The 131,084-nt window shown below is 48.9% G+C and overlaps 3 protein-coding genes across 4 annotated transcripts; 1 reads left to right on the forward strand and 2 right to left on the reverse strand.

The window, feature by feature from the left end:
* Positions 1-19,225: 19,225 nt before the first annotated feature.
* LOC100076143 (ammonium transporter Rh type A-like) lies at positions 19,226-20,638 on the forward strand. The gene is made up of 2 exons (XM_039912891.1): positions 19,226-19,291; positions 19,406-20,638. The coding sequence occupies exons 1-2, from the start codon at positions 19,226-19,228 to the stop codon at positions 20,636-20,638; spliced, it is 1,299 nt and encodes a 432-aa protein (XP_039768825.1).
* Positions 20,639-44,386: 23,748 nt separating this feature from the next.
* On the reverse strand, positions 44,387-57,067 carry C8H20orf204 (chromosome 8 C20orf204 homolog). 2 transcript variants are annotated; one of them, XM_029070110.2, is made up of 5 exons: positions 55,695-57,067; positions 51,587-51,690; positions 48,847-48,924; positions 46,976-47,128; positions 44,387-46,034 (listed from the first exon to the last, which is right to left on the reverse strand). In XM_029070110.2, exons 2-5 carry the CDS (start codon positions 51,674-51,676, stop codon positions 45,855-45,857), a joined length of 501 nt encoding a protein of 166 aa, XP_028925943.1. In that variant the 5' UTR covers positions 51,677-51,690; positions 55,695-57,067; the 3' UTR covers positions 44,387-45,854. The 2 variants fall into 2 exon arrangements, with proteins under 2 accessions (XP_028925943.1, XP_028925942.1); XM_029070109.2 differs by having other exon boundaries at positions 51,587-51,727.
* Positions 57,068-58,389: 1,322 nt separating this feature from the next.
* On the reverse strand, positions 58,390-98,051 carry PRPF6 (pre-mRNA processing factor 6). Its single transcript, XM_001507609.6, has 21 exons — positions 97,891-98,051; positions 92,596-92,764; positions 91,792-91,910; positions 89,913-89,991; positions 89,036-89,212; positions 86,766-86,921; positions 86,563-86,657; positions 85,726-85,882; positions 84,164-84,326; positions 81,015-81,133; positions 79,968-80,186; positions 78,661-78,783; positions 77,585-77,706; positions 75,198-75,336; positions 73,111-73,230; positions 72,381-72,557; positions 70,670-70,803; positions 69,618-69,709; positions 67,320-67,434; positions 63,399-63,525; positions 58,390-61,566 (listed from the first exon to the last, which is right to left on the reverse strand). The coding sequence occupies exons 1-21, from the start codon at positions 97,959-97,961 to the stop codon at positions 61,414-61,416; spliced, it is 2,826 nt and encodes a 941-aa protein (XP_001507659.2). The 5' UTR covers positions 97,962-98,051; the 3' UTR covers positions 58,390-61,413.
* Positions 98,052-131,084: the final 33,033 nt, after the last annotated feature.

Consider the following 131,084-nt stretch of genomic DNA (forward strand, 5'->3'; position numbering starts at 1 on the left):
CAGATGTATTTTGGACTGACTCACTCTTTCTCTCTCTGTCTCTCTCTCCTTTAGCTGTCTGGAGTTTCTCCTGCACCCCCCCCCCCACCTTTCTATTTTTCCAGGATTGGATGACTGGAACGGGCTTTTAAGTGCCAATTTTAAGGGACCCTAACAAAAAATAAAAGGGGAAGGGGATTCCTGTGAATGTTGACATCTGATAATAAAAATTCAAAGTGTGCTGAAAATTCAGCTCAGAAAATCTGACAGGTTCTGGTCAAGGCGGAAAGCGTGTATCGCCAAGTCATGTTCCTTCCCTAGGCTATTTTCATTGTTTTTCCTGCAGGTTTCCTCCTCAGATGCAGTGTGGGCCAGTCCTCTCGATTGTAGACTTATTGTGGGCAGGGAACGTGTTCAGCAACTCTGATATATTGTACTCTCCCAAACACTTAGTACAGCTCTCTGCACACAGTAAGCACTCAATAAATATGCCTGATTGATTGACAGTGAAAATGGAGCCTTTGAACCCAGAGCCGGTAAATAGGGTGGGGTGGGATGTAGCCACCGTAGCCCTGCCTTCTGCTCTCCAGCTCCGACCCCCCGGATCTCCCTCCAGTCCTTCTTCCTGTCTGGTCTCCTGGTTCCAGAGGGCCCCAGGCCTACTCCTTGCCACCCCCAACCCCTCGACCCTTCCAGCGCCGGTTTCCTGTTTGGGAGCAGGATGCGAGGCTGTGTCACATCAGGCGATGATGGCCTTTCACTCCTCACTCGAGGCCCCAGGGCGGGCCCGGTGCTCTGCCGTTGGGGGTGGTCCTAGCTGTCCCACCCCTGGCGGCACAGCTCCGGATGCCTGTGTGTCATTTCAAGTCAAAATGTAAGGTAACAGCTCCAATCCTGCTTTTCTGTCCCTGTGGATCCTCACATTCCTCTTTTTCCAGTGGCCCCAGCCCCTGCTCCTCCCTCTCCAGTACCTACCACTTATGATTCAGTTCTGGCTGGGTTGACTTGGGCTGACGGAGGTTTTGTTGTGTTTTTTTTTCTTAATGGTATTTGTTAAGTGCTTATTATGTGCCAGGCATGATTCTAAGCACTGGAGTAGCTACAAGATAATCAGGTCGAACACAAGTCCTTCCCCCCCATGGGGCTCACAATCTTAATTCCCATTTTCCAGATGAGGTAACAGACACAGAAGAAGTGAAATGACTTGTCCAAGGCCAAGTTCTGTTACCGATTTGTACATTCCAAGCGCTTAGCACAGTACTCTGCACATAGTAAGCGCTCAGTAAATACTATTGAATGAATGAATGAAGGCCACACAATGGGCAAGTGGCAGAGCCAGGATTAGAATTCAGGTCCTTCTGATGTCCAAGTCCATGTTCTATCCACTAGGCCTCACGGATCCCCTAGAGAGTCACAGCTCTCCTGACTTAGGAGGATGCTGACTGCCTCTCTTTAGCTAGAAGGTTAAATTACAAACTCCTTGAGGGCAGGGATTGTATCAAACTAACTCTACTGTATGCTCCCAAGTACTTAGTACAGTGCTCTGCACAAGATAAGGATCAATAAATCCTATAGATTGATTGATTAGAAGTCCAGCTTGTAAGCAGAGTCCCTGCCAGTAGGCCGAGGGCCTGTCATCTGCTCCAACTCCAGGTGAGAGAAGGGTGCGGGGCCTCACTGGGCCCGGGTACAGTTTCCATGGTGATGCCACTCTGCCATGGCAGGATCTTTCCCTCCTGGGTCCAGGTAAGAAGTAGTCTAGTGGGAAGACCCTGGACCTGGGAGACGGGAGACCTGGCATCCAATCCCAGCTCTGCTACTTGTCTATTAAGTGACCATGGGCAAGTCACTTAGTTTCTCTATGCCTCAGTTTCCACATATGTAAAACTAGGTATAAGATGCCTGTTCTCCTTCCCTTTTAGACTGTGAGTCCCATGTGGGATAAATGCTGGGTCCTAGCAGCTTATATTGTTTCTTCCACAGTGCATAGCACATAGTGCGTGCTTAATCAATGGCATTGATTGAGCACTGTGTGCAGAGACCTGCACTAAGCACTTGGGAGAATACAATGCTTCTTCTTCTTATCATAAACTTGTTATGGGCAGGGAACGTTTGCTAATTCTGTCGTACTGCCCTCTCCCAATCACTTTGCACTGCGCTCTGCACATAGTAGGTGCTCAATAAATACCATTGATGATCATAGCGGATAGAGCACGGACCTGGGAGTTAGAAGATCATGGGTTCTAACCCTGGCTCTGCCACTTGCCTGTTGTGTGACCTTGAGTAAGTCACTTAACTTCTCTGGGCCTCAATTACTTCATCTATAAAATGGGGAGCGAGACTGTGAGCCCCCCTGGGACAGGGACCGCGTCCCACCCCATTCGCTTGTGTCCACCCCAGCTCTTAGTACAGTGCCTGGCACGTAGTAAGCTCTTAACAAACACTATTATTATTATTCAGATGATGGACATTATCATTTTAACGATAATCATCATCTTAAGGATAATCATCAGTGGTGATTATCAAGCAGCAGCGTGGCCTCGTGGATAGGGCACGGGCCTGCGAGTCAGAGAGTCATGGTCTGTAATCCCGACCCCTCCAGTTGTCTGCTGTGGGATCTCGGGCAAGTCACTTCGCTTCTCCGTGCCTCAGTTCCCCGCATCTGTAAAATGGGGATTAAGATTATGAGCCCCATGTGGGGCAGGGATTGGGTCCACCCCGATGATCTTGTATCTACCCCAGTGCTTAGAACAGTGCCTGGCACACAGTAAGCGCTTAACAAGTACCATAGTTCTCATTATTGCGTGGCTCAGTGGAAAGAGCACGGGCTGGGGAGCCAGAGGTCGTGGGTTCTAATCCCGGCTCCGCCCCTTGTCGGCCGTGTGACCTTGCGCAAGTCACTTCAAGCAGCGTGGCTCAGTGGAAAGAGCCCGGGCTTTGGAGTCAGAGGTCATGGGTTCGAATCCCCGCTCCGCCACTTGTCAGCTGTGTGACTGTGGGCGAGTCGCTTCACTTCTCTGCGCCTCAGTTCCCTCATCTGTAAAATGGGGATTAAGACTGTGAGCCCCACGTGGGACAACCTGATTCCGCTGCGTCTACCCCGGCGCTCAGAACAGTGCCGTTAGTCAGCGCTTAACAAATACCAACATTACTTCACTTCTCTGTGCAAGTCACTTCACTTCTCTGTGCCTCAGTTACCTCACCTGGAAAAAATGGGGATTAAAACTGTGAACCCCATGTGGGACAACCTGATGACCTTGTATCCCCCCCCCCCCCCGAGCTTAGAGCAGCGTTTGGCACACACTAAGCGCTTAACAAATGCCAACGTGATTATTATCATTAGCAGAGCGTCGAGGACGGCTCCAGCTCGCCGGTTCTCCCACGGCCCGGAGCGGCCTCGCCCCTCGATGCCCCGTCCGGCCCTCGCCCGGCCCTCGCCCGGACGTTGGCCGGCCCTTGGCCGGACCCCCTCGGGCGGGCGAGCGGGCGGCGAGCAAACAGGAAAGGCTCGCCAGCGCGATGCTGCGGAAATGAGACAAACGAGAGTGAGCGGCAGCAAGGAAGCGGGCGGAAGCGGACAGGATGCGCCGAGCGGCCCGGGAATTCTTGGGCTTATCTCTGCGCCGCACTCGGCCAGAATTCCTTAACAAACACCCTGCAGCTGGCGCTGGGCCCCGCCGGGGACCGTCGGGATACTGGAGGAGGGAAGGCGGGACCTTCCCTCGCCCCGCACAGCCTGGCGCAGCCCAGAGCAGCTCAACCTGGCACGGGGCGGTCCTGACATCCCTCCCCGGGTTGGGTGGCAGGGTGGGGGGCCCCGGGGGTGGCAGCCGGGCCGGGGAGGGGGCTCCCCGGGACGGCTCGGGGGGCAGCGGACCCTGGGAGTCAGCCGCCGGGGCGAGGCGCATTTGGAACCTGCCCAGCTGGGCCGGGAAGGAAACGGTGGCCCAGATCATGACTCCAAACCCACTTTTATGGCCTCCTCTTCCTTGCGAGTCCCCCCAGATCGGTGCCTCCGTTCTCACGTGGCCTGGGCGGCAGCAGTTTGCCCCCCCCCCCCAAGGCCTGGGGGATTCGGGTCTCACCTCCCCCGAAGCCTTGAATTCCCAGCCCTTTGAGGTCCCTCATTGGCCAAGAGGGAAACCGAGGCAAGGAGCAGGGAATGCCACCCGGACCGGACCTTAGTTCAGCCTGGGCCGGAGATGACAGGAGAATCCGAGTCCTCGAGGCGGCGAGAACCGATCCTCTTCGGCCGACTGTTCGGAACCAGTGTGAGTCGCTGGCCGAGAGAGCCCGAGAAATAGATGGATGGGAGGAGGTGGACGGAGGACCACCCCCAGTACAACAGAGTCGGTAGACACGGGCCCTGCCCACAGAGAGCTTCCGATCGATCAATGGATCGTATTTATCGATCACTTACCGTGTGCGGAGCGCTGTACTAAGCCCTTCGGAGAGTACGACGTAACAGAGTCGGTAGACACATAAACTGCCCACAGTGATCTTACTGTCTAGATTAATTCCGGTCTAGAAGGGGAAACCGATATGAATGTGAATAAATCATTTTTGATATATAATTTATAGATTATACTCTTCATTTAGTAGCGTAGGCGCACTTCTGTGCACAGAAGCATCGTAAGTACTGACACAGGCTGTTACAGGTAGGAAAAGGAATTGGCCTCATGTGGGTTGCACTGAGCGGCTGTAGCGACCACCCTTCTCGTGTGTGCACATAAGCCAACCTGACTTGGACCAGTCGTGGCAATCTATATATGTGGGGAGCTCAGGGAGAGAGATGGGAACTCTCCCATACACAAAACAAGGAAGGAACTGGGAATTGACTTGACTACACAAACGGTGGCGGAAATCCATTCAACCTGTAGCTGGCACAGAGGATGAGACCGTGAGTGAGAAAACAAAGCGATGGAGGCAACTTGGTGAAGAATAGGGGTTTACAGGGAGGCCATCATGAGGCAGCAGGATGCAGAAGAAGAATGAAAGACTCACCATATAATAGTGATACCTTCTATTTATATAGCTCCTTTCTTCCAAAGTACTCAAACCTCCTCCCTTGCAGCTCCCCATTCATCCTCACCTCACAATATCTCCCCGAGGTGGGAGGAGGCGGGGAAGATTATTCCCATTTCACAACTAAAGTAATGGGCCCCAGAGGACAAGTGATTTGAAGTCAAGGGAGTCAAGGTGAGGACAGAACAAGGGGACAGGATGGGAATTGTAGCAAGAGGGAATTAGTTTAGACTCCAGGAAGAACCTGTTAGACAAAGAAACAGGTGTGTTTGGAAAGGGGAGACTGTGGAGACTCATCCTCTGGAGGCCTCCCAACCCGTTCCTTGCCTTCCCTCCCCTTTCTTGACCGATTTGGAGCAGGATGGTGTTTGTCTGCATCTTAAAGTTAGAGGAGTGTTTAGCAGGAAACAGAAGAGGGGTCTCCCAGCACCTCAGGTGGAGATCAGAGCCACTGGCGGCCAGCCCTCGCCCCCTCCCCCCGTGACCTTATGCCAAGCTCCATTTAGCTCGCGGAGGGATGGAGATGGAGGCCAGTCCAGAGAACAGTAGCCTGTTCGGAGGACAGTTTGCCTGTCCAGTATCTGAGGCCTGAGTTGACCTGTGGGAGACAGGTGGAAGGAGTGGAGACGGAGGAGGTTTCAAACACTAGTTCTCAGCCCTCCGGGATACCCGACAAGGAGACGCCCTTGACGTCAGATGTGTCACACTGAGTACTCAGCATAAAGTGATGATGTCACTGCTGCCATTTTGTGGAAGAAAACTGATTTTGCATCATCCTAGAGTGTTTCCTCCGTGGGATGGGAAAGCCCCGAACCTTCCCCTTGCTCCAGAATCTTGGTGTGAAGTCTGTGAAGTGGGTCGCAGAGTAGGATCTATGGAACTCCGCTGTAGGAGCTGTGATGGTGGGAGGCTCGGCACCGAACATAAACCAGGTTTAAAAGCATCTGGCCCCATTATAGAACTGGACAGAAGATAGGCGAGCTAAAATCCAGACTGCCCGATATAAAACTGGATGGATGACTCTAAAAAGCAAAGATGTGAGAGGCCCAGCTTTGGCAAAAACCTGCTGGTCGAGATGGATTTCGGGAAGACCGTGAAGCAGGAAGCTGCTTGGAGAGGCCAGAGGACTCTCCCTCCAGGGGGACAACTGTCCCTCCGTTAGCAAGCCCCTCCCTCCTAGGTGGCCCTCTCACCTCTCGCCATTTTGTTTTCTCACCTTCAAACACTTGTCTTGGGCCCCAGCTCAGAAAGTTCAGATCTCATGAGACCAGCAACTCCCTCAACTCCCACCCCTAAAAGGACCCGGCACCGAGCCGGCCTCACACCTCCCTCCACCTGTGCTTTCTCGGCGCAGACGCTGGCTCACCCAGGCAGATAGGTATACATAGCGGCAGAACCATTCCACCGGTGGAAGAACTTGGTAGACACTCCCTACGGGTCTGTCTTTTTGCCCCCTGGGTTTTCTCACCCTGCACCCTTGGTCTCAGGCAGTGTTTCACTGGGCCCATGGGCCATCCACAAACATCCCTCTCCCTTTAGGTTCCTGACCTTAGATTTAATTAGAGCCAGTTTCCTCTCTATATGAAGAATCACTTCCCTGAACAGGTGGCTGGGGCCTCTCAGGTTTTTCCAGGGGGAGGGGGAAGACTGGGGGTTGTTTGTTTCTGTATTTACAAAGGGCAGCTTTTTCCTGGACCTGGGGCTGCACAGAGGGACAGGATACGGGGTCCACACATCTTCCCGGGCAACACACAATGCCCGCCACTCAGCCAACGCACTGGGCGATTTACAGAGAAAATATAAAACCCATTCCCCCACCTTCCCACCCCCCCAGCCCACCACCTCACGCTCCACACAGGAGCACCTGGCAGGCTCTCCGCAGACGGATATTTAGTGTCTCACACGGAAGGGGGGAGGAACGTGTTTTTTTCCGTTTCATCCCCAGCTGGGCTGTATCCTTTTCACACACACACACACACACACACACACACACACACACACACACAGAGGCACAAAGAGCAAAGTTGCAAATTTCCTTTGTACAAAACAAACTCTGGAGAAGGCTCCCTGAGAGAGGTCCAGGGGGAGGGATTCTCAGAACAGCCATCTCCATTACGTCTTCCTCCTCTCCTGCCAGGCTAAAGAGAAGTTAATCCCTAGGGAGGCTAAGGATGGTGAGCAAGATGTACAGTTGGTCATCCTCAAGTGGTTATTTCAATGATCTATTCTACTTTGGGGTGGCTTCTGCTTCAGCTCACCTACAGGTGGCTCAAGATAAAGATGAAAACCAATGGATCATAGCCCCGGAGATCTCTTCATCTTGGGCCAGACCCGTAGGTGCAGTTTGATTCCTCTGACCTGACTCCAGGTGTTAAAACGCCCATCAAATTCTGTAACATGTTTATTGTTTTAAGATCTTAAAGAGACATACCCCATTTGGGTTAGAGATTGTCCAGCCCAAAGGCAGGGGAGTTGGTGAGATGACCCTTGAAAAGTCCTGCCATCTAAGGAATCTGAATGTCTATGAATAGTGGTGACTCAACTTTCGGCTCAGAATCACATCCACTTTGACTCTGGCCTTCCGGGTAAACTGAGTCAGCCCACAGGAGGTTACTCCTAAATCGCATGATCTACTGGAAAGAGCATGAGTCCGGAAGTCAGGAAACCTGAGTTCTAATCCCGGTTCTGCCGCTTGTCTGTTGTGAGACCTTGGGCAAGTCACTTGACTTCTCTGTGCGTCAGTTACCTCATCTCGAAAAATGGAGATTAAATTCCTGTTCTTCATCCACCTGAGCCTATGAGCCCCATGTGGGACAGGGAATGTGTCTGATCTGCTTGTGATGTACTTACTCCAGTGCTTAAAACAGTGCTTGGCACTTAATAAGAGCTTAATAAATATCACAATGATTAATCTTCCGGGTTTTTTTCACCATTCTGGCAGAGCAGAGGTCAGCTCAGGCTGCTCACTCCTTCTAGGAGAGCTCACGTCCTGCTCCCCTTGATCCAACAGGGCAGAAAGTGGGATTCCCAAGCCTGCTTGGGATACGCCTCTGGGGGTACGCCGGCTGAGGGTAGGACTTCCTCTAGGAAGCAGAGAGGCCTAGAGGAAAGAGTATGGGCCTGGGAGTCGGAGGACCTGGGTCCTAATCCCGACTCTGCCTCTTGACTGCTATGTGACCGTGGGCAAGCCGCTTCACTTCTCTGGGCCTCAGTTACCTCATCTGTAAAATGGGGATTAAGACCCCGAGCCCCACATGGGACCTGAACTGTGTCCAACCCGATTCCTGATTATCCTGTATCTACCTCCGTGCCGAGTACAGGGCCTGACACACGGTAAGCGCTTAACAAATACCATAAAAATCCCACTCCGTAGTTGGGAGACCGGGGTCCTAATCCTGGTTCTGCCACTTGACTGCCGCGTGACCCCGAGCGAGTCACTCGACTTCTCTGCCCCTCCGTTTCCTCATCTGAAAAATGTGGCTATGGGGATAAAATACCCATCCTCCCTCCTCCTTGGACATCCGTTCCGTGGGGGGCTGGGAGAGTGCCCGGCCTAAAGATCTCGCACCCATCCCGGCGATTAGCACAGAGTAAGTGTTTAAGAAATACCACACTTAATATTACTATTAAGCAGGGGGGAGAGATAGGGCCCGATTGTGTCGGCGTCCCAGGAACGACGAGGGATGGGATCTCCCGCTCCGGGGGGGGGAGGTCCCCCCACTCCCCCAGGCCCCCTCAACACCAGGCTGCCTGGCCTCTTCCTAGCACGGCAGCCTGGAGGCGTAACCCCTCGGAACTTGCACAACGAGCCCAGGCAGCTACCGCGCATCCTCAATTGCAACACGAAACGATCCGGGATTGCCCTAACGTTGGCCACAGTGACGCCAGGCAGGGCCGGGCCGGGCCGGGCCGAGGCCTGGTCTGTCCTCAGCTTCTCCGACGCCACGGTCGGGCCTTTCGGAGGGCCTCTGGGCGACCAGCAGGTGGCGCCAAGCCCGAGCCTTTCCCCCCCCCCCCCCCCTCCCCGCCGGGGTGGGACCCGTCGGCCTTCAGGTGTCTTTCGCCTCAAGGGGTTCAAGGCGCTAGTTTGGGCTTAGAGGCCCAGAGCCCCTGCCTGGGGGCTGACGTCGGCCAGCTGGGTGCTGTGTCACCTTGGCCAAGTCCCTTATGGGTTCGAATCCCGGCTCTGCCGCTCGTCGGCTCTGTGACTTTGGGCAAGTCACTTGTGACTTCTCTGTGCCTCACCGACCTCATCTGTAAAATGGGGATGAAGACCGTGAGCCTCACTTGGGGCAACTTGATTACCCTGTGTCTACCCCCACGCTTGGAACAGTGTTCTGCACAAAGCAAGCGCTTAACAAATACCAACATTATTATTAGTATTAAGCTCTCTGGTCTCCTGTTCTCCCTCTTACAGACTGTGAGCCCCTCGCGGGACAGGGATCGTGTCCAGTCGAATTAAGCTGTATCCACTCCAGCGCCTAGAACACATAGTTCGACGCAAAGTAAATGCCCGACGGATACCATTTAAAAAAAAGCCCGCCTCACCCAGCCTCAACCGTAGGGTTTAAGGGGTTTAGGTTGACACGTTTTGGGACTGGCATGGGGTGGGGAGAAGACCTAGTGTGGAAGAGGCAGCTCTTTCTACTCGGTTTTCTCACTCCCCCCGATCTGAGTCTTCAAGGCCGGGAGTGTCCCCTCTTCCTCCCCTGAGACCAAAACCCTCATGTGCCCCCTACCCACCCAACCCACCCACCACTGCCATCCCCACTCTCCCACTCTGGCTTAAGTAACATCCTTCTAAATTAATGAAAGGCAGGGCAGGAGCAACAGAAGGCAGAGGGATGAAACCCTGCTCTGCGGGGTGGCTTAATAAATATAATTTTATGAGTCGGGGAAAGACTGTGGAACACACAAGTGGCAATCAGGATTAATTTTTTTTCCCGAGTCCAGGGAATTGTGTTTTCATAAATCCTCATTTTTCCAGATGTTTCACTCCTTGTACCATCAAAGCCTTTGTGGCTACAAAGTCTAATGAAGCCATGAGAACATTTGAAGAGAAGGATTCAAAGCTCTGATGGTTTGCTTTTTTCTTGTGTGTGCTTGGTGTGTGTGAGGTCTTGTTGCCTCAACATGTTGTGTTACACAATCGGTGCACAAAACCGGCGGGGACAGTGGGCCAGAGTGGTAGATCGGCCGGGGGACTCCTCTTTCTCTCTCTTGTGTGTACGTTCTTGGGACATGTTCCCCAGCCCCTGTTCGCTGATCCTGCCCATGGATCTGGAGCGGAAAGCTCGAACTCCAGGACCCATGGAGTGAACTCTTTCAGACACTATCACTTTGTGGCTGCATCTTTGTATGTCCAGGCATGCGTTAGGATTGTCCAATATGGGATATAGGAGGATTGTCAGTGCAAAAAGCTATGGCAGAGGGAGGGATAGCTTGGCGAGTCTTTTCCCCATGGTGAGTCTTTTCCCAGTCCCCCCAACGTAAACACCCAGGTGAAATCTCCCCTATTCATTCATTCAATCCTATTAATTAAGCAGTTACTGTGTACAAAGCATTGAGCTAAGCACTTGGGAGAGTATATCAGTAAACAGACACACTCCCTGCCCACTACGTGCTAACAGACTTAGAAACTCCCCTATCCATTCCCCTTGGGCTCAACCTGTTCACACTCAACAAGGCCCAGAGACATTGGGTGTTTTCCAGTGGGGAGGTGGAGGGCAGGTTGGGAGAGGGGAAATTAGTCCGCCTGTCTGTGTGGATTTAGCTCCTTGAGTCAATGGAGGATGTGTGGTGTTCCCTTTTTGCCCTTAACCATGTCTGTTTCCCCTGGACAGTTTCCCAGATCCTGGACTTAAAGTGTGCAGCTTTGCAGGGGGGAAGCGTGGAGGGAGAAGGGCATAGAACCCCAGAGTAGGTTACATAACTCTCAGTCTGGTGGGGATGGGTGAAATGCAAGGTAGTTTCCCATTCAAGGAAGCCTGAGATGTCAGAAGGAGAGTGAGATGGCTCAGGCCTTCTCCCCAGATCCAGAGCCAGGGCTGAAGCCAAGGAGAGTTCCAGGGGATGGTGCTCAGACGCTTGAGGCTGAATCCACTTGGCTGATGGGAAGAACAAGAAGGTGAGGGTAAGTCCCAGAGAAAGTCCCACTACAGGTGGCTGTGCCAGGAGCAGCAAGCCTCAGATGTCTGTGGGCCTGGGTCTCGGCCCTACACTCCTTGGACAGCAGAAGGGAGGACCTAAGGGACAGGCTGTCCACTGGTAAAATGAGGGCATCCTGAAAAAGCCCCACCTTCTGAATATGGCCCTCCGAAAACACGCCATCCTTTGTTTGAAACCACTCTCTGTCTGGCCCTTACCCTTCGAGGAAGGCCTTTCTCCTGGTAAACACTGCCTCTTCCACCCACCTCCCCACCCTGCCCCCGCACACCTGCTAGCCACCGGGGTTGGGCTGTCCCTAAAGTAACTCATCCTGTGTGACCCCAGGTGTTCGGGAGGCTTTCGGGGCCTGTGGGTGAGTTAACGTCACCGGAGGCCACATACTGATTGCTTTTTGATGCCTGCCAACTGGATCTTTCCAAGTTTCCCTTTAAATAGGTGCCCTGTTTATTAGAAAAAGACCCCACTGACGGAAGTTTTTTTATGGTTTTTGTTAAACACTTACTATGTGCCAGGCACTGTACTAAGCGCTGAGGTAGATACAAGCTAATTAGGTTGGTTACAGTCCCTGTCCCATAAGGGGCTCAAAGCCTTAATTCCCATTTTACAGCTGAGGTAACTGAGACACGGAGAAGGGAAGTGACTTGCCCAAGGTCATGCAGCTGACAAGTGTTGGAACCAGGATTACAGTCCAGGTCCCTTTGACTCGCCAGCCTGTGTTCTATCCACTAAGTCGCACTTTTCACCTAGAAGTGTCTGTTGTGGATAAAAAGACCGGTGTGGGAATCCCACCATGTTACAGATACAAGAAGGAGGCTCCGACTCTGTTGTTGGCTCAATGTTTCCAGTGCCTAGTGCTGTTTTCTCTTTTTCCCCTTTGTCTCCTCTTCCTTAGCTTCAGATTCCAGCAGTATTGAGTGATCTCTGCTCCCTTCTGGCTGTGGGACTTCATGGTGTGTGCTGAATCATTCTTGCTTGGGGTGCTGAGGAAACCCTTGGTCTCAGACAGCCTTGGGAGCCCCCAGCTTCATGGCTGGTGCTACAATCCCCTCTCAGGCCTGAGCTTAGCAGCCTTTTCCTTCTCTCTCCCAGCCTCATTTGGCAATCAGACTCCCAGGAGGAGGTTGGCTGCTCTTTTGTCAGCGGGGCCTGGAGCTCATGACTCTTCCGGCTCCCCCGGCTCTCCTGGCTAACCCCGTTCTCCTGGCTCTCCCCTCTCTCCCCACTCTCCCAACCCAACAAGCCAGGCTTTTCCTCTCCCCCTTCTCCAACTCCAAGCCTGAGCTAACTGGACACCACCAGTGCAGGCTGGATTTGGTTTTCTGGAGGCTGCCAAATGTCCCCACCCTCTCCTCTGCGTGCTGTCATTCATTCATTCATTCTTATTTGTTGAGTACTTACTGTTTCCCCTAACCTTGCCCCCACCACCGGGCCCCTGGCCACGGAGGCCCTGACCCTCCCCTTCGCAACTGGCCTCTGAGCACAAGGGCCATGACCCTTGCCCTCCTCCCCAGCCCCTGACTACAGAGAACCCTCCCCATTCCTCCACAGCTGACCCCTGACTGCAGGCGCTCTGACCCTCTCCCTACACCTGGCCCCTGACACGGGGCTCCTGACTCTCCCAGCTGAACCGGGTGTCTTGCTGGATGGCAGCTCCAGGTTTGGCTGACAGACAGGTGACCGGGGTACTGGGGAGGCTGGGGGTGCTGGGCTGTGTCTCTCCACGGTCTCCACCCCTTGGCAGTGGGGGAGGTCATCCATCTTAAACAGCACGGGTTTCATGCCTGTGGGGAGCCGGGGACAACTGGAGTCGGTGCTCAATAAATCTTGCTAATCGATCGATCGACCGGGACCATTCAGGTAGCTTCCCCCAAAACACAACCCCTGGGAATAAATAAACCAGGTATCTCACTGAGATCCAGAAGAGAGATGGGTTGAGGGCCCTGGACTGGCCTCCCTCTAAAGTCCTCAGGCCCCTGGAGACTGGCCATCTCCACACTGACTCATTGTCCTTCAGTGGGGAGGAGGTGTCCAGATATCAATCAGAGCAGCTGTGCAGGTGAGCAGGGGTGGGCTGGGGGAAGAAGTGGGGGGCAGGGGGGCCCAGGACCCAGAAACCAAGGTCTTGGGACCAAAGGGAATCAATCCATCAATCAGGGAACAGTGTCCCAGCATATCCCTCTTCCCTCCACGTGGGTTAGATGAGGCTCTTCCGGTTCTGGGTCTGAGTGGGCTGGGAGAAGAAGGGGTTGGGTAGAGAAGAGGGGTGGGGGGAGAGGGCAATCTCTGAGGGTGTTTGCTGCAGATAAGCAGTGTGGCCTAATAGAAAGAGCCCAGGTTTGAGAGTAAGAGGACTTGGTTCCTAATCCCAGCTCTGCCACTTGTTTGCTGTACGACCTTGGGCAAGTCACTAAAGTTCTCTATACCTCAGTTTCCTCAGCTATAAAATAGGGATTCAATACCTGTACTCCCACTTACTTAGACTGCGAACCCCATGTGGGACGGGGACTGGGTCCAACCTAATTAACTTGTACTTACCCCGGAGCTTAGAACACTGTTTGACACATAGTAAGCCCTTAACAAATACCAGAAAAAAAAAATGTGAAGGGCCCTAAGCCCAAGCCCTGGGGAGCAGGAGGCAGGAGGAGCAGGCGGCCAAGAGAAGCCCCGAGAACTGCAGGGAGGCTGTAAGGATCCGGTGGAGAAGCTCAGAGGCAGTCAGCCACTCAAAAACTGCTCCGAGGGTATTCTCAGCTTCGGATCTGTGGGGAGACCAAAGCCAACTGGGCCACTGAAAGATCCCCAAGTGACTGCCTCTCCTACCCCCCAACAAAGTCAGGGTAGACCCCAGCCAGAGATCTCTGCGTGGGGCCTTAGTCCCTGGCCTGGGGACTAAGGATCGGGGCCCAGGGATAGGGGGACACTGCAATCCCTGCAGTGCCCCGGGCTTGATACGAGGTGTTGGGGTACTGAATATCAGGGCTGGGGGCTTTGGGGTGGGAGGAGGAGGTTAAGAGAGGCAGGTGGCTCCGGGGGCAGGGGATTTGTCTGATAAAAACACGATTTATCTGCTCCCCATCTCCGGGGCTGGCCCAGCATTCCAGGTGTATACCTCTGGAGCATCTGGAATTAATGATTGGCAGCCAGTCAACCAGAACCTGTTCGACCTGCCGGGAAGATTATAAAACGGGTGCAGCGGAGAGGGGAGGTTTGGAGAGGAGGACTGCCTTGGTGCTGCCAGGCGTGAGCGTGTTCTTGTGTGCGTCTGACCATCTGCCTGCAGGTGAGTATTTCCGCTCTGGGTTTTCGGAGGGGAGACTGAGGTGAGAGAAATGTATGGAGGCAGGTGGTCCCGGGATTGTAGTTCTTCACCCCTGATGTGGGGCTGCTGCTGTTGCCGCTGTCATTGCCGCCGCCGCCTTCTCCTGTGCCCTGAGATGCTCCTTGGACTGAGAGGTGGGGCCGAGGGTCCAGGGATATAGGCGACCTGCTAGTGGAGCTGGAGGGGAAGGTTTGGAGTTGAGAGTGTCAAAAATGTTTGCCTCTGAATTGGCTTTATCCCCGTCCCCCCACATAGCTAGCTCAATCCTGAGGCAGGCACCGTCCAGTGGAATATAGAGTTCCTCAGTGTCGAGTAGCACGGCATAGTGGATAGAGCACGGGCCTGGGAGTCGGAAGGCCAGGGTTCTAGTCCCGGATCCACCACTTGTCTGCTGTGTGACCTTGGGCAAGTCACGTCACTTCTCGGTGCCTCAGTTACCTCATCTGTAAAAGGGGGGTTAAGACGGTGAGCCCCACGTGAGACAACCTGATCACCCCGGATCTACCCCAGCAATTAAAACAGTGCTCAGCACATAGTAAGCGCTTAACAAATACCAAAATTATTATTATTATTCTCTGTGCCTCAGTTACCTCATCTGTAAAATTGTGATTGAGATTGTGAGCCCCAGATGGGACAGGGACTGCTTGCATCCACCCAGCACTTAGTACAGTGCCTGGCACATAGTAAGTGATTAACAAATACCATAAGTATTATTATTATTACTATTATTATTAATAACCCTTTGGAGCCCATCTGTGGGCTGGAAACTTACCACCTCTTCCGTGGTTCAAGCTGGGAAATGGCTGTAGCTCCCCAGCTGTAACACCGTGTACTCTGGAGAGGCAGGGGCCTGGAAGGCGGGAGGCCTTGGGCCTATTCCCAGCTCTGTCCCTGACTGAATCCCGTAGACTCATTGTGGGCAGGCAACATGTTTACCAACTCTGTTGTATTGTACTCTTCCAAGTGCTTAGTACCGTGCTCTGCACACATTAATAAATACTACTGATCGAATGACTGAGTCTTGGTTTCTCTTCCCGTGAAATGGGAGCAGTCATACGTATGCCAGGGGCCAGGAGAATCTCTCTGAGGGTTGGGCATCAACGATGTGCTGTAGGAGTTAAAGTAAATGACAGTACCCCCACTTTACTGACTTGTTCGGGGGAGAGAGGAAATGGGTGGAAACTGCAAGCAAGAGGGACTCAGGTTAGCAAAAAACCCTTCCAAACCATAAGGACTCTGAAAAACTTCCCTGGGGGTGGTACTCACTGTACCAGCAAAGTGACGATGGGCACCGTCCTGCTGCAGAGAGAAGAAATGGTCTTGAGGTTAGATGGGGGGTGTTCTTGAGGGGGCGTCAGGAACAGTTCCAACTGTGTCCCTAAGGCAGAGGAAGGTCTACAAAACCCACCATCACGGCAGTGGGTGGAGGAGAGCAAGAGCAGTCACAAGGCACTCTTTGTGCCGGACTTTTTCGTACTCCTTCCAGAAAGCAATCAGGGTCAGGCCTGGGGCTTAAATGCCTGGCCTCAGCCCTAGAATGTCAGGGAGACCACCCAGGGACTCCCCTTCAGATTGTGAGCCCCACGAGGGACAGACACTGTGTCGGACTTGATTTTCTTGTACCTATACCAGTGCTTAGTACAGTGCTCACACATAGGAAGTACTTAACCTGATGTAGTGGGTAGAGCAGGGGCCGGGGAGGCAGAAGGTCATGGGTTCTAATTCCGACTCTGCCACTTGTCTGTTGTGTGCCCTTGAGCAAGTCGCGTCACTTCTCTGGGCCTCAGTTACCTCATCTCTAAAATAGGGATTGAGATTGTGAGCTCCACATGGCTCACTGTGTCCAACCCGATTCACTTGTCTCCATCCCAGGACTTAGTACAGTATATGGCACATAGTAAGTGCTTAAAAAATGCCATGTTTATCATTTTTTATTATTATTATTAGCAAATACCATTAATTTAATGATTATTTCCCTGAGCTGTCTTTCCCAGGTGGCCAGAGGAATGAGCAAAATTACCTCTGGAGTGGCCAGCCTCTTGTCCCTTGGCCTTGGTCTGTCACTGGTCTAGGGCATTGGTCTGTCACTGGTCTAGGGCTATGACCAGCTGAGGTGGTGAGGGTAGAACACCTGTGAGGGCCAACTGGCCTCGTTATCGCCAACTTATCGTTATCCAGAAACTAGCTCGTAGCTAGTGGATAATCCAGCTCCCTCTGCTGATGCTCCTGTTTCTTGCCTGCTGGACCATTACCTGTATACCTGTGCTTCCAGCATAGTGACAGAGAGATGAGGAGAAACTCCAGCTTTTTCCTCATTAGTGACTCGGAAAGAGACGGAAATTGAGAGAAGGATAAAATTTGCTTTTTTAAATAACCCACCGGGAGGACCCGGGTAATCCAGAGAGGGGTGACAAACTTCTTAACTCCCTGGCCCATGCCCTATCCATTAAGCCATGCTGCTCCCTCTGTTCCTGCCGCCAGAGTATTACTGTTTTCTGGAGATTTTTTTCAGAAGTCGAGATATCTTTCCATTTGGGAATAAGCAAATTGAGGGCAGGAAACATGGCTTTTTGCCTCTGTTATACTGCCTCAAGTACTTCAAGTAGTTCAGTGCTCTGAGCAGAAAAGGAGCTCAGTAAATGATATTGACTGATTACGTTGAGGCAAGGGGATGGACTCAGTGATCTCTTATCCTTCCACCTCTGGGACGCCCCCACTTCTGAGCTGGAGCAGGGAAGGGCTGAGAGCTAGGGAGAGGGTGAACACCTGGTCTATGAAAGGCATCCTCTGCCCACAACAAACATTTGCCAGCACCTCCCGTCTTCCCCGGTGATTTTACTGGCCAGATCTGTTGACACTGTAACCCCAGAAACTCGAGATCCAACCGCTGTTCCTGCAGCTTCGGGGCTGCAGTGGCAATCTGTATCTTTTGAAGTCCTAGGAAGGATGGAGGAGGGAAGAGTAAGGAAGAGGGGCAAGAACCAGAGGGTCAGTAAACTCTGAGGAAAAGGTGGGCTGCCTGGAGGCTCCCGACGTGCAACCAATGGCGCTGTCTCCTGATGCTTTGATACCTCCAACCCTGCAGTCGACTCTTCCAGGACCACGTGATCTTCCATACTTTTCAGAGTGGGCCAGTCCACCCAACACAATGGAAGAGGAGTAGCACTGGGATTGGGGAGGAGAATTTATGGGGGAAAGTACATAGCTCAGACACACTATCTTTGCATTTTGATAATAAGTACTCTGTAATGCACCAACAGCATAAAGATTTAGGTGGCTTTTTTTTTAAGTCAATATTAAAATTCTAAGAGGGGAGCTGCAGTCTCCCAGCCTGGCTCTTTCCCAGGCTGGCTGGCCAGTTAGTTTTTCTCGAAGAATGGAACACCACCTGTAGCTTGCATGTCTTTCCCCCTCCTTGTCGGCCCCCTTCGGAGTGAGAAAGGGTGAACAGGGTGGGGTTAAAATCCCCAGCCGTCTGGCACATCTGAACATAACTCAGAATTCTGTGGAACTTAAACCGAGCAATAGTGCAGGCTCCAGGCTAAACGTGGGAGTCCAAGCTTCTAAATAATAATAATTATCATTATAATTGTGGTTTTTGTTAAGTGCTTACTATGTGCCAAGATAATCAGATCAAACATAGTTCCTGCCCACTTGGAGCTCACAGTCTAAGGTCTAGGAAGAACAGGTATTGAATGTCCTTTTTACAGAAGAGGAAACTGAGGCATAGAGATGAGTGACTTGCACAAGGTCGCACAACAGGCTAGTGGCAGACCCGGGATTAGACCCCAGTCCTCTGACTCCCAGTGCTCTTTCTACTAGGTCACAATGCTTCTTTCTAAAGGGGGCCGAGCTCCTGGCAGGCTGGTGCAGGCCTGATCGTCCCGAGGCGGGGAAAATTTTAACACCCACTCCCACTCTCTGTGTCGTCAATAGACTCGGCCGGTGGCCGGTGGTGGAATGATGTCATATGGAAATCCACCCAAACCCCTAGACCAAGAGCATTTCTCCGGGGAACCCTTGACCCTCTCCCCCTCAAGCTAGAGCCTTTGCGTTTCCCGGCCAGGGCCCTGCCCAACCAAGTGCTGTTTCAGAGTTGGACAAAGTGAGGCTGGGGGCTTTCTGAATTTTGACCTCCTGAGACCGCACTCCCCAGGGCAGCCGTGTCACTCACTTGCCGACTGAACCAGGGCTCAGTTGTCACGCCAAACCAAGATCTGAGGGTTTGTCTAAAATCGGTTGGAGAGGTCCATAGAAATCCCAGCCCATTCCAGACGCACCCCCGTGGTCTACCAGCCCGGGACCAACTTGCAGAGTCAGTTAAGAGCCCTCTGGGGCCCCCACGTCACCCCCTACTGCCTTCTGGCCTCCCAAAGCCCTCTGAGACTCGCAGACTTTCTCTCAGGTTCTTTTAGCATCCAAAGAGATGGCCCCAGCTTAAACATTAACCAAGGATCTGGCACAGGCAATAAAAGCAAAAAGGTATTAAGGTGGCCAGAGGGGTTAAAGTTCAGCCCTGACCTCACCCGCCCCATGCTCCCCAGTCACACCAACCTAGAAATCAATGGGACAGAGAGCCAGTGGGGAGCCAATGGGGAGCAGTCCTAGGGTTTATGAGCCTAACGCTCCCCAGCATCACCACCCCCTCCCTAGCCCGCCACACCCAGCCACGGGTCTTCCCTGTTCTGTCTGTCCCCGCAGGCCTCGCCGAGCCCGGCCTGAAGCCAGCCGACCATGCCCTGCCTCCGCTCCACCAGCCTACAGTGCCGCCTGCCTGCCCTCCTCGTCCTCTTCCAGGCCGTGCTGCTGGTCCTCTTCATCCTCTTCGTCACCTACGACGAGCACACAGACCCGGCAGCCCCCGCCGGGGACCCCCGCGACAATCCGCTCTACGCCATCTTCCCGCTGTTCCAGGACATCCAGGTGATGCTGCTGGTGGGACTGGGGCTCCTGCTGGCCTTCCTGAAGCGCTACGGTTTCAGCGCCATCGCCTACAACTTCCTCTTGACCAACTTCGCCACCCAGTGGGCCCTGCTGGTCCAGGGCTTCCTGCACCACTTCCACCAGGGCCGGATCCACCTGGGCATGACCAACGTGCTCGCGGCCGAGTTTGCCGCCGTCACGGTGCTCATCTCAGTGGGGGCGGTACTGGGCCGGACCAGTCCCATCCAGCAGCTCCTGCTGGCCCTGCTGGAAGTCCCGGCCTACGCGGCCTGTGACTGGATCATCACGGCTCACGTGAGGATCGTGGACGTGGGCGGGACCATCACGCTCCACGTGTTCGCCTGCTACTTCGGGCTGGGGGTATCGGCGGCCCTGTACCGGCCGGGGCTGCGGACCGGCCACCCCAAGCAGGGCTCCTCGTACCAGTCCGACCTCCTGTCGCTGGCCGGCACCATGTTCCTCTGGGTCTTCTGGCCCAGCTTCGTGGCGGTGCTGGCCCAGCCGGGGGACGCCCAGCACCGGGCCGTGCTGCACACCTTTCTGACGCTCAGCGCCAGCGCCCTGACCTCGTTCGCCGCGTCCAGCCTGCTGGAGAAGCGGGGCCGGCTCAGCATGGCCCACCTGCAGAACGCCACGCTGGCCGGCGGGGTGGCCATCGGGGCCGTGGCCGACCTCATGATCACCCCGGCCGGGGCCTTCCTGCTGGGCGGCGTCTCCTCGCTGGTCTGCGTCTTGGGCTTCCAGTACCTGAGCCCCTTCCTGGCCCGGAGGCTGCGGCTGCAGGACCAGTGCGGCATTCACAACCTGCACGGGCTGCCCGGGATCGTGGGGGCCCTGGCGGGCATCGTGGCCATCGCCAGCACGCCCGACGAGGCCTACGGGCACCAGCTGTTCCCGGTGTTCCCTCCCCGGGCCCCGCCGGGTTGGAACGGCACCCTGGTCGGGGACCTGCCGCTCCCGGCCCGGACCGCCTCCGAACAAGCCCTGTTTCAGGCCGCGGGACTCGGGGTGGCCTTCGGGGTGTCCCTCCTTGGAGGATACCTCACCGGCTGGGTGTTGAGGCTGCCCTTCCTGGCTCAGCCCCCAGACGATCTCTGCTTCGACGATGAGGCCTACTTCAAAGTCCCCGATGGGGCCGGGCCGGCCGAGTGGCAACCAGATGCCGACCCCGGGGGCTGTGTGCCCCTGAAGGACTGTGTCTGAGGCGGCATCCAAGACCCCCACCTCACCCGCCCCCACCAAAGCCCAGAGTATAGAATGAGCAGGGAGGGAGCCTTGGGCGGGGAAGGGGTTGGCACCAGAACAACCTACACCCCTTCACCCCCATTCCACCGCCACATCTCTGCCAAAACTGCCGGATGTCGCCTCTGCTTTGGCGCGGGCTCTGGTTTCACGGTTCCAGGTGGGTGCCCCGGTCTGAGGAGCAGGAGGAGAAGGGTGGGGGCCAAAGACGAGGGAGGGGTCTGGGGTCCACGTTCCTCCTGCTCACCTGGGCTCCGTTCTCTCCGCTGCCTCTCCTTGCACGCCGTCTCTCACCTGGGCTCCTTTCTCTCCGCTGTCTCTCCTTGCACGCCGTCTCTCTGCGCTGCTTCTGTGAAGAGTCAGTTGGGGAGGGGCTAGGAGGGAATAATAATAATAATGACAATTATGGTATTTGTTAAGCACTTACTATGTGCCAGTCACTGTACTAAGCGCTGGGATGGATACAAGTAAATCGGGTTGGACACAGTCTCTGTCTCACATGGGGCTCCCAGTCTCAATCCTCATTTTGCAGATGAGGAAACTGAGGCACGAAGACGTGAAGAGACTTGCCCAAGGTCACCCAGCAGACGAGTGGCACAGCAGGGATTAGAACCCATGACCTTCTGACTCCCAGGCCCGTGCTCTATCCATTACGCTATACTGCTTCTCAACGCGGGGAGAGGGGACAAGGAAAGGGGTGATCTTCGCTCGGATTTTTAGAGATCTCCCGGCCGATCAGCGGGCAGGGTTGGTCCCGTAAATCCCGCAAGGGTGGGGGGCGCCCCCGGGGCTGAGACTACGCCTCCTGCCTGGAGGAGGGGCGGAGGAGGCCGAGGGAGGACGGGGCAACGCGGGGCGACGTGTTGGGACAGTATCGCTTAATCCCCTCCGCCCCCCACCCCTCCCACTGCCTGCTTCTCGTCCCACTCAGGCCCTGGCACATACCTCCACTGGATTTCCAACTGCCAAGCACTTGGGAATGACTTTGCCCTCAAAATAAAACCTCATTCGTCACCCCCGCGGCCAGAGCTGCCTTCTTGCTGCTGATGCTGCAGTTTTGGATTTTGCGCTTTTTTTTTCCCAGTGGTATTTGTTAAGCGCTCACTATGTGCCAGGCACTGTGCAAAGCGCTGGGGTAACTGCAAGCTAATCAGGTTGGACATAATCTACGTCCCACATGGGGCTCGCGGTCTTTATCTCCCTTTCACAGATGAGGGATCCGAAGCACAGAGAAGTTAAGTGACTCGTCCAAGGTCATGCAGCAAACAAGCGGCGGACCCGAGTTTAGAACCCAGGTCCTTCTGACTCCTGGGCCCGTCAACCGCTTCTCTGTAGTTTTCTTACTCTGGGTGACCCCTACAACCCTGCCCCTCGGATAGGAATCTACTCCCCCACCTAAACTCATTCCTCCCACCCCACCTTCTGCTCCCTTCCTCTCCCCATAGGGAAACTGAGGAAATCTGCAGTGTTTGGGGGGGAGGTGTGGCCTGCCCCTTCCCCAACCAAGGCTCCACCTGAAGCAGAGTCTGTCTGGGCTCCAAGGAACTGGGGCTGCCCTTCCCGGAGAAGAGAAGGCTGAGAGAGGGTTTAGCAACATGGGGTCCATGTTGGGGGCTAGACCCAGGCCCTGCCCCCGTGGGCGTTTAGCTTAGACCCTGCTGCATCGCCACCACTACGGAGGGGAATGGGGGATAGTAATATTGATTATTATTATTGTATTTGTTAAGCGCTTACTATGTGCCAAGCACTGTTCTAAACACTGGGGTAGATACAAGGTAATCAGGTTGTCCCACATGGGGCTCACAGTCTTTATCCCCATTTTACAGATAACTGAGGCACAGAGAAGCTAAGTGGCTTGCCCAAGGTCACATAGCTGACAAGTGGCGGAGTCGGAATTAGAACCCACGCCCTTTGATTCTCAAGCCCGTGCTCTTGCCACTAAGCCACGCTGCTTCTCATGTTTGCCCTTGGCCAACTGAGGTACTCTCAGCTCTAAGCTAGACATCAGGGCTCCGATTTTCACCCACCCTGCTCGACCACCCCCAGTCCAGGGCTCTTCCGTGCACTTGTTGAGCAGGGCGCTTTGCATCCACCTGGGCAGACACACATACCCCCCCCCCCCCCTTCCAATGCCAGCTGTCTCGGTTCCATTGGCATCCTCTGCGCCCGGAGCCAGGCCTCAGTCCTTCCATCACCGGTCAGGTGGAGCAGCGGCGTGTGTGTGTGAACCGAGCTGGCAAAATCCCCTGTTTCTACCCTCCCCCTACCCCCCCCCCAAAATAAGGGAAGGCTGAGAGAGCCCCCAGCCCCAAGGAAGGAACCTGAAAACCCAGAGCGATCCCAGCCCTGCTCCCTGGGGTTGGGGTTGAGGGGGGTTGGGGTTTCCATTTGAAACCTTTAGGGGTGTCTCTCTCAGGGAGGTCTCAGCTGTCAAACTCCTGTCTCTGCTGCTGCTGCTGCCTGGAAGCCTGCCTCCTCCGCTCTGCCTAAGCGCTCTGGTTTTTGTTCGTTTTTTAATAATTGATGTATTTGTAAAGTGTTTACTAAGTGCCAGGCACTGTATTAAGCACTGGGGCGGATGCAAACAAATCCGGTTGGACACGGTCCCTGTCCCACATGGGGCTCAAAGTCTTAATCCCCATTTTAAGTATGAGGTAACTGAGGCACAGAGAAGTGAAGTGACTTGCCCAAGGCCACACTGCAGACAAGTGGCAGAGCCGGGATTAGAACCCACGAACAAGTGTCCGAGCTGGGATTAGAACCCACGATCTCTTGACTCCCAGGTGCTTGCTCTATCCACTAAGCGCTTACTATGTGCCAGGCACGGTACTAAACTCTGAGGTCGATACAAGCCAATCAAGTCGGTCACATTCCCTGTCCCAAACGGGGCTCACAGTCTTAATCCCCATTTTACAGATGAGGGAACTGAGGCACAGAGAAGTTAAGTGGCTTGCCCACTACCACTCCAGCTGCAAAGACCCCCACCTCCCTGGCTGGCCCAGGGCAGACCAGGGAACTGGAGCGAACGAACTGGCGCGAAGCGGGAGCCCAAGAGAATCAGGTGAAGGCAGAGGCCCCCAGGAAGCTTGACAGAGAGACGAAAGGAAATGGCAGAAGCAAAGCTGCCCTTCTCCCCCTTCCCTCTTCTCTCCCTCCCTCCTTCCCTCTTTCCATGATGGGTTCCCACCCGGCTGGCTCTCCACACATCACGCCTGCTCTATGTGGACAGCCCAACTGGTTTATCCTCTTGGAGGCCTAAGGCGGTTAGGATGCGGACCCAGAGCAAAGTAACCTGGCAATCGACGGCTCCCTGCTTTCATTCATTCGTTCGTTCATTCAGTCGCATTTACTGGGTGTAGAGCACTGTACTAAGCGCTTGGGAAAGTGCAATACCTCAATAAAGACAGATAATCCCTGCTCACAACGAGCTCACAGTCTAGAGAGGGTGGGGAAGACAGACATCAATACAAGTAAAGAGGCATCAAAGCATCAGTACGAGTAAACGGACCTCAATATACATAAATAAAATTCCCTTCGGCCCGCGTCGACCCAGCCGGGGTCCGGGGAGAGGAGCGGGTTTCCTGATGCCGGGAAAGCGAGGGGTGGGAGAGGACGGGGGGTCTGGAAGCCCCGGGTCTGGGGAGCGGGAGGAGGAGGGGCAGATCCGGGCGGGATCGCCAGCCCATTTAGCAGGAGGGTGGGAATGTCTGCGGTCTGGAGCTGTCTCCGCGTCCCGGTTAGCGGGAATCTTTGGGGCGCGGTCCCTCACCCACGCCTGCCTCCCTGCGCCCTGGACAGGCTGGCGTGGCCCCAAACCCCTATTAGGTAAACTGAGGCCCGGAGCGGGGCAGTGCCTCTCTCAGCCAACCCTCTTCGATGCGTTCCGCCCCAGAACCGGCTGCAACCCTACAGGAGGGATCCTGTCCCACATCGCTCTTCTCCTAACGGACCCCTTCCCTCTCCCTAGGGCATCTCCCCTGCCATGCCTATGTGGAACAAATATAGTTCCACCCCCACGCCGCCCCCCTCCTCCACCGCCGCGGGCAGCCCTGCCCTGATGGGAAATAACAGCCTGGGCAAGGCGCCAGTTGCGATCAACCACAGTACTTCCACCGCCCGCAGTGCCAGGAGGGCAAGAGGCTTCATGTCCCTGGGCAGGGGGTGGGGTGCTGGGCCCGGGGGGGGGGAACCAGGCGGAAGCTGGAGGCGCACACCTGGAAGGGGAGTGGAGAGCCGTAGGGGGCGGGAGGGGGCTGGAAAGGACGCCAGGGTTAGTAGGGTGGGGAGGGGTCTCCTGGGCTCCTCCTGGATGGGCAGAGAGGGGGTGCAGTCCGAGGTCCCTGCTTTAGGATTTTCACCCACTCACCCAGTCAGCCCCCACTTCGGCGAGAGCCCCCGAGAATCAATAAATGATATCTATTGAGCGGTGCTTACTGTCAGTCAGTCGTATTTACTGAGCACTTACCGTGTGCAGAGCACCGCACTAAACCCCTGGGAGAGTATAGAACAGTGCTTAGAACATAGTAAGCGCTTAACAATACCGTCTTTATTATATATCAACATAACAGACACATTCCCTGACCACAATGTCTAGAGAACAGTCTAGAGAACAAGCTTACAGTCCAGTCTACTGTGCGCAGCGTGCTGTACTAAGCATGCTCCGGAGAGTACAGTATAACAGAGTTGGTAGATACGTTCCCTGCCCACAAAGTGCTTACAACCTAGAGGGACGGTCCGCCTCAGCGGCGTGGAGACCCCAGAGGAGAGTGTAGCCAGGAGAGGAATCTCATCCATCGGCAGGTAGGGGACCAAGCAGACCAAACCAGACCAAACCAGACCAGACCAGACCAGGCCCATTCGCCATCTCAAGACATCGGGTTTAAGCTGTGCAGAGGAATCCCAGCCTTGGCCTCCGGGCTCTGGAAGCCCTATCTCTTGGTCTCTTGGCCTCCGTGTCTGTGTCGGCCCCTGCCTTGCCTCTCTCCAGTGTTACGGGCGCACTCACCCTCACACCCACTTCGTCCGAAGAAGGCCTTCCGAATGAAGCAGAATTTAATGCACACACACAGAAACCACAGGCGCGTACACACATGCTCACACTTGCAAACGATATACACATGGTATACATTCAGTATATACTTACGGTATACGTAGAGTATTTTTATGGTATTTTGTTAAGAGATTACTATAGGCCAGGCCCTGTACTAAGACCTGGGGCGGATACAAGCTAATCCGGTCGGACACAGTCCGTGGCCCATGTGGGGCTCACAGTCTTAATCCCCATTTTACAGACGAGAGAATTGAGGCCCAGAGAAGGGAAGAGATTTGTCTAAAGTCAAACAGCAGACAAGTGGTGGAGATGGGATTAGAACAAGATCCTTCTGACTCCCAGGCCCTTGCTCTATCCACTAGGCCATGCTGCTTTTCGCTCTCTCTCTCCCTCTCTCTCTCTCTAATAGTGATGATGGTATTTGTTAAGCACTTACTATGTGCCAAGCACTGTTCTATAAGCGCTGGGGTAGATACAAGGTAATCAGGTTGTCCCACGTGGGGCTTACAGTCTTAATACCCATTTTACAAACGAGGTAACTGAAGCACAGAGAAGTCAAAAGACTTGCCCCAAGTCACACAGCTGATCAGTGGTGGAGGCAGAATTAGAACCCACGACCTCTGACTCCCAGGTCCACGCTTTTTCCACTAAGCCACGCATATATAGTATGTGTTATAGTGTATATAGTATAAATAAGTAATGCTTAGGTATCAACGCATAAACATAGGCACACGTAACATATACATAGAGACATACATGCAGTGTACACTCGCACAGTATCTATTTACAGACACATACAGTGCTTACTTAAGAAACACCCTCATACCACATACAGTACATATTCACCCAGCCGTACAGTATATATTTACATACACACGAGCACGCACACACACACACACACACACACACATCCTGAAGGTCCCTATCCAGTCGTCTTGGCCCTGCTTCTCCCCATTTCCTGCATTTCCTGCCAGACTGAGCTCCGGGGCCCAGGGCACACAGCCCTGGACCAGGGGTGGAGGGCAGGGTGGGCCATTCTCAGGGGGGAGGAGGAAAGAGAGGGAAGAGAAGGGGATGACAACGGCCCCTGCCCTCCGCCAGCTCTGCCCTGCTGATGTCACTGAGCAAGGGAGCCCTCAGGAGCCCGTGGGGTTTGTGGCTGCCAATCTGGACGGCAGATGGCAGGACTGTTTGTTGACACAGAGTGAGTTGGAAACCCAGCAACAGCCCTGCACTAGAGGGGAGTTAAGAGACACAGAGAGAGAGAGAGAGAGAGAGAGGCTTCCATTTCTCATTTGTTTGAATGTGTTTTGCCAAGCAGAGCCGCTGAAGCCTGGCCTGTCACTAACTGGCCTTCTTCCAGGCTGCCCCACCAATGCACCCCAACCCCGAGCCGGAACCAGTGCTGCAGGCATTCAGACAGCTCCTGTGCTGGGACTTCAGAACTCATAAGTGTTCATTTGGGTAAAACCTGCGTAAACTCTTCATTTAAAGTCAAATGCCTAGAAATCTCCCTAGACCAGACCTTCTGTCCTTCCAGGGTCCTGGGACCCTTCCCCTCTCCCCTCCGGGTTCCCAAGTCCTGATCTCTCCCCCAGATCCTCTGCCCCCCCTCTGCTAGAGCCCTTGGCTCCTCACACTGTCCTAGGCCTTTGCTTCTCTCTCATCTACCACACCCACCTAATCCCTGTCCCCCCAGCCACCTTCCCTGCTGAGTTTGGCAGAGCCACCCACTCCTAGGCCAGCAGCAGGGCTTGCCTGAGGCACAGGACTCGCCACCAGCTCCTTGGCTAGAGCTGCCGAGCTCTGGCCTGGATCTGCTCCAACCTTCCTCACAGGCTCCCTTCCCTCCCGTCTTGCCCATCCTCCCCCTCCGCGCCCTCCTCCCCAACAACAAGCCTATCGAGGGTCCCCGCGGGATCTCCTGTGAGGAGCAAATGCCCCGAAGAGGAAGACTTGGGATAGGTGCTAGGCCCCCGGGTGTGGGATGGTGGCCCGAGGGCTTCCCCCACCTCATTGCCCCGCCACTGCCCGCCGGTCTACACAAAGCGGGATCGGCAGCTGCTTTCCCGAGCCCGCTGGCAGCTGAACAGCACTGGCCGGACTCTGATTTTCCAGAAGCCTGAGGCACAATTGGTCACCGGCCCCTTCTGTCTCAATCCCTCCCTGCCTGAGGCAGGGGGAGCTGCAAGTGCTGCTCTCGGTCTGGCTAGGGCTCCAGAAAACGCCCTATGCCACTGGATAGAGCAGTGCAGAGCAGAGCAGTGTGGGGGAAAGCAGAGTAAAACCGGGCAGAGCAGGGCAAAAGGAGGGCAGAGCAGCACAAGACAGAGCAGAGCAGGGTAGAGCAAAGCAGAGCAGTGCAGGATAAGCAGAGTAGGTCAGAGCAGGGACAGTAGAGCGGCATAGGACAGAGCAAAGCAGAGCAGAGCAGCTCTGCACAGAGCAGAGCAAGACAGAGCAGAGTAGAGCAAATCAGAGCAGTCCAGGGCAGAGTAATAATAATAATTTTGGTATCTGTTAAGCGCTATGTGCCAAGCACTGTTCTAAGGGCTGGGGTAGATACGAGGTAATCATGTTGTCCCATGTGGGGCTCACAGTCTTAATCCCCATTTTACAGATGAGGTGACTGAGGCACAGAGAAGTGTCTTGCCCAAGGTCACACATAAGACAAGTGGCAGAGCCAGGGTTAGAACCCATGTCGTCTGACTCCCAAGCCCATGCTCTTTCCAAATCTGACCAGCTTAAGGTAGAGTAGCACAGGACTAACCAGCGGTCCCAACCCTTCCCTCTGGAAGCTTGAGATTTCCTCTCCTCCCCTAGGCCCTAGAGAGGGAACAAGAAGCACAGAGATGCTGAAGACAACATCTACACATCTACACCACCGAGCAAATCCACAAGAACCTGTTGCTTTCCCAGTGGGACTCCCGCCTCCCCACCAGGTCAGCCAGAGCCCTCTGCTTCCTTCTTTACTGGAGCACCAGCCAGGCTGTCTCCCCAGGATCCCGCCCGGGCCCTCCTCCACTTCGCTGAGGAGCCTCCGCCCTGAGTTTCCGCCCCACAGAGAAAAGCAGCCACTGCCTGGCACCACTTCCACAGAACCTCTGGAAGACCGTGGCAGTTGCTGCTGAAGAGCTCATGGTGGGACTGTGGACTCTACACCATGAGGAACCTGAAATTCTGCTTCTCTGGCCACAACTCCCTACTGAGCTTCGTTTTGATGTGCATTATTTGTCCATGTCCTTATGCTGTTTTAATCTTTTGTTTCATCACCCTTTATGTATCTGCCCATCAGTCTCCTCTCCCCACTTCCCTTCTTAGACTATGAGTCCTAGTGCCAGAGACCTGGGTATCCTTTCCCAGTGCTTTGTACAGTGACCTACTCCTGCTATCTGCCCCATTCTTCTTTTCTTCCCACTGGCCTGCCCAGAGATATGGTCAGCCCCCTGTCCCACTCCCTCTCCCAGGAACACGCTTGGGCATCCAATCCATCCTGGCCATAAAGCAAACTAGCCCCACATTTTGCCTGGAGCTTTTCAGTAGGCCCCTCCCACTCCCCCATCCCTCAGGCTCTGATGAATTCTTTGTCCTCCCAGGGGTTCCCCACCACGGCTGCCTGTGATCTCGAGTCCTCCTGGAACCAAGCAGAGCTGCTAGCTTCCTCCAAAAGGGAGCTAGGATAGAGCTGGAGTTCGGAAGAAGTCAGGAGGTGGAGAACAGGCCCAAAGAGGTGGGGCTAAGGGGCCAGAAAGAACATTCTCCAGACTGTTATCTCCATGTGGACTGGGAATGTGTTTATTGTTGCATTGTACTATCCCAGGCGCTTAGTACAGAGCTCTGCACACAGTAAGTGCTCAGTAAATACGATTGAATGAATGATTTCGGACGAGTCCCTGCCCCAGGGCTCCCACCTAAGCCAGGTTTCACTGCCACTTGGTAGCCCTTTAGACTATAAGTTTGTGTGGGCAAGAAACGTGTCTATCGACTCTGTTGTATTTTAGTCTCCCAAGCACTTAATACAGTGCTCTGCACATAGTACCCGCTCAGTAAATACGATTGATTGAGTGAGTGATAGAGTTTGCTCAGAAACAGAGGAAGGCAGCAAAGGGGCCCTCCTGACTCTCTGCCCCTAGTCCTGACCCAGGCTTGCAGACTTCTCCCACTCCCTTATGCATCACCCTGACTTGCTACCTCTGTTCTTTCACCCTCCCAGACCCAGAATTTACTTACATATCTGTAATTTACTTATTTATACCAATGTCTGTCTTTCCCCATCTAGACTGTAAGCTAGTTGTGGGCAGGGATTGTGTTTATTGTTGAATTGTACCCTCCCAAGCGCTTAGGACAGTGGCCTGAGCAAAGTAAGCACTCACTAAATATGACTGAATGAAGGAATGAATGACAGGCTCACACCATCTGCCGGCCCACGGCTTTTGCACCGGCCCTCAGCTGGTCTCCTGGCGCTGACCATCCTACCTGGCTCTATCATAGGAACATCTGGCCACTGCACTGAAAGCAGCAGAAGTCACAGAGGGAAAAGAGCAGAGTGGGGGAAGAGTGGAGGAAAGGGAGGCTATGCTTATTCTCCCAAAGGCTGATTTCTTTTTTGGTCAAGACCTAATCCCCCAGGCTTTTCTACCCATGTGTATGTGACACTGTAATGAGGCCCGAGGCCTCTCGGAGCTGGGGCCCACCTCAGGCTGCTCGGTCCTCTGGCCAAGATTCCCTGTCCGCCTGTCCTTCCCGAGTCAGTCGGAAGACCAGTTATTCTGCCGTAATGAAGAAACAAGGCCCTGGAAGGAGGAAGCTGGGCTCGGCTGTTTGGAAGAGCCTGCAGCACATCTGGGATCGTCATTCTGCACATCTCTGGGAGGTTCGTGTACACAGCACGAGGTCATGTGAAGCGACCTTCCCTCCCTGCCACCATCCGCACCCCAACCTGGTCTCCACCTCTGGTCTGTGCCACCCCCCGCTTCCTCTGGGCCCCACCCCAGCACCCCTGCCCCTGGTACTCCCTGTCCCTGTGCCAACCTAAGGCTCCCGGCATGCGCGGTTCCTGTCCCAACCCCTAGCTCCCAGCATCCCCAGCTCCTGACCTCTGTCACCCCTGATCCCACCCCAGCCCCAGGGTCCCGGTGTCCCCCAGTTTCTACCCCAGTCCTTGGCCCCTGGAACTCCCTGTCCCCAACCCAGAACCTGGTTCTTGGCACAATCTGTCCCCACCTCAGGCTCCTTGCATCCCCCGTCCCCACCCCATACCCTGGCCCCTGGCCCCCCCAATCCCTACCCCAGTTTTTGACCCCTGGCACCCCCTGCCCCCATCCAAGCCCCAGGATCCGGGAGCCCCCCAGTCCCTGCCCCAGCCCCAAAACCCTGGCCCAACAACCCCCAAGAGGCACTCCACCTCCCACCTCATGGGCGCAGCCGGCATGGGATTCTGGGCACGGCCCACTCGGCCCTGATTGAAACGAGCCCAGACCTCCACCTCTCTGGCCCCATGCCACACCACATGTACCCACACAGAGACAGACACCCGTGGCAGGGTCTCCATACAGCCTCAGGACCCGGGAGGGTCAGCGGGACTGCAAGGCGGGGCAGGACTTCCAGGGACAGACACCCGCAGTGTCCCACTGAGTGACCTGGGCACTGGCGAGTCTAGCGGGACGGTCCCCTGCTGCCCACGACCACCCCCGCTGGCACAGTCAAGGGGCGGTGGGTGTGAAACGGGGAACACCTGGATAAGGGGACCCCATACTGTGGAAGGGCTGACCGGTGGCCCGAGGGACAGAATGGTTCCATACTAGAAGAAGTGGTGGGAAGGTGGTGGAAGGATGGTGGAGGAGGGGGCGGGGGCGATCCTGGGGCTCTCACCTGGCAAGAGGCCAGGTGTTTTCCCTCTGAAGCTTCAGAATGGAAACATCCTCCCAGGCCAGGCCAACCCCGCTATCCGAGCGCGGCTCTCCTGGGTCCCAGCTCCCCACACACCCCCACCCGTGCTAGAAGGAAGTGTGATCACTGACCATATGCATTACAGTTTGGGTTCGTTTGGGGCTATTTTTATTTCCCCTTTTCAGGCCAGTTTCCTTTTTCCGGTTGTTTTGCTCTGATTCCACCAAAAGTCCAAGCTCGTTTCCCCTCCTCCCCCTGCACTCTCTTTAGCTTTTTCCTTCTGCTCTTCCTTCCTTGTGCCCCTCCCCCTGGTGGCCCCTCACCCCAATCTAATGGGCACTTGACTGGGAACAGACACGTGTACACAAACACACACACACACACACATACACCCCCACACCGATTCTCTCACACTCATCAACACCCACACTGGCAAACGCACAGATAGATCCCCACCCTCACACACAATGGACTTCCACCATACATACAAAAACACACACATGCACACACACACACACACACACACACACGCAAACTCACTCACCAGGCTTCTCTTCCCCCCAGGAAGTGCCATTAGAGAACTTGAAAGAAACTGAAGAAAGGCAGAAAGTAAATAAAGAAGAACCTTTTCAGGGGGCAGGGTGAGAGAGGGAACACTGGGTGAGGATGGAGGATGGCCCCGTGGGTACATCTGAGTTGCTATCACCCCAGCGTCTCTATGAGCCCCATATGGGTCAGGGATGGTGCGCAACCTGATTGCCTTGTATCTACCCCAGCACTTAATACAGTGTTTGACACATAGTAAGAGCTTAATAAATACCATTATTATTATCATTGTCATCACTGTTCTGTTGCACCATCTGTGGTGTCTAAGGCTTTGCCTTGCCCTTTTCAGATGTTTGGACATTCGGGGTTGGCCATTCCATCCGAAGTCCAGCCTGGGCCCACATCTATGTGAGAGCTACGGTTTAGGGAGGAAGAGGATGAAGATGAAGAGAGGAGGAGGGGAGGAGGAGGGAAGGTAAAGAGGAGGAAAAGGAGGGGGAGGAGGAGGAGAGTGATGTTTGTACATGCACCTTGTAAAGGAGAGTGGAAACACTTTGGGGTTTTGCTGGACTTAACAAACAACCCCAAACCTCGGGGCCAGCAGCTGTCCCCGGGATTCTAACCTGCAGAAACCTGCCTGTCAGTCTCCGGCTGGGGAGCTCCGCTGGGGGAGTGAGGGCTTGGGGCCAGGCCGCCTGCTCAGATCGGGGAAGGGAGACCCTGGGGCGGACAACCCCGCAAAGGAGGCATAATTCCTCCAAATTGAACTGCTTCCTGGCGCCTCCTGGAGCTCACTAGTTGGCATTGTAACGGAGGGGAGGCAGGGCCTCCTCTCTGCTCTCTGGGGATGCTCGGCCAGCTGAGCCGTGGCAAAGCTCTCATCCTCAGAAGCAGCCACCAGCGGGCTCCTAAATCACTCCAGACTTTCCTGGGTTCTTGCTCCCGCTCCGGGCTGAGTCCTTGATCTCCAGCTTGGCCCAGAGATCCCTTCTCAGAGCCGCCACCTGCTTCTCCTCCCCCAGACTGGAGCCCGCCATGTTTTCCCCCATCGGTGGCACTCCTCAGCGTGGGTGTTGGCCATTTTCCTTTCCCAAGCCGCATTTCAATCTGTCTCGTTTCAGCAAACCGCGATGAGGAGGAGTCTTCCGAGAGGCTGGGGGAGGGAGAGGGACCCACCCAGAGGCCCCCTGGGGCTAAACGGTCCGGATTCTCTGGGCGGGAGGACGGTGCTGCCCGGGCCAAGCCCCCTCAACCATCCTGCCGCCGACAGGTGATTCCCCCGGCGTGGGCCAGATCCTGAGATCCAGGCCACCGGGGGGCAGCTGGCTGAGCAGGGGAGCGGGGGTGAGCTCCTAGCAGGATGTGGGCGAGGGGGGTGGAGACAGGAAGAGGGTGGTCCTGGGGCGGGGGGAGGGCAGCGAGAGAGTTGGCCACCCGCCTCTCTGTGAAGCCCCAGGAGGGAAGGCTCAGAGACCTCCCACAGGCTGGGGGAGCTGGGAGCAAAGGCGGGGAGGCTGCCTCTCCTGGCTGCTGGATTTGGGGCATTCAGAGGATCTGGTCAGGCTCCCTGGGAGGTCAGGCCTTCTGGCGGAGATGTAGGGAGTTGCCCATTTCCCCGAGACCCAGAATCTAAGGGGCCCCAGGTTGCAGTAGCTAGGGCCAACCATCCCACCCAGCTTCGACCAGCAGGCGTAGGTGTACACTAATACACACACACACACCTTGGATCGTGCATGTCCATGCTCTCACATCCTTAGCATAGCACGGATCCTCAATACACAATCCCAAATCCTCTCTTGCTGGAGACCAGCATGGCCCCCAGCCTCCAAGAAGTCCATGCATGGCTCGCCGGACCCCTGGGGACCCGGCTTTGGGAAGACTCAAACAACCAGGCTGAGCTAGACCCCATTCCCCACCACCCACTGGCTGGTGTCTCCCCTTCCTCTCTCCTGAAACACCAACTTCGGCCCCAAGATTCATTCATCCAATCGTATTTACTGAGCACTTACCGTGTGCAGAGCACTGCACTAAGCGGTTGGAAAGTACAATTCGGCAACAGAGACAATCCCTTCCCAACGACGGGCTCACAGTCTAGAACCAAGGAGTGCTCTGTCCTCGGACTTCTCCCTTCTCCCTTTATGACTCTGATAAGCTGGCTCCTGCGGTGGCACCTTGCCCGAGTTCCTGTTGAGTTTCAGGAACGCAAGTTTCTGAACGCAAGTTTTTTTCCCCTGCAGTTCCTTCCCTGGGCCCAGGTGAGGGTCTCCCGCCAAAATTCCCAGGATCCCAGGGATAAGCTGAAGCTGTGTGGTGTCCCTTCTCCCTATTTGTCTGACTCCGGGGAACACTCAGGGCAGGAGGGGAAGGTGGGACCCACAGGCCCGGCCTACAGCGTCCCTGCCTGCAGCCTTCCTGTCTTGCTTCCCCGCTGGGAGGCCTGGATGATCAGGAGAGATTAGCCCTTGGCACTTTGAGCTCTGAACCAGCCAGGACAGAGAACCGGGGTGAGGACTTCCCCAGATGGGACAGAAGGAAAACCTAGGCCTGCCTGTCTTCTCCACCCCCTGTGACCTCCACAGGGTGGGTCCTTGATGCTAATCCAGCCCCTGCCCCTGTTATCTAACCGGGACTTTGCTCCTGAATTGATCCTCTCCACCAAGGGGGCCAATTCAGGCAGCGGAGAGGTCCCAGGCCCCAAGAAGGGGAACCGGGAGCTCACTGCCTGGCTGTCAGGTCAGGGCAGGACAGGCCAGGGCTGGGTAGTGTGAGGCAGGGAACCATCCTGGGACAGGACTGGGCGTCGGGGTCAGTGTTGAGCAGTTTTCCAGGGAGACGGGGAGGATTTGGAGGCCCGAGGCAGCCTTCGCTGCTGTAAGCAGAGAGGATGTCTTCCGACCAGCTGGCAGTGGCCCAGGAGGGGGTGAGATGGTGGGGAGGGTAGGGAGGAGTGGGAGGGTAGGGAGGAGTGGGGGGGTGGGGTGGAAGGTGTCAGGGCAGCCAAAACCTCAGACTGTGGCTCTCAGCTCCTGCCAGGGCCCACAACCACAGGCAGAACTCCCAAGTCGTCATCCGGGGTTTGCATGGGACTAGGTTCAAGTCCCTATCATGGTGGGTACAGGGGGACAGGAAGAATGGCTTCTAGGGCCCAGTTAGGGTAGCGTCTGGCCAACATGTGTTGTGGCCTGGGGCATCTCTGGTGCCCAGCTGACCGTGACACTCCCAGAAGTGGATGGAGCACCCCTGCGGATAAACGCAAAACTTACCCAGTCCACTGAAAGATTTACCGGTCCTGGATCCATAGACTCACTGGCACCCTTACCACGCCCTGGGTGGGTGTGAGGTTTGGGGATTGACCACACCTAACTCTGGGGTGCCCATCATTCCAGCACCCCCTGCACCATGTACATCTTGGTAATTGGGATTTTCTATTTCTACTGCTTGGGCTCTTTTTGCGTCCTTTGCCTCTCTCCCTCTTGATGTGTCATTTTAATGTGAGTTTGAATGTTATGAGTTGAGTCTTCCCCTTTAGATTTCCAGTTTCTTGAAGGCAGGGGTTGTGTCCTGTTTGTCTCCTCTAGAAAAGGGCAGGATTAGGCACACAGTGGGTGCTCAGTAAGTGCAAGGGAGTGAAGGCGGGTGAGAGTGAACTAATACACCATTCCTTAGCTTGGGCAGGTGGTTATCTGCAAGGGAAGTGTAGAAAGAAGGATCTGATGAAATCACCTAAGATTCAGTATATGGGCTCTCAGGTCACTGAAAGAAGAGGTTAGATATAGGTATAGGAGTAGGAATAGGAGGAGTTGTTGCTGTTATTTTAGTAGTAATGGAGATAAAATCATGGTGAGAAGCAGCCTGGCTCAGTGGAAAGAGCAAGGGCTTAGTGGTCAGAGGTCATGGGTTCTAATCCCGGCTCCGCCGCTTGTCAGCTGTGTGACTTTGGGCAAGTCACTTAACTTCTCTGTGCCTCAGTTACCTCATCTGGAAAATGGGGATTAAGACTATGAGCCCCGCGTGGGACAATATGATTACCCTGTTTCTACCCCAGCACTTAGAACAGTGCTCGGCACATAGTAAGCGCTTAGCAAATACCAACATTATTATTATTATCTAGGGTTGTCGTAGTTGTAGTGGTAGGTAGAGATAAATTCTGGGGAACAAACCAGACATTAAATGCTGTGTTTTTTCCTCCTTTTCACTCTTTCTGTCCCTTTGCATTTTCTCTTTTCCTTTATTCTTCCCCTGTCACTCCTCTCTTCTCCCCCCACCCCCACATCCCTCAGTCCTACTGTTGGTTTTTTCTCCCTTTCTCCATATCCCTGTCTTGCTACTTATTTGTCCCCGCTCTTCTCTCTCCTGCCCCATTCTGGTTCCTCTTCTCGTTTCTCCTACTTCTTTCTCATTTGCCTTCTTACCTGCCTCTCAGTGTCTCTATGGGTCTCTCTCTCTGGCCTCACTCCCAAGCCCTTTTTGTGAACTTTTGCCCAGACATTCACCGCCTTGTCGTGCTCACTTTCTGTCCCAGCCCGCTCAGTTTGTCGGTAGGTCAATGTATTTATTGAGAGCTTACTGTGTGTAAAGCTCTGTACTAAGGATTTGGGAAAATACAATATACTCCTTCTTGCCCTCTGCCCTTTCTATATCTCTCATTACTGTCCTATCCCTCTTTCAGGGTCTCTCTCTCTCTGTGTCTTTGTTCTCTGTGAAAGGGACTGACCAGTGATAAGGAGAGTTCTGTGTCCAAGCAGGGGGAAGGTGGCCCTGATATCTATCAATCAGTGGTAGCATGGCCTAGTGGAAAGAGCACAAGCCTGAGAGTCAGAGGACCTGGCTCCAATTCCTGGCTCTGCCCCTTGCCTGCAATGTGAGATTGGTCAAGTCACTTAACTTGGCTGAGCCTCGTTTCCTCATCTATAAAATCGGGATTCAACACCTCTTCTTCCTTAGACTGTGAGCTCTGTATGGAATAGGGACTACGTCTGATTGGATTATCCTGTATTTACCCCAGCACTTAGGACAGTTCTTTTTTACGGTATTTATTAAACACTCACTTGTGCCAGGCAAGCAAATCAGGTTGGACATAGTGGGGGCTCATTCTTAATACCCATTTTACCGATGAGGTCACTGAGGCACAGAGAAATTAATTGACTTGTCCGTGGTCCCACAGCAGAGAAGTGGATGGAGCCGGGTTTAGAATCCAGGTCCTACAGACTCAAAAGCTTGTGCTCTACCCACTAGGACACACTGTTTCTCCTGGTACATAGGGAGCGCTTAACAAATACCTCAGTTTATCATTCAGGCTTATCTTGGAGCCATGTTCTCTGGATGGATTGAGTCGTCCCTTCAGGACAGACAAGGCGGGGTTGCTGGTAATGTGTATAACGGATCCCTACCTTTCGGTCAACCAAGGGCCAGGGCAACCACAGTCTCAGGCCACTCCACCATCCAGGTTAATATTTGGAAGAAGTATGACAGAGAGAGAGAGCTATGATGGCAGATAGTGGTTGTATGCACAGTGGTTCATCTGCAGAGACGATGCCCGCCTCTGACGACGAATCACTGTCCGTGCCCGAGGGTGTCGCTGACGAGACCTATGAGCAGCTGACAGTCCCTTCGACCCTGCACACGCACGCAAACGCCAGCCTCAGACTTGTGGTCATAGTGCCCCTTGCTCCTCCTGGCAGTGTTTTAAGCCCTTGCCTTTGATTTGCAGCCTGTCCGAAGCCTTTGCTTAAAAAGTCACCCTCTCGACTGCTGCATGCCAGGCTGGTCTGTCCCCTGCCGTCGCCTCCACAGCCCGTAAGAACTCAGCAGGGTTTGAGGTCGGTTCTATTGTGCTTCTTTCTGCCATTCTGCTCACAACTGCCCCGCTTGGGTTCACCCTGCTGTGGCGGCAACAGAACTTTGTGTGTCCTGAGCTCATCCATTCTTCTCATCGGCCACTAATCTTAAAAGTGGCCAAGTGCAGCTAAAGAATGAGTTTATTTTTAGGTTTCTCTTTTTTGTCTTTGCTTAACCTGATGATAAGGTTTCTTGGTGTTTGATCTTTTGTTTTTACACCCACCAAAGACACACAAACACACAACCCAAGCGCCCTGGCTCACACATTCAAACCCAAACCATTTTTCATCTGAACCCAAACCCCCCGCAGAGGTTCCGGAGGGTTGGGGCTGGTGAGATCAAGGAAACAATTCTGCGTCTGCGTCTGTTCTTCCCAGCAGCAAGGGGCTCTCGGGAGACCAGCCTCCACCTCCCCACAGAGGAGCTTCGGGCCTGGGAAGTTTGTCAGGGAGAGAGCAGGAAGAGAGGGAGGGTGGAGGAGGGAGAGAGCAGGCGGAGAGGGAGGGAGGAGGGAAAGCACAGCATAGAGCCAGCCTGGCAGGATGCCTCCCTATGGGTCTTGTCCTCCCCAGAGGGCCAATCATCCAAGAGGGTGGTTGCTCTTCCCAGCCCCACTTTGTTGGCCTCCATGCCCTTTGCTGCCACCCCTGAGGAGCCCCCTGGCCACCCCACCACTTACTCCCCCAGCTCTCTGCTTGCTGTTGGGACCACCAGAAGGAGCAGAAATAGACACCACAGAAAGGCCTGCCCAGAGGCTCAGGCCAACTGACCCCAGGGACAGTGAAGGAAACAACCCAGTGGGCCCACGAGCACTCCCTGGTTTTCCTCTACTCTGGACCCCCAGGGTCTTAGTCCAGGTCAAAGGGTCCTGGGCATCCCAAGCGGGTAAGTAAGCACACTGGACAGCACCTGCTTGTGGGGGAAGAAGAGGTTGGCCTGGAGAAAATTTCATCTCCCCCAGCCCCACACAGTGACCACCCCAGGCTGATAAGAAAGGAAGCTGGGGCGCAAAAAGCTGAGCTGGTCAGGAAGGGAAGCTTCCATTCTCTTCTGGGAACCCAGTTCAGGCCTTTCTGGGGACCCAATCAAAGTCTTAATGGGGATCCAAACCAAGCCCTGCTGGGGAACCAGGATAGGTCCCTGACAGGGCCCAGTCCATGCCCTCTGAGCAGACGAGAAGAGCCACCTTCCCTCCGCAGGAGAGATGGAACCACCCAGGGCATTGTCCAGAGAGGAAGAGCCAGGGATGAGGGCTCTGCCAGTTGTTTGAGCAGGGACCCTCAACCCAAAGAGACAGCCCAGAAATGTTGCAGAAAATTATGGAATCTGCTACAGCGGCCACCCTAGAAAGATATCTGTGGTCTCTGCCTTCTGCTCTACCCTCCCTGTTCCGTACCTCAGTTTCCCGGGGAAGCAGCATGGCTTAGTGGAAAGAACACTGGCTTACGAGTCAGAGGGTCATGGCTTCTAATCCCAGCTCCGCCACTTACCAGCCGTGTGACCTTGGGCAAACCACTTAACTTCTCTGTGCCTCAATTACCTCATCTGCAAAATGGGAATTAAGACTGTAAACCCCACGTAGGACAACCCGATTACCACGTATCTACCCCAGGACTTAGAACAGAGTTTGACACATAGCGCTTGATAGCGTATTTTTCCCCCCTCATCTGCCAGAGAATGGGGCTCCCTTCGGCTCTCCCGACTGGGGAGCTGGAGGAACAAACTCTAGGCCCCAACCCCTTAGTGCAGCGCTCAGTACAGCGCCTGAACAAATACCATTAAAAAAAAATCCCCAAACCTGCTTTGCAGAGCAAAGGCTCGCTATCGCTCTCTTCCTACTGACTACGGGGGACCTGACCTAGGGGTTACCCCGACTCCAGCGCCCCACTCCTGCCTCCCGAGGAGGAAGGGGAGAGGAGGAGAGCAACGCGCTTCGCAGACCTGAAAAGAGGGGAATTCTGAGGTTTCAATTATTATTATTATTAGTTTTGCCAGGGGAGGGAAACATCGATTACGGTAGTGCAGCTCAATGCTGCCATCTAGCGTCCCTTGTCGCCGCCGAGGGCCGCTCCTAAAGCCGGACCTATTCTCTCCTACCAGCTCGATCTAAATCCCTCACTTAGGTACATGTCCGTAATTTAGTTATTTGTATTGATGTCTCTCTCCCCTCCCTAGACTGTAAGTTCACTGTGGGGGCAGGGCACTTCTCTACCAGCTCTGTTTTGTTGTAATAATAATGTTGGTATTTGTTAAGCGCTTACTATATGCAGGGCACTGTTCTAAGCGCTGGGTAGATACAGGGTAATTAGGTTGTCCCACGTGAGGCTCACAGTCAATCCCCATTTTACAGATGAGGTAATTGAGGCCCAGAGAAGTGAAGTGACTTGTCCACAGTCACACAGCTGACAAGTGGCACTCTCCCAAGCTCTTAGTACAATGCTCGGCACACGCAGTAAGTGCTCAGTAAGTACAAAAATAATATGAATTATGGTATATGTTCATTCAGTCGTACTTACTGAGAGCTTACTGTGTGCAGAGCACTGCACTAAAGCACTTGGGAAGTACAATCCAGCAACAAATACAATTCCCGCCCACAGGTAAGCGCTTACTGTGTGCCGAGCACTGTTTTGAGCACTGGGGTAGATACAAGGTAATCAGGTTGTCCCACGTGGGGAATCACGGTTTTCTTATTCATCCGGTTTTCTTATTCATCCCCATTTTACAGATGAGGTAATAATAATAATGTTGGCATTTGTTAAGCGCTTACTATGTGCAGAGCACTGTTCTAAGCGCTGGGGTTGATACAGGGTAATCAGATTGTCCCTTGTGAGGCTCACAGTCTTAATCCCCATTTTAAAGATGAGGTAACTGAGGCACAGAGAAGTTAAGTGACTTGCCCACAGTCACACAGCCGACAAGTGGCAGAGCCGGGATTTGAACCCATGACCTATGACTCCCAAGCCCGTGCTCTTTCCACTGAGCCATGCTGCGCAGAGACCTGTGACTCACCCAAGGTCACACAGCAGACCAGTGGCGGAGCCGGGATTAGAACCTATTTCCTCTGACTTTCAAACCCATGCTCTCTCCGCTAAACCATGCTGCTTCTCTATGTTGGCTAGATGGATTAACTGGGGCCTTGGAGAAATGAGGCAGCAATACGGCTGAGAGATAATACTGCTGGTGATGATGATGGTGATGGTGGTAGTGGTGGTATCTGTTAAGCATTTAACTGTGAGACAAGGCCTGGAGTAGATGATATATTCAGATAAAACACACTCTCTGTCCCACATGGGGCTCCCAATCTAAAGGGGAGGGAGAATAGGTATTTATTCCCCATTTTTTAAAAGAGGAAACTTAAGCACAATCAATCAAAGATACTTTTTGAGCACTTACCGTACGCAGAACACTGTACTAAGCACTTGGGAGAGTACAGCAGAGTTGGTAGAAAGGTTATTTGCCCATCACGAGCTTTTTAGGCACAGGGTGAAAGGTGCACTGCAGATGGAATTAGGAGGCGATGCTAAAACGGAGGTCCGGAAGGATGCTCTTACTAAGAAGCAGGAGTGCTTCTCTCATGGGCCCCAGAGGAAAAGACCAGTGCCCCTGCTGTCTACAGCTCTTGTGCAGCTCCTATTGTGCCCAACTCTGCTCTCTGCTTGTCACTGAGCTAGCCGTCCTGGGCTCTGACAGCTCCACTCCTCCCCCGCTGAGTGCAGAGTGATTGGCCACTTCAAGTCGGGTCAGAATTGAGCTCCAGTCTGGAATGGAGGGCCCAAGAAGGCCGGTCGCTGCTCGACTTCCCAGCCCTTGGACGGGCAAGCGGGGAACTTTATGGCTTAGTAGATGGACTATGGGCCTGGGAGTCAGAAGAACCTGGGTTTTAATCCCGGCTCTGCCACTTGTCTGCTATGTGACCTAGGACAAGTCACTTCACTTCTCTGTGCCTGTGACCTCATCTGTAAAAGGAGGATAAGAGTGTGAGCCCCAAGTGGGACAGGGACTGTGTCCAACCTGCTTAACTTGTATCTACCCCAGCGTTTAGAGTAGTTCTTGGCACATAGTAAGTGCTTAACAAGTATCCTGATTATTATTATTATTCAGCACACATGTGATTGGTCAGTGAGAGCATTCGCAGGGAGCTTTGGGGTGTCTGACGGGAGAGGAGTGGGGTCAGGGGTCATCAAGCAGTTAGGAACAGTAAAGGCCTGCGAGACAATCTCCACTCCCATCTTCCCCCACGTAGGCAGGATTGATTAGCACTGGCTTAAAAGGGTAGGGAAAGAGAGCCAAGCAAACATGGCACTTCTCTTGGGAACACAGCTGTCTGGATGCTCAGTTGGCTTCTACGGCCCCAACCAGGGTGGTGGGAGACAGGCTCCAGGTCAACTGGGGTCTAGAAGTAATAGTATTTATTAAGTGTTTATTGTGTGCAGAGCACTGTACTAAGAACTGGGAGGGAATAGACACGTGGGAATTAGTCATAGCCCCTCTCCCTCAGGGACTCGCTATCTAAGATACTGTGAGAATCTAATGCTGGGAGCTACAGTTCTGGGAAGTCCCTCACTAACCCGTTCCTTAGAGTCCAATTTCAGAAGCAAAAGAATGCACACGTTGGATTTCATAAAAATAACTGTGGTTTTTCTTAAGTGCTCACTAGGCACCAAGCACTGCGCCAAGCACTAGGGTAAATGCAGTTCAAACAGATCAGAAAGTCCCGTCCTACATAGGGCTCCCAGTCTAAACGGGAGGATTTACTACTGTATATTGGATTCTGTGAGCCCGTTGTTGCCTAGGGATGGTCTCTATCTGTTGCCAAATTGTACTTTCCAAGCGCTTAATACAGTGTTCTTCACACAGTAAGAGCTCAATAAATATGATTGAATGAATGGATGAAAGTCATTTTAAGCTTCTCTCTCCAAAGCCTCCCACCTTCACCTCAATTCTGGTCTTTTCCCTAAACTAGGGAACAAGAGCTGAGGGCCAAAGATGCAGTCAGGATTGACACTTTCCAAATAACATGCCCCACAAAGAACAGGGACTGTGTCTGATTCCCACCTGTGTATTCTTTTCCAGAACTTAGTACAGTGCACTGCGTAAAGTAATCTCATTGTGGCCAGGAAAACATGCTTACCAATTCTGTTGTATTGTACTCTCCCTAAGCACTTAGTACCATGTTCTGCTCCCAGTAAGTGCTCAATATGTTTGATTAATATATACTCCTCCTTCAGCACCAAAGGTGAACTGATCTGGGTTGCACTATCCCCTCACTGTGGTGAGAGATGCTTTCTAGCTCCTGATTTTTCTTCATTTATGAAGTTCTGCATAGCACAGCAATCCAAAACAGAACCCAGTGCAAATGAGCTCATTTCTGAGCCTGCCACCAGTGAAGAAAGAGTCCCCAGAAACAGCCGCTGCTAACCCTCCCTTCCCCTCCCTACCCCATGATGTTCTAATCGTTGCTCTCGTACTCTCCATTTCACAGAAAAGGGGTTGAAACTCTGGAAAGTGGAAAGCAATAGAGACAGGTGAAGCTATTAGGAAAGAAAATTTACTACCAGGCTTTGAAAAGGTGATTACAAACACCGGACAGCAAAACACAAACCCCCAGACCAGATTTCCCGGTCTTCTCACCTTTCACCAGTCAGGAGGCTGTTTCCACGATTAATTCAGTGCATTTGAGCCCCAATTGCCTAGGCTTCTGGCAGTGTTTTCCTTCCTAGATGGATGGTTTACCCAGCTAGTGCTGAGATTTTATGACCTGGAGAGAAATCCCAAAGTCATTCCAAGCCTTGGGCCAGAACTGTTGCTGACTTGTTCATTCCAAGCGCTTAGTACAGTGCTCTGCACATAGTAAGTGCTCAATAAATACTATTGAATGAATGAATGAATGAATGAATGAAAGGTGGCTCTTCTGCCAGGGGAAGACAGGTGCTGCACAGAGGCGGGGCAGGGAAGGGTCACATCTGAGACTCCTCGGGGCCTAGAAAACCCCTTAAAGGGCCTCAATTAGCCCCAGAGTGGAGAGTAATGTTTTGCATCAGAGCAACCCCACTTATAGAGACCCCAACTTCCAGCAGATCAAAGAGACTGTGGTCATATGACAATAGGCCGGAAAATGCAGGCCTCAGTAGGAAAGGCCTGTGGGGGCATAAATCGCAGGCAGATTTATGAGACTAGCACTGTGATGTTTTAAGAATGTGGGCTGTGGCTTCCCTTCCCTATTTCCAGCAGGATCCCCAAGGTCACCGTCGGTCTGGGTAATGGTGCCCTCTCATGTATTCTGCAAGTTGTTCATTTTAGAGGGAGGAAACGGGTATTTTCAGGGATCCTGTGCTACCCTCTCCCTCCGCCCCACCCCCACGAGTGTTCTGGGTAGAAGCACCATCTTTAGCACCGGAACTTTGTTTATTCACAATACATGTAGCAGACGACGTAAGACCAGGAGGCCCCCAAACATTTCCCATCAGCCCCCATGTTGATCGTGCCCTTCTCGCTATGGCTTCCAAGCCCTTGCCCAGGGTGTATTGGTTCTCGTTCTCTCTCTTCTCCCCACCACCAACCCTCCAGCAACTGCAAACCCTGGAGGACTGGTACAGGACTCAGAGGGCCAAGGGAAGGAAGAGTCACCAAATCCTGCCCTCCCACTTCGGCTGAATCCCGAAGGATTCCTCTGTTTGTCTTGCCAATGGAGCCCATCTGTGCTTGTGGCAAACTCATTCACCCAGATCCAGGATAGTTTGCAGGCACTGGGCTTAGTGGTCAACACCTTGTTGGGAAGACTTCACCTACCCTGGAGATGCAGCCGACTCTGAGGAGAGGCCCAGCAACCATCATAACTGAAAAATGGTGCAGGCTGAAGACAGGCAGTATCAGGAAAGATGACAATCCCATCCAACTGAAGCAAGAGAAGAATTTAGAGCATCTTAGCCAAGCTGCTGAACTGGTGCTCCCCGAGGAACCTGGAAGGATAGGGTGCCAGGTGGAGACGATAGAGGCCGGAAACCATTTCGATTCACTTCCCAGAAGGCAACCCCTTCCCTAGGTCCAGAGGACCAAGCTGGGGCCTCAGGCAAAGCTCTCCCTCCCCTCTACCAACTCTCCAGACTCACTTCCTCCCGAGTTTCGCTTCTTCCTGGAACTCTGTCCTCTTCCTACAGGCATCTTAGTGCGGCAGGAAGCCATCCTGCAGGGAGATGGGGAATTCTTTTTCAAATGGACTGAGGTCTTTCTGGTCCCCATGACTTTTCCAATTTCATCCCCCTTGCTGGCATTGAGGAAGCAAGGGGCAAATCAGCCGGCAAGGGAACAGCCGGCTCAGGAGAGAATAACTGAGACATGACAAGGAGGGAAGCCAAGGAGCTGAAACTTGCAAGAATTAGCCAGGGCTCCATTAGCCCTACCCCACTGGTCCTCTGTGACCTCACTCCAAGGCTCTGGGAGGGTTCTTGAGCACCTTCAGCAATGCAGCCCACCGCAGACCTCTCTGAGCTTTCATCCTGACTCTTCACCTCCATTTGCTAAACTCACCCCTAAATACCACAAGCTGAACCACCGGGCCTCAGGCAAAGGGAGACCCAAAATGTCAGCACAGTACAGGGGTGGGAGAGGGTGGAGGCTTCTCCCTGGCTTCCAGCACCCCTCCTCCCCTCATCCCCTGGTGAGACCAGGCAGGGAGCAGGAAGATCCCAAGGATGGTCCTCTCAGTTTGTTAAGGAAATTGAAGGAAGGGGTGGGAACGGGGAGAGGTTAAGTTCCATCAGGTCATGTCGCAAGCCCCTTCGCTCACAGATGTCCCGAGCACCAGGTGCGGGGAGCCGAGTGGCTTCGTCCCGGGAGGAGAGTCCAGCTGGCGGGCTAGGGGCCCGGAGTGTCCTCTAGCCGGGAGTGGAGCGAGTACAGCTTCTCCCAGCATGCGGCAAAGCGCTCCACCATTTGTTTCAGACGTCTTTTCTGACTCCCCTTTTCCTGGGGCTTCGGGGGCTCAGTGGACAGCACTGGCTTTTTCTGCTCTTTGTTCATTTGTTTCTGGCTTTGCTGATATGAAGGAAGAAACACGGAAAGAAAAGCGTCAACGAGAACCAATCGTACAGCTTCTGAATGGTCATGCCTCCTCCCAAGCCTGTGATGGCCACGATTTTCTGCAGCCAGCCCACTCATTCACCTCTCCAAACCCCTTTTCCCAGTGCCCACCTATTCCCTCTACAGAAAGAAAATACTTCTCTTTCCCCTCTCTTTTGTCCTTGTTAATATCTCCGTCTTCCTCTCCTCACCTCTTCCCGCCTTCTGGAAACTGTTCTCTACCTTTCTTCCACCCCATTTCCACCACTGCTCAGCATTGCCTCTATTTACCCTATTTCACTGTCCCTAAGAGCTCAGTGCAGTGCTCCGCACAGAGTAAGAGCTCAGTAAATACCATGGATTGATTGTTCCTCCTGTGGGTTTTCTCCCAAGCCATCAAACCTCATGATTACCCCCCGAAATTAATCTCCTGGGGTTTGGTTCCTTCCTAAAAGGAGATGAGCTTTTGGAAAGGTTCATGGGCTAAAATCCAGCAGGCTCAGCTCTTCAGGCAGTGATTCACCAGAAGAAGATATCCCTCAGCCTGGGAATTCCCAGGACCTTGCCCGGCATGGTATTGGCAGGGTATAGGTACAGTATCGGAATCTGACCCGATCCTCAGACTGGGATTCCCCAGGGACGGGCCCAGGAGAAGAGAAGGAGTCATGAGAGTTGGCTGAGGAGAGGACTGGCTCAAACTAAGTAATCTCAGAGGTTTTATTAGTTAATGACTCTGTCTGCCTCTTGGGAGAGCCTTGGGGGAACCCCCAGCCTGCTGTTTTTTCGCTCCGGTGAGAGGGTGGAAAATGCTGCTTTCACCTCCTTTGGCTCTCTGCCTCTCCTCCCTTCCCACAGCCTCCGACCCCTTGAACTGCCCCCTGTCAGAGAGAGAGAGAGAGGGGTGAAAGTGGCCTGACCTGGTGAATCCTCCGGCAATTTTCTTTGATCACAGATTCCGTGTGGACGGCCACCCTCAACACCGTCTTCCCTAGAGGGTTTCTTTGGGTGCTGGCCACCTCGCGCCTCAAGGAAAGCCCCATAGTGTAGATGGACAGCAGGATTTTTTGTTCCTAGAAGGACACAGGCAGGGTTGGAGGGCACAGTGGGGTGGGGAGGGGTAGCAGCTGTACTGGGGTATGAGAGGTGGAACAAAACCCACATGGAACTGCTATCCCTCAGCAGATCACCGACTGACCAGAGGGCACACCTCCTCAGCACTGGTCACTCTAGGGGGAGAGGAGGAGGAAATCCAGGACAGTGCCAAAAGGAATGCTATTTTTGCCATCAGCAGCATCTTTTTTGAATATGAAGGGCAACTGCATGAATTCCAAGGAAGATCCTATCAATTGCTACTGCAGATATGTCTCTCTCAACAACAGTGTACAAACTGATTGTGGGTCCAGCAGTGCCTATTGCTTAGAGGGTGGCCAGGGATATACTATTCTACTGTCAGGCTGTGCCCTTACCTTAACTGAACATCTGGCAAGGCATGCTTTTGGCTTCTGGGGGACTGGACAAGAGAGTGTGGATGATTCAACATAAACCACCACCACTGAAGAAAAACAATTCAAGCACAAGTCCTATTACAAATAAACTTTGGGGAGGATTGGAGGTCTGCTCTTACAATATTATCTTCATTTTTACCCATAAATGCTCATTTGGGGACATCAAACTCATTGTAGGCAGGGAACAAGTCTACCAACTCTGTTGTATTCCACTCTCCCAAGCACTTAGTACAGTAGTGCTCTGTACACGGTAAATGTTCAATAAATACCACTGATTAATTGATTAAAATTAGAGTTCGAGAAAGTACGGAGAAGGGCAACAAAGAGAGGATTGAGGAAAACATGAAAAGGTTAAGATTCTTCAGTCTGGAAAGACACACACTGAGGGAGTACATGATTGCGGCCTACAGAATCACGGAAGGTTTGAACAGAGTGAACATGAAACTGGCTCTAAGCAAATCCCCATCACCCCTAGATAAAGAGAGAGCCACTGGAGTTTGAAAGCAGTGGGTTGGAAACAGAGGGAAACACTCATTCGTAACCCCAGGAAGTTGTGCAGGCAGAAAGCATCAGCAGATTCAAGTGGCTCTAGAATGCGTTCATGTATGAGTGGTCCATAATGGGTTACTAGAGGAAGAGTTAAAGATGCTAGAGAGGGCATCCCTACCCCTTGGGTTGGTTGTCAAGGAGAGCAACCATCACATAGTTCCTCCAAGCGTCCTGTTGCCACAGAGGGAGGCAGAGCAGTGGTTGGATGGGTTCCTGATCAACCCAGGAGAGATATTGCATATGTTCTTCCCCTGACTCCTGGTTTGATATGGAAATCAGCCCCACATGGCTTAACACACCAACATTTGGACCCCAGCCCTGAGCCAGTGGATTGTCAAGGAAAACTGGGAAACACTGTTTCACTTATCTCCTTCCCCAGCCAGAGCTGTCCCTCCCTGTTGCCCAACTCCGGACTTTCTGGCCTTGATTTTCTTGGGCATTTTGGGAAAACTGGTGTAGGGTAGGAGACTTGGACTAGGAGAAGAGGTTAAACCCAGCTCAGTGACTGAGAATGGAGGATGGCCAGAGCTTCAGGTCATCGTGGGAGACAGGGTCAGGAAGAATAGGGGGAAGGGCTTCTTAGGGGAGGGATGGAGTCTAGGCTCAGGACTCTGGTCTGAAGATTGGGTGAGCCCTCCCTCAGTCATGACTGCAGTCTCTGCAGGAAAGAGGGCATAGAAAGCTAAGTTGAGCAGCTGGAAGCCTGGGGCTGATCTCGACTCTCACTTATTTACCTTATCAGAGCGGCAGGGCAGCCCCACGGTCTTCCCTCTTCCCCGCCTCCTGGAGCCCGTGGGGCCCGTCAGGTTTTTCTGAATAAAATTAGAGAACGACTCGGTGAACCCATCGCCCAACTTTGCTATTTCCCTGCTCCCCCTCCCTTCCACCCCTTTTTTCAGGCCATAGTGATAGTGTGACCCTGGCCAGTGGCTCCATTTAAGGAGGCCACTGATGGGCCCTCCCTCCCAAACACCCCACGAGTGATGCATGCGATGCCACACTATGATACACACTATGTCGGGCATGCAGGGTGATGTGATGATATCAGAGCCGCCATATTGCAGAGTTATGCCAATTGCACACAATCCTAGAGCTCTTCTCCAGGATATCGCTGACCCCACCACCACCCCAACATTGGACTTGTTCCAGACCTCTGGCACACCCTTGCCAGGGCTGAGGAACCAGAGCTGCAGGGAAGGGAGAATCAGCACTGAAAACTAAAACATCGGATACAAGAGCATCCGGACCCATACTGGAACTGGACAAGAGCTGGCTAGCTGAAAGCCAGACTGGTATAAAAATGGACAGTTGCACACTCTACTCTGATTCCCTTCATTCATCCCCTACCCCCCAAAAAACCCTTCAAGACCAAGAAAAATCACAGGCTCTGGTGACATCTACTGGCCATTTAACTTCCATTTCCCCAGAAATAGCATTAAGATGTTAAATCCGGCAAGTTAGAGTGACAGAAATGGGGTTGCATGAGCCATCACCACTCATCCTCACCCCTTCTTTGCACCTGGCCCGGGACAGAAGAGGCTTCCCAACATGTCCTTGATTGCATCCAGCTCATTTTGGATCTGTGGGTCTATAATGTGGACTTCCTCTTCCCTTTCTTCTCTGGCCGAAGGGGTATCCAAGGGGGACAGATAGGTCCAAATGTTCTGATTTCCTCAACCAATTTTATTCCACAATGCCCCTCATTTGCCCCTTCTACAGTTATCTCTGACCAGACTTCTGCTAGTCCAGCAGTTCAGATTTAGTGTTTCAATCTTCCCTGGGGCACCCATTCCACTGTTTCCTATTCTCTGCTATGGACCTGTGGCTTGGTGGAAGCTGGAAACCTACCCACCCCAGCCAAAAGCTGCAGGTCTTCCCTATGCTGATTCTTCTGCAGCCCCCAATCACCACAGGTAGTAATTCATAGTCCCCTTCCACACCTGTCCCTTGCATGGAACTTCCACTCTCAAATCACTCTGACTGCTTCTCTCCCAACCTTCTGAGCCCTCTTGGAAAGTCACTTCCTCCATGTGGCTATGCCCAAATGTCTGGTCATATTTTTCCATGTTAGCCTTCATGTGAATATCTGTTTCATGATTCACCTACTTTTGTTTTTATCGTTTGACTCTTGGCTCTGCTCAGCCATTTATGACTGCATCTCTCCCCATTAAACTCTAAGCTCTCTGGACAGAGAACATGTCTACCAACTCTGTTTTATTGTGCTCTCCCAAGCACTTAGTACAGTATTATGCATAAAGTGCTCAATAAATACCATTGATTAGACTATAGAAGAGACCATTTCTTTTAGTTACACTGTATGGTCCCACATGCCTAATATAGTGCTGTGTGCATAGGAGTGATTAGGATTGCTTATGACAATAATGATGAGGAGGAGCAGGAGTGTTTCTGGTGCTCATTGAACCAGACCTCAGGGCAGAGGTGTAGGGGGGAGGGAGGATGGGCAGGGGGGAGGTCTAGATGGAGTGGGATCAGGGGGTGGTCCTGACCAAGAAGATCTGATGCCAAGCAGCTCCTTGTGGCAACCCAGCAGTGAGATCATCCTCCAAGCTCACAGTTTCAGAAAACCATTGTAGGGGAGTCGGCAGGAGACTCGTAAGAATAAAAAAGAATAATAGGTTTCAGCTGTAAGATGGAAGCCTCAAGTTGATGGGGGCACATTATTTATTGCAAATGGACAACCAGGTTCAGAGGGGCAATAAGATATGCTGAACTAGAGAGTGTGAGGTCTATTTTCTGTTCTGCCATTACCTTGTTTTGTGGCTGTGGGAAAGTCCCCGTTCCCTCATCTGTTTGAACTTTACAAAATACTCCCCCCAAAAAGCCCCAAAGAATGGTTAGGTTCGATTTCCGCAAAGGAAATGTGGATAGTCTCATTTCTGTTTCTTTGTCCTGAAGAGTCAATCAATCGGGTCCCCTGACACCAGGAAGGCACCAACCTAGACCTAAGAGGGTCTCACCTAAGCCAAAGGTCTTTCCAGTCTCCTGTTCCAATACTGTCAGAAAATTCTTCCATAGACCTAGCCTGTGTTGCTCTTACTGCAGGCTCAGCCCTCAAAGCAAGGAGAACATACACCTGGGTTCTAATCCTGACTCCTGCACTTACCTGCTATGTGACCTCGGGCAAGTCACTCATCGGCAAAATAGGGTTTCTCCCCCCCCTACTTGGACTGTGAGCCCCATATGGGACCTGATTACTTTGCATTTACTCCAACACTTAGTACAGTTCTTGGCACATAGTATTTCAATATTATTATTATTATTATAGGGTGGAGTGCCCCCTCCCAACTGGCAGGGGGAAATTGTCAAATGGGATGTTGCTTTGCCTCTCTGACCCAGGAATGCTGGCTCTAGAATGAAAGCAGTCCAGGTGAAGTGGAGAAGCCAAACACACAACAGGTCGGTCCGGTAACCCCTCCCTTTCCCTGGCACCTCCAGGAGGGGCTGGGAACTCACCAAGATCTGGATCTCCTCGAAGATCACAGCTTTGTAATGCTGCAGGACATCGGTAATGCTGCACCGCTTCTTGTTGCCTTTGCCCAGCATGGAAGCCCCCAGTGCTAGAAGAACAACCCAGAGGAGACTCCTGGGGAAAATCTGGAGAGGGGGAACAATTATACTTGAGCATCAGACGCCACGCCAGGAGCTGGACCTCAGTCAAGCGCACTTTGGCTCCGAGAAACAGCTGGCTCTGTCTAATGGAGATGATTCCAGAGAAGCCGGGAGCATATGAGTGCTCAGGTTGCAGTGTCCTCTGCCTTCCGGGAAAAGCGGGAATGGGTTAGCAGGCAAACATAAGGGCAGTCAGGTGGACAGACCCAGAGGCTCAGGGGAGGCACAATTCTGACCTTATAATGGAAATGGCATTTCCGTGGGTCTTCTCGGGATCACGTGCCTATCCTCTAGATATTCTCCCAGAATCATCTATGACAACAATACTCATTTTTCCCAAACTGCACATTTAGAAAAAAAAAAGAGGCTTCAGGGATGCAGGGTGGTCTAATGGAAAAAGAATGGGGCTGGGAGCCAGGAGGCCTGGTTCTAGTCCCAGTTCTGTCCCTGGTCTGCTGGGTGAGCTTGAGTGACCAAATCACTTTAACCTCCCTGTGACTCCGTTTCCTCCTCTGGAAAATGGGGATAAGCCACCTGCTCGCCTTTCCTCTTAGATTGTGAGCACCCTGAGAAACAATCCAATTCTTAGCACAGTGCTTGACATTGAAGAACTTGATAAATACCGTAATTATTATTATTAGGCAGAATATTACCCATTTCCCCTCCTCTTCCCCCTTAAAAAAAAATTGCTGGATCGTTGTGTTCTAAAATTTTTGAATAGCAATCAACTCACTGGTATTCACTTCTGCTCTTAAAAGCCCTCTGTCTTTGGTTCATGAAAGGGGAAAATCTGTGTTAAAAGTTCTCACCTGACCAGACATCATTCACCCCTTGCAAACTTGAAAGCTTCTTGCTTTCCATGTAATAATGAAACCCAGCCTAGAGGGGCAAAGCCTCTTTCACTTGGCAGGTTCCCCTACAGAGTAAATAAATTTTATCTTTGAGAAGATTGCTCAGTGAACAATCACCCAAAACCCTTGGCCCTATACAATCACAGAGAAACAAAGAGGTTTTAAAAAGATATTTGAGACAGGTTTATGATTCTCACATTAATATTTAATACAAACAATCGCCACTCCCTCACACACCCGCTTCCAGTTGGAGACCAGATTTTCAATTCCTTAAGTCTGGACTACTAGAGACGCGGAGGTCTAGGAAACCACTGCTCGTGTTCCCTTACGAAGAGGCATTTCACTGAACCTCTAAGTCCCTTTCATGCACAGAAGCCTTTCCTCAGAAGTTGGCCAGCCTGGGAAGGGTGAGGACGGAACTCCTGCCTGCAGGGTGGACTCTTCCAGCTCCCCAGACAGATGTTTGACCCCACCGGTGCCTCTAATTTCCCAAATCAAAAGCAGATCAAGAATTGAACCCCAGAGCTTTCTAACTCCTCGTTGGCATTTGCATTCAATTCCCTTCCTAAACCAGACTTTCTTGTCTGGATCTTTTAAATAGCAATGTATTTGAGGTCAAAATGCAATGAAAACATTCATCTCTCTCAAAAAGTGACTCCATGCAAACATATATACACGATGCAGACGCTCTATTTTGAACACGGGATGGGGGGGAGGACGAAGGGAAGGGAAGCTTTCTGATGCTTCAGCAGCACCCCTCCCCCAGCCCCCACCCAATCTTCCAACCCAACTCCCACCCCTCATCAAAATAGCATCCTGGGGTCGGGGTGGGGGTGCGGGGTGTGTGTGGAGGCAAATGATAGTCTCTCCCCTCCCTCCCTCTTCCTCCTCAGCCAGCTGGGCAGTGAGTGTGAGAGGGGAGGGGGTGGGACGGGGGTGAATGTGAAACTATCGTTTTGCCTCCCACACAGACACCCCCAGCTCTTTGCATGTTCTCTTCTGCAAAGCCGTAGTCACACACAGGGACCTCTAACCCCCCAAATGTACAGACAAGCCGAACGCATCAGAGCACAACCAGTTAAAGAGACACATACAAATTAGCCAGGCTGGTGTTGGGCAGTTAGCAAAGCAATTCTCACATTTTCAGCTGAGGAATTCTAGCCGTTTTATACCAGAAGCCAGAAATGGGGGATGGCAACACTGATGGCGATGGCCCTCATAAGTGACCATCAAGGTGACCGCACTCCTGGCCTCCTCCTGTAAGGAGGGAAGACCCCGATGCCTGCTCTTTTCATAGTTCAGAGAAGTCCTGCCTCGCTGAGAACAGTTGCCCGTTTTTCCTTCCCAGAGGGTAAGAGACACCTCGCTTGGAAAGATCAAGGTTCATTCTTAGGAAGAATTTTCTGGCGGAGTGGAAGCTGGAAGGCGGACCCAGGACCTCCTTCCAGGAAGATCTTTAAAACCAGAAGTGATGCCGTCAGCCTGGGGTAGGTAATGCGGAAGGCAGAGGGTTGGAAGCGGCGACCTTTCAGCCTCTTCCGTCGGAGGAGCCGCTCCGTCGCCTGCCCGGCCCACGCGGGCCCGACGAGGCCCTGAACTTTGACACGGACTGTTGGGTTGGGGCGACTTCTTCGTGTGGGGGTGGGAAAGGGGGGAAACCGGGTCCGGGAAGCCTTCTGACCTTCCCGGGGCTGGGCCTGGTAGGTTAGAGGCCCCCTGCCCCGAGAGGGGGAGGAGGATGAAGAGGGAAGGCGAGGGTCGTGGGGGAGAGCCTGTCTCCTTGCTTTGTTTTGCCGTCTCTCTCCCCGTTTTAGACTGTGAGCCCGTTGCGGGACAGGGATCGTCTCTATCTGTGGCCCAATCGTACATCCCAAGCGCTTAGTACAGTGCTCTGCACACGGTAAGCGCACAATAATTACGATTGAATGGATGAATGAAAGATGAGCGGGGCTAGAGCGGAGAAACCCGGTCTCCCCAGGGCTGAGGTAGGGATTGTCTCTCTCTGTCGCCGAATTGTACTTTCCAAGCGCCTAGTACAGTGCTCCGCACACAGTAAGCGCTCAATAAATACGATTGAATGAATGAAAGACGAGCGAGGCCAGAGCAGAGGAGCCGGTGTCCCCAGGGCTGAGATACGGATTGATTCTGTCTCCGAACTGTACATTCCAAGCGCTTAATACAGCGCTCTGCACAGAGTAAGCGCTCAATAATGAATGAGCGGGGCTAGACCAGAGGAGCCGGTCTCCCTAGGGCTGAGGTAGGGATTGTATCTATCTGTCGCCGAATTGTACTTTCCAAGCGCTTAGTACAGTGCTCTGCAGAGTAAGCGCTCAATAAATACGACTGAACGGATGAATGAAAAGACGAGCGAGGCCAGAGCAGAGGAGCCGGTCTCCCCAGGGCTGAGGTAGGGATTGTCCCTCTCTATCGCCGAACTGTACATTCCAAGCGCTTAGTACAGCGCTCCGCACAGAGTAAGCGCTCAATAAATACGACTGAATTTATTTAAATACGACGAGAGGTATGGCCTCCACCAGCAGCCCCAATTAGGAGCGACTAGGGGCGGCCCTGGGTCGGAGGGCACAGGGAGGGGGTCGGAGGACCGGGAGGTAGAAGGAAAGGAGAACGCCCCCCCCACTCCCATCGGGGGAATTTGGGGTGGGTGGGGGCCGGTCCTTCTGGGCCGGGCCGAGCCCCGGCCCCGACGGGGAGAACAGGACCAGCCTGGCCCCGGGCCTCCAAGGCGGAGTCGCTGCTCCTGCAAGGGGTGGCCTTTCCTCGCCCCCTGCCCGAAGCCCAGAGAGGGTGGCGAGGGGGAAGGGTCCACCCTGGGAGCAGGCAGGGTCCCCCCCCCACTTAGGACGGGGGCAAGGGGGAGACCCCGGGCTGCCTCTACCGTCCTCTGTCCCGCGGGGTTCCGTGCCCGGCTGCCGGGAAGTCCAGGGGCAAGGGGGAGAGGGGGGCAAGAAGGCAGGGAGGGGGGGAGTTTCCAAGCTGACCACCCACCCCTCTGTCCGCCGTCGCCCGCCCCAGAGCCCCAGCCAGCCGCAGGGCACCCGCGGGGAACCCAGGCCGCCCCGACCCCCCTGCAGCCCCCTTACCATTGAGCAGCGGATCCCGGGCCGGTTTTTCACGCCGAGCCGCCCGGCAGCAGCATGGTGCCCCTGCGACGAGGGCAACTCCTCGAGGGCAGCTCCCCGAGGGTGCCTCCTGCCAGGACCCTCAGATCCCCGAGCGCCCCATGACCGGTTGCGAGGCTTCCCCTCCACCGGACCCAGCGGCTGCTCGTCCCCTTCCTGTGCCCGTCTCTCTTAGGCTCCACCGGGCTCACCATTTGAACTTGGCTCCATGAACCGATGTAGGAGTGAAAGAGAGGGAGGCAGGGAGGGGAGAGAAAGAGGGAGGGAGGGAGGGGAGGAAGAGAGAGAGAGAGAGAGAGAGAGAGAGAGAGAGAGAGAAAGCACTTTGGAGCCTTCAGTCCTTCCCCCTCCCCCTGTTCATATCCTGTCTCATCAAGTCTTCCAGGCAGATGATCAATTAACCTGCTCTCCCTGCCAGAGCCCCGGGTTTCCAACTTCACCAGTATCAAGAGGGCCTTTGTTCTTTTGATTAAATAGTTATCGGCAAAAAGTGAAAAACATCACAGAAGCAAAATTTCATGCACGTCAACAGGCAGATGTGTGACACGATTCGACTCCGGGTGGCCCGGCCCCGTCGGCTTCCCCGGTCCACTTTCACGCCTCGGACTAAATGCAGGTCTGGGCAGAGGACCCTCCAAGATACTGGATGCCGTGAGATCTTGGCTTCCTGAGGAGCTGAGAAAGAGATTTGAATTTGCCGATCACCAAGTCAACAGACTTTTACACCAATGCCAGTCCCCGCCCTCCTCCCTCAACCTTGTGGAAGCAAGAGCAATTGGTGGATTTTGCTTTCTCCTTTTAACAAAAAGAAAACGCAGCTCAGAGTTAGAGTTGCTGCCAGGAGATGGTTATTTTACTGTGTCATGGAAATGTCCAGTTTCTGGGTCCTCAGTGAGGGAAGCAAGGAAAAAGCAAAGTCTCTTCTCTCGCTTCCATTCCAGTAGAGCCAATAAACTCGGGACCCGAGAGCTTTCCAATCAGAGCTATCGATGGAAAGGCCGCAGGTGCTCTAGCAAACATCTCCAAACCTCCAGCAGGGCCATCTCCCCGCCCCGCCCCAGCCCCCTATCCTGAACTCTCAATAAATTCTGGTTTATGATGATTACAAATTCTCAAAGCATTGTGTGCAGACAGGGAGCCGGCTGGAGCTGCTTCCCTTCAAGAACTATTTGAACAATAGACGGGCTCTTTTCTTTACCAAAGGTCCACAAGAGGCCAGATGGTGGGGAGACCTGAAAGATACATGACTTCCAGGAGCCTGCATGATTCTTGCTGCTATGGATTTCTAAGTCTATTTGGCATTCCTTTTACAAAAATAAATTTCAGTGGCCTCCAGGGAAATTCTTCATTTTTCTTTCCAAACTATCACGAAAAAACAGGATTTAATACATTTCACCCAAGAGTACTCCAAAAATAACTTTTATTTCAGGAGACCGATTTTCTCCCTCCAGAGAGCACAAGGACAATTCACAAATAGGTGTCTCGAACGGCCCACAGAAGCCCACAGAGACACTCTCCCCCTTCCCCCAACAAGCTTCACTAAAGTATAAAATTCCAGGTGACTTGAAACCATCCAGTCCTGTCCTGTCCCACGCAGCTCTCTATCATGGGGACTTCCAGAGACCGGGCTTTAAATCGGATCAAGAACAGATCTGGAGGTTTTGCTCACAGTGACTGTCGCATAGTATACATAACCCAGGGGATCCCTAATTGTGGAGTTGGTGGTCCTGGGGGATTTGAACAAACATAAAGGCATTGATTCCCTATTTCCTGAACCCTTCCAGAAAGGCTGGGGGAGAGAGAGGAGTGGGGTATCCTGCTCAGTTACTTCTGGTGCCTTTCACTCAGAGTGAAACCTGGCTCATCACTGGAAGGCACCTCCTCCCCCCACTACTCGGAGACAACTGACACAGCACAGACACAGAATTCAAACAGATGAGCTTTCTCATCTATGACATGGATGCAAGACTGATCTACTTCGAAGGTCATTTTGAGGACCTTGTCATAATGTACACTGAAAAGTTCTCAACAACCCCTCCACCCACCCACCCAGACTACACACACTCCATCTGGGTGGGGTTTTCACCCCACCCCCACCCCGAATGAACAGTACCCAGGCCAACTGCAGTTCTCATGGAAGACATTTTGTCCTGGGAAAAAGATGTGGAGTGTTAAGGATGGGAGGCAAAGGAGAGCAAATAATGGTCAGGTACCTGCATTTTCATAAAACTGATCCGGCCGAAGACAAAGATTAACGTTAATTTACAAGACTTTTCCTCCTGAAACTAAGGTCACTTAGACCACAGCAACTCTCAAGAGAAATCGTTGCACCCATTTACCTGCTCTCAGCAGAGTCCTAAAAAAGCCACTAGTTAACAAAAGGTGGATTGGGATCAGAGGTTCTCCCAGCCCATTTCTTTCGAGGCAAGCCAGGAATAATTGGGTGCTATCGCTAAAGAATAAAGAAATCAGCGCCTCAACCAAAAAAGGGATATGAAAGAAAAAAAAATTGGTCATGTTTATTTTTGCGAGTAGTCTTTAGGAAAAATTTGCAGCTAAAAATTATTCTTTGGGGATGTACAAAACGTTTAAAAAAATACATCTGCCACGCCCTTTCTTCTCCCTCTCTCACCCACTAGAAATAGCAGAGCTTTTCTTAATTCAAGGCTGACTTTAATCAAAACAACATACTAGCCATTTCAATGTTTTCATGAAACTGGGCACCAAATAACAAAAGGAAATTCATTTTGAAACAAGAAGGGGAACACAGTACAGCTCTGAAATTAATCAGCTGCGATGGGGAACAAGTCTTAATGACGTTCGCACAAAGTGTCCTGCTGTGTATCAACCAGAATAAAAGGTTTTTCCCCATCTATGAATTTGTTTCTGAAAATTTATCCTCCGACAATCACTGATTGTATAGTTCAAGTGTTGCACAAGCACAGACTCCAAAGAAAGATTTCTTAGGTTTTAATAAAAACACCGGGCTATCTTATTCTCTTCACCTGGAAAATTAATACCGGCATACTCCCTGAAAAATTAGTCATGCTGCCTTAAATCATCCTGACACCGAAGAAGAGGCCTATGTTACCAATATAAGTAGCACGTTTCCAAGATAGAATACTCTTTCTGTGAATGATCCGCCGATAGGCAGAACAGCAATTTCACCCATTTAGCTAGCAACAGGAGCTTACAAATTTACCAAGTCACTCAGGATTCATTTGATCACATAAAGGGTTCCACTCTAAAATCTCAAATATTGATCACAGCTTCTGACAGAGCTCCCTACGACACAGCTCTGGGTGAAAAAATAAAACCTTATGTACTCAGGAAGAGTATACTTTGATATGAGCAGCGTGAACATTCTGCCCTCCATTTTAGCCCCACACCAGTCAACTCACTCCATGCCCACCCAGGGGGGAGGAGGTGGAAGAGGGAGGGGGCGCAAAATCAGTGACAGTCTCCTCTCTCGGAACAAGTGATCTCCTGTGAACGTTCTGCTGAAGGTGAAAACTTTGGTTCAGGAAATCACCGGCAAAACTGCCTTTGTATGCCAAGAAGAGTAACAAGGGGCACCAAATAAAATTTTCCTTTCTCATGAGAGACGTTGTTTTAGTTGTTCTCCCCGCAGGCTCCCGACATTCATATGAATGATTAAACTCACTGTACGCTCATCTAACCGCACCTTATGTGACAACCTTTACAAAGTCTCTCCAATTATGGTACTTCGAACGGGATTATATAACCTTTTGTCTATCTTGGGCATTCTCCCAGTTTAAATGAAGAAACACACACAAAATAACGGATCAGTATTTTTCTGTACTGCATTTGTAAAATGTCCTCAAGCTGACAGTTTTTACCTGAACCTTTGGAAAGACATTCTCACAGTACCAGTCAGATATCTCCATCTACCTTCCATTAACTCTTTTGACAGTCAGAAGCCTCCAATGTTGGACACATGGCAGTGGAAAAGCTGGTGATCATATAGGAGCAAAACAAACAATAAGTAACTACGTAACAGCTTTGTATTTTATAGAATATCTGTACAGCTTACCAAACAAGAGTTGGACGGGAAACATCATTTAGTCCTAACAGCAACTGAGGTGTTTGTTAAGTGCTTAGTACGTGACAAGCACTGTACTAGGGGGGAGGGTAGATAAAAAATAATCAGATCGGACACAGAACCAAATTTCTAAATTCCATTTCTTAAATGAAATTCTTTTTCATCTCACTGAATGAAAATAGGAGGAAATACGATTCTCCCTATAAGCAATTCCTTTCCCCAAATAAGGACCTTTACTAGGTTCCTTTTTGGTTGAGATACTGCCAATCCTATTTAGATAAAAGTCACCTATAAAATGGGGGAAATGGGCAGACAGTTCTCTAGACTTTAAGCTTGTCGTGGGCAGGGAACATTTACCACCTCTGCTATATTGTACTCTCCCAAGCACTTAGCACAGTACTTGGCACACATGTAAACATTAAAAAAATACCACTGATTGAATGGCAAACTCTTATTCGGGCAAACAGAATGCGTGATTTAGAAGAGCCACAACTCAAAATCTCAGGTTGATCATTTTCTAGAAAACAAGAGGAGCTGCTCTCTGTACGAATGGAAATGGTCTTCGTCCCTTCCATTCATCCCTGCTGGAGTTCAACTTCAAGGGCTGAAGGTATTATCAGTAGCGTTGGACCTTGCCCAGAAAGGTTCCATAAGGAATGTCTCATCATGCAATACCTTCAGGCAATGTCTACATAAGCATTTCAACAGGGCACTACTTTCAATGAACTCCTAGAGGTCTCTAAATACTACTTGCTAAGCAGTGGATCTTCAGACTGCAAATCTTGTACACTATGTACCAAAGGTAGGCCTGATTTCAAATTGCTTTTTGCTCTTAACGGAATCACTTCTCTGTATTGTTTTTTTTTCTCCTGTACGATGTGCTTTCCTGCTATTAAAACCTTTGGGAGAAAATAAAGTCAGTGGCTTGGTCTAGAAAGCCTGGTTGAATGTACTTGTATACTTAAAGTACACAGTTCAAAGCCCAGACCCAAATTAGCCATGAAAATATGATGCACAAGTAGGACTTTTAATTCAAAATGGCAAAGGGCTTCCCCTAGGCCCACTGAACGTTTTTGGTGATTAACAACTCCAAAGATCACCTCGATCTAGTTGGAATTAAAGTGTAGGTCAACTCCAAGGGGCATCTTGGGGCAACCTTCCTATGAGAAAACACTGGGAAAGGTCAAATTCCAAAAAACGAGGGAAGATAGAAAGGATTGGAAAGGAGCCCATGACAGAGAAGGAAATCAAGAAGAAATGGAGGGTTATGAGGCCTGACTTGCTGAATTAAAAAAAAATTAATTAAAATGAAAGAATCAGTAGAGATGGCTCTGTATTACTGCTATCTCTCCCTCTTAAAAAGGCTCCGCAACCAGATCTGTATTACTGATGCCAGAAGGGAAATTCTTGAACAAAACTCAGTTCCTTGGGGACACTGTCTGTCAGTACAGCTTCTGAGGGTGGAGCTGAGCCTTCTCTTTCAAAACCAATCTTGGAAACCAGATGAAACGACTATCCTGTCCCCAGATGGTGTGTGTGTTTTAAGGATCCCGCACTCTCCTGCTGGCTGAGGGTAATCCACTGTCCCGGGTTGCTTTCGGAGGAAGAGACCAGGCTCTAAAAGGCGTTTTTAATTTTGGCTGCCACGAGCACAAGGATCTCGCCGATCTTCTTCTGCCAGTTCTCGATGTCCTTGGACACGTCGCACCACAGCTCTCCGTGGCGGGGCTCAGCATTCTCACAGCGCTTCTTCGCCTCTTCCTGCTGTTCCTGGAGGGGGAAATCCAAAGAGTGGTGTCAGTGACCACCCATGGGCCCAGAAAACCCTTGCTCAACACCCCAATATATTATTGCCCCAATCCCAACACTGCAGGCCAGCTGAGGTGAAATGAAATTTGCACTCAAGAGAAGATAACTGGGCTACTAGGAATGTTAGGTCTTCTCAAGTCAGAGAAAATGTCCACTGATCTGTCCAAGGCAGTCAAATGATATTACTACTATGCATTATGCAAACCTAACCAACTTCTTTCCCCAAGGCACAGGCAGGCAACAAAAATAACAGGGGGAACAAAGAGCAAGTTCCATGTCTTAATTCCTAGAGGCGTCACATTACTCATGGTTCTATTAGATTGTAACTCTCTTCTCACTAGATTATATGATCTGAGGGCAGGGTTCGCGTCGCCTTTTCCCATACGCCTCCGCCCCACGCAAAATGCCTGGGACGGAGCACTGTGTTAAGTGGGCTCTTAATAAACACCGTCAATGAGTTGAGGTGGAAGCTCCAAGCATAAGAAGCACTCACCTGCAACTGATGGATTCAGCCCACCCTAAATCAGTGAAGGCCCCTCCCAGCTGCCCAGCCCACGTCACCACATAACAAGGACAACTTGGTTAAGGGAGGGGAAGGAGGGTGACCCAAAGCTCCTTTTTATTTTATTTTTTTTCCTCCATCAGCTCCCACTCAAGCCTCACCCGAGTCAAGAACACTTGAGTGGGGCAAAGAACAGCCAGGGGAGCAGTGGAACACCGTCCTGAACTGAGCCCTACTTGCTGCAGGGAACATATCTGTTTATATTGTTCTCTCCCAAGCGCTTAGGACAATGCTCTGCACACAGTAAGCGCTAAATAAACATGATTGATTGACTGACTGACTGACTAAAAGGCAGCTGCAGCCAATTTCTTCAGACTCTTTCCAGAGAGCACACTTCGGCCTGAGATTCTCGCAACTGCTTTGGAGTGCAGATTACTTCACTAGAAGAAGATTTGGTATGCCTTGCCTTCTCATATTGTAAGCTTTGCAGAAAGGGATGAAGGACGACTAGAGAGCCCATTCCAGGAGCAGAATGGCATGTGCCCCAATTGGATGAATGATCCACTGCAATCCTCATCTGTCCCTGCTCCTAAGCAGCCCAGGCCCAAAATAGGTCATACTGCTGAAAATGGGTCAAAATCCAAAACGTTTAGGTTCCTTAATTCACCCAGTTCACAAACATCTTGGGTAATTTGAGCTTCTGGACAGGGGGTTCTGGAGCCTGAAGCTCTTTCCATTTTCTGCAACAGATTATATAGCCATTTAAGGGCCTCCAATCATTTCAAAATTGTTTGTCATTTATTTTAAAATGATGCATAACGGTTTATGTTTCAAGCTTAGGAGAGGGTGGCTACAAACAGCTCTAGATAAGTGAAGTGACATTGGGTCCGTTTATGTTTCCCCATCTGTAAACATTAATCATTACCTACTTTTAGCCCTTAAGAGGTTCATCTAGAAGACAATCCTTTTCTGGCATACCAAAAAAAAAATCATCATTATCCAATTAGCAACATCAAACTTTAGCCCTTCGCTTCTTGGACTCGAAGGCCAGGAACTCAATCACGCAAAGGGCGTATTGCTCAACAAATCACCCTCCAGCCATCCTGACAAACCCTGAGAAATCCCACTAAAATTTGCTCCTGTACACAAACCTGGTTCCCTAAAAGGGGAGATATGGGAATTCCCCTTGGGATATTGGGGGTTCTTCAGAAGGCAGGCAGGAGGCGAGGCGGGGGCGATGCCCGGGGAATGGCTTCCAGACCCCAGCCATACCAAAAACAGGTTTCCTTACCTCTGTGCCGTGCTGCAGCTCAAATTTGTAGAAGAAAGCCCAGGCATCCCCTAAATCAGAGTCTATCTTCACTGTTCGGTGGAACCACTCTCGGGCCTTGGTTATTTTCCGCTCACTCCAAAACAACCTATTGCAAAGGCCCAGGGAAGAGGAAAATGTGGACATGAGTCAACAACCAGTCTTCCATTTACTCAATATTCATTAGTCTGAGAGGGCCCTCAAGCGGTCATCTAGTCCAGCCCCTTGGACCACACAGGGGCTAGACCTCAACCAACCTGGACCAAAAAAGGTCTCTACTATTTCTCAAGACAGGGAGAGATTCCATCACCTCTGTAGAACACTAAAGGTGATTCCCTTCATCACTCCTATCCAGAAGAAAATTGAGATGAAAAAGAAAGACTCACGCATTAATTCTATTCTGGATAGGACTGATGAGAGAATACCTATCCATGATTTCACCATTTAGTTTCTCAGTTAATTCCATAACCAGGTAAAGGAAGTAGAGAAATTACCCTTTGGGGCAAAAAAGGAAGTGTGGATCTATCAGAGATTGTCTGACTCTCCCTGAGCCAAACAATCTGGAACGGTGCTGGGAACCACTACTAAACCAAAAAAATAGATTTCCTTGGGAAAGCTAACTTGAAGGCTTCTCCTTCCAGGTCTCCTCTCACCTCCCTGCCCCATGGTATTTGTTAAGCCCTTACTATGTGCCAGGTACTGGCTGGGGTAGATATAAGGTAATTAATCAATCAATGGTATTTATTAAGCACTTACTATATGCAAAGCAATGTACTAAGTGCTTGGGAAAGTACAATATAAGGTAATCAGATTGGACACAGTCCATGTCCCACAAGGGGTTTATAGTCTTAATCCCAATTTTACAGATGAGGTAACTGAGGCACAGAGAAGTTAACTGACTTGCCCAAAGTCACACAGTAGACAAATGGCTGAGCCACGATTAGAATTCAAGTCCTTTCAGACTCCCAGGCCTGTGCCCTATCCACTAAGCCACGCTGCTTCTCAGGGTGACCACTTTTGCTTGTGACTGTCAGTCCACAGTGCTCACTGGCTACAAGGAAGACAGGATCTGGACAAAAAACTATGGGACCCAAATTTCCAGGGTTTTTTTTTCCTCACCTCCAATTCACCTCCCCAGCAAGACCTGAACTAGTCAAGTCCCCAGATACTCGTGGGGGCCCATCTTTTTGATAGCAAGTCTGGCCATAGCCCTTTTAGAGTCTGAGCATCCATGCCTCACAAAGGACTACTAGGGGTCCCCAACCATGGCTTCCAAATGTGGCACTTGGAAGTAAGAGCACGGCCTACTGGAAAGAACATGGATGGGCCTGGAAGTCAAAGGACCTGTTCTAGTCCCGGCTCTGCCACTGGCCAAGATCACTTAACAGCTCTGTGCTTCAGTTTCCTCATCTGAAAAAATGGAGATTGAATGTCCATTCTGCTTCCCCCTGAGATCAGGAGCCCCATTTGGAACGGGGACTATATCTTTTATCGACCTGATTATATCTTTTATCGACTTCAGCTTGGCACATCATAAGCTCTTAACAACTACCATCATCATCTATGGCACTGGGCTCTTCAGGAGTTCTTGTTCCTCACGCTCCGTTTCCAGAGCCTTACTCCTCTGGAAGGGAAGTGACCCGTGGCCCAGAGCTGAGGAGGAACTTGCCAAGGCCCCAGTGAGGGACTACAAAAGGAGAGTCTAGGTTTTGGGTGGGTTGTCTTGGTTTTTGGTGGTTTTTTTTCCATTTACAAGACTCTGCCACTCAGACTCCAAACTAACCCATTACCAGGCATTACATTTCGCCACCACACAAGGCTGACCTGCTAGTCACAGGTGGGCCACCACCCCACTGCCAATTTAGCGGGAACCTACAACACATGAGACCCCCCACACCGAGCTCACGACAACCCACCCGGCGTTCATCTCCAGGGCAGTTTGAATTTTCGTTTTCTCCCAGGGCCAGAGCAACAACTGTGCAAATACTTTATGGGCCAGTTTCTGTACATCAAATAGGGCTCAATTAAGCAAGCTAGTTCTTTATGAATAGGCGACTGTTTTGGCTGGTCCAAGTTACTAAACCGTATAATTTTTATGGTCCGATAACATGATTGTTTTTTAAGCCTTTTGATACCGTTAATTGCTCAGTGTTAGATAAACTATGATTTAAAGAGCATGAACCCTGATAGGAAAGACACAAAACACCAGCATGGGAATGACTAAGAGTAACTTATTTACTTTAACAAAAGCCTTTTACAAGGTTGTTATAGTTATCCATATCAGACTGTCATATATTAAAGTCATTATGGGAGGCGGAAGCAACATGTGCTGGATTTCGCTGGGTTACTAAATGGGCTGAAGTTGGGCCAGGAGGAGTCTGGAGAAACTTTTTATAAAGTGAAAGTTAAAATTCTTCTTCTTTGCTGACAAAACCGAACTCATCAGCTGTCACCCATCTGGCGGCGCCTAGGGCTGCAGCCACTAAGAGCAAAACAGTCTTGATTTGCTCTGGCTTGGGAGAGGTTGTGAAAGAGCTGGGTACTGCTTTCCACGCTTCCTCTCTTAAACTCTCCTGGCATTTAAGAGAATATCAAGTCGACAGCTGGTTCTGATCACTATATCACCAAGTCAGTGCTACTCTGGAATGGGAGCCTCAGAGAGTGAAAAAACAACAACGAGTGTGAGTGGCTCAGCAGTCATTTCTTGGGCCGAAGGCACTGGGATTTTTACTGAGTCAAACTGGACTTCGGTTTTGGGGTGGAGGACAAATGTAAGAGCCTGGCCATCATTAAATGCATTCCAACAGGAAGTGGAAAACGGAAAGGGAAAGAGAGGAAGTGAGGAGGATTTTACCAGGCCTCTGGCTACATGCAACATCAGTCCCTTGCTTCTGAGGCAAGTGAGTTTTTCTAAACCATTTTCCAAACAAATTAAGATCAGGTTTGATGAGTCGCCTGGAGCAAATATACCAAGAACAGCTTCAGGAGAGATACTCAGAGCAATAATGCAGACTTTTAAGAAGAAGTTAAGGCTCTCACTTGTCAGAAATGGTTTAGGCAAAGCTCAACTTGGCAGGGATCCGGACTAGATCATTCACAAAATCCCTGTTGGCGCTAAGATACTAAGCTCACCAATATTGCTATTACTTGGCTGCTGAATTTTCATTTTGTTCACTAATGTTTACATTCCAAAATGAAATCCATAAAACTAGTCCCAAAGGTCCTGTCAAACGACAGATTGCGGAGAAAGAGGAGATGGGGGAGGAGGAAGGTGAGGAAGAGAAGGCAGGGAGCGCCCTTCTAGGAAGTAAGCTAGTTGTAGGCAGGGAACGTGTCTACCAACTCTGTTACTCTGTACTCTCCTTGGCGCTTAGTACAGTTTTCTGCATACTCTTGGCACTCTGCAAAGAGTAAGCTCTCAATAAATACAACTGATTGCAGAAAGAGAGAGAGGAATCTAATTCCACCTCTCCTCAGGTTCCTCGTGACTCAGTGTAAAGAGCCCGGGCTTGGGAGTCAGAGGTCATGGGTTCGAATCCCGGCCCTGCCAGTTGTCAGCTGTATGATTGTGGGCAAGTCACTTCACTTCTCCGTGCCTCGGTTACCTCATCTGTAAAATGGGGATTAACTGTGATCCTCACATGGGACATCCTGATTACCCTGTATCTCCCCCAGTGCTTAGAACAGTGCTCTGCACATAGTAAGCGCTTAACAAATACCAACATTGTTATTATTATTATTCTCTAAAGTTCCCCTGAACAGCCCTTCCCCCTGTCAACATTCCCTTCCACCCTCATTTTTCTGCAGCTCTCGGGGCAGCTGCTGATTAGTCAGAAACTTCTGACCTATGCCTAGGAATCTGATATCCAGCCAACACCTTCGCTGATCCACGCTGGTACTCACTTAGCCACAGCAAGGAGGACATGGGGATCGTGCTCGCATTTCTTCAGGGCATCCACACTTTTGGTCTTCCTCTGTGGTCTCGCCTCGAGGAAAATTGCTTCTGACCACAAGATCCCTAAAATTCACCAACTTGTTACTGCAGAAATTAGACTTCCAGTCTTCTAATGCTTCTCCCACAAACAAAACCTGTTTCCTATGCAGTACAATTTATATTATTTGGAATTCCCGATATTCCTTATTATGAGAGCTCAGAGTTCAGAGTTGATCTCGACTCTCCTCATTATCTCCCTGGTATCCTGCCCCTAAAATATGCAAGGAACCTACATGGGTTTTCTCAAACACAAACATTAATGTAATTGATGAACTCCAGAGACTGACCTTTGCAGCTCTTAACTTCAATCTTGGTCGTAAATTTTGAAAGAATCTAAATCAGCCCAGCATCTAAGCAAATCCCATAATGGTACAGGTTTTCAAAATATTACATCTGCACAGTAGTAACAACACTTATGTGCTTATTTATATAGCACCAGGAAAGAACCCACAGGTGGAAATCGGACATGGTCCCTGTCCCTCAAGGAGTGGCTGACAATCTAATAGGACTGCATAAACTTTTATTATGTACCTGAACAAATCATGCATACTGCCTTTTGCACTTGTGAGACGAGGGAGAGAGATGCGATCCACCAGCCTCCAAAATCTGGTGGGAAAGGTGTCTTTCGGGCATTGTCATCATCCCACAAACCACAAAGGCAAGACTATCAGATTTAAATAGTTACACTGTTTAGCAGACGTCCAGTGCCCGTATGAAGTCAGTTTAGATCTTACAAAAATCAACCAATGAGCTAAAAGAAATAGAATGACTTCTGCCCCTGGCTTCCTGGGTGAGGTCTTCGTATAAGCTCGTGGCGGGGAGAGAGTAGGGGCATTCTACGAGAGTTTGTTGGAAGCAGATCTCTGTGGAGTAAGAGACTGTAAATTTCTTGTGGGCAAAGATCGTGTCTACTAGCTACTGTATTGTACTTCTCCAAGGGCTTAGTACCTTGATCCATACACAGTCAGCACTCAAAAAATAACATTGATGGATCAATAAAAAGGTGAGGAGTATCATTTGGGAATCAGAGTAGTACTGTTGCCTAGTGGATAGAGCGTGGGTCTGGGAGTCAGAAGGACCTTGGTTCTAATCCCAGCCATGCCACTCGTCTGCTGTGTGACCATGGGCAAGTCACTTCACTTCTCCGTAGCCGAGTTACCTCATCTGCAAAATGGGACTTGAGAATGTGAGCCCTATGTGGGACATGGACTGTGTCCAATCTGAATACCTTGTATATACCCCAGCACACAAGAGAGTGCCTGCACATAGCAAGCACCTAACAAATACCAATGGGGAGGAAAGAAGGGGGAGAAACACCAGTGGAACCAGTGCAATTATCCAGGCCAATTACTATTTCCATAGGCCTGGAGAGTATTTTTTAATACAGTACGCATGTATGGCTACATCTGAAAATACACAGTCCCATGTTAATTTCAGTGAAGGGAATTTGATAAGTGAAAGATGCCTATGTTATTGTGTAACTCAAATACATTTTACACGAATGTTTTTGCAATACTTAAAGAATAAAAAAGATTTAAATCTTCAGAGGAAAAGGCCTCAGTAAATTCTAAAATGAATTGTCTACAATCCAATTCAAAGAAAAGCTGAAGTCATTCAATGGCAACATGACAATGGAGAGAAAAGTTCATTTAGATATGCATATGAGACACCATCCTAGAAACTCCAGAAGCTTAAAGATCCCTCTCCCTAGAGGGAATTTTCTTTCCCTGACTGGAAGTGGCTTGCATGCTTGCATTTTAAGTGAACACAAAAGCATGATCTCCTCCTGTTAGCCCTATTGGGAATTGGGTTCGAAGACTTCCTGATGGAACAGTCTCCTTTCCCGGGTGATCCAAGTGGCAGTCAGTCACACATCTCGAAGAAACAAATGTTCGACTTCATCTTCCCTTACTCAACAAATTAAGGACCGTGCTCACTGGCTCATGTGACTGTCCTACTAGAGCGAGGGGAAGAAACGGACTCAAAGGGTCAACTGCTCAAATCTGTTCCATTAGGTTTAGCTGCCTGACCTCCCTGTTCAAGAACTATTTAGTTGACATTCCAATTTTTAACAAGGCCCCAGTTGATTCAACACAACCGCTTCAGCTAAATTCCAAGCTTCTGGCCTTAAAATTACGGCGGGTGAGGATCTCTCAATGTCCACTGAGTTAGCGTAATTTTACTGAGGAAAACACAACTCCTCCTACCTGAGTTGGGGCATTCCTGCAGTGCCTTTGCCATCAATGTATTGGCGATGTTCTTCAGCCCAGCTCGATATTCCAAGCGCACGGACTCTAACCTGTACCAGGAAGAGGCATAGCTGTTAAAACTCCGTATCCGGTGAATTCAACAGTGAATTCACATGATACTTCGAGAGCCCCTGTTAAACTCTGACTCTACACGTGATAGCTGAAGCACTGCAGGCCCAGGATCGCCAACATTAGGTACGTATCTTTAGACTCTTTATTATAAATTACTTATATTGTCTGTCTCCTCCTCTAGACTATAAGCTTGTTATAGGATCACCATCGTTAGGTATGTATCTTTAAATTCTATAGTATAAATTACTTATATTGTCTGTCTCCCCCTCTAGACTATAAGCTCGCTATGGGCAGGGATCAAGCTTGAGCCACCGATGGCTGGAATGCAAACTTGCACCCCCTTGGGTTACACTCCACCGGGTGGTCAACTGCATGATTTCTGCACCTGGGTGGAAGGATTAGTCGCCCTCTCACTTGGGACTCCTACGTCCTCCCCTCTCCTGAGCAAGGTTCCCATGGGATGAACGTGGCAGAGGTGCAGCCCAATGCGTCCCTCTCCAAACACAAGCCCCTGCCCACCTGGTCCCATTCTCCCGGGGCTACCATTGGGAGAGGGAAGGGGAGTGAGAGATAAGGATGGTGTGTGGGTCTCTGTTACACCCCTAGGGTTCAAGGAGGGCATCTATGGCCCACGTCTTGGTCAAGGTGAACTACAATTGGCATGGCCCTGACTCTGTCCCATACTTAACCTCCTAGCTGCAAACCCCAGGCGATAGCTGGCTTAGGAACATGACCCTGGGGGTTGGCCCCAGGACCAAGAGATGGATCCTGGATCCAGAAGTTTCCCCCTCTGCTTCCCCAGCATCCCCAGGGGGAGGAAAGACTCGGTGAGCAGAGGTGACTATGGGGCAGGCAGGAAAGGTATGGAAGGGTGGCTCTTTTTATGCTCCCTCTTCACCTGCACCCACTCGCCCTGCCCTCGTTCCCTCACTACTCACCACAAATCTGGGTTTTTGGGATTCTTCAAACGAGACTTCTCTAAGATGGCTCTTGCTCTAGTCAACTGTCCAACCTTCTCCTCCAGTCTAGAAAGTAAAAGCCACAGAGGTGTGGAATGGGGACACTTCTTCAACTGTTTTCAAGAAGGGGGATGAAAAAAGAAAAAGAAGTGGCAGTTATGGTCATCCATGTTTAGAAACTGGGTTACAGAAGTGAGAGGGAGTCTACAGCCCCAAACAAAAAACTCTCACAAATAGTCACATATCTTTCTCCTACTTTCTAAGAATTGCCCTCTTTGCTCTGTTCAGAATCACGCAAAATGGCCTGAGAATTACTCTATGCAGTACTTCAATGGAAAATGGAAAACATTAATCTTGCAAGTAAGAGGGAGAACATAAGACCAGGTAACGGATAAAGCAACGTTCTTAGCACCTTCTAATTCAGATTTAAGTTTTCACAGAGCACTTTGCCTACAAGAGAGAAACTGAGGCAGGGAGCCTGCTATCTTAGCCAAGTCAGTGCTTATTTCCGGTTGAACTCAAATGCCCCACTATTCACACCTGCAGATTCCCCTTCCCAGAGGCAAGCTTCTTTCGACAGGCCAGAAGCCATTTCCAGCTCATACGAATAGGCGTGCTCCTGACTACTGCATTTTTCTGGCATGAGGGCAGCTATATCAGGTTTTCCTCTCTTAAACACCATTGGGTTTTCTCCTGCCCGTAAACATTTCTCAGTTTCTTCTTTAAAGGAGCTTTGAGTCTCGCTGGTGCAGGGCCAAGTCCTTGATTCTGAGTGACTCAAACTGCACTTGAATGTTTGATGACTACCTCACGGCAACAGGAATTCTTTCCTTGGAGATGCTTTCCCCGGCTTTCCCCTGTCACCCCCACTTTATGCCCAGCTGCCTCGCAAACAGAATGGCGCACCTAGGACCCAATTCAGAGTTCTGCTTTGGTAGCAAATTAGCTCTGGGAGGAGCCTTAACTTCTCCAGACCTCTAAGGGGTCTGTTAGGGTATTGCTGCTCACAATCTCCTTACACTGCAGTGATGTACTAGTGACAGTCTCCTAGTGAGCTGAAAGAGTTCATGCTCCTCCAAAGCCTAGGGGGCACCCAGAGGTAGCTACCAAGGCACTGGGAGGACTGGGCTTGGAATTCCTACAGCGCACCTACCGAAAAGTTATGGAAACAAAACAGGAACACTTGGTTTAAACATTAGTACACTAAATGCCCTAACATGTAATGTAAATTTGCCCAGGTAAAAACCACTACTAGATCCAGCAATTCACAAAAGATAGATAGAACTAGGGAACCTACAGATCTGCCTTAGGCCATAACAGACCACAGTTAAGCATCTCAAAGAGAGGAGCTGTGTGGCCTTACTGAAAGAGCAGGGGCCTGGGAGTCAGAAACTTGGGTTCTAATTCCGGCTCCACCACTTGACTTCTCTGTAATCTTGGGCAAGTCCCTTAACTTCTCTGTGCCTCTGTTTCCTCATCTGTAAAATCAGGATTCATTGCCAGTTTTCCCTCCCGCTGAGACTGAGCCCCAGGTGGACTGTGTCCAACTTGATTAACTAGTATCTGCTATCTGCCCCAGCGCTCAGAACACGTAATATGTGCTTAAACAAAATAATAATAAGCACCTAACAAGTACTACAAAAGGGGTGGGGGAGAGAAACCTAAGGATCAGTTGAATCTAGTCTCATACCCCTTGATTATAGGCTTCCCGAGCCTTCTCAATCAACTCCTCCTGCTCCTCAATCTGTCCTTTCATCATCCACAGTTTGGGGAAGTCTTCATAGTGCTTCAGGGCTTCTTCACAGAGTTCCTGAGCAGCAGCAATGTTCCCAAGCACCCACTCCAGCTTCACAGACTTCATAAACACCTGGCCAAAGGGCAGAAAGAACATGCTTTATCACTTGTGGCCATAAACCGCTACAGAGTTCCCCACACACATTGGAAGAGCCTTTCTGACCCCGAGGACATGCATTTTAGGGCTAATAATGCCACCAGTTGGGCAAACAACAGAAATCCGAATAAAAGGAATCCTACTTCAAACTGAACAGTAAAGAGGTCACCAGCCCACTTAGTTTTCTGCAGAAAGGTACTGCACAAAATCACTAGGCATTAACTAAGTTGGACAACATAACCTTTTGGCTGGTGGGGCCTGTCACTATTAGTATAGTGTTAATTCCTTCTTAAGGACAAGGCCCCTTCCTAGAAGCCAGATCAGAGTGGTCAAGTTTGAAAACGCCATAGGTTTCCTCGCACTAATTTCCATTTTCTTTTCAAATTAATTCCCTTTTCAGAAAACTAAGAACCATCCTACCACCACAAGCATTCACGCTAGAGAAAGGGCTTCTTCGTGCTCTCATCACAAGCCGGTAGTCATTCAAGAGGCGATAAGCTAAAACCCTCTCCCCCTTATCTTGCCTTACCCGGGCCGTAGGGGCACTGCTTCTAGCCTTAGCCAACAGTCTCCTGGCCCGCTCGTACTCATTATTTTCGGATTCCAGCTTCACGGCAGCCAACCAGATTTCCTCACTGTTGGGATTGGCCTACGAGAAACGCAAAGACAGACAAGCCACCAAAACAAATCCAGTCTGTTAGCCTTTTCCCTGTTCAAAACAAACAACAACAAAAATGCCAGAACTGGACTTCAATTAAGCACAAACAGCTTTATGAAACCAGGACCTCTCATTCCCTCCAGCATAGTTTTCAGTCCAAGCTCTTCGAGTGTTTGCAGAGACACCCGAGGCTATGGTGGCGGTAAAGATGAAAGAGATCCCGAAGCACGGCCAAGCCTGAGACTAGGGAAGGAAATGGGGAGGAGGGGCAGGCCAAGACATACAAATCAGAGATTGATGGCATTTCAAAGCAAGAGGTTTAGTTTTGAAATGAGGTGCCCTTCCTAAGCAAGGTCCTTCAAATCCAGAATGGAGGTTACCATCGGCCCTTGAACTCATCCGTGTCCTATATAGTGAGATTTCGGAAGGAAGCCCAGACAGTTCTATTGATAGTATTTTCTTTAATATTTAGGTACGGTGACCCCGGTCTTCAGTTATTTTTAATGTGTCACCGTCTCCTGCAGGTGGCAGGGTCCTACTCTAGTCATAGTCTGTACATAAGGCTTAAATGTCTGGGCCAGCTAACACCCTTGTCAATAGCCTGGCCTATTTTTCCCCAGACTCCTCTTCAGAGTGTGCCCAGAGCAGGACACGGTGACCTATTAAGTCACACGCCGGCAGGAGCAAAGGCAGGTGGTATGTTATAGTAATAACAACGCAGTTCCAACTCTCCAAGGGGTTTTACATGTTCTGAGCATTACATGAAGCACAGGCTGATTGGCTGAAGGACTGCCACAAGTCATGGGGAAACCCAGCTCAATCAAAAGGTACAAAAACCCAGCAAGTGCAGCGATAATACCTGAAGAACTTGTGGATGAAGCAAGTGAGGAGACATTAGAACACAGGCAAAGATTTTGGTGACTGGGGTGATTGCTTATCAACTAGTTAAGGTTCCTGGGAACACATTATTCGTAGGCAACAACTCACTAGGCAGTACTTCTCGATATCTGATTGTTAACAGGTTTTGGGCTAACCTTTGTATTGTTGCAATGTGTAATAACCAGATTAATCAGAGAAATTACGGTACAGTAATACCATTCAATGATTTGCAGAGGCTAACAGTAATAAAGTGCAGTGCACACTCTTGGAGTTGTGTTCAGAACCCAAGAGAACTTAAAACCAGACTACCAGTCATTCCAGGTACCACTGGGGAAACTAAGGTGGTTCTTCCAGCTTTTTTCAGGAGCATAAAGGGCAAAGTCTCACCCCTGAAGAGCTCTTCCATCAGAAATGGGTTGCCTTTCACCTTCTGCCAGAACAAAAATATGGCAAGTCCTGAAACTACTTCATTTTATAATCTAGAGTAGTATGGTTGGAAAGGTTGCGTTTATATATTTGCCGTTCTTTGTGGGTGGGAAGCATGGTGCGACTTTGGTCTCTTATCTCCTACTCCTTTGGGCCAGTCACCCAATTATAATTCAATTCAGTATGTTTATATTTTGGCCCCTTCAAGGTGAGAAGAATCCAGGGGACAAGCTGAGTTGTCCCATCTACCACTCTCAGCTACGAATACAACCCTAAAATTCTGGGAACAACAAGGTGACTGAATTCCTAGCCTGTAGAACCTACGGTGTGCCATCGTTTTTGTTGAGACGTCAAGACAGCCTCAGAGGAACCAGATCTTCCCACTGCCTTTCCCAATTCCTTAGCCTCGTGATGCTTGAATTTTTTCACCCTCATTCGAAACAGAACATTCCACCCATCCCCCTTCAAATTTCTAGGTAAAAACGAGATAACAAAAATGATGTTGACCAAAGCTTCATCAGGCTGAGCAAAGCGACTAAACTACAGTGCTTTCAGGACAGCTCTGCTGAACAATCCCAGACCCCAATTCTCTCAAGACCCTCGAAACTCAGCTTCTCACAGTGGTATAAAAAGGACCGATTATATGTACACACCTGAAAAGCCAGGGCCAGAATGCTTCTCGCAGCCGGCACATCACCAGCTAGCCACTTTGACTTGGCCCCCATGAGCCAGAGGACTTCAGCTTTGGGACAGTGAGCCACCGCTCTCTGTAAAAGGGCTTCCAGTGATTCCCTAGAACAACAACAGGTAAAAGCTGCATCACTCAGAGCCACAGCCATAAATCTCAGCACACAACACAGCCAACCTCCACTATCACCTGATGCTATAAATAAGGTTGCAAAGTCCGGAGCAATTCAATGATTCATCAAGGTTTACAATGGGGAGGGTGCCGGGAAATCTTTTTTTTTCCTCTTTGGGTCCTAAAATCAACTTCTGAAAAAGGTTCTACAAAGCAGCTCATTGTTTAGGTACCACCTTATGATAAAGGCATCTGCTGAAGAGACCCCATTTATAACTTGGGTATCTTGGAAAGGTGCTGTTTACAGAAGCAATAACCCTGACTGGAGATGGTGGAAAGGGAGGCCTTTTTGGCTTTAATCACTGAAAACAGCCAGGACCCCACTGATAAAGATTATTGTCCTGGGTCTATTCTTCTCTCAGGAAAGGCAGGTTTTAAAGATTTAAAAACAAAACAAACAAAAAAGCCCCTCCCCACCAGCATTACTAGAGGGGGAAAAAATCCTTTTGGGCAAATGAGTTTGCAAGGGCATTTCAAGATGTCCTGGTCTTTGCCAAATGTCCTTGGTAAAATTTTCCTTGTGATTCCCTGCTTGGAATAAGGATCCAGGACTTCTGCAGTACTAGCTGTCCTGTGATGGTGCAGAATATCTAAAAATCCAAGTGGGTGGCGAACAGAGATGCAATATTCCACTACCTCATTAAAAATTGGACATCTCTCAGATTGTGTTCAGATGCCAAAGTGCCAAAGGGCTCAGATGTCAACAGTGCACGCTCCATCCAACAGTATGGTATGCCCCCCAGACAAACTTTTCAAGGGCAAAAGGATGGGACCAGTGTTGTGCAAAGATACATTCACGGTCATAATCCTAACCAGCAGCTCTGGAAGCATCCACACCCAAGATTCCTATTCTTCCCCTTGCTTTCTTACTAATAAGCCAAATAGGATTTAAGACACATGCAAATGTCCCATAGGGTGGAACCAGATCACTTCACTGCACTCTTTTTTTTTTTTTTTACCTGACACCCTTAAGATGACACACGGCCGAGGTGGCAGGGAAGAGGGAGCCAAAAGTTCAAACCCTCAAAACAAAATAAGGATGTGGTAGGGATTTGACTGGGTGCTGGGGAGAAGGAGCTAAAAACAGGTTAATTATCTAGACATAACAAAGGGGTGGAAAAGCATAACTGTCTACAAAAGCTTTATACTGGACATTAGTTTAAAATTAAGTCAGTTGGGAATTCAGTATGATTTAAGCTTGTCCCTGCAGTAAATGTCAGTCATACGTCATACAAAGTGAATATTAAAATGCATTAGCAATAATGTATGTGCATCTGTGTTAACGCCCAGGGGACATAAGCATTTAAAAGAAGAAATTGCAACACAATTTAATTTGATCAGAGTTTGCATCCAATAAGCAAGAGCACAATATTTTTTCAATTAGAGACAATTCGAAAAAACTATCAACGACCTCCTACAGTACATAAATTGGCCAAAAGCCATAGCCAGAACAGTTTAAATGAAAAACAGGTGACCCTAACCCCGAAAGAGACTTCCTCCCACACTGCTAAGAGCCTGATTCCCAAGCTATGATTCTCAGCACCCTTGTTCTCATAACCCCAGCGTAGCAAGCATCACCCCTGACCCGGGCAGTTTGTCATGATCCTTTCCTTATCAAGCATTTTGTCCACCACCTCGAGATGCAAATGGCTCAGTCAGCGAGGCTACAGACCGCAAATTCTCCTACCGAGAGTTCTAATCCTGGTCCTGCCACCACCTTGCTGTTTGATTTTCGGGGTAAGGATCGTCCTCAGTCTGTGCCTCTGTTTCTGCATCCATAAAATGGGGATAGTGCCAACAAGCCAGAAGAGATGAATACAAATGACTGCAGACAAAACACTATGAAATACTTCACTCATCTCTACTGCAGACAAAACACTATGAAATACTTGACATCTTCTACCTGTTATTCCATCTGGTCTCTCTCAAAGACACTCACATTACAGGATGAAGTCTCCCCACTGACAGCATCATCTTTGAACTGAAAGATCACTCTACTACACCCGATCAACTGTATAGTACTACTGGCTCCTCTCTGCGGGTCTTTAAATTTATGAGGCTTTTTTTTTTTTTTTTTACATCAAGCGGCAATTCAGAGTTTAAGGGGACTCTTCTGTATTTAGAACCCCCCGTAGGACCTCCCTCCACCTCCCTTCCCTGAAAATCTCTCCACATCCATACCTGGTACCGTGGTTTTTTTCAAAATACGCTGCCCGCAGCCAAACGCTCTTCTTGCTGGGGAAGACTTGCAGGGCATAGGCATAAATGGCTCGAGCACACTCCAGAGCATTGTGGGCAACACACTAGAAAAAGTCGAAGGGAGAAACAGATTGCTTTCTGCTGTCAAAATGAAGTCCAGTGGGAGCAGATGGAACAAATCATCTCCCCACAACCTTGTGGGATCCCTGAGGAATAATACTGACAAGGGATTACATAAAATTGGTTGATTCCAATTAAATGGCGTAATCTAGAAAAAAGGAACTGTTGAAGAAGTACCGAAATCCCAAATAGGGAAATGGTGAGGTGTTTTGGTCGTGGCAGATTTCTGCCTGTTAGAAATGTTAAAACTGAACCTTGAGTGTCTGCTCGGGTGAAAGACATAAGCCTGGGTCCATCCTCCCCTCATCCGGGTGCACGCAGAGACTCTTGGAATTCAAACTCCCCACAATCACCGTTCAGACAAGACGTGTGCACCCAACCCTTAGAAAAGCTAGCCTTCATTTGCCATTCCCAAAATACAGAATTCAGTTAATGTCAAATGACAGCCCAAAACCGGTGCAATTCTATTAACCCAAACCGCATTCGCCAAAATTTGCTCCCCGTCCTTTCCCGGCTCGGTTGGGGTTGATGCTCCCCCTTAAAGCTAAACCTTGGATCGTCTGAAGTAACCCACCAATTTTGTGTGGAGAGCAAGGTAGAGGCGGCAAGGGCTGTTTGTGCTGGCACACGATGAATGCTGGGTACGTTCTCTGTATCAAAGTTTAAGGTGACTCAAAATCGGGTACCATCTCCCTCCTGGTTCAGCCATAACTTACTGATGGCTCTCACACTTGACTCTGGCAACTATGTTTTAATCCCATGGAGTTGTAAAAGCACTGCAATACGCCCATGATGCTGGACTGTGGCCTCCATTTTCAGAAATTGGGGATTGGAGGTAGTGAGGGGATAGGTGTATGGATTCTTCAGCTCCTATGTCTAGTCTGTCCCCACTCCAAAAATTAATAAAAACTACAAAAAATAAATAATGCCAGGCTTACACTGTCTGCATCTTCCATCCAGGTGTGCTTCCGATCTTCTTCCTCAATTCCAATACCAATCACTGCTCGCATGACAGCCTGGCAAGTGGCTACACTCCCAGCTTTATCACATTCCTCGGCATCCTATAGGCAATTCAACACCAAATGGGTAGGACTTGTGCTTGGGGACAGAGCACACAAAAACTAGCACATCCACGAGTTAGGACAATGAACCTTGGAAACTAAAGCAAAGCAAAGCATTCTCCATGTCCAACGCCCCTCCTTGCTTTTCTTTCTCTTCCACCCTAAGTCAGGAGGTCAATCCAGTTTCTTTAATTCTGGTACTTTCAAAACTGATCAGATATCTTGTAGGGTGAAGCCTAAACATTCCCTATCTTTTCAAACTAGAGGCCATATCTCCCTTTACAAACTCAAATTTCAGTTCGGCTGGCAAAGTGCCCCTAGTCCCCAGGGTGTAATAAAGACCAGAAATACATTTCCATAATCCTTGAAAAAAAGACATTTATTGGGGAAAATGCAAGAACCTATGTTCTAAGGGATGCATTAGAAAAACAAAATGAACATCTTCACAGGAACAGGGACATGTCTAATTCCCACATGTGTATTCTCTCCCAGTGCTCAGTACAGTGCTCCACACACAGTCAGCACTTAAATACTATTACCACATCATGAAGGGGAAGTAGTATGGCCTAATGGATAGAGGCCTGGGAGTCAAAAGGCTCTGGGTTCTAATCTCAGCTCCACTTGCCTGTTGTGTGACCTTGGGCAAATCATGTAATTTCTCTGTGCCTCAGTCACCTCCTCTGTAAAATGGGGATTAAGACTGTGATCCCCATGTGGGACATGGACTATGTCCAATCTGAATACCCTGTATCTACCCCAGTTCTTAGCACAGTGCCTAGCATAAAGGAAGCACTTAAATACCATATTAAAAAAACCCAAAAACCCACCATGTAATTTTGCCAAGGTAACTAATGTTTATACCAATAACCAGGCTTTCTAAATATTATCCTAATACGGCAAGTTTTATTTCACATAGAGGGCTTTTAAACGAAAGGGAGGCAATCATCACCAATAGTATTTATCACGAATGATCTTTACTAAGTGCCTACTGTGGGCAGTGTGCAGGATCCTGTACTTAAGAGAGTACAGTGCAACATAGTACACTCATTCCCTACCCATAGTGAGCTTACAGTCTAGAGGCAATGTATAGTTTTGGACTCCAAACTGACAACTTTGCTTGATCTTAAACTCTAGAGATTACCGGGGGGGAGGGAGGGGGGCGGAGGAGGGGAAAGAGGGAGTACCTGGATCCACTGCTCTCTGTTGATTTCTACCCCATTGGCCCTGAGGGACGTGATGGCTCTGTCAATGATTTTCTCCACCATCTGAGTATTTCCATTGGCTTCCTCCAACTTGGCAGCAGTAATCCAGATGTGCCGGTCTGTAGGGATGTTCTCACGCGCTTTGTTCAAGACCTTACGGGCATTTTCATATGTCTCCAGCCTTGCTAGAGCGAGCCACAGCTGAAGGTAAAAATCAGTAAATTTGAGATTAACAGAAATATGGGAGATACTGCCATGGGGCACAGTGCCATCCCAGCCTACTAAAGACTTGACCCTAGAGGAAGACACCACTACTTTATAGACATCTCTCTCACAATAAAACTGTGTTGCAAGCATCACCCTTAAAACTATACCCCAGATCTCTTTATTAAAAATAATAGAACTGAGCTATCTGATCTTCCTCACAGAGGTGAGCTTCTGCTGGTGAGATGATCTGTTACGTGATTTCGGAGTAAAGTGTCCAGTTGACAATCTGCAAAGTCACACTAAGAATCCCACCCAATTATTGTTATAGTCTGTCACTTTTAAGCACTGAAAAACAAAAAGCCACTTAAAATATGGTGAGCTAATAGGCTTTTAAGCAGGGGTACCAGATCCCAGCTGCCCCTCCCATACACAGCAACGTTTTATCCAACTTCTACCACGGGGAAACCGTGCTGTACGCTGAACGACATAGACACGATTAAAACGGAAATATCCAATCTAGCCAGTGTGGCAATAATCCTTCTCAGAAACTGCCCCCTCCAGCTGTTCTCTCTGTTTACAAATTCAGTTTCTTCCGAGGAGCCGAGCTCGGAAAGACCAAAGTGATTGACAACCCTGGCCTGCAGCTGTGCAATAAACAGCCCCAAATGCCCTGGCTCTCAATCCTTGGATCAAACGCGAGGAACCTGGACGGGGGCTGAGTTCAGCATAATAGCTCTTTTCCAGGCTTCCGGACCTGGGGCCCATTCGCTGGGGCCCGGCCCAGGCTGACGCAGCTTAGTGGAAGTAACTTCACCGACTCACCTCCACGCTAGTTGGACAGCATTCCACAGCTCGACTCAGCATTATTCTAGCATCTTCTGGCTCTTCTAACTCCACTGCTGCCTTCCACAGGCGCACTGAGTTTGGAACATGCTCAAGGGCTAGGGAAAAGCGATGAGAAACAGAGTCATGGAAAAAAAAATACACGATTTGGATGGAGAAAGCTCATGTCGGTTGTGAACGTAGTTGCCAATATGATAAAGTGGAATCTCCTCTGGGGGACATATATTCAAAGAACAGGTCTAGAGTCTTGCCCATTAAAAATGTTAAGAAACCAGCCGTCCCCAAAGAGGCCCCTGAGGGCTTTTTTCCCCCCCTTTGGAAGTGGTGCCAGATGATGCCTTGGAGGGGAAGAAAAAAAATCCAAAAACACAACGGCATACCCATCAAGGCTGCTTGTGTGCAGGCTCTGTGTTAACTCTTTCCTGTTCAAAAGACAACTGAAGCCACTTCTGAAGGCAAAGCGACAAGGAAGTTATAAAGCATTCAGTTCTCTGTTACTACAGAGACGATAAGGGCCAGCCAAAACACAAGGCACTCAGGTAGAAATCAAACACAACCGCTCACTTTTGAAGGTGCTGTTTACTACAGCCAAGTCCATTGTTTCATTTGCTATATTTACACCGAGCAAGACAAGAAGGAGGAGAGCCCAAGGAAGTAGAGCCCAATGCTCTACTTCCTTGTGTGCGAAGTTTCCATTTGGTTTAAGTAAAGCTCCAAGATACTCTGCAAATCCAAGCTATCATCCCCAACTGGGGCCTTCTTTTCATAATCACACCCACATCTTCAGCAAGCGGAGCCCGGGAAGAAGAGTGGAGCAGAGATCAAGATGACACGGCAAAACGTCAGAGCAGACTGGCAAATTCAGTAAGGTAGAAATGCTAGGCTTTTCTGATACAATCTTGCTCGAGGATTCAATCCTGTAACCTCACATCAGGTCATGGCTGATATGCCGTCTCAGAGGCCTGAGGCTCGCTTTGAAGAGACAACTCTCTAGTGAAGGAACTCAGAATTTGTGTGATCACTCATCACCTGTAGTAGATTTCTCAAGCAAGATCATCCTCCGATAATATAGGTGTCATTCCACAACTCGTGGCAGCTTAATGAATGGACAGCGGTCTAGCTTTTCCAAAGGCAATCTATCATCACATCATCCAAAACTAGGAGTGCGTGAGAATTAAAAAAAAAGCAGTCATAGGCCAACACTAACATTAAGATCCAAGCAACTGAAGCCTAAGGGTCATTTCAGTAACACGATATGCTTTCAATTTCACCAAGGGGTTTTCAGTTTAATCTTATCCAAGCATTTTCTCTCCAAGACAGAAAACACACCATCAGCAGATCTGCTGGGCTGCGCCATCCAAAACTTCCCAAGCAATCAACGAACCACTCTATTCTTGCCTCCTGATGGCTCTGAAATGTAGTTATACACACACTGACCAACAGTCAAAGACTGTGCCACCATGGTTGTTTCCTTCCCTCTTATGGGTGGAAACTGAATGAAACACAGTCAAAAGCTGTACTGCTATAAAAGTCCAGTAACTGGGGAAATGGCCACCCTGACATTAATTACCCATCAAACTCATAGCCACAGATGATTTTTGTAGAGCTTTCCTAAATGAATAATGAGAATCTCTAATAGCTTTATATGTTATTCATCCATAAACTGTTTTTCCGGTTGCAAAGATAAGCAGTCGCAACCCAAGACAGATGCTAGCCCTCAGCTTGGGGCTTCACTCGAAGACATTGGCACAAAACCCTCCAGCGGACAGGCTAGATTACAGTAATGCAACTAGACTTCAGCAAAGCAAGACACACATGAATGCACACACACAAACACACACTGAGCCAAGGAGAACAGGGGAGCACAGATCACACGAGAAGCAGATTTCATCTGGCATTTACCAAGAGGGGCCAGAAAATAATCAGAAACTGAATTTAGCCAGGGTTCTGTTTTCAAAAGGTTCTTCGTCCAAACACCTCTGGTTGTCAGTCTAACAATGCGTTCTGCAGCAAAAACGTCTTAAAATCAGCATGACATTAACAGCAAGATGGTGGAGAACAGAAACAGCATGAAAAACTCCCTTGAGCTTACACAAACTATTACCAGAAAACACATCAATCCTTTGCCCTTCGATTCCCAATTTCATTTCTACCAAAAATATATTTTACTACACCTGGGCTACTAGGCCTTGGCTGTGAAGAACATTCTCACAATTAAATCTGAAACAGCCATGCAACTAACATCTGTTTATCAATTACTCAGTAAACTTCCAGGCACAAAGTTCAAAAAGGGCTTCTCTGTTATGGTATTCTCCCTCCCATGGAACTACTTTAAAGAAAACGGCGCAATCAACAGCATTTGTTGATTGATAATAAAAATATTAAAAAAAAGATCATAAAACAAAAACAAGAGCTCCATCAGCTGCCCTGACATGCAAACTACTTTCTTCCATGATATGAGAGAAATGGATTTCATCACGTTGCCAACTGATAACAACCCAACCCTGGATCCCACCCAAAGCCAGAAAATAAAGCAGTCCGGGCCGGCTGCCCTCTGACCCGCTCTGCTGCAGCCATCTTGATAGCAGCCTCTTGGTCTCTGAGTGGCTGCTGATATCTCAGGGAGATTTTCTTCCACTTCTGAACCAAACACAGTGCCTTTCGCCTTACTAGTTGTTACAAAGAGATGTTGGGGCTAAACAAAACCAGAACACTAACATAATGCCCGGAATAATAATGCTCTAGGGTAGGATGCACAGGATTCAAACTCGGGAGAATCTCGCCCACACAGACGATATGGTTTTTTTATGCCTTCTCTTCCGCTATAAGAGACGCCAGGAAATACGTACTGCCCCTCCTCCTTTCAGAAGGGGGGATAGGAGAACCAAGTGGTGCCAGCATCTCCTAGGGCTGCCAAGAGCTGGAAGATCAGAAAAATAGTTCATTCATTCAACTGTATTCACTGGGCGCTTACTGTGTGCAAAATCCTTACTAAGGGCTTGGGAGAGTACAGTATAACAACAGACACATTCCTAGGCTTGCTCTTTCAGGACGTATAGTCTGCTTTTCAGGAAGGCTAACGGAGTCAACGCACACTCATCCATGTCCCACCAAAGAGAGGGGCTCACCTTTCCTCAAAACCCGCTTCTTCGCTCGAATGTCTGTTTCTAGCTCGGCTGCTCGGATGTAAATCCGGACGGACTGGGGGAGGTGGCGGACTGCTTGGGCCACCACAGCCTTCGCTGTGTCACCGGGCTGTAATCGGGCAGCTTCTAACCAGACATCTTCACTCTGCGAGCAAAGAAATTAAAGCACTGTGTACTTGCAAACTAGAGAATGAAATCGGTGGGGAAAGCCTGGGAATATGGACACCTCTCTCCAAGAAAGACTGAGAGCAAGCTTCAGAGAACCACAGAAGGACAGTCTCTCTCTGCTTCCGGGGCAGTGAATGCTTTTATCACCCAGAAAGACAACTTTTGATTTTTCAGAGAGATCCAAGAATGGAAACTCCATTACCTCTCTTAGTAGCCTATTCCAGTATTCTGTTAACAGCGAATTCAAGAGGTTCTCTTAGGGCCAAACGCAATCTTTCCCACTTCATCCCCCACAACAAATGGCTAGTATATGTCCCTTAAAAAAAACCTTGAAGATAGTTATTCAATCACCTCTTTTCTTCTCTCCTCCAGGTTGAACCACCCCCAATTTCTCTAACTTGCCTGAGAGACCTTAACTTCTATTGGTAATTTTTATCACTTCCCTGAACCCTCTTCAGCTTCACTTCCACCTTTTTAAGGTGTGAGGACAAATTTGGACACAATAATATAGTTCTCATCACTGAATAGTACAGCAGGAACGATGACTTCTCAACTCTTGTCAATCATATTCTTAGCACATGCTAATATTATACTGCTGTCCAATAAGACTTGTGTTTGTGTCTTTCCTGCACTAGGGCCAACAAAAAAACATCTATTTGTGTTGCTTGAAGTGAACTCCCTTGTATTTCTCCTCATTAAATGTTACTGCCTTTATAAAAATTATATTTTCAATTTATCGAGTTCACTTTAAGTTTTTACTCCTAGCTACCACATTAATATCTGCAAGCTTAACTGATGCACGGGTCCTCAATTCCATAATCCCAAACCCTTCCCTTGGACTCCCTCTCAGATAAAGTTAAGAATAACCCTCTGCATACATTCTAGGAGTCCTTTCCTCATCACCCCACCTTTTCTGCCGCCCAATCAAAACGCTGGTAAGTAGAACCTTAGTTTTAAGTTCTCTTTATACGGGACCCAGAGGGAGTTGACTGATTTGTTTTTTCTAGTTTATCACAGCTTAAAGAAGGAGCAAAGGGACTAATTTCCATTGACTGATAAAGCGACAAGTCTGAAAACAAAGTCATGATTGGGTATTTCAAGCAATCAGATCCAGTGGGAAAACAGGCAAAAAAAAATGCCTGTCTACTTTCTCTCATCCCCTCCTATTTCCCTTTGTTGTTGTTACAAATTTCCATTTCTACTGCAGTTTTCCCATCTTCAAAGCACCTCCCTGGGTGGCATTCATCTTAGTCCTAGCACAGTGAAAACCAAATATCCCACCAGTCTCTATCAACAGCAGGATGGCAAACTGAGACTATTCAGTGGCAATCAGCAGCTCTTAAAAGCGGGGAAAAACGCGCCTCAAAAAGTCTTACCTTGGGACACATCTCTGTCCCCTTCATAATGAGGTTTCGAGCTACTTGTAATTTTCCAGTGACTTCTTCTAGGCGGGCTGAAGCGATCCAGGCTGGAGGATGATGAGGATTAGTCTCTCGCACAGACTTCAGGAGTAAACGGGCTTTCTTGATGTCGCTGACGGGGGAAAATGGAAACTGTTAAACCTTTCATGATATCAGAGACCACACAAGTTAGCAGCACTATTCCACCCCATAGTGCCAAAATATTTTTAAACACCCATACAAAGACATTTTAACACGCGTCAGACCAACCCATTACTAAACAATGACCAATCCAGATACCCTTCTGACAAGTACCAAGACCTCACACACCCAATATAGGGCAGAGAGCTAGAAAGAAGCCTGTCCAAAAGAAGAAAGAAGGGTAAAGGGCTCTCTGCTTCAAAAAGCGATTAAGAGGAGTGAAGCTGTTGAAGAATTCTGAACTAGCTGAATTTCAAGACACTTCACACAAATGTTTACTGAAGCAAAAATAGATCCTATTAAAAATACAAGACCCTCGGGTCTCCTATAAAGCAGATTTGCAGTCCTGAAGAAGTCTGCATTAAGAAAAAGTTGATGGTGCTGCATCTGCCAGAGTACGACAACTCAGGCCTGAGCACAAGTGTTCCTTCCAACACCACATCATGCTGTGCCACTAGAAGGGAGCTTTTCCGGAGAGCTTCCCCTAAATCTGCTTTCGTGTCCTAACCGAAGTGCTTCAGTGAAAACCCAGGTTTTGGCAGATCTAAGTGTACTGAAAGAGGCCAGTCGACCGGTACTATCCCCAAATGCTCTGTTCCCAACACTACTTACTTGATATCCCCTCCGTGAGTGGGGATCATAGAATTCAAATCTGTCAAATAGCCCTTAGGATCCACGACAGTCTGGCCGCTTACTGAATCTGACACCTGAGAAGATAAATTCAATCCAAGTGACCACAGCACCGTTTGGAAAATGAATGACCTTCGATTCAAATTCCACGTTTCTTGAAAGGTTCTGAACCTCAAGTGCCTTACCTGGCTTAATCTCATATCCATCAAGGTGTTCCTGGCTTGGCCAATCTTCCTCATGTCCAGCTCACCTGTCCCAGGCGTCATTAGCCCCGGTGTCATTCCACCTGGATAAGGAGTATTCAGTCCCCCTGGATAGGGCGTGTTGAGGCCCCCAAATTGCTGAAAGAAACAGTATGAGAAGTGGTTTTTTGCAGGTTAGTATCTGGAGATCAGTCTGGTATGGGCTGGGAATCTGAATTCACCCCGATGCAGTCTGAGCCCAGACCCAGCCTGACTCTGCCATTGGCCTTTGAAAGCTGATCAGGGCTCACTTCCAGGATCTGCTACTGAGTGAGGGCTTCCACTAGCTCACCTGACCCCCACCATATTGAGGGAATTATTTATTTATATTAAAGTCCGTCTCCCCCTCTAGACTGTTAGCACATTAAGGGCAGGGAACGTACCTGCTAATTCTGCTGTAAAGTGTTCTGCACACAGTATACGCTCAGTAAATAACACTGATTTATTGATTTTAGCTGAAGGGGCTTGTCAGACCCAGCCCAAATCTGACTGGGTTCTGCTTAGTGCTGGCCCAAATGTCCTTGCAGGCCCTGAACCTGCCAAGCCCAGTCCATGCATGACGCCAGTGGAAAACTACAATACTTGCTACACGTTCAATGACTGTCCCTTGGGATAGTGGCTAATGCTCTGGGCTCTTCTGTTCTCCATTTACACTCACTCCCTCGGTGAACTCATTCGCTCTCACGGCTTTGACTACCATCTCTACGCAGATGACACGCAGATCTACATCTCCGCCCCGTCCTCTCCCCCTCCCTTCAGGCTCGCATCTCCTCCTGCCTCCAGGACGTCTCCACCTGGATGTCGGCCCGCCACCTAAAACTCAACATGAGCAAGACTGAGCTCCTCATCTTCCCTCCCAAACCCGGTCCTCTCCCAGACTTCTCCATCAGCGTCGATGGCACGACCATCCTTCCCGTCTCTCAGGCCCGCAATCTCGGTGTCATCCTTGACTCGTCTCTCTCGTTCACCCCACACATCCTATCCGTTACCGAGACCTGCCGGTTTCACCTCTACAATATCGCCAAGAGCCGCCCTTTCCTCTCCACCCAGACGGCTACCTTACTGTTACGGGCTCTCGTTATATCCCGGCTAGACTACTGTGTCGGCCTTCTCTCTGACCTCCCTTCCTCCTCTCTCGCCCCGCTCCAGTCTATTCTTCACTCCGCTGCCCGGCTCATCTTCCCGCAGAAACGATCTGGGCATGTCACTCCCCTTCTTAAACAACTCCAGTGGTTGCCTATCGACCTCCGCTCCAAACAAAAACTCCTCACTCTAGGCTTCAAGGCTCTACATCACCTTGCCCCTTCCTACCTCTCCTCCCTTCTCTCTACCACCCACCCCGCACGCTCCGCTCCTCCGCCGTCCACCTCCTCACCGTCCCTCGGTCTCGCCCATCCCGCCGTCGACCCCTGGGCCACGTCCTCCCGCGGTCCTGGAACGCCCTCCCTTCTCACCTCCGCCAAACTGATTCTCTTCCCCTCTTCAAAACCCTACTTAAAACTCACCTCCTCCAAGAGGCCTTCCCAGACTGAGCTCCTCTTCTCCCTCTACTCCCTCTGCCACCCCCCCTTTACCTCTCCGCAGCTAAACCCTCTTTTTCCCCTTTTTCCTCTGCTCCTCCACCTCTCCCTTCCCTTCCCCACAGCACTGTACTCATCCACTCAACTGTATATATTTCCATTGCCCTATTTATTTTGTTAATGAATTGTACATCACCTCGATTCTATTTAGTTGCCATTGTTTTTACGAGATGTTCTTCCCCTTGACTCTATTTATTGCCATTGTTCTCGTCTGTCCATCTCCCCCGATTAGACTGTAAGCCCGTCAAACGGCAGGGACTGTCTTTATCTGTTGCCGACTTGTTCATCCCAAGCGCTTAGTACAGTGCTCTGCACATAGTAAGCGCTCAATAAATACTATTGAATGAATGAATGAATAATGAATATGTCAGCAAAACACACCAAAATATATGAATATATTATTCCAACTGCATTATTCTACACTTTTTAGTAATTTTATTGTACAAACAACCCAAAAGTGTGACCAATATGTGGGCTCTGCCTCCAAAGCATCTAATCATTTCCAGCCCAATTAGCAACTTGATAAACAGTAAGACCAAAGCCCAAAGCCAACACTAAAAAGCAAACTCTACAATTACTGAGAGCATCCAAGTTTGACGGCAACAGCTTCTTTCCCCTCCTTTAGGTTCTCACCGTTTGCCGGGGATCAACCGAAGTGTGATTTTCTCCTGTCTGTAAATGTTTAGCAAAGAAACTGTCAGGTACAGGAGTCAGTTTCTCATATCGGGGGTTCCTCTGCCGTTTGTTTCTAGCATCTCCAACTTCAGGAATACTCAGCCATTCTTCCTCCGTGACTTCTGCCAGCTTCCTCTGGAGAAACATGTGAACCACACTGGCTTCATTAGATGTGAGGGCATTTATTTCTCCTGAAACACTTTCACATCACTTCTCATTTTACCCTCCCAAGATGCTTGTGAGGTCAGGAGGGGCAACTACTGTTATATCCCCATGATGAGGACACTGAGGCACAAAAAAACAATATAATTTGCCTGTGGTCACCCACATCTCCCGACTCCCAAAGCCATGCTCTTTCCACTAAGCCTCTCTTCTACCCTTAATAATAATTTAACTCCAAAAAAACAATTCTCGCCCTTGGCCAGAGAGGACTTTTGGTCAGATTCTTTCCTACATCCATCAATTTCTAGTTCACTCGCAACTGGCTCCTTATTAGTTCTACTTCATTTCATCTGGCAAAAAAGTTTATAGACAGAGTCAAGAGGGCAGATTTTCTGGGTAGGCCAAACACATTTTCCCTGAGGGTTCAGCTTTTGTATTTTAAATGTACCCCCCCCCCCCCCCATGCCCCCAAAATCAGCAATGATATGCACTGTTTTACTGTTGTTAACCGTATTGGTAAGGGTGAGCGATTTTTAAAATGTTGAAACAGGAAACCCCCCAGTGACTCAATCATTTTGAAACAAATGAAATGGTAAACAACAAAATTAAAATCATTTTGTCCCAAGAGTAAAACTACAATGAACCACACTAGCATACAAGAAGAATTGCTTACTTTCAGATCTGAGAACTGTTGCTGAATTTTGGGACGCTCCATTCGGTATTTTTCAATCTCTTCTTTCTCCCTCTGCTCTCTAGAGGAATAAAATTTTGAGTGTCAGTTCTACCAGCATGACTGAACCTTCCTGCTCTTTAAGTGCATGAGCACCTTACAAAACGACCTCTCAAGCTCTTTAGTTAAGCCACATAATGAATTATCCCTACCGATCGTATTTATTTATGATCATATTTATTTATTCACATGATGCTTAGATACTTTCAGAGTCACACACTATAGAATGCAAAATATAACAAGGGGGAATAAAAGATACATTGTGAGTTCAAATTACTACACCGGATCCTTTATGGCACCGGCATTCCATGCTGTGTGCTTTTTTTTCCCCTTTGTAGAAAACTGGAATTATGTCTTCTGTATACTAAGCAAACTCCCATGTAGGGCCAGATTCACTGGGGAGGCTTAAAAAATCTGTAGATGCTGATGTGTGTCTTAAAATCGTATATGTGCAGACTTGCTTTTTCCCTTGTACTAAAATGAAGCTACAGCTCACTTATACTGTGCAATTCAACACATGCGCACTTTAACGGGCCAGCCCACAATATGTGCAATTTAGGGAATCATCTTACACTAGTGGCTGATTTAGCGCAGCATACCTACACCTTGCCCCCAAATTATTTCCAATCAGTGCAGGTAGGTCAAGTCACTCCGTCACCTCTTCCCCATCATCTTTCCCTCCTAGCGGCTTTCCTCCACCAACCTCCACACCTCAAACTCGGCCACCACTCCCTTGTCTCCCCAGTCTACCTTACCCTTTCCACGACTCAAAGGGTTTCTTTCTTTTTTCCCGTTTAATCACAGCAGCAGCTGTGGGCACAGCAGTATCACTGCACACTCCCCACCTCCCAACTCCTTCCTGGACTGTAACCCGTCTCCCATCCAAAGCCATAAGAACAGGGATAGGGACTAGGGGATGAGGGGTGTGGTATGGTCCCCTTACGGGCCACCACTGCTCCCCACACCATCCCTATCCTCAATCTTTGGCCAGGGCAGAGTTGGGGCTACAAACCACTGAGAGGGCAAGAGGAAGGGATATAAAGGTGGCGTGGCGGTGAAGGTTGTGCCTTCAGCAAACGCTGTTGTGATTAAAAGTCAAACAAATAAAAAATCCTAGAGCACTGGGACGCACAGGGAAAAGAGACAAGGGAGGAGAAGGGCCTAGTTTGAGGTAAAGGAAGGGGAAGGGGAGGACAAGGGGAGAAGGGGGCAGGGAGAGATTTACAGTATAATTTTTATTTAACCTGGGGGTTCAACCAATCTGTCAAGGTTGGTTCTGGAATGGATGCTAACTGTATGGAAATTTACAAGAAAAATACCCTATTATACAACCATTTACAATATAACCATCTTTCCGAGGATTGTAACCCAGTTACATGAGGTAAGCCCACAGATGGAAAAATTAATACAACCTAGAACTCTCACTTAATCCAACACTTCAAAGACACCTTAGGCACAAAAAAGAAAGCAGTAATGCTTAATGTTTTGGAAGTATTGTCCTTTCAATCTCTAATTTTGTTCATGTCCATGAAACTTCAGTGACGTCAATTAATATTGACAGTCATGTTTCACAGATGAGGATAGAGAGCACAAAGAAACTAAATGACTTGCTCCCTCAAGTTTCAGGCAGAACCAGGTTTTCAATTAGGAATTCTTTACTGATTACAATCAGAAATTTATAATTTGTGGGGAAAAATCTAAACAGACCATACAGCTTCCTTCCAATAGACCAAGACGTGGCCCGTCAGGATGCTACCACAGACTAAAAATCTAAGTTCCCTTTTCAATAGGTACCAAAATTTAGAGAAATAACTGGTTTTACCTTCTTTCTTTCCTTCTTTCATCCATTCTTTTGTCTAAAGCTGCATAAATAGCATCTGCCTCCTCATCATCTTTTTCATAGGGTCCACTTGAGAAGAGACTTCCAGCATAGCCGTTAAACTGAAAACAAAAAAGTATCCTTAAAAGCCCCATTTATCTAACCAGTATAACAGGGATAGAAATAAGGGGAAAAAAACCCAGAATGCCTCTAACAACAAACATCTTCCTCTGAACAATGACTCTCTGGAGAACCCTCATTTATAAAAGAATCATTTATTTCTGTAAACAGAAAGAAATTAGGCAATCAAAACAGAATGGTAAAGTAAAAATTCTCAGCTTATTCAAAACCTAATCTATCCAAGTCAAGATTCAAATAAGCCTCCAAAACACTCAGTTATTAATATACAATTGACTAGCAAATATAGTGTCTATTACTAGTATGTATTAAGTTCAGTGCTCTGAACACAGGAAGGACTGGAATAAAACTTTATTCCAAAATAACAACCAAGGCTGCATCCTAATGATTTAATTTTTTTTTTAAGTCTTTCTTCTTGTTAGCAGGCTACCTTTAATGCCTACTCAAACCAATAAAAACCAGAGCCCCAACACACAGGTGCTGTCATAAAAATCACTCTACAAGCATCGTTATTAGTGCATAATATCAAACTAAGACTTCGGGGTACATAAAAAACATAGTTTCTGACTTGAGATTTCACTCAGTGTTCAGATTTTAACAAAGAGCATCTTCTAACTGTCTACACGAGATTGACAAGGAAAGTTTGGGAAACAGCCGAGATGTGCCCACCTCATCATAATTGGTGTCATTCAGGTCTTCATCATCATCATCTGCAGCCTGGTTTTTCTTCATCTGATCTCCCACAGTCCTCTTGCCTGGGGGGGCATGGCGGTCATCAACAGGATCGTTGGCATCTCGAGCGGGTCCGATATCTGATCGGGTTGTGAAACCAGTAGCGCTGCAGAGGAAGATACGGGAGGGTCATTGTTGACTGTGTAATCCCAGTGGCTCAATCAAAGGACCCTCAAAGGCCTCCTGAGTGTCCACATTCCTGGCCCTCCTCTTCTGGAATACTTCCAGTGTTGCGGGGGGGAGGGGGAGGAGGAACGGGATGGAAAGGAGAGGTGGGAAAGAAGAGAGGGTTGGGTTCCCAGGTCACACTTTGGCCTAGAAGCTCAGGATCCCAAGCCCCAAGTCTCCCAGGGAATTTTACATCTTGAACAGGATGGGGAAGGGACTTGGAGATTGTTTAACTTTGGGCACTAAACCAGGGCCTTCCTTACTGGACTATGGAGTACCTTCACTTCCTCCTCTGGTTTCTTGGCATTTCAGTCAAGAAACTGTATTTACTGAGTACTTTCTGTGCGCAAAGCACTGTACTAAGTGCTTAGGAGAGTACAATATAAGGGTTGGCCTACCAATGGATTGAAGGAACTATGGTACGGGTGGTGAACAAGTATGCTTATGGTGCTATTTTAATTTTCCAAGTTCAGATGCAGGAGCAAAGATGCTGCAAGTCTGATATGGGAACTGAGGCCACAGACTGCTTGGTAGCCCCAAACTGGAAAAATATAGGACAAGTTAAGGGCACACAGAGGCACAGTGAGTTTCTCAAATCTGCCTGGTCTTCCTGACCCCTTTCCCCAGGGTCGAATCCTGACATTCTACCTACACCGCAATTACAACAATCTCTCACCCAACTCAACTTACCCTTTGCTACTCCAAACCACGCACTACTTTAAAAGCACCAATTTTCCAAAGACTTTAGCAGAGGATGAAGCTATCCACCAGCCACTAAGTAATACAACACTCTCATTTACTGAAAAACAGTTACACTGATCCCCTCAGTTGAGGACGATGTCTCCTCTTTTTATCCCCATCATCTAATTTAGATGATGAGTCAGGGCAGGGGTAGGTGGGGTGAGACTTCCCAGTATCTGGGATCGGTTTCAAGGAGTTGGGGTACTAGGATCTGTGCGAAGGGCATGGCGAAAGGGAAAGGAGGTGCATGGAGCGGCACTCCCAAAATTGCAACTCCCAATTATCGCATGAACAAGCCAGAGTTATCTCTTCCACCCCTCCTGGGAATTGTGACGATGTTTTTTTCCCCGAAGGGACAAAGCTGAAGAATTTTAAGCTATCACTACTGCTGCTGTTTTGGGGCAAAGCTTGTGTGACTTTGGGCAAGTCGCTTAACTTCTCTGTGCCTCATTTTCCTCCCCTGTAAAACAGGGATTCAATACCTGTCCTCCCTCTCTTCTAGACTGTGTATGCTGTGTGGGAAAGGGATCGTGTCTACCTGTCCTTTATCTTCCCCAGCACTAGCACGTGTCTGGCACATAATGATCGCTTAACAAATGCCACCCTTCTTACTATGATTATTACTAAAGTTTCTCACGCAGTTCACATCGGCGACGTAAGACCCACAAACCAAGGCAACCCTGAATTGTCGTGCTTGACCGACACCGGGCCCCAGATCCCAAGATAAACACATAAACAAGAGGGCGACCAGAGGGGCAGCGAGGGGATGTCTCAGACTGTGATCCCCGCGTGGGTCGGGGCTGTGCCCAACCCAACCTGTCTCTACCCCAATGCTTAGAACAGTGCTCGACACATAAACGCTAAACAGCGTGGCTTAGTGAGAAGCACCATGGCTTAGTGAAAAGAGCACATGCTTCGCAGTCAGAGGTCGTGGGATCTAGATGAGAAGCAGTGTGGCTTAGTGGAAAGAACACGGGCTTGGGAGTCAGAGGTCGTGGGTTCCAATTCCGGCTTCACCACTTGTCAGCTGTGACTTTGGGCAAGTCACTAAACTTCTCTGTGCCTCAGTTACCTAACTGTAAAATGGGGATGAAGACTGTAAACCCTATGTGGTAATCAGCTTACCCGATTACCTTATCTACCCCAGCGCTTAGAACAGTGCGTGGCACATAGTAAGCATTTAACAAATACCAAAATTATTATCATCCCAGCTCCGCCACTGATCAGCTATGTGACTGTGGGCAAGTCACATCACTTCTCTGTACATCGGTTCCCTCATCTGTAAAATGGGGTTAATAATAATAATAATAATAATGATGATGATGATATTTGTTAAGTGTTTACTCTGCATTAAGCACTGTTCTAAGCGCTGGAGGGGGAAACAAGGTGATCAGGTTGTCCCATGTGGGGCTCACATTCTTAATCCCCATTTTACAGATGAGGGAACTGAGGCACAGAGAAGTTAAGTGACACAGCTGACAAGCAGTGGGGCTGGGATTAGAATCCACGACCTCTGACTCCCAAGCTCAGGCTCTTTCTACTGACCCACGCTGATCCTAAGACTATGAGCCCCAACTGGGACAAGCTGATTACCCTGACTCTACCCCAGCGCTTAGAACAGTGCTGGGCACAGAGTAAGCGACTAACAAATACCAATATTATTATTATATTAAAATGGGGATGAAGACTCTTTGAGTCCCAATTGGGACAACCTGATCACCTTGTGTTTACCCCAGTGCTTAGAAGAGTGCTGGGCACAGAGTAAGCAGCTAACAAATACCAATATTATTATTATGATAATTAAAGTGGGGATGAAGACTCTGAGTCCCACGTGGGACAATCTGATCACTCTGTGTCTATCCCAGCGTTTAGAACAGTGCTGGGCACAGAGTAAGCGCTTCACAAATACCAATATTACTATTATCATTATTGAAGTGGGGATGAAGACTCTGAGTCCCACGTGGGACAACATGATCACCTTGTCTACTCCAGCGTTAGAGCAGTGCTGAGCACATAGTAAGCAGCTAAGAAATACCAATATTATTATTATGATTATTAAAGTGGGGATGAAGACTCTGAGTCCCACATGGGACAACTTGATCACCTTGTCTACCCCAGCGCTTAGAACAGTGCTGGGCACAGAGTAAGCAGCTAACAAATACCAATATTATTATTATGATAATTAAAGTGAGGATGAAGACCCTGAGCCCCACGTGGGACAACTTGATCACCTTGTGTCTATCCCAGCAGCTTAGAACAGTGCTGGGCACATAGTAAGCAGTTAAATACCAACATTATTATTATGATAATTAAAATGGGGATGAAGATTCTGAATCCCACAAGGGACAACCTGATCACTCTGTGTTTATCCCAGTGCTTAGAACAGTGCTGGGCACAGAGTAAGCGCTTCACAAATATCAACATTATTATTATGATTATTAAAAAGGGGATGAAGATTCTGAGTCCCACGAGGGACAACCTGATCACTCTGTGTCTATCCCAGTGCTTAGAATTGCACTGGGCACATAGTAAGCAGTTAAATACCAACATTATTATTATGATTATTAAAATGGGGATGAAGACCCTGAGTCCCACGTGGGACAACTTGATCACCTTGTGTCTTTCCCAGTGCCTAGAACAGAGCTGGGCACAGAGTAAGCAGCTAACAAACATCAATATTATTATAATTAAAATGGGGATGAAGACTCTGAGCCCCACGTGGGACAACTTGATCACCTTGTCTACCCCAGAGCTTAGAACAGTGCTGGGCACATAGTAAGCAGCTAACAAATACCCATATTATTATGGTTATTAAAAGGGGGATGAAGCTTGTGAGCCCCACGTGGGACAACCTGATCATCTTGTGTCTTTCCCAGCGCTCAGAACAGTGTTGGGCACATAGTAAGCAGTTAAATACCAACATTATTATTATGATTATTAAAATGGGGATGAAGACCCTGAGCCCCACGTGGGACAACCTGATCACCTTATGTCTATCCCAGCGCCTAGAACAGTGCTGGGCACACAATAAGCAACTAAGAAATACCAATATTATTATTATGATTATTAAAGTGGGGATGTAGACCCTGAGTCCCACGTGGGACAACTTGATCACCTTGTGTCTTTCCCAGCGCTTAGAACAGTGCTGGGCACATAGAAAGCAGTTAAATACCAACATTATTATTGATTATTAAAATGGGGATGAAGACTCTGAGTCCCACGTGGGACAACTTGATCACCTTGTCTACCCCAGCGCTTAGAACAGTGCTGAGCACATAGTAAGCAGTTAAATACCACCATTATTATTATGGTTATTAAAATGGGGAGGAAGACCCTGAGCCCCACGTGGGACAACCTGATCACCTTGTGTCTACCCCAGCGCTTAGAACAGTGCTGGGCACATAGAAAGCAGTTAAATACCAACATTATTATTGATTATTAAAATGGAGATGAAGACTCTGAGTCCCACGTGGGACAACCTGATCACCTTGTGTCTACCCCAGCGCTTAGAACAGTGCTGAGCACATAGTAAGCAGCTAAGAAATACCCATATTACTATGGTTATTAAAAGGGGGCGAGGCCTGTGAGCCCCATGTGGGACAACCTGATCAACTTGTGTCTTTCCCAGCGCTTAGCACAGTGCTGGGCACATAGTAAGCAGTTAAATACCAACATTATTATTATGATAATTAAAATGGGGAGGAAGACCCTGAGCCCCAGGTGGGACAACCTGATCACCTTGTGTCTACTCCAGCGCTTAGCACAGAGCTGGGCACATAATAAGCAGTTAAATACCACCATTATTATTACGATTATTAAAATGGGGAGGAAGACCCTGAGCCCCACGTGGGACAACCTGATCACCTTGTGTCTACCCCAGAGCTTAGCACAGTGCTGGGCACATAGAAAGCTGTTAAATACCAACATTATTATTGATTATTCAAATGGGGATGAAGCCCGAGTCCCACGTGGGACAACCTGATCACCTTGTGTCTACCCCAGCGCTCAGCACAGAGTAAGCAGTTAAATATCACCATTATCGTTATGATCATTAAAATGGGGAGGAAGCCCCTGAGCCCCACGTGGGCCAACCTGATCACTCTGGGTCTATCCCAGGGCTGGGCGACATAGTAAGCAGCTATGAAACGCCCATATTATTATGGTTATTAAAAGGGGGACGAAGGCTGCGAGGCCCACGTGGGCCAAGGCGGTGAGGGCGGTCCCGGCCCAGCGCTTAGCACAGTGCGAGGGCCGCCCGTCCGTGGGTGGGGGTCAGTGGCAGCGAGGAGGCCTTCGGCCCTCCCCGCCCGCGGCGCCGCCTACCCTCGGCCCAGCCCCGGTACGTAGCCGAGGGGGGCGGGCATGCCCAGGAAGGGCTTCTTCTTCTTGTTCATGGCGCCGCTGAGGTGCGAGGCCCGGGCCCCGCCGCGACCACCACCACCACCACCACCACGACGACGACGACGACGGAGGAGGCGCCCGGCCGGAAGTGACGACAGACCCGGCGCGCGCGCCCCGCCCCCCTCCTCCCCCCCTCGCGCCCGCCGGAAGCGCCGCGCGCGCCGCCTGCCGCTCCCGGCTCGGAGGGCGGGGCCGGGAGCGAGGAGCGAGGGCGTTGGCGCATGCTCAGTCGGGCTAGGCCTGGAGGTCTTCCCCCCCCCCCCTTCATTCAATAGGATTTACTGAGCGCTCACTATGGGCAGAGCGCTGGACTAAGCGCTTGGAATGGACAAATCGGTTTTCTTATTAATAATGATGATAATAATAAAGTTAAGTGCTTACTAGGTGCAAAGCATTCATTCATTCGATAGTATTTATTGAGCGCTTACTAGTCATTCATTCATCCAATAGTATTTATCGAGCGCTTACTAGTCATTCATTCATTCGATAGTATTTATTGAGCGCTTACTATTCATTCGTTCATTCAATAGCTTTTATTGAGCGCTTACTAGTCATTCATTCATTCAATAGTATTTATTGAGCGCTTACTATTCATTCATTTATTCAATAGTATTTATTGAGCACTTACTAGTCATTCATTTATTCAATAGTATTTATTGAACGCTTACTATTCATTCATTCATTCAATAGTATTCATTGAGCGCTTACTATTCATTCATTCATTCAATAGTGTTTATTGAGCGCTTACTATTCATTCATTCAATAGTATTTATTGAGCGCTTACTATTCATTCATTCAATAGTTTTTTTGAGCGCTTACTAGTCATTCATTCATTCAATAGTATTTATTGAGCGTTTACTAGTCATTCATTCATTCAATCAATAGTATTTATTGAGCGCTTACTATGGGCAGCGCACTGGACTAAGCGCCTGGAATGGACAAATCGGTTTTCTTATTGATAATAATAATAAAGTTAAGTGTTTACTAGGTGCAAAGCATTCATTCATTCAATAGTATTTATTGAGCGCTTACTAGTCATTCATTCATTCAATAGTATTTATTGAGCGCTTACTAGTCATTCATTCATTCAATAGTATTTATTGAGCGCCTCCTATGGGCAGAGCACAGGACTAAGCGCTTGGATTGGACAAATCGGTTTTTATAATGATCCCTTTCCTTAATAATAATAATAATAATAATAATAATAAAGTTAAGTGCTTACTAGGTGCAAAGCATTCATTCATTCAATAGTATTTATTGAGCGCTTACTATTCATTCGTTCATTCAATAGTATTTATTGAGCGCTTACTATGGGCAGACCACTGGACTAAGCGCTTGGAATGGACAAATCGGTTTTTATAATGATGGCATTTCTTAATAATAATGTTAAGCGCTTACTAGGTGCAAAGCATTCATTCATTCAATAGTATTTATTGAGCGCTTACTATGGGCAGAGCACTGGACTAAGTGCTTGGAATGGACAAATCGGTTTTTATAATGATGGCATTTCTTAATAATAATAATGTTAAGCGCTTACTAGGTGCAAAGCATTCATTCATTCAATAGGATTTATTGAGCGCTTACTATGGGCAGAGCACTGGACTAAGCGCTTGGAATGGACAAATAGGTTTTTATAATAATGGCATTATTTAATAATAATAATAATAATAAGCTAAGTGCTTACTAGGTGCAAAGCACTGTTCATTCATTCAATAGTATTTATTTGAGCACTTACTATTCATTCATTCATTCAGTAGTATTTATTGAGTGCTGACTATTTGCAGAGCACTGGACTAAGCGCTTGGAATGGACGAAACGGTTTTTATAATGATGGCATTTCTTAATAATAATAATAATAATAATAATAATAAGTTCAGCGCTTACTAGGTGCAAAGCATTCATTCATTCAATAGTATTTATTGAGCGCTTATTATGTGCAGAGCACTGGACTAAGCGCTTGGAATGGACAAATCGGCAACAGATAGAGACAGTCCCTGCCCATTGATTACAGTCTAATCGGGGGAGACAGACAGAAACAATAGGAATAAATAGACTCAAGGGGATGTACATCTCATTAACAAAATAAATAGGGTAATAAAAAATATATACAAATGAGCGGATGAGCACAGTGCTGAGGGGAGGGGAAGGGAGAGGGGGAGGAGCAGAGGGAAAGGGGGGGAAAGGAGGCTTAACTGAAGGGAGGTGAAGGGGGGAGTAGAGGGGGAGCAGAGGGAGCAGAGGGAAAAGGGGAAGCTCAGTCTGGGAAGGCCTCTTGGAGGAGGTGAGCTCTCAGTATGGCTTTGAAGAGGGGAAGAACTTAGAACAGTGCTCTGCACCTAGTAAGCGCTTAACAAATACCAACATTATTATTATCAGGGCATATCTCCCCGCCCTCCCCCATAATAATGATGGCATTTCTTAATAATAAGCGTTTACTAGGTGCAAAGCACTGTTCTAAGCGCTGGGGGGGGAAGAGCACTGGCTTGGGAGTCAGAAGTCATGGGTTCGAATCCCTGCTCTGCCACTTGTCAGCTGTGGGACTGCACAACTCACTTCACTTCTCTCATTTCCCTCATCTGTAAAATGGGGATGAAGACTGTGAGCCTCACGTGGGACAACCTGATTATCCTGTATCTACCCGAGCGCTTAACAAATACCAACATTATTGTTATTATTATTATTCTTACCCAAAACAGATTAGGCCTGCTTGAAGAGTCTCTTTTGTCATTGAAGAAAACACACTTGTCCTAGTTCTTTGGTGACTGGCTAGTTCTACTATATGTTGTAAATAAAGGCACAGCCCAACTGGAGAGGGGGGCCGCTGTGCCATTTGTACCTCCCCAGAGGTGAACGGGTCCTTGTTCATATTCGTCCCTTTTCTGATCTATCCAGCACTGTCTCTGCGGGTTATTTTTCCTTGCTTGCGTCCCCACGTTGGGTTCATTCATTCAATAGTATTTACTGAGCGCTTACTATGCATAGAGCACTGTACTAAGCGCTTGGAATGGACAATTCGGCAACACATAGGGACAATCCCTGCCCAATAACGGGCTCACACTCTAAATGACTGTGTTAGGTGCTTACTATGTGCCAAGCACTGTTCTAAACACTGAGGTAGATACAAGGTCATCAGGTTGTCCCACATAGGGCTCGCAGCGCTTACTATGTACCAAGCACTGTTCTAAATGCTGGGATAGATACAAGGTGATCGGGTGGTCCCACTTGGGGCTCCCAGTCGTCATCCCCATTTTACAGATGAGGTAACTGAGGCCCAGAGAAGTGAAGTGACTTGCCCAAAGTCACACAGCTGACAAGTGGCAGAGTCGGGATTAGAAGCAACGGCCTCTGACTCCCAAGCCCGGCCTCTTTCCACTGAGCCACGCTGCTTCTCTTTACGAGACGTTCTTCCCCTTGACTCTATTTATTGCCATTGTTCTTGTCTGTCCGTCTCCCCCGATTAGACTGTAAGCCCGTCAAACGGCAGGGACTGTCTCTATCTGTTGCCGACTTGTTCATCCCAAGCGCTTAGTACAGTGCTCTGCACATAGTAAGCGCTCAATAAATACTATTGAATGAATGAATTCTCTGTAAGTCCCATGTAGGGCAGGGAAGGTGTCCAACCTGATTATTCATTCAATCGTATTTCTTGAGCGCTTACCGTGTGTAGAGCACTGTACTAAGCGCTTGGAATGTACAATTTGGCAACAGATAGAGACAATCCCTGCCCAATAACAGGCTCACAGTCTAAACTGGGGAGACAGCAAAGCAAAACAGAACAAAACAAGACAAGTAGTCTGGCGTAGATGTCATCAAGATAAATAGAATCATAGATATATACACATCATTAACAAAATAAAGAGTAATAAATAACATATACGAATATGCACAGTGTTGTGGGGAAGGGAAGGGGGAGGAGCAGAGGGTGGGGGAATGGCGAGGGGAGGAGGAGCAGAGTGAAAGGGGGGCTCAGTCTGGGAAGGCCTCCTGGAGGAGGTGAGCTCTCAGTAGGGCTTTGAAGAGGGGAAGAGAGTTAATTTGGCGAAGTGAAGTGACTTGCCCAAGGTCACACAGCAAACAAGTGGCAGAGCCGGGATTAGAACCTACGTCCTCTGACTCCTAAGCCCATGCTCTTTCCACTAAGCCATGCTGCTTATCTATATATGTATATGTGAGTGGGAGTGTGACTGAGGGAATGAATGTGTGAACCAATGTAGAGCAGCATGGCCTAGTAGATAGAGCATGGGTCTGGGAGTCAGAGGAGCTTATTTAAATAGATATAAATATATATATATATACACACACACATATATATATCTATTTAAATAAGCTCATGGATATGTACATAAGTGCTGTGGGGCTGAGGGTGGGGTGAATAAAGAGTGAAAAATAGAAAGTGCAAATTAAAGTGCAAGGGTGAGGCAGAAGAGAGTGGGAAAAGAGGAAATGAGGGCTTAGTTGGGGAAGGCCTCTTGCAGGTGTGTTTTTAATAAGGCTTTGAAGCGGGGAGTCATTCATTCATTCATTCATTCAATCGTATGTATCGAGTGCATACTATGTGCAGAGCACTGTACAGAGCGCTTGGAATGTACAATTCATCTGTTGGATATGAAAAGGGATGGAGTTCCTGGCCAGAGGCAGCATGTGGGCAAGAGCTCAGTGGCAAGGAAGACAAGAGGTACACCTAAGTATGCTTGGTTTTAGAGAAGCAAAGTGTGAGGGCTGGGTTGTGGTGGAAATCAGAGAGGTCAGGTAGGAGGGGCCAAGGTGATTGAGTGTTTTCAGAGCCAATGGTAAGGAGATCCTGCTTGATCCAGAGATGGATGGGCAACCACTGCTGGTTCTTGAGGAGTTTTTGTAGAAACATGATGCAGGCATCAGAGTAAAGTATGGACTTGAGTGGGGAGAGTCAGGAGGAAGAGAGGTGAACAAGGGGGCTGATGCAGTAGTCAAGGTAGGATAAGAAAAGTACTTGGATCAACGAGGTAGCAGTTTGGCTGGAGAGGAAAAGGTGGATTTTTAGTGATGATGTGAACGTCGTCTCCCCTGATTAGACTGTAAGCCTGTCAATGGGCAGGGATTGTCTCTATCTGTTGCCGAATTGTACATTCCAAGCGCTCAGTACAGTGCTCTGCACATAGTGAGCACTCAATAAATACTATTGAATGCATGAATGAATGAATGAAGGTAGAACCGACAGTGTTCGGTGATGTATCATATAAAGATTCACATCTAAAAAGGTGGTATCATAACGGACTACCCGAGCAACTAGGTTTCACAGCAATATTCTAATGAAATATCCGACCTAGAAGAGTTTATTACATAATGTACTATAGGGCAGTCACAGGAATTAGATCATAGGTACTGATTGAACCTCCTCATAGTCTGATCTAGGCTGTAGGCCTCAATATCCTCTACACGCAGGCTTTGTTAGGTCCCGGCAAGTTTTTGAGAAATGAAATGTCACCCTTTGAGGGGAGGAAGCGCCCGGGACCAGGTATTCTGGGCGATAGCTTCACTCCTCCCCCACTCTACACTTTCCCCCTTCATCCTAAAATACCAGTCGACTCCCAGTTGTGTCTTAGCATTAGGGAGAGGGAATTTGAGTTTGGTTCTCCCGCCTACTTAGTCTGTGAGCCTGACGTGGGATAGGGAGTGTGTTTGATCTGATTAACTTGTATCTACCCCAGGGCTTAGAATGGTGCTTGACATGGAGTAAATGCTTATCAATTATTATTATTATTATTATTATTATTGTTATTATTATTCTCAGGGGGTCCTGATTTAGCTGTCTGCCACAAGAGGGAGTTCTAGATGCATAGACTTCCCCAAGGCAATTCCCATCTCCTAGGTACTTCACTGACCTTGAAAGAAGAGAATGAAAGAAAACGCATTTTCTACACATTCAAGCTTCTCAATGTTCAGTTTCTCCTCGCTTGAGTCAGAGAAAGTGAAATCTTTGCATTCTCCCTTGTCTCTGGGGAGAGGAAAAATTGTGTTATGGAAAATCTTATCAACTGGACAGTCTGATGATCGAACACTAATTTGGTGTTAATGTACAGTATGGCTTCTAAAAGGGTTCTCAAAGGACTCCGCACTGTCTGTGTTCCCTTTATGGAGAGAAATTAGTTCTGTGCATGTGTGGTGTACTTCTAGTTTTAGGGATCGTGCTCTCAGGGAGAAAAATATGCAAAGCCATAAACTGTCTGCAGTTGACTGAAGGCTGGAGCTCGGCAAAAGCATTTATTCAGCTGCCAGTTCCTTTTACTGTGAATGTGTCTCAGCCCTGTGAACATTATTGCTCTTACACAATGAGAGAATAGGCTTTGCGGCTATTGCCTTTCTGAAGTGGCTGCTCTGAGTTCACTCTGGGCTGGGTTGGCTGTTGCAGCAGCAGCTGTCTCCTGTGGCCTCTACAGCGGTTGCGGGGGGCTGTGCCTGTGTGGGAAAGCCCAGAAAAATGAAGTTTGATCCTTTTGGAGTCCCAGGCCTCAGTTTCTTCCGTTTCAGAAAGCCATCATCGTCCTCCAGTGTTTTCTTTCTCCCAAATGAGACCCTTCACCATAATTTGGGTCATCTGAACTCCGTCAGACTCTATTTTACTCTCCCAGTCCCCCTTGATTCTTTTTAACGTGATTATGTTGTCTTGTTCTTGTCCGTCTCCCCCAGTTAGAATGTGAGCCTGTCGATGGGCAGGGATTGTCTCTATCTGTTGCCGAATTGTACATTCCAAGTGCTTAGTACAGCACTCTGCATATAGTAAGTGCTCAATAAATACTATTGAATGAATGAATGAATGCTCTGCATACAGCAGGTGTTCAGTAAAAATGACTGTTTGATTGGTTGAGAGTGTGAAGGCAGCAAAACAGTGGAACCTCAGTCCCTCAAAGGGAGGCTATTTCCAACAATGAAATAAAAAATTTGACTAACTAAGCAAAAGCAGTTACCCAAGATAACTAAATCTCATTGTGCTTGGTTTTCAAGATTTCAGATTCTCTGAATTAATCTCAGTCCCAATTTGTTTGAATAATTTGCTTTCTACTCTCACTTTGCACAGATTATATCGTCTTCATTTGCAAATACAGGGTAAATGAAGCATCTTCTTTGTAGAACTGGCATTCTGGGAACCCACCATTATCGTCAGCCAGAAGACTGTACGCTGCTCAACTCGACTGTAAATTCATTGAAGGAAAGGATTGTTTCGACCAGCTCTATTGTACTGTATTCTCCCAAGCTCTTAGTAATGTGCTCTGCACAAAGCAAGCATGCAATAAATACCACTGATTGACTGATTGGAAGTGAGTGGAGGATAAACAAAATTGGGGAAGTAGCACATTGATATATTCTCGCCACAGCTCTGCTAATTGTGTCAGCCTCTAATAATTAGCCTTGCAAATACTGTAATCAAAGAATCTCCCAGCCTGAAAAAAGTTAATACGGCCCTGTCCCTCTCCAAGCTTCAGCAGTGATAGGTAGGAAGGCCGTGAGCAACAGAAGCTGAAAATAGAGCATGAGCAATCATGAAGCAGAGTAGCTTAGTGGAAAGAGCACAGGATTGGGAGTCAGAGGTCATGAGTTCTAATCCTGTTCCACCAATCGTCAGCTATGTGACTATGGGCAGTCACTTAACTTCTCTGTGCCTCAGTTACCTCATCTATAAAATGGGGATTAAGATTGTGAGACCCCACATGGGACAACCTGATAACCTTATATCTATCCCAGTGCTTAGAACAGTAATTGACACATAGAAATCACTTAACAAATACCATTATTATCATTATTACTTTCTGCCCTATTTTCCCATCCAAGTCCATTGTGCTAATTTGGAGGGTTTCCCTAATCAAGCAAAGGGAAGCAGCATGGAAAGGGTATGGGCCTGGGAGTCAGAGGACCTGGGTTCTAATCCTGATGCTGCCACATGCCTGCTCTGTGACCTTGAGCAAGTCACTTAACTTCTCTGTGTTAAGTTTCCTCATCTACAAAATGGGAATTAAAAATATGTTCTCCCTCCCTCTTAGATGGAGAGTCCCACAAGCAACAGAATCTGTGTCTGATCTAATCGTATTGTATCTACTCCAGCAATTAATATAGTGCTGGGCACAATAGTGGGTGTTTAACAAATACCACATGCCAGTTACTATTATTAAACACTTGTGAAACTGAAAAACAGGAGAGGTAGCCCATAAAACTGAGCTGCAGGCATGAGAAAGACAATTTGGGATGAGATTGAACAACAGAAGAAACCGGGGACACCTGCCCTACTGGAAAAAGAGCAGGACAGAGAGTTAATAGACTTGAGTCTAGTCCTGACTTTACCCCTGACTCACTGAGGTTTGCCATAGGGGAAACTCAGACAAGGCATTTAACTTCTTTGTACCCCAGTTTCCTCTCCTATAAAATGGGAATAATAGTACCTACCTTTCCCTGGCTCCCAGGGATATTAGAAGAATAAACAAGAAGCTGAAGTTAATATGGAAGCTCTTTGAAAATAAAAAGTGCCTTATAAATTCAAGGTATGAATGATCTTTGGGGCTGCATGTTGACACAGGTGGTGAGACCATCAGCGAAGCTCTAGAGACAAGTGGGTGAGAACAATACCAAGTTGCTGTTTAAGCCACTCCGGTTAGACCTTTTTCTGTGTGCGTGTGTGTTTGTTTGTCTCCATCAATCAATCAGTGGTATTTATTGAACACTTCCTGTTCACAAAGGACTCACTTTTTGAATCTCTCTCTATTTCTCATCCAGGTATGAGTGGCACCTTTTTCTGACAGCAGTTAGTTGGTCCAGAAGATTTGAGGGTCACTAAATGTCCATCTTCCCCAGTGCCTGGTGTAGTCCGAGCTTTTAGAGCCCCAGTGTAGCTCCTTCCGCTGCTGTCACCTGCCTTGCAGATACCGGGTCACAGAGGGGCTGATGGGGAGTGTCATTCTGACTGCCCAGGTAGAAGAGGCCAGTCATAAATCTGCCCCATTAATCCCTTACTCTCCACCTGTCAGACAGCATGAAAAGAGCCTCCAAGGTTGCCTGTTGGGCAGTCGGGGGCTATGGAAGGCCAAATTGGGGACACAGGGAAGTGGCTGGATCTGGAGGTCAATGTTTCCATTTTTCAAGCAGTCACAGCCTGCTTCTTTCATCAATCAATCAGTGGTATTTATTGACATTTACAGTTTGCTGAGTACTGTACTAAGCATTTGGGAGAGTACAATATCGTGATAATGTTGTTTTGTTTTTGTTTCATTCTGTTTTGCTCTACCATCTGTCAAACCAGATTAGACTGTGAGCCCATCAATGGGCAGGGATTGTCCCTATCTGTTGCCGAATTGTACATTCTAAGCACTTAGTACAGTGCTCTGCACATAGTAAGCGCTCAATAAATACTACTGAATGAATGAATGAGTTGGTATACACAATCTGGGCCCTCAAGGAGCTTACAATCTAGGTGGGGAGACTGAAATTCAAATAAATTTCAGATAAGGGAAACAGCTATTCCCAAGACCATGTGCAGGAATTCCCACTGGGGTGGACAAAAGCTATGGGCCCTACCCCAGCTCCAGGTCTGGATCTGCAGCCCCAAATGCTGGAACTAGGAGGGAGAGATGAGAGACAAAAGGAGAGCAAAGGAGGCAAGAGAACTCTGTCCCAGTCATACTCCTTCAATTGTTCTTTCTCACTTCCTCCGGTGGACTCAGGCCAGCTGATTTCTTTTCCTTGCCCTGTGCCCTGAAAGGGCTTAAAAAGCTGCCCCAGCTAAAGCAGCCAAGAGGTTCTCGGGAAGACATTTGCAGACTAAGGAGTCTTAGAGGGATTTTTCTAAGATACGACAACGTGGTCTCGGAAGCAAAGGTCAACTCGGCTACCAAAAACAAATAATGAAGACTGGGAACAGGGGAAAAAACGAACGCTGGAGGAAAAGAGCTGCTTGAGTTGGGTCTAATAAAGGGAGGGAAATTTTAATAGATTCATGCCTTACTGTTCCCAAGATGCGTATGCATTTTAAATCACTTTGACTCTTTCATTGGTTAACATCAAACTGGGTTCTTCTGTTTTTCATATGTAATGAAGATAAAGCAGATGGTGCAGCCTTCTCATAAGAAATATCAGTGATTCCCTGAACACATTCTGAGCCCCTCCACCCTGCCCACCTCCCCAAACAAGCTCCAATTGCTAGCCAGGGTCAGTGTCAATGACTCCCTTCAGTGATAATTACTGTATTAATTTTGGTCTAAATAGGGTCCTCAACTTACTTCTGAATCCCTGAACTCCCTTGCACCATCCTTCGATCAGAGCTCAAAATGGGGGTTTGGATGACTTTCCCTTGCTCTATCCCTATATGGAATATGGTTTTGGTTTACTCAGCATGCAACAGGAGGAGTAGCGTAGCCTAGTTGAAAGAGTAAGGATCTGCGGGTCAAAAGACCTGGTTTTCATCCCAGCTCTAATCCCCTTTAGACTGTGAGCTTGCTGTGGATGGGGAATGTGTGTTTGTTGTTATATTGTATTCTCCCAAGCACTTAGTACAGTGCTTTGCACACAGTAAGCGCTCAATAAGTATGAATGAATGAATGAACTTGTCTGCTGTGGGTCACTTGACTTTCTGTGCCTCTGTTTCCTCATCTATAAAATGGGGATTTGATATCCGTTCTCCCTCCCACTTAGAACCGTGAGTCCCACTGGGCCTGGGACTATGACCAGAATGATCATCTTGTATCTACCCCAGCGCTTAGTACACCGCTTGACATATATTAAGGGCTTCTCAAATATCACAGTTATTACAAGGTGGGATAACATAGGAACAATCTCTCTAACTCACAAGATGGAGAAGACAAAGTTAGAGTGAGAGCGTCTTGGAAGAAGTGGAGTTTGTGGGAGAGACACAAATTCAGGACACTGAAGGGTCTGGGTTGCCTTCCAGTGTGCTGTGTTCACCTGTTCTATTCTCTCTGTGTTTGTGAAGAGGGACCATCTGAGAGGTAGGGGAAAACACATTATCTGGGGAGTCACAGTCATAATAATCTGCCTTGGGGGTTTAATCTCTTTTCTTCTCCGTGAACTTTGATATAGAGATGTTTTCGGAGCCGTAGTACTTTCTGGGCGAGTAGACTAATTAAGCCCCTGAGCGATTTCCTTCACGCAGCAGTGGCGGCTGGAGGCCAACAGGTGAAAGTGGCTTTAATCTCCCATCTTGTCTCTCTCAGCCCCCACTGCGAGCTGGGCAGGATGGATGGGCCGGGGGTGGTAGACAGTGAGCGAGTGCCCAGTGAGCCGCAGCAGGAAGGAGGACAGAGATAGGATTGGCTTGAGGCCAGGTGGACAGAGGGAGTTCCCTGGCACTTAGCCTTTCCCAAGGGAGTTGGGGAGAAGGAGACCTGATTGCCCATTTACAAAATGAGGGTCGGGTCCTCTAACTGGGTCAAGAGAGTTTGGGAGGGAGGTGGGTGCTGTTACGTGGTGGCTCTTGCCTCTGAGGAACTGATGGGGGAATCCCCAGGCTCATACTCTCAGTTGGCAGGGGGAGGGGGGGGACCCAGGGAGCTTGGTGTCAATCAGCAGCTTTGCTTGGCATCAACCAATTGACCTGCTTTCAGGCTATCAGGTGGTTGGCAAATTGCTTAATTACCCCCAGCATGGGGCCTTCCTTGCCTCTTGGATGCAGCAAAGAGACCTAATTCAATCAAATTACATGCAGCATAATTTAAAATAAACGGTCTAATCGACACCAGGGCCCAGATCAACTACAGAAAGAGAAAGCAGCTTTAAACCCCTGAGGCCTTGCATCTCCTGCTCAACATAGACCCAAACATTTTCACAAGTGCCTAGGACCTGTGCTTACATGTTCACAGTCAAATTTCCACTGAAACACATATGTATGCTGATACACATGTGTGTATGCTTGTTCCTGAGCATATATACTGACACAGTTCTTTGCTTGGTTTAAAGCCTCCCAGCCAAAACACAGGGTTTGCCTTTGCTCACCCCACTCCCTCTGATATTTTTCTTCTCCCACCAACCCCACACTTTGCTCCTTCTGGAAAACTGGATCCAGTAAGGAAGCATGGGCTGGCAGCTCTGCTGTTCTGCTGAGACCTGTCAAAATCTCCGCACCAGAAATGACAGGGAGCTCTCTTCCAGTCACACAGGCAGGGAGAGCCATCCACTTGTCCTTTGATAGGATTTTGCTTTCTCCAACCTTCTTGATTTGATCAAAGGGCTTTGTTTGGGATTTAAGCCTGAGAAAGCCTGGGCTGCCTTTGTGTGGATTTAGCTGTAGGTTGGAAGGAAGCAGCCTGATCCTTTCACCTTCCATGCCGGCGGGTGGCTGTTTAGGAAAATATCTGGAGACATCATTAATTGGGGGAGCGCGGATAAGCCCCTAAGCTGCACAGTAATAATTGGAGGAAGTGCTCAATTTGAGGATCCAACTGGAACATTTTACATTCATTTCCGCCTCCCCCAGCCAAAGGCAGCCTGAAGTTTGTCTCCACTAGAGCTCTCAGCCTCAGGATAAGATGCTAAAATTGTTTGTAGGCAAGCAGAAAATGGAGAAGACTTTAGGGGCAAGAAGAGGGAGTGTTTAATTTTGCTTGGCAGGGGCAAAGAGAGGTGAATATTTCCATGGCTTGCCCTGGTGGTTTCACTGGCTCGTTCGCAGGGGTTTCTGGCCAACAGGGTTGTGGTGTCCCAGACTATAATGTAAAACTTTCTTTCAGCCCCAAGAAGTCAAATGGAAGACAGGAAGTGCAGAAAAAGGAAAATGTGTTTGAAGGCAGGGGTGAAATCCTAATCCAACGGTGGCTTGAGGCCTCAAGAGTTCTAGAAAGACTTCTCACTCAGGAAATATTCAATCTGTCTCAAAATTCAGTTGGTTCAACCTTCACAACATTGCCAAAATATGCCCTTTTCTCTCCATCTAAACCATGTTAATCCAAGCATTTACCCTACCCCGCCTAAACGACCGACTGTATCAGGCTCCTTGCTGACCTCCCTGCCTCCTGTCTCTCCCCACTCCAGTCCCCATTTCCCTCTGCAAACTGTTCGGTCCATGTGTCCCACTCCTCCAGGACCTCCAGTGGTTGCCCATCCACCTTCACAACAAAGAGAAAACAATCACCTTGAGCCTCCTGTCTTACCTCCCTCATTTCCTATCACAGCCCAGCCTGGCGTAGTGAATAGAGCATGTGCCTGGGAGTCAGAAGGTCAGGGGTTCTAATCCTGGCTTTGCCACTTGTCTGCTTTGTGACCTTGGGGAAATTGTTTCACTTCTCTGGGTCTTAGTTACCTCATCTGTAAAATGGGGATTGAGGCTGTAGCCCCACAAGGGACAAGGACTGTATCCAACTTGATTTGCTTGTATCCACCCTAGCACTTAGTACAGGACCTGGCATAGAGTGCTTAACAAATAGTACTATTATTATTATTGTTACTATTAATAATACTAATGCCAACCTACTCATTGTACCTTGATCTGATCTAATCCACCTCACCACCAACCCCTCACCCACACCCTGCCTATGGCTTGCATAGGTTCTTGATTCAACCAAAGGATTGAGACCCTTCCACTGTTCTCAGTCGGAGATTCCCTCAGCCACCACTGTGTACTAAGCACTGGAGTAGTACAAGACATTCAGATCAAACTCAGCCCCAGTGTCACCCAGGGTCACACTTTATGAGAAAGGAAGAGCACTGCTGGAGACAGAGTGCTAGACAAGATGGACCATTGGTCTGATCAAGTAATGGCCTTACTTGTGTTCTTTTGAACTGTCTTCCCTTGAAGGCCACAGGTAACTGATTAACCTATGTGTGGGGGAGCATGGCTAGGCCTAAATCTCTCCACCCCCTCACTCAATAAAGCCCTTTCATCTCCTGGGAAAAGTGAAAATAGCACTCACAATGCCTCCTGCTTGAGACTTCATTACAATACTCTTTTGGCCTAAGCAGATTCTCACACCCTAGTGTCTATTGGGAAAAACACCTGCACCATCAAAGAGAGAAGAGGCAGAGAAAAGAAGAGCTCCTGTGACTGGGTGAAAAATGGAGAGAGACACAGAGAGAGATAAAGAAAGAGAAAAAGAGAAAGAGAGAGACTCCCAAGAGGCACAGAGGGAGAGAGTAAACCATTTCCTTCATGTGGACTTCTCCTGCTATTCATCACAACCTCTCCCAGGGCACCACACCTGCTAGAGACTTCTGCTAATCCCGTTCAGGCTGCTAATTACAAATTTCACGCTTTAATGAATAATCCCATCCAGTCTTGAGCCTCAAAAGGAGATGTCAGCAGAGGGGCCCTGGGCTGCCTTGTGATTGTATTTAATCTCTTTAAACCCATAGCCAAAGTCCATTTAAATGTAAGCTGGGGAGTGTGTATGTGTAGGGTGGGGGGATGGAGGGGAGATGTTTGGGGTTGAGGAGAGGCGGTGGGGGGGGCTCAGCAGACATTACTCCCGGGGCTGAGCAGAGAAGGAAATTCAAGATAAGAACCCAGGGGATATGATCAGTTCACTCCTAAAGGCCCATGTGGGCAATGTACAGGTTAATGTTATGGCTACAAAGTATGCTCAGTGTTAAACAAGTCTGGGACTTCCCTCCTTGAAAGCCCACTTGGCGGAAGGACAAGTGACCTTGGGCAAGTCACTTCGCTTCTCTGTGCCTCCATTTTCTGTAAAATGGGGATTAAGACTGTGAGGCCCATGTGGGACAGAGACGCATCCAGCTAAATTAATAGAGCCCGGCATATGGTAAGCACTTAACAAATACCATAAAAAAGGTGATGCCATCTATGAACCTGAAAATTATCTGTTCCCCTTCTCTCTCTCTCTCTCTGCTGACCCCTGCCCCAGGCCTTAGGAATACTACTATTAATGGACACATCCTGAGAGGCCAATCTTAGCTGACCATATCTCCAAGCTGGTTTTTATCACTGTTCCCTCCAAGGGGGTCATCCTCTTTTTTGAAGTTCTTGCCAGGACTCCATGCTTCGTGCTTTAAAACATGAGCGTTAAAACATGAGCCTAGGAGGTGAAGATAAATAGCCAGATTTCACCTAGTAATAAAAAGGAACAGGCATTTCCTTAAACTGGATCTTTCTCCTTTCTCTTTCATTTTCTCCATAGCTCATTCTCTCTCTCTCTCTCTCTCTCTCTCTCTCTCTGCCCCCCAGGTCTGATTGCAGCTTTAGAGTCGTTTTGCCCCAGGGGGGCATGCAGAAGGTGTATTGAACCAGACATTTGTGGAAAAGAATCCTGACGCTCCAGTAGAGGACAGAAGAAAGCACGGTCTGCCATCTTGGGAGGGAAGAAGAGACGTTTCCTGGGCCACCTCTAGGCCCTCCAAGGCCAGAAGTTGAGGGAAGTGATGGGACATTAACTCTCTCTGGTATCACTTCACAAGAAGGGAAGCAGTGTGGCTTAGTAGAAAGAGCTCTGATCTTGGAGTCAGAGGACCTGGGTTCTAATCCTTGACTCCGTCACTTGCCTACTGTGTGACCTTGAGTAGGTCACTTCTTCCTAACATGTCCTTATCTGAAGTAAACTGTACTTATTGTGAGGGTCAGGCTATATCTTGCATTGCTTGAAACAAATTAGGAGGCCCTGTAGATAATGTTAATTATGAGGCCCTGTGGATAATGTTATGGTTTCAGTAAAATATTATATGAAGAAATCCATTATGTACCTCTAATAAGCTAAGTCATTTTGCTTCCCAAGTTCCACTGTGACCTCTGGTGTGTTGTGATAGATAATTCAAATTAACCCAACCATTTTTGGGCATTAGCTTTTAGGCTAGGTCTGTAATCCCGGCATAGAAAACATCTGTGGGTTTTTGTGTTGTTGTTGTTTGTTTGGGTTAGTATAAAGTTGCAGACACTAATCATAATGACTGCTGAAATTTGTCAATATCAATAGTGCATTTTGGTTTTTGTTTAGGTTAGTGTAAAGTTGTGTTCACAAGTCATAATGACTTGATGTTCATCAATATCAATACTGCATTAGCTGCCAGACTACACTGCAGCTAATTCGTTGGGTGAGGTTTACACTCCTTTCAACCCATATGTTGAGAGGTAGAGACCCTTGCCCGCTCTCCAGGGCCATCATTTGGTTGCATCAGATCACCAGCCTGGATCACTGAGTTACCGAGGAGCAGCTCCAGGCAGTGATGTCCCTCGTTTCATTGAAACTTGGGAAAAAGAGGTTTTCTGGAGCCTACTCAGCTCTCAGGTGTCCTCAAAATGAAGGAAGATAGGTCCAACACAAGTAGAAAGGTTACCCTGTGGCTGATTTTCCACCTCAACCAATCAATCAGTCAATCAGTAGTGTTTATTGAGTGCTTTCTGGGTGCAGAGCACTTGGGAGAGTACAATACAGAGCTGGTAGACACATTTCCTGCCCACAGTGAGTTCCCCTGGAGGCTCCAGCATAGAAATGGACTGAAACAGCGGCATGAAGGATCTAGATCAAATATCAGAAAGAATTCCTGAGAGGGAGTGTGTCAGGCATTGGAATTCCTATAGGAAACTAGGAAGTCTCCTTCCCTGGAAAGATCTTTAGGAACAGTCCAGACTGCTGATTTAAATCCAACATTCTCTTGAGACAAAAGGTGAGAGGAAATAACTTGTCAATGGCCCGAGGGCTATATATTTCCCAGTTGATCAGTGGTATTTATTGAGGGCTGCGCTGCACTTAGCACTTGGGAGAGTATAATACAGCAGAGTTGGTAGACATGCTCTCTGCTCACAATGGGATCAGGATCTCTTCCAATGCCTCCCAGGGCATGAATCCATCCTATTGGGACTCAGCAGGCCTTCTGACACTGATTCCAGGGGCAGCTGGGATCCTTGAAGACCCCAATAAGGCTGGATTTAAGAAATTGTAACAATGCTCCCTTTGTCCCTCTCCATACCCAGGGGACAGCACCCAGCTAGAATTGAGAAGCAGTGGGGCCTAATGGAAGAAGCACAGGCCTGGGAGTCAGAGGATCTGGGTTCTATTTCCAGCTTTGCCACTTGTCTATTGTGTGACCTTGGGTAAGTCACTTAGCTTCCCTGGTTTTCAGTTACCTCATCAGTAAAATGGGAATTTAGAATGGGAGCCCTACGTGGGACAGAGTGTGTCAAACCTGGCTACCTTTTTTCTACCCTGGTGCTCAGAACAGTGCCTGGCACATAGTAAGCTCTTAAAAAATATCATAAAACAAAATTAAGTTCCTAACTTCAATAAAGGAAGTGAAAAGTTGGATTCAGCTTTAAAGTGTCTGGAGTCAAAGTGTCTTAGCCTACACACCACGGGTAAGGCACAGAGGGGTGGATATTTTCTCCATTGGGTTGAAACTACACATTTGACAAAGTTGACTGAGTGTCCGGCCATTTTAGCACCACTGCCTGTCCTCTGGGGTTAATGGGAGTTTGAGGGACTGAACCCAGGAGGTGGAAAGAAGGGATAATAATAATAACAATTGTGGCATTTGTTAAGAACTGACTTAATGTGCCTAGCACTGCACTAAGCACTGGGTTCGATGCAATATAAACAGGTCAGGCACTGTCTGTCTCTGGAGCAGGATTGGAGTACAGCATGTCCTGTGATGTATCCCTGAGCCTGCTTCCACTCTAAGAGGGGGATTTGAGAGGGCTTGGGAAGGTGAGGAGGCTGGAAAGGAGGAGGAGGAGGAGGGAGAAGGGCCAGGGAGCCATGGCTTTGAAGTCAGCTGGTTCCACCTGCAAAGCCCGGCATGGCATCGTACAGAACCTAGGCAGCAGTGCACCTGGGCCAAGGGCAAGGAATTGCTTTTTTCTTCCCCGACTATAAATAACTAAAATGAGGGGGAAGGAGAGAGACCAGCAAGGAGGGGGACAGCTGCTAATGATAGAGTCTGGAAACACCTGAGAGAAGGGACCATTCCTATGCATTTGACATTAATTGCAAATTATGTATAAATCATATACAAATTAGAAGTCAACTACTCAGACTGCCACTCTTGTGTAATGAGGCTGCCACTTTGGTGTGATGGGTGGGGGGCAGGGGGGAGGAAGAGAAAGAGAGAGGGAAGAAAAGAAACAAGGAGGGAGAAAAGGAGGGGGAGAAAAGGAAAGTGGGAAAGGGAGGGAGGGGGAGAAAGAAGGGAGAGAGAAAAGGAGAGGGGGAGGGTAAGAGAAGGGGAGAGTGAAAGGGAGAGAGAGGGAGGAGGGTGAGAGAGAAGGGAAGAAAGAGAGGGAGAAAGAGAGAGAAGAAGGGAGGGGGAGAGAAGGGGAGAGAGAAAAAGAAGGAGGGGAGAGAGAAGGGAAGGGAAGAAGGGAAGAAGGGTGAGAGAATGGGGGGAAGGAAAGAGATAGAGAGCGAGATGGAGGGTAGTGGAGTTGGGGAGGGATGGAGATAGAGAATGATCACAAACTCCCAGACAAAGCTGGCAGGCCCTCACTGCAGAAAGCTGGCAGGTTCCGGCTGTGATTTGAATTACAAAGCTGACCTTACCTGTCTCTAGGTCCCTGTGAAGGTTGGAAGCAAATTAAATCAATGGAGGAGAGCGATGCCACCCTGCATAACCGTCTGGGGGTGAGATTCCCTAAGGTTTTTTCTCCATCCCTAATAGAAACATTTAACCAGACATCTCCCTTCTGGTACCTTCTGTACCTGCTGGCGCTCTCCCCCAAGGCTTTGCCCTGAGAGAGGCCCAGAGCAAGGAAAGATATGCTCAAAGTTCCTGAGAATTGCAAGTGAGCCCAAGGACCTTCTCCCTGGTGGATTTCTGAGAATTTCCTTTCCTTTTTGCAAATGGAGACATCCCAGGAAATGGAGCCATTGATCTCTGACTGAGTTACAGGCAGAAGGGAGATGCCGGGGAACCGGAACTGAGATCTTGTTCCCTCTGGCCTCTGCCACTGGAGAGAAAGAGTCTCTTCTTCAAATCGGGAAGTCAGAGGTAGGCCACCAGCATTCCCTGTCGCTCTGAATCTATTGTGCCCAGGCCTGCCACACGTTCACACTGACGGTAGAGACTGAGCGGCTGATTGAGGGAGCTGCCTCTCCTGGGCCTCTGCTGGACAGGATAGAATTTGCGTGGATCAGCCCACATACACTCCATTGAAGTAAAGTAAAGCAGAATTTGGTCTGAGGGAACCATTTCTGAGAGGTAAAAATTAAAAACTGGGCCAAGAGGAAGTGAAATCAGCATCTAATAAAAATAATTGTGGTATTCGTTAAGCCTTTACTATACGCCAGGCACTGCACTAAATGCTGGATACCGTACAATCAGGTCCGTCACAATCCCTGTCCCACATAGGTCTCACTGTCTAAGGAAGGAGAACAGGGATGAACCCCCATTTTAGAAATGAGGAAGTGGAGGCACAGAGAAATTAAATGACTTGCCCAAGGTCACACAGGAGGCAGGTGGCAGAGCAGGTAACAGAACCCAAGCCCAGGCCTGTGTTCTTTCCACTAGACCACCTGATCAGTTTAGAAAGCCTCCCGGCAGGGAAGAAAAAAGGAATTCGGGAGGTCATTGAGTTATCAGAAGGGAAGCCACTGAAGAAACTAGGGGCAGTGGAAGGAGAATGTTCAATGCAGAGGGAGCAGACTGAGCCTCGGGGCATGGAGGGGACAATATCATCTCTCCAGTTAGAGTTAAAAGCCAGCTGGGGAGCCAGCACTCAGGAGTCCTGCTCCTACTCTACCAGAGACAACCAGATTTTAACTGGGGAAGACTTTGCCACACTCAGTCCTCTTACCCAGATGGAGGGGAGAGGAGTACCCTCTCAAAAGTCATCAGTGATCTCCTTCTTGCCAAATCCAATGGTCTCTACTTCATCCTAATCCTGCTCAACTTCCCACCTGCCTCTGACACTGTGAACCATCCCACTTCGGGAAACATTATCTGATCTCAGCTTTAATAACACTGTCGTCTCCTGGTTCTCCTCATATCTCTCCGGTCACTTGTTCTCAGTCCCTTTCGGTGCCGTTCTCAGATCCTTTCATGGGCTTCTTCTCTGCCTCCCTCCCATTAGCTGTGAGTGTCCCTCAAGGTTCAGTTCTAGGTTCCCTTCTCTTTCCCATCTACACCCACTCCCTTGGAGAACTAATTTGCTCCCATGGCTTCAATTACCACCTCTTTGTGAATGATTCCCAAATCCAGCCCTAATCTCTAGCCCTCTCTGCAGCCTAGCATTTCTTCCTACCTTCAGGACATCTCTACTTGGGTGTCCTGCCATCACCTCAAACTTAACATGTCCAAAACAGAACTCCATATCTTCCCATCCAAATCCTGTGACCCCCTATGACTTTCCCACAACTGTAGGCAGCATCACCATCCTTCCTGCCTCACAAACCTGTAAAATTGGCCTTTTTCTTGACTCTCGTCTCTCGTTCAATCCACATATTCAATCTATCACAAAATCCTGTCGGTTCAATCTTCATAACATAAGATAAAATGCATCCTTTCCTCTCCTCCAAACTGCTAACAAGTTAATCCAAGCATTTATCCCAGCCCGCCTTGATTACTATATCAGCCTCCTTGCTGACCTCCCTGCCTCCTGTCTCTCCCCACTCCAGTCTATACTTCACTCTGCTGTCAGGATCATTTTTCTACAAAGACATTCAGTCCACGTTTTCCCACTCCTCAAGAACCTCATCAAGCAGAAACTCCTTATCATCGGCTTAAAAGCTCTCAATCACCTTGCGCCCTCCTATCTCGCCTCACTCCTCTCCTACTACAACCCAGCCCACACACTTTGCTCCTCTAATGCCAACCTACTAACTGTACCTCAATCTCATCTATCTTGTCACCAACCTTTCACCCGTGACATGTCTCTGGCCTCTATTTTCACATCTGCAAGACAATTACCCTCCCCACCTTCAAAGCCTTATTGAAGGCACATCTCCTCCAAGAGGCTTTCCCTGACTAAGCCCTCATTTCCTCTTCACCCACTTCCTTCTGCATCACCCTAACTTGCTCCCTTTATTCACTCTCACCCAGCCACCAGCCCTATAATACTTATACACATACCTGTAATTCATTTATTTATATTAATATCGGTCTCCCCCTCTGAACCGTAAGCTCAATTCTGGGCAGGGGATTGTCTGTTATAGTGCTGTGTTGTACTCTACCAAGTGCTTAGTAGAGTGGTCTGCACCCAGGAAGTGCTCAATAAATATGATTAATTTATTGATTAATTGATTGATTGAGAGGAATGGCTGTGGCCAGTTCAATCTTCCAGGAGAATTGCCATGCTGACTTAGAAGTTACCAAAACCCTTTCAGAACAGTTAAGGAGGAGGAGGAGGAAAAGAGGATTGCGATTTTGTTGTTTGAAGAGGAGATATATGCATTCAACTGCCTGTTTCCTGGGCATGAAGACAATGCTTCTGTCCCCACAGCAGGCGAGCATCTGTCCTGACAGCCCTTTTCCTTCCTCCTCGCCTGACACCCGAGGTGAACTAGGCCTAATTATAGACCCTCAGACAGATACCCTATTCAGCTGCTTTTCTGAGAAACTGATGTTGAGTCACTGGGTCTGAGATCAACAAGTCAATGTCTGGCTACTGTTATCCCTTCTTTAATCTCTCCGGGGTTGAGTGCCTCAGCCCAATGAGAGCTGAGCTCAAATTCCCCCTGAAGGATAGACTGCAGAGCCAGGAGAATGGAGAGGCAAGTCTGGGAACCCAGGAGGCATGAGTTCAAATCCCAGCTCATCAATGAGTCACACACTGAGGGCAGGTCATTTCTCCACCCTGTGTCACAGTTTTCTCAACAGTGAAAGGGTAGAATGGGGGAGGAAGAGGGAGGGTAGGACTCTTGCCCACACAGTTGGGAGGAGATGACTGAAACTGAGTGCTCAAGAGAAGTTGTCATTTCCTAATCTGTGTAAGAGAGGGGGTGGAAGGCAGGGTGTGGTGCCTGGTGAGAAGCAAACCCAGTGGGTGAAAGGCCCAAGAGGCCAGTGAAATGTTGAGGCCTTCACAGCTGAAGGGCTGGGGTACCTGGAACCCCCCTTCCCCCCCCCCCCCCCCCAGTTCCCCCTTCACAGGGCGAACAGGGCATCTGAGTTCAGTTCCCCATTCCCGAAAGAAGTCAGGCCCCGGGCGTGACAAACGCTGTTTTCATTATGCTGACCCCACCCAGTCATGCCCCCGTTTCTCCGCCCCATTCCTGTTCAAACAGCTGCTTTATTCTTGAGCTGCCCCAGAGCAAAATGCCACAGAGAGCTGGCCTGGCCCAGCTCTTCTCTTCCTGAGCTCAGCTTCGACCCCACAGGACATGTCCGCCTGCCTTTCTCGACTCCCTGGGTAACAAACAACGGCTAGGCTGACCCTGGGGGGACACTGGGTAGCTGAGGCCTCCTTCTCTGCTCCATGACCTGAGGGGTCTGGCTCCTTCTCCACACAAGGCCCTCTGTATCCAGCTGTTTCTCTTTCTCACAGATGCTTCAGTGTTGTCAGCTCCGGGCCAATACAGCTCTGTTCTCAGGGGATGTGGCTTCTAAGCCTCTGCTTCCTCGAAGGTCCTCCCTACTTCCTTCTCCTCCTCCCTGATAAGATGCTGCCTTTCTCTGCTCTCGACAAGTCCACAGGAAGGACAGGGATGAGGGGGGTTACCCTTCCAGCCATGAGCCAGGCCTGAAGAACTCAGGTCCAGTTACTTACTGCCCCCTGGATCAGTGACCCCAAGCCACTAGCTTTTGCCTCCCTCTGTGGGCCATAGACTCATCTGTAAATAAGCTCCTCGAGGGCAGAGATCATGCCTACTAACTACTGTACTCTTCCAAGTGCTCTGTACAGTGCTCTGCACAGAGTAAGCACTCAATAAATGCCTCTGATCGATGGATATTGTCCACCCGCTTGCCCTTCCCCTAGCCCTGGCAGATGAGAGTCTCACCTCTTTCTAAAAATCTCTCCCACTCCCTTTCTCCAGTGTCTCACGTTGAAAGTCAAGCATGAGTCTACTAATGGTGGAAATTCTCATCCAGGAAATAGAATCAATAGCTGCTGCTTGCAGCAGTATCTTTGCTCATGAAGATAAATGAACAGTGGGACCAAAAGAAAAATAAATGGACAGAAGAGCAGCAAGGCCTAGTGGAGAGACCGCAAGACTGAGACTCAGGAGACGTGAGTTCTAATCCTGACTCTGCCACTTGCCTGCCATGTGACACTGGGCAAGTCATTGCCTTAGTTTTCTCATCCGTAAAATGGGGATTAAATACCTGTTCTCCCTCCCTCTTAGACTGTGAACCCCAAGTGCGACAGGGATTGCGCCTGATTATCCTGTATCCACCCCAGGGCTTGGCACATGGTATTTAACAAATATCACAATTATTAGTAGTAGTGATTGTCATGTCTGTAGGGCGTTTTCCTGTAGGAATTTCCGGTACCTCTGTTAACTGAGAAAGTGAAAAATGCACTGTAAATGCTCAAAGCATCAACAGTCAACAGCAAAGCGACAAACACCTAGACTAGAAAAGCTTTTTAAAGAGCTGCCCTGACTCTGCCACCTTGAAACAGTTATGCCAAGCCTTGGGACCAGGATAATTGAGGAATCCTCTTTCTCTTTTCTCTTCTCCCCAACTTCTGCCATTAAAACCAGGCTTGAACCGTGTGGCAGTCAAAAATCTGCAGTTCCAGGATTGAATTTTGTAGGGTGCTACCTGTATACGTTTACATAGTTATATCAGTGTATGTACGCAGCACACATAGCCAAATTATATCACATATAAACATAACTGTGTGTGCACGTGAACATCTATGTGGGCTGCGTATATACAAAAAATATCTATTTACCCTAACCAGGTACCTCATAAAAGCTGTCGCCCTCTCTTCCATTCCCCCTTCCAATCCCTCCTCCCTAACCCATGTCTGGGAAGCCATGGAAGAGAAATTTGCCAACCACACACTGGTTAATTCACACCCTCCTTTTGCCTTGCACCTTCTTTGTGAATCTCACAGTTCTGAAGCTGCGCTGTCACAAGATCCAATTTATCAAGAACATTTATTCTTCCAGTTCTGAGCATAGATGGACACATCTAGGCAGAGACGACATGTGGACCGTGACTCTTGACCTCTCAGAGGGGGCTGACTGACCCATCCCGGTTCTGGCCCCCGGTACGTCTCCCCAGAGTAGTGTCCCCTCAATCTGCTCATAACTTCCCCCACCCTAACCCCCAAGATTCTAACTCCAAGGGACTCATTCCGCTTTAGATTGACGCTTTCCATTACGGAGCCACGACTTGGAATTTACGTGGCAATTAATTTAATTAATTTAATTACAGGACGAACACCGTGAACTGTGATAAAAGTAGAAATATGCAATTATCTCTGCTTCTCAATCCAGAGTGCAGGTTCTATGCTAATTACCCTAGGACCATCAGGGTGTATCTGCCTCAGCTAAGGGAACCCGTAATTATTACAGAGATATCTGAGAGGAGGTGGTGGGTGGGGAGGAGGCCACTGACTCTGTGGCATGGTGGTTTGCATCCTATAGAGCAAAACTTCATTTAGAACGGGTTCTTCCCCATTACCTACAACTCCCTTCTCCTGTTTCCCTCCCTTAGAAGCATTTGAGAAAATGGTCCCTTTCTGAAAAGTAAATCTCCATTCTTGTCCTCTAAGCTCCCAGAACATTTTAGAGCTTGTGAATTAACCTGCTGAAGTATCAGCTTTGAGTCATCATTTCCCTGCCCTTTCTATACCTCAGTTTCCTGTGCTGTGAATTGGGGATAGAGATACCTGTTCTGTCCCTTTTACATGGCGGTTCTCAAGCCTGCAAACTCCCAGGGAAACTCCCAATTATTATTAGGGATCTTTGTTAAGTGCTTATTATGTGCCAAATACCGCTCTAAGCGCTGGGAAAGATACAAGGTAATCAGGTTGAACACAGTTCCTGCCCCATATGGGCAGATGAGGTAACTGAGGCACAAAGAAGTGAAGAGACTTCCCTGAGGTTACACAGCAGACCTGTGTCCGAGTCAGGATTAGAACCCACGATCTCTGACTCCCAAGCCCATGTGTCTCTTAAGTCCCTTTGTAATTCTCCTTAGACAAATCATCAATTTCAACAGTACTGGCTGAATGCCATGAGTGAGTCAAGCACTGTTCTGGGACCTTGGTAACATACATTAGAAATAAAGGATGCAAATTCTGGCTTTAATGTGTTTACAGTCTATGATGGAGACAAATCTTCCCTAATATACAATGGGTAAAAAAAAAAGGCATAGATGCCAGTGATTAAAGAAACTCAAATAAACAATTAAATAAATAGGTAAACCAATCCACAGATCTACGCTGGAGAGCTAAGGTAGCTAATGGGGTGATATGACCAAGAAATATTAACTGTTAAGCACTTAGAAGCAGCATGGCCTAGTGGATAGAGCACGGACCTGGGAGTCAGAAGGACCTGGGTTCTAGTCCCGACTCTTCTGCTTGACTTCTGTGTGACTGTGGGCCAGTCACTTAACTTCTCTGTGCCTCAGCTACCTCAGCTGTGAAATGGAGATTAAGACCGTTAGTCCCATGTGGGACAAAAGCTGTGTCCAACCCAATTTTCTTGAATCCACCCCAGTGCTTAGTACAGTGCCTGGCACATAATAAGCACCTAACAAATGCCACAGTATTATGGATCAAGCACTGTACTAATTGCTGGGGTAGGTAAAAGATAATCAGATCAGACACAGTCTTTGTTCAATATGGGGCTCATATTCTAAGGGGGAGGAAGGACAGATATTTAATCCTTGTTTTACAGATGAGGAAAATGAACCACAGAAAAGTTAAGGGACTTGCTCAAGGTCACAAAGCAGCTAACTGGCAGAGGCAGAATTAGGACCCAGATCCTCTGAATTCCAGGTCTGGACCCTTTCCACTAAGCCACGCTGCTTCTCAAAAAGTGGGGGATGACTAAGGGAATGCTTCTTGGACCCAGAACTGAGTCCTGTGGGCCATTTCAGTGTGGCGTGGAAAAGGAGTTCATTAAAGAGGCTGAGAGGAGCACTTGGAGAAATACAGTTAGGTCCAGGAGAGCACTGCATTGGTAAAACTAGGCTGAAAGAGTTTCTAGGGAAAAAGCACAGTAAACTGTGTCCAAAATGGAGGAAAGATCAGGGAGGAATAAGACTGAAAAAATGACTACAGCATCAAATTTTTGCAGAAGGTTTTGATGAACCACCCCAATAGAATGAAGAGAACTAAATCCAGATGGCAATGGGGTTTAACAGAGTTGGGAAAGAGGAAGTGGAGGGAGAGGGTGTGAAACAGCCTGACCTAAGTGCCATAGACTGTGTTTCCAGACACATTTAAAGGGTGAGTGGGTGGTTTTGGAGCAGAAAATGTGGGGAGACGGGGAAATGTGTTCTACATGGCAAGTTGGGGCTTTGAGCTAAAGTAGCTCTTCGGGGGCTGCAGGCTTTTTCGTGTCATAAACCGGTTTTGTCTCTATCATGATTTGAATGTTAACATCAGGCCAGAAAGAACAAAATCTGAAAATGAAGTCCCTGCCCCAGAATTTGGGTCACTGAGACGTCTCCCAGACATGGAAGTCTTATTAGAGAAGTCCTGTCCCCCACCTTAAAGAGGACAAATCAGAAACAGTTGATTAACTGAGGGCCTTTTCAGATGGGGAACCCAATGGCCCCTGGCCCCAAAGCCCCCCAGTATTAGGGAGAAAGCGAGGAGATGGAGGGAGAACCAGAGAGACTGGAGAAGCAGAGTGGCCTAATGGATAGAACATAGGCCTGAGGGTCAAAAGGACCTAGGTTCTAGTTCTGGCTCTGCCATTTGTCTGTTGTGGGAACTTGGACAAGTCACTTAACTTCCCTGTGCCTCCATTACCTCATCTGTAAAATGAGGATTAAGACTGTGAGTCCCATGTGGGACATAGATTGAATCCAACCTGATTATCACGCATCTACCCCCAGCACTTAGAACAGTGCCAGGCACATAGTAAGCACTTAACAAACACCGTGAAAAATGGTGAGGGAAGATGGGGAATGAATGAGGAGAGAAGAAGGGACAGAGGGAGTTCTGGGCTACAGCTACAGCTTTCTCTCATACAAGTTTGCAGCCATACGGGTATTTCTTTCACTCTCAGGGATAATTTGCATCCCACCTTGGCAGGAAATGCACCCCCTTAGTGATTACCTCACTGATAGAAGCGCATGCCAGCTGTGGTGGGTGAAGTGGGAGGGGGGCCCAAGCAGAGAATGTGTCCTTGACTCAGGTTGGCTAGATCAGCCCTGAAATGAACATTTTCAGAAACTTTCTCATGTGATTGGCTAGCTTCCACTAGCTTACCACTGCAACTACCCACCCCGCCCCCTCCCATTCCACCAAGGGCAGGGTGTCCTACTTCTGGGAATAAACACCACCTTTGGGGATGCCTCACCTGAAATAGTCCCTCTTTCCCATTGTCCAGGAGGCAATGCAAAGAGGTGGAAGGGGGAGAAAGTATCACCCACCTTGGAAGATTTGAGGTCAGAAATGCTGAGCTGGCGTCACAAAGCTAGCATCACACACACACACACACACACACACACACACACACACAAACACATTTCCTGCCAGGGCCCTGGGTACTTTTTCCAATTCTGGTCCTGCACGAATCAGGACATACAGACTTGGACTTGGGGCTTTGGATGCCAGCAGCAGGAAGTGGGAAGCATGCTGGATAACAAGGAAACTGTGGCATCTCTTTCTCTAGAGAAGTCGGGAGAGAACGCTGGGCTGGGATGGAGAAGGGGCATGGGTGGACAGAATGAGCCCTCGAGAGGTGAGGCCTGACGGTCAGGGCACAGGGCTGGGAGCCAGGAGGCCTTGGGCTCGAGTTTGGTCCCTGTCCAAGCTCACTGGGTGACCTTGGGCAAGTACCTCATGTTCCCATTCAGAAAACAGGAACAGTAATTCCGGTTCTCCTAAGGAGAGTCCAACAGTGAAGAAAAAAAAGATATGAAAGCTCCTGGAAAGAAAGACTCCAAGGAAATCTCCAGGATAACTACAGAGAGTCCAGGAGATGGGGAGCCTTCAAATAATGTTCCCCAGTGAATGGGGAGAAGCTTTTGGCAAGAAGTGGAGACGGGGCAAACTTCCTGGCTAATAGTTTATAAGAACCCCAGGGATGGCAATCAGTGGGAGTCTCTCCCCGCTCCCCCTCGACCCCCAACTGCCTGTAGATCTCTGGCTAGTTTCCCTCTCCCACCTCCAAGGGACCCTCCAGGAGCAAAGCCAAGATTCACTCAATTTTAATCTGGAGCCTCAGCTCAAGGAGGGGGAGGATTTGGAGGAGGGAGTTGGGTGTGCTCTGCAGTGATGTGACTTTCTGGCTGGAAGGGAACACCCTCGGTACAAAATATTCTTAGAACAGCAGAGGTAAAACCATAAATTGCTTTGACATTTAGGTCTCGGAGGTTAATTTCCCAGAACCAAAGAGTACAAAAGAGCAACAAGTTGAGATCCACCCAGTTCTGTCTCAGGAGCAGGTTGGCAGGGAGCAGCCAAAAGGAGAGAGGCCATTTAAGTTTCCCATTGAAGAGGACATGCTTAATAACCACACTGATGCCCATCTGGGCAAGTTTGCTTATGTGATGTCCCACCAAAGAACGGGGGGATAAGCATTATGAACTACAGAGGCTGCCGTCAATCCCAGGTTTGTTTGCTTATTGTTACATCCTTCTAATTCAAAGACAATTTCAGTGAGTGAATTTTCCTTCCGGGTGTGGCCGAAAAAGCCAATTTGATCCATCAGTCCCAACCCGAGCACACCTAGATATTGTCCTCTGTGCTGTCATGTTTCTTATTTACAGTGCCTGTCACTGTTTTCATTTTTACTTCTTAGTCTCACGGTTTTCTTGAAGCTTCTGTTCAAAAGAAGCTACTCCTTTCTAAGTGCAGTACGTCTTGCTGGTCTGCCTGCCATGATGGTCTCCCAGATCCTATAGTGTCAAAAGCTGCACTTTGCTACATCCTTTTAATGATTCATTTGCCTCCCTTGCTTTCAGTTGCCCCATTTCAGGTCACTATTCAGCAGCTGTTTGGGCATTCTTCTCACGTGTCCCAGCCTGTGAAGCTGTACTAAGGAGAGCATAGTTTCACTGTGGATAGACTGACTTCATTCAAGGACTTCGTTGTTTGTGATTCTGTCTTGTCACTTGATGTTGAATATGGTCCTTAAGTGACATTGATAGACTTGCTCAAGTAGCTGGATGAACCACACAGAAGAGTGGAAAGCGCTAGACCACTTCAATTCTTAGTTTAGCTGGCATTTCAGTGCCAAGCTGTCACTATACCATATCTGACAGTCTCCCATAGGATATCTTGGCCTTCTTGATTCGATTCTCTCGTCTATCATTGCATCGTTGGATGGTGTCCTACCTAGGTAACAGGATTTTGTGACAGTATTTAGGTGCCTGCTGCCAATGAAGATATTTGGTCGTTCGCAAGGGTCTCCCTAGTGCAGGCTGATAGATTACCTCGATTTTCTTCAGATTTATCAGTTCATAGCATCAGGTTGGTTCTGAAAAGCGGTTCATAATCAGCTGTATGTCATCTGCGTGCCTCTGTGGCGAATCATAAGCATAAAGCAAGCAACTCCTGAAAAATTGTTTTTAGGGCTTTCGATAGTGCTTCTGCCTGTTGAGCTGGAAGAGTCTCCCAGAGAATCAGAAGTGGATTCTAATACCAGCATCCAGGTCCCTTATTGCATCCTCCGGCTTGATTGCAGAGAATAAATTGAACATGCCTCCACAGATTAGGGAATGTCGGGAAAGCTTTGGCTCTGGCTGTTGTGACTATTGGACTCTGGACAGCCCTGTCTGAGTTGTAAGGGGCCCGAAAATGGCTCCTTCAACCACAATGTTCTTGTGTTTTTATGGTGTTTAGTGTTGGCCTTGTGTTCTTATGCTCGGGTTTTTTTTAATCTATTGAATTTTTCCTCACATGCCCCTGAGAGCTAAGGAATGAGTCTTGTTTACTTTCACTGCTTTCTTCCTCACCACTAAATACATCCTACTGCGGGAACAGAAAGAATGAACAGGACTTGACCTCCCATGAAGCCCTGCTTTGTCCCTTTGGGGTTGAGTAGGCTATAAGCAATTTGTGGGCAGGGATCAACTTTCCCAAGGTCTTAGTTCAGTATCATCGATTATAAGTCTCTAGACTGTAAGCTGGTTGTGGGCAGAGAATGTGTCTGTTTATTGTCATATTGTACTCTTCCAAGCGCTTGGCTCAGTGCTTTGCACTCAGTAAGCCCTCAATAAATACGATTGAATTAATTGCTTAATGGCTCAGATGGGGGACATCTAGCTTTGACCTGAACAGCTTTACTGATGAGAAGCAGGGTCAGAATCTTGGTAAACTTCTCAGGGAAATCATGGATTAATTGACTGATTAATTGATTAACCAAATATATTAAGCAATTGCTGGAGTCTGAGTATAATGATGCTTTCAGTGGTTTTTGTAAGGTCTTTTGAGAAGCAGCATGGCCTAGACAAATACCACAGTTATTATTATCCCTCAGTATTCCAGGTACCAAGGAAAAGGTAGTGTAAGTGCTTTAGCAGAATGTCTCCTCCATATTGACTGATCCGAGTAGACACTCCATGAAGGTCCAGGAGCTCTGCCATTTTTCTCTGCTCTGACTGCAGCGGTATCTTCATCAAAAGTTGGAACAAATGACACGCCTTCCCATGTTGGTAGGTTTTCTGTGTTTTTTGGGCCTCATTTTCAAGGGAAGAGTGTTCTGGAAAATTTTAAAGGCCCAAAAGATGGGAAGCTTGGAGAGGGATTTGAAGGAGGGAGAGGAGAATGCTACTCCTACATAAAACAGAAAACAGTTTCAGTGGGACTTTTCAGGAGTGGGAAGGATATTTCTTCTTTGGAGACCAGAAACAGAGTCCTCCTATTCTGGATGTACCCTGCTGGATTGGAAAAGCCCAGCCCACCCTGACATCTGCTCTCCTCCCCATCACCACTGTACTTTGGTGTAGAGAACAGAATAGAACCAAGGGGGAATTGAGGTAGAGATGGGGGAGAAGAGGTCAAGGAGGTTCCCGATTCTTAGCTCTTTTGGTCCTCTCCTATTGTGTTTCATCTGTGTTTTCCCAATTTCTGAATGAGGCAGAAATCAAGCCTCCAAGCCAAATGGACTAGGCACATTGTGGCAAGAAGGATGAGTATAATAATAATAATAATGATGATGATGACAATAATAATAATGTCTTGAATTTATAGAGCAGTTTTCTATTACAAAGTGCTTTCATATTAGCCCCTTGTGGGCTGGGAACATGTCTCTGCTGCTACTGTACTTTTCAAAATGCTAAATTCAGCACACTGCACACAGTGGGTGTTCAATAAACACCTTTTAGTTCAGACCACGTCCCTATGAGATAGGGAAAGCCAAGGCAGGTATTATTATCCCCATTCTATAGAGGAGGAACCAGAGGTCCAGAGAGGTTAAATGACTCCTCCAAGGCCTATCAATCAATCAATCAAATTTATTGAGTTCTTTCTGTGGGCAGAGGAATGAACTAGGAGCTTGGGAGAGTAGAGTATAATAGTTGGTAGAACTGGCTTAGTCAATAGAGGATGTGCCTGAGGACCTGGGTTCTAATCCTGGCTCCACCACACTTGTGCTGTGTGACCTGGGGCAAGTCACTTTGATTCTCTGTGCCTCAGTTCCTTTGTCTGTAAATTGGGGATTAAGAATATGAGACCCTTGGGACAGGGACTATGTCCAGCTGATTAACTTGTATCTCCCCCAGCGCTTAGAACAAGACTTGACACATAGCAAGCCCTTAACAAATACCATAATTATTATTATGTTCATTGCCCAAAAGTAGCCATAAAGCAAGCCAGTGACAGAGCTGGGACAAGAGCTCAGGTCCTCTGAATCCCATTCCCATGCTCTTTCTATTACAGAACTGACCGTGGTCCAGGATGTGGGCTTCAAGGTCATTATCTCAAGGGGCTTTGTGGGGCAGAGAATCAGACTGTTGGACTGCGTGGATCCCCAGTGCTTCCCCTTCTCTCTTTGTTCCTCACTGGCTCTCTGCTTTCCCTCCCAGAGGGTTCCTGATCCCTCCTCTCTCACTCTCCTCCCGCACCCCTCTTCCCCCTCCCCTCCCATGTTATTCTGTTGGAGGGATGTGCAGTGTTGAAAGCTGAAAATGTTGTACAGCATCTCAGGGAAAAAGCAGATTAGAGATCCAAGAAATAAATCAATATATAGTAATCAGTCATGGGAAACCTCTCTTGACCTGGGCCGGGGGGGCGGGGAGGAGGGGGCGGGGAGTAGGACACTTTGGTCCAGATCCAGGGCTCTGGGGATGCAGAGAGTGGAGCGGGAGCGACTCTTGGTCTGCTCCACCCCCTACCCCCCTGCCAAAACACTAGGGTTCCCCCCACCCCCTCACCCCCACCCTTCTGGCATTTGTCTCTCTATCTCTTCCTCCGTTCCTCTCCCCCTTCCCTTTCCTCCCCTCCCCTCCCACCATCTGCTCCTCCATATGGTCTGCCACCTCACTGGGGTTTGAGCCCTTTTGCTGTTTGTAAAAACTCTGAAAAGTGAAGAAGCTCTCATCCCTCCCTTGGTATTCTCCCCGTCCTAGCTGAAAAGGCAATCAGCCGAAATGAAGTCCAACCCAGGCAGCATAGAGGCCTTGGTCTCCTGGAGATACCAGGAAGTGAAAACTTTCAACACAGACCTCAAATCATTTATTATTTTGGCTGCAGTGTTTTTGGAATTGGCAAATGGGAGGCATTTGCTTTAAGGCCCCCGCTACCAAGCTCTGTCCCAGAATGACTTGCAGACTCTGTTATGGGGAACCCGGAAAGGAATCGCTCCCACCTTGACCGGAGAGTGCCACTTCTGGGGCTGGGAGCCATCAGTTAGGGTGCTTCCAAACCACAAAGCCACAGAGAGGCTCCCGGGCCAATGGGTGTCACCTCTTCAGAATGCCATCTCAGCGCTCTTCTTGTCAGGACCAGTCAAAGCCAAGCCTGGCCCAGGACCTACACCGTTCCAGCCAAAGAGCACCCAATCCCATCACTCACATTTTCTCATCGGTAGTTCTACTATCTGCTGGGAAATAGAAATCATCTTCCCCATTTTATAGCTGGGGAAACTGAGGCCAAATCACCCAGCATCAAATAAACCAGGATCTCTCCCCTC

Source organism: Ornithorhynchus anatinus, chromosome 8 (genome assembly GCF_004115215.2).
Source record: "Ornithorhynchus anatinus isolate Pmale09 chromosome 8, mOrnAna1.pri.v4, whole genome shotgun sequence".
Taxonomy (NCBI): domain Eukaryota; kingdom Metazoa; phylum Chordata; class Mammalia; order Monotremata; family Ornithorhynchidae; genus Ornithorhynchus; species Ornithorhynchus anatinus.

Excerpts from the sequence above, each read along its gene's own strand:
- PRPF6 (XM_001507609.6), bottom strand. The coding sequence starts at position 97,961 with ATGAACAAGAAGAAGAAGCCCTTCCTGGGCATGCCCGCCCCCCTCGGC. Across the intron at positions 91,911-92,595 it reads ATGACACCAATTATGATGAG|TTTAACGGCTATGCTGGAAG; the intron begins GTGGGCACATCT and ends TTTTGTTTTCAG. Across the intron at positions 73,231-75,197 it reads TTCTGGCCCTGGCTTTTCAG|GCCAATCCCAACAGTGAGGA; the intron begins GTGTGTACATAT and ends CGTTTCTCGTAG.
- C8H20orf204 (XM_029070109.2), bottom strand. Across the intron at positions 48,925-51,586 it reads TCGAGGAGATCCAGATCTTG|AAAAACCTGACGGGCCCCAC; the intron begins GTGAGTTCCCAG and ends AATTTTATTCAG. Across the intron at positions 46,035-46,975 it reads ATTGCCGGAGGATTCACCAG|CAAAGCCAGAAACAAATGAA; the intron begins GTCAGGCCACTT and ends CCTTCATATCAG.
- LOC100076143 (XM_039912891.1), top strand. The coding sequence starts at position 19,226 with ATGCCCTGCCTCCGCTCCACCAGCCTACAGTGCCGCCTGCCTGCCCTC. Across the intron at positions 19,292-19,405 it reads TCCTCGTCCTCTTCCAGGCC|GACATCCAGGTGATGCTGCT; the intron begins GTGCTGCTGGTC and ends CCGCTGTTCCAG.